We start from the raw sequence: 122,465 nt of genomic DNA, 5'->3' as shown, positions 1-122,465 counted from the left end.
CTAAATTAAAATATACCATTTAAACTATAGGCAAATTTTATGCAGTCACATTCAGGCTTATTATTATGTGCCATCATGTTGGTGTCAACTCTTATTAGCCACATAGATATATCTTCTCCAGGATGATCTGTCCCCAGCCTAGTCCTTCAGGTCCAACAATGCACCCATTGCTGCTGTTATTAAGTCCATCCATCTTGGTTGTTCTCTTTTGCTCTTTTCTTCCACCATTTGCAGTATTAAAGACTTCTCAAGAGAGATGGGTCTTCATATAACATGTCCAGATGATAATTTGAGCCTGATTGTTTGTCCCTTGAGTGAGAACTCTAGATTGATTTGTTCTGTGATTCATTTGTTTGTTTTCTTGGCTATATGTGATATAAGGCTATAAGGGGGAATGGGGTGGGATAACTATTATCATCCACAAGTCATTGAAGGCTCTTAGAGGCTCTGCCCTACAGATAACTGGATGTGAGAGCCTCTGACTTAAGTTAGACCTTCAGGAACAGTTGGGATTATTGCTGGTGTACCACCCTCCCTGCTTCTCAGCATCATCCCAGCTTGAGCTGCTGGATTCTGCTGCCATGTTGATGGTGGAGTCCCCAAGGCTGATGGTCCTTGGGGACTTTAACCTGCTACCTGGTGATGTTAAGTCCAGGACAGTAGAAATAATAGAAGGCACAACACATTCCAGAGGTCACACATTAGATCTGTTTTTTGTCTTGGGGCAGTTGCAGGGTGATCTGGTATTGGAGGATATTAACATCAGTCCATTCCCATGGACAGATCACCACTTTTTGGTTGCCCTCCAACTTGCTGGGACCACACACATCCACAGGGACAGAGGGCCTATTAGGTTGGCTCACCCCAGACAACTAATGGACCCTGCTGGGTTCCAGAGGGAGCTTGGGGTTGTTCCTGAGGACCTGTCAGTCACTTCAGCTGAAGCCTTGGCTGCAGCCTGGAATAGGCATGAGACTGAGGCCCTGGAGTGGATTGGTCCTATGCGGCCTCTCTCTGCACACCAATCCTGGGATGCTTGGTTTTCCAAAGAGCTCTGGGAGATGAAATGCCAGAAGCAATGCCTAGAGGACTGTTGGAGAAAGACAAAGAGCAAACCCTACTGAACACAAGTAAGAGCCAATATTTGTGCCTACATCATGATGTTAAGGGCAGTGAAATGTCATTATATCTCTGCCATTCTTGTGTCTGCTAATAGCTGCCCAGGGGCCCTCTTTAGGGTGACCTTCTCCCTAATGGGGGGGGGGGAGGCTGGGCCACAGGATCATCTTGAGGGCCGTGGTGAGGAATATTCTGCTATCTGGCAGACAAAGTAGTTCAGATTCACTTGGAGTTGGACTCCAACTGGGCAGTCCTAATGAATTGTCCAGGAAACAGTCTTGTGATGTTATCTGGACTGAGTTTGATTCTGTTGCGCCCAAGGAAGTGGACAAGGTCCTTCTGTCTATTAGTCCACTTGTTTCTTAGTTCCTGGCCCCTCCTGGGTTATTAAAGCATCCCAGGACATGATCACAGTGTGGGTTCATGCAGTGGTTTCAGCCTCTCTGAAACAGGGGGTGGTCCCACCAGTCTTGAAGGAGGCAGTGGTATGGCCCCTCCTCAAGTGGTCATTGCTGGACCATCCCTGTTGGAGAATTATTGGCCAATTTCCAATTTTCCCTTTTCAGAGGATCTTGGAGGACATGGATTATCTGGACCCATTTTAGTCTGGCTTCAGTCCAGGGTACAGTACTGAGACAGCATTGGCCACACTTGCTGATTACCTTTGGCAGAGCTGGGATGGGGGTGGTGCATCTATCCTTGTGCTCCTTAGTCTCTCCGAAGCTTTAGATACCATCGATCACAGTATCCTTCTGGACTGGCTGCAGGATTTAGGAGTAGAAGGCAGTGGGCTCCATAGTGTCACAGTGGAAAACCCCTGCCTGCACAATTCTGATCTTTGTAGGCATAGACACGTCATGGCATCTGAATATCTTTTCCAAGGCTTCACTCTACCAAGTGCAGATCTGTGTCCTGTTTCTTGACTGCTGGTTCTTTTACTGTTGATGGTTGATCCTAAAAGGCAGAAGCTATCCACTGCTTCAATATCTTCATTATCTGTATCTGTTGTTGTTAGTTTGGGTCTTTATATTTAATTTTAGTCCCATTTTTCACTGTGTTCCTTGGCCTTTATTACCAGAGTTTGCAGATCTTTTGCATTTTCAGTTACAGAGTAGCATCATCAGGATAGTACAGGTTATTGATGATTCTTCCTCCAGTGTTAAAGCTACACTCATCTTCCTCCAAGCCACTTCTCTCAATATACACACAGGCTGAACAAATAACAAAAACCTTGCCTCACTCTCTTGCTGACTTGGAGCCAGTTAATTTTGCCATATTCCATCTGAACTGTGGCTTCTGACATGTTTATAGGTTTTGCACAAGGACAAGGAGATGTTCTGGGTTTCCTGTTTCCCTAAGCACATACCACAGCTTGAAATGGTTGACACAATTAAAGGCCTGTCTATAACCCAAGAAGCACATACTGACCTTGTTGATATTCTTTGGCTTTCCCAATTATCTAGTATGCATCAGCAATAATGGCTCTTGTTTCTCTCAGCTTGAACATCTGGCATCTCCCATTCCATGAAATATTCTAATCAATGTTAGATGATCCTAAGCATTATTTTGCTAGCATCTGAAATTAAGGATATTGCATGATAGTTTGCACACTCTGTTAAGTCTTCTTTCTTTGTTACTGGAATGCAGATCATCTCTTTCAATCTGTTGGCCACTATGTCACTGTCCAGATTTTCTGACATAGCTTGATTAGAATCTTTTTTTATTCTTCTTCTGTTGCTTGCCATATTTGTGTAGATATTTCATCAAATCCTGTAGCCTTCTAACTTAGTAATGATCAAGTGCTGATCTAACTTCATTTTTTAGTACAAGAGGTTCTTGTAAGTAGGGAATACCCTCTAAGGTGTCTTGAATGTGGCCATTTCTGCAGTACAGAATTTCAGTATAATCTATCCATCTTTATTTGAACTTCTTTAAATCAATTACTGCCTGTTCACTGGCATTCTTTAGCATACCAATTCAAGTTTAGAACTTCCTTCTGAGTTTGGAGATCTTTTGGAAGACTCATTTTTCTGTGTCTGTTTCCATCTTCAATGTCTTTATAGATGTATATTGCTTCTTCTCTCTTTTAATAGCTCTCTGAAATTCTTTGTCAAATTCCTTCCTTTTTCTTTCTTGGCTTTTGTTTCTCTTCTCTCCTTGGCAATTTCCACCATTTGTTCTGACATCCAATTTGTTTTCTTCTATTTCTTGTTGTTGCTGGCTAGTTACAATTACTTACAACTAATTACAATTAAATTACTTAAAATTAAAAATAAAAACCACAATTAATAAAGATTTATTAAAAAGATCTGCATACTTACAGCACTGGAGAACTCTGCCCCATGGAAATGATTCACAAAGGCATTACTTTTGTTGAGCAAGTTTTATAGCCCTTAAATCGTTCTTTTCCCTGCCCCCCCCCCCCGCATTGTTTAGTTAAGGCAAGGAACAGTTACATATTAGTGAGGATTTAAGTGTCTAGCAGGTATTGGGCCCTTAGCTAAGACAAAAGTGGGAAATAATTATCTAAGTGGGGTTAGAGCAGGAAATTTGTTATCTTGCAGCTTGCAAGAGTAAATAGGAAGAGCTAGCTTGTCTAAGCAGTCTTTCTTCCGGGTGTTGATTTAAAAATGTGGGTCAATCACAGGACATTTGATCTTTGGTAGTCTCTTTTCACATTCACGTTTAACAAGTTCTTTGGTTCCATTCCACAGTTTCTCTGGCTTCCTATCAATGAGGTTCAGTACTTCAAAGCAATTCCTGATGTTCTCTTGGTGGATATGTTCTTAATCATACTGTGGAAACTGGTTGGCTTTCTTCTTCCCCTTTCACTTGACTTGGAACTTGTATGTGAGCAGTTCAGGATCTCTTCCATAGTCAGTACTCTTTGCTGTTATAGCTGAGCTCTTCCACCTCCTTGTACCAATAATATGGTTAATTTGAGTTCTGTGTACTCAATCTCATGATGGCAATATACATAGACATTGTTTTGGTTATTGGGAGACTATATTAGCAATGGAATAGTCATTGGATTAGCAGAAATTGATAAATCATTCTGCATAATTTCAGTTCCCTAGGCCATACAGTCTAACTACCTTTTCCTCCTTACTTTTCCCATCTTTTGGCATTCCAGTCTCCAACTACAAGCAGCACATCTTGCTTGCATGTTCTGTTGATTTCAGATTGAACCTGATCATAATACTCATCAGCCTCCTCTTCTGCATCAGTGGTTGGAACTTAAACTTGGATAATTGTCATGTTAAAGCAAACATACAAGTGAGAACATTTCTTAAAATTCCAGTTTTCAAGTCTCATCAACTATCAGCATGTATATCTTAACAAGTTATATGAGCTTAACTTATGTATGTATTTAATATACATACATACATACATACATACAAAAGGAATACTATACATACATACATACATACATACATATATATATAATGTGTGTGTGTATATATATATATATATATATATAGTATTCCTTTTATGCCTCTAAACACTAGAACGATTTCTATCTAGAGGGAAAAAAGGGCATCCCTCCATCAATCAAACTGATAGTTTGTTTTCTGCTGGCTTTTCTTTGGCAAGTAAATTTATGTTCCATCATCTTCAATTCTACTGAGAGTTTTCTTCATTAAATAGAAAGGTTCCACACTGGTTCTCTTTCTTTTTAAAAGTTTTTCCCTAGATTGTGCCTTCAAATGCTTTGTGGACCTTAGACCACTCACAAATTAATGCCTAGGATCACTAGGAAGCCTTTCTTTGAATTTGGCCAATCTTCAACAACTGCTAGAGCTGTTTAAGTCCATGACTGCCATTTTACCTGCCAGTCATCAATTCCATTTCCAAGGTCCTTCTTTTCTGAGCATCTCCTTTCCAGAATCCTCCTAGGTGTTTTTTAACACTGCCTCCTTTGCCATTGTAGCCCCTCCTTTCTCCTATGAGAAACTTCCCTATGAAAAAACGAACACCTACTCTCAGCTCCTTATCAGCAAAGTGATGCCGACTGTTTTATTTGGGTGCCTGCATGGATATGTGAAGAGCCAGCAAGAAGCTGTGCCTGAGAACAAGTGCATCATAGGAGACATCGTATCAAATACTCCTCAGCTGTGAAACCTTCCAAAAGATTCTGTTGTGAAAATTTGATTCTGTTAAAACTAACTGGGGCTACATTGTTTATTTCTACTTGATATGCCAAGAAAATTGAAAGGTCTGCTACTTCGTTTAGCAATATTGCAATGGGACCCATATTGTGCTCCTAATTCTCAATTGTTAGTGGGTGGTAAAGAATAAAGGAGAATTACTTATATTTTCCATGTAATGCATACTGTATATATTTTAGTATATAGTTCACAGCCTAAACAACATTTCCAGAAAGCTTTTTTTTCCGCTGAGAAATTATGGTCCATGACAATGTACCTTAATGGAAATATTAAGCATAGAGATTAATAGTCATTCAAGAATTTAACTCTGGAAATCTTTAGGAAGCTGCTATTCCAAAAAGAGGCATCAATATTGCAGAAGCAGGACTTCATTTGTTTAATATAACTTTCAGTCCCCATCCCAGCCCTTCCTGCATTCTGATACTCTTAAAGCTTGTTTTGGAGGTCCCCAGCCTATGGATCAGATTGAACATTTGCGGAGGAAAAGGAGAATTATGCCATTAATATAGTTCACTGATAGAAGTATACCTCTGAATTCCACCTTAAATAAACTTAAGGTTTTTTCTTGAACTTTGTTTGTACAGGTGCTTTAGGAACAGGACCTTTTATAACATACAAGCTCAGTGGAGTCTTTCAGGAAGAAGGAGAACAACTACAAAGTCCATCTTTTTCTTCCCCAGAAAAATATGGAGCATTCTAATTGAAGTTTATCGCTGTCATTTTTTTTAAATAAAAAAAGGCAGCTGCTTTTAGTTTCCTCAAAATTGTTGAACATCATCCATATCAACATAAATGCTATGCTAAATGCCATTTAATAAATGTACAGTATTTATATGATAAATATTTTTGCTGCTTTTAAGCTTAGCTGTGAAGTCAAAAGTCCATGTATTACTAACACTGATATTCTATCCCAAAATAAAAAAGGCATCAATGTGACATATAGTACTGTGCAAAAGTTTTAGGCAGGTGTGAAAAAATGCTGTAAAGTAAGAATGCTTTCAAAAATATATATTGTAATTGTTTGTTTATCAATTTACAAAATGCAAAGTGAGCAAACAGAAGAAAAACCTAAATCAAATATATTTTTGAAAGCATTCTTACTTTACAGCATTTTTTCACACCTGCCTAAAACTTTTGCACAGTACTCTGTGTGTGTGTGTGTGTGTGTATGTATGTATGTGTATGTATATATGTATATGTGTGTGTATGTATGTGTATACACATACATACACACACACACACACACACATATATAGACAAATGCATCTTTCCTTAAAGTATTTTTTTAAGAATCTGCCTGTAAATATCAAGCTTGCTTTAGGAAGAAATGTGCTTGCTGTTATCTTGAAGTATACAAGTTTCATAGAATAGAGACACTGAAGCACAAATATAATTGTTAGTTCCATGTAAGACCTATCTATTTATCTGTGGGTGTATCTTGGTATAAACTAAATAACTGCACAATCAAAATTAAGCTTCAAAATACTTTATACTACATATATTGATTTGGCAGTAATGTGTGTGTGCAGATTCACAAGACATAACTTGGTTGCAACAGAGAGCCATGTTTCAGATGATCATCAGCTTCACCAGTTTTGAAGAAGCTCAAGTCCAATGAAGCAGCCCCCCTCCCTTCACTACATAATCAATATGTCCAAAGTCACAATTACCTTCAAATAGAGGAGTATAGAATGAGACTTCTTAAGTGGCAGGTTTTTACTATGTTTTACCATTGCCTACTTCCTTATGGTCTGGCAGATGGTCTCCTTTAATGATCAAGTGCATTTCTGCTCTGGGTATAATCCATGTACTCTGAACCATCTTCCTTTCTATGCAGAGTTAGGCATTACAGCTTGTCTAAGCAGTAAAATGGACAATTGCTTTCTAAAGATGTTTACCTCTTGGAGCCTATCCCTCTAAAAGTTAAACTTCATTTGAATATTCTTTAACGTCAAGAAAATTATATTCTTGGATCATTTGTATATGCTGATGCTGCATTTGGGGCTGCATTTTTTTTTTTTTTATCTGCGCTCAGTCGTTACCGACTCTGCAGTGACTGTTTGGACGAGTCCTTGCAGTTTTCAAGGCAAGGTGTTTCGGAAGTGGTTTGCCAGTGCCTCCTTCCTAGAGCAGAACCCAGCTGGCGAGCGCAAGAGGAGGAGTTTCCGTTGCTTTGCGCCCTTTTCGGGCGAGCGCGGTTTCGTGCTTACCGGCAACTGCTCCTGACCCCTTTTGCAAGGCGCCGCCAGCATTTTTCCTCCCACCGGAGTGAGAGTACCCATTTATCTACTCATGTGAGTTTTCGAACTGTTGGGTTGACAGGAACTGGGGAGGAAACAGGAGCTCACCCTGTTAACGCGAAGGCTGGACTTGAACTGCTGAAGCGTCGACCATTTCTGGCTGGCAACTTTCAGCGTCATTAAGCCGCTGTGCCACCACGTCCCCTGCATTAAGGGCTGCATTAAGAAGATACAAATACCTCTTTGCTGTATTTTAGTGGTTGCCCAGATTTTGACAGCCCAGATTTAGTAGCCCTAGTCATCTGCATGAGATAAATTGGGCTTAGGGGGTGCTCCCACTGCAGACATAAGATACAACCAAGAGTTACTATCTTAAGGGATACATTTAGAGATATCCCGTTTCATATATATCAGGCACCCATGGTAGCTATGTATTCATGATCACTCATTACGTTCATTTTTGGTTGGTTGGTTGGTTTCAGAGCTATTTTTTGTATGTGTCTATTCATACCAGTTTCTACTTGTGGCAGAAGTAATGTTTACACATTGAACATGACTTAATTGTTCATGAGCATAATTTATCACTGACCAATATTAATTACAAAATATTTGGAGAAGACTATTTTGTATTTCAATAAAGTCATACAATATTTTTCTGTACCTCTAGTTAAATAATTTTATCTGTATCATATCACAAAGATGTCTGCTATTTTTCCAACTTATATGGTTATTTAGAAAAATGTAAGTTTTTAGATAGAGTAGCAATACGAAAATATTTTTAGCATCTTAAAATTAGAGACTATGATTCTGGCTTTCTTTCTCCACCCCCCCCCCCCCCCAAAATCACAGGCTTTCTCAGTATAGCTCAGCAAGTAACTACTAACTTGGTTCATTTGTTAAATATTGTTTACAGTATAACCAGCTTCAGTGGCATTGTAGGAAAAGTACATTAGAGCTTGAGAAAAAATTCTAGAAGAAAAATGTCAATCCTTCCAAAATTCCACTTTTGACTGTTTTTAATTTAGCCTATTGTTTTAAAGTTCTGAAACAGTGTTTCAAAGCCGTATTCCCTTAATAGCAAATGTTTTCTACTTATTTGCTGTAAATGGTAAACCATTGTGAAAAAAGCAAATCTAAGTGTCAAAATTTCCCAAGCATTCCCATTCTTTTTAAAATAAATAATGTTGCAGAAAGATCGACAGAGTGAATTTATTTTGTTACAATCTGCAGAACACAAAGTTACTTGACAAAGTACTTGGAACAGCTTAGTAGAAAATAAGCCAGAGACAAAAGAGGTACAATTACAAATGATGAGTACATTTCCAAAGTAACATTAAGGATCCTGTGCTGTTCAGGGAAATGTTAGTTATATGCAGATCTACAACTGCATGCAAATATTTAGGTACACCTGGTCAATATATGATTCAATGAATCCCTAAGGGAACAGAAGCTGACACAGCCTCTACATTGTACAAAATTAAGCACAACATATTTCTGCACATCTGTATGCATACCTAAGTATTTTGTACAGTTGTTTACCAATTCAAAATAAGAAAACCATTAACATGGCAGATGCAGAACTTTGGACATTATTCTAAATGATTTGATGCTACTTTTTTTAAACCATAAAGTTGTTAATAAGGCCCCAAAAGGAGGTTAAGCTGTTAGGTTTATTGTACATTTAGCCAAGAGACACCAATTCCACAGGTTAAAAATATTCTGACCTTTCTAATCTGTCAGGTTATAATTGTTCTATTTATTTTTAACAACCTCTAAGCAGCTATTTGAGCATCTGAAAACGAAGATAATACACATTACAAAGAAAAGGAAGACTATAACAAAATCTGTAAATTCCAACCAATGATTTTCAATTTCCAGCTAACACTTTCCAGCTAACAAACACTGTTAAGACATAGAAGTTACATGGAATTGTTGAAGTCAAGGTGAGAACTGGAAAACTAAGAAAAATCTCTGCTAGAGCTGTCTGAAAACTGTTCAGACCTGCACAGAACCCACAATCACAGGAAATGACCTACTTAAAATTGTTTTTTTTCAATTTATTTTATGCATATACAATTATCAAAACAACCTTTAATCTTAAAATTAAAAAAAATAGAAGAGAGACAAATACAACTAAGAAAGAAAGAAGAGAAAAAAATCGACCATATGTTATACTTATCAACAATCACTGGTTTACTAAGACCTCCTGAAAGGTTTAGCTGACTTTGGAACAGCTGCCCACAGAACAGTGTTTGCGTATATGATGGTTATCTGCATGAGAGAATTGTCAGAAGGAAATTTTTTTACTGAAATCATCATAAAAGTCAGCATCTCACATATGCAAAGGAAAACCTTAATAAGCCTGAAATATTTTCAAATAAAATGCTTTGGACTGATGAAGTGAACACTGAACTGGTCAGCCATAACAACACAAGATGCATTTGGACAAAAATGGTGAAGCATTTGAAAAAAAAAATTGAAAAATATATCCATCCCTATTAAACATAGGGATGGATCTATTATACTTTGGGGTTGTGTGGCAGCTGGTAGCACAGGAAATATTGCACAGATGGAGAGAAAGAGGGATTTAAGTAAATATCAATGAATTCTAGAAGCTAATGTCCTACAGTCAGTTATTTCAGCAAGGCAATTACCTGGGACATATCTCCAAATCAAGCATGATGTCTTGAAGGAGAAAAAAGGGGGGTAGTCCCCAGAATTGAATGATATTGACAATCAATCACGTAGCGCATGTGAGATCTAAGAATATTTCTGAGCTCTGCAAGGAAGAGTAGGAAAAACATTCTAAAAGCAAGAATAGACAGCTCTAGCCAGCTACAGAAAACATTTGGAAGCTATTCCGCCAAAGAAGGTGCTATAATTACTGACTGAAAGGATGTCCATGCTTTTCCTTATTTTGAATTGTTAAACATTGGCACATCAATATCTAAGCATGCATTTGAATTTTGCAGAAAGACACTGTGTTTAATTTTGTACCATGTACAAGTTACGTCTTTTTGTAGAAAGACATTGTGTTTAATTTTGTACCATGTTGTACACTGAAGTATTGAAGTTGATTAGCAATACCTAAACTTTTGCATGCTACTTTATGTACTTGGTCATGGAACTAGGATTGCTATATCCTGAGATTTAGAGTAGATCCATATATGTATATTCCTCATTTAGCAAATGCAAGCAAATATGATGGCCTGTGTAGGTGGAATAGCCATCACCAAACACTCACTGTACTTTCAAACCACATATCAGCTGCACAAAGTAAATGCATTTATTATCTGGAGGTGTACCAACTTTGTATCCTTGGGGCTTTCACATGAGAAAGATCAAAAATATGCAGGAAGCAATAAGTCTCTAACTTCTGTTGAGAAACAGGCATTTTCAATAATCTTTATGCTGAAATCTCTGGCCAGATTTATATGTCGGGGGCAAAAAAAGAAATGCTATATTAATCTGCCAAACTTGCTAATGCAGTGCGTATTTGAAGGAACCCCAAGTAGGTCAATAGGAGGTAATGGTAGCAGTTAAATAAAGATTATCTAGAAAACAATGTAATACCTATTTAAATTCACTTCCTCCTTTAACAGGGAATTTGGAAAATCTGCATCAAGTCACCAACTCCTCACCATCTTTTATCCCACTATGCTAACCAAGTGATATAACTGCAGACATAACCAGACATACCTGGATCAAATTAATCCAAAATATTAAAGAAATACCATTTGAAAATATGGTCATCTGTTTTAACGTTAGCTATGATGCAGGCTAAGACATTCTGACAGAGTTGACTGAGCAGTCACTCAACACAGTCTATTGTTTTACAAGGCAGTACAATTGTAGAGGATTTTGTGTTTCTCTACAGCAGCAATACTAAGCAGCTTTTCCTCATTCTTCTCTTTGAAAACTACTTTTCCAATCAATATTTATCCATGTTGCATGGATACTGTCATCCTTAATTAGAAGCAAAACAGCTGGGGACTGTCAATGGAGACATGGTTTGCAAGCAAAAGGTTTAACAATTTTCTCTCTTAATTGCTATTCCAAGAAAATTTGCAGCCTCCCCCTCATATTTCAGCATAAAAACACTGTTGATGTAGTTAACAAATGCCCTGCAATGCCTTTAATATAGCCTCCCACTGAAACCAAAGGAACAAATTAACCAAAGCAACAAGCTGGGCTTGATCAATGATGAACCTATCATGTATAACTCAAGTCCTTCAAGTCAAGCTTAACTCTTGGTGATATCATGTAATTTTTGTGGCAGCAATATGGAAGTGGTTTGCCATCATGGCCCCTTTTTTCCCACCTTCCCAATCTAGGCAATAGTCCTGGTATTCCCTGGCTCCCATCCAATACTGATTAGATCTTATCCTGATTAGATTTTTAAGATCAGCCAAAGTCAACTAGACCTTGCCACCTAGCTGGGCACATATCTGGTATTTGCCTCTGCATTATCTAATAAACCATTTTATTAAATTAAATTTAATGTCAGATATATTGGTAGGTGGAGAAATATTTACAAGTTTAGCATATGCATAAACAATCTAGTTCTTAAAAGAGAGCTTATACTATGGGATTTGTGAGCAATCTACAAATCTACAGCCTTTAGAGGCTTTTCATGAAACCTACCAGAAGTTCTTCTGTACAAGCCTGATGCTTTGAGGAACGGAGAGAGAGTGAGCAGGATTGGGCAGATGATGCATATTCCTTCCCATCACAACTGCCCATCACACAGCTCTTTCACAAACTGGAGAAAACACAACTTAAATGCAGAAAATGGTATGTAGGAAGACTGATGTTGATAAGTTCTAATTTCAAAATGGGGAAGAAAAACCACAGATGCAGTCCGATCTCAGCAAACTGGGACAATTTTGAAAACTATCTGGCCACACACACTTCTTGCCTTCTGCAGCTGATCATAAGTTTTTCATCTAGTGATTATTTAATGGAACACAATCTCATATTCTCCCACCGTGATCAGAGGGCTCTCTGGGCAGAGAACACAGGCTTCTAGGCTGTCTGGGTCAAGTTCTACATATGGAAAAAGCATATGCATGATTTCTGGTTTCTTGAACTCTAGCTTAAGAGTCCTGCCTTAGGCATGGAAGTTGGCTGGGCCAGTCTCTCTCAGCCCAACTCACCTCACAGGGTTGTTGTTGTGGGGAAAATAGGAGGAGGAAGGATGATTAGGAATCTTCACTGCCTTATTTATAAAAATAATAAAGGCAGGATTAAAAACAAATCTAAAGAAAAAAAGGTACAAACATCCACTTGAATTCAAAGGACCTTAAGTGGAGTTACACTCATGACTTGGTTTTACATCCCCTTTTTATTCTTTTCTGCTATCCTTATTGTTTGGAAAAGTTATTACTGACAGTCAGAGTGCCTCCGAAATGGCAAGTGATGTAGAAAGGAGCAGAAATCCCTACTGCAAGTTGAAGAGCTTTCACTGGTGAAATATATTTTTAGTTTCAACAATTCTAATCTTGCTGATCATCTGATGGGGAACAGAGCCGACTGAGTTTAGCCTAAAACTGTCAAAGCTGTCTGCACTGTTCATTTGGACTGGTTCATTTGGATCTGAGAATATTTACACATGTGAATACATAAACTGATTATCATTCTCAAGAATCTTAAGCAGAGTAAGAATATTACTTAAGTTTATGAATATGTTTCCTTTTTTTTACCCCCAACCTGGTCAAAACTTAGTAACCACAATAAACTCAGCTCATTCTTCTTTTTAAATTCATATTTGAAGATTTAAAAATCAGAGCTGAGAAATGCAATTAGTGTTTTACTCTAATAAAGGAAAGAAAGCTTCTCCTAGTGTGGTCAGCATTTTTTTTATTAGATGACATTTCTTAATTTCCCCAAAGCTCCCAAAACTGTGATAACACCAAGATTTGTTATGCTGACATTAGATTATCTTGCAACATCAACTGAAGGCAACTTAAAACTGTCTGAAAGAAATAATTGCTATAAGTATTTTAATCACCATTAAGGAAACCCTGCCAAAAAGAAAGAAAAAGAAAAGCCCACAAAGACTGAACTTGGGAGATTAGCAACAAGAAAAGATCTATTAGATTAGGAGAAAAAAAAAATACTTGAACACTTTGAAGTTAAGCCATTTGAAGCAGCATATTGTAATTAGAAATACCAGGGCTCTGCCATTTCGTCAAAAGCCAGAAAGAATCCACTTAATCCATATTCATTTCAGTGAAGCACAGAAGGACAAGTTCAGCTCCCCTATATTCAAATTCAGCTTTGCTGGCTTAACACATGAAGTTCATTTCTCTGGTGATTCCAGCCTTAAATATCTGCAGAGAGATATATTGAACCACCTCTGTGAATTATATTTAACTTTGACTAAGAAAGGATTCCCAATAGAGTTATGACAGAAAATTAAACATGAATGGTCTGAAGGAACCTGTTTTGTAAAAAATAAAGTACTTTAAAAAAGAAAACACACACACACACATGCACAACTGCTGAAAAGTGCATCAAACCATTTCAGTTCTGAATTGCTAAAGCACTTCAGGCTCAAGTTTTTCTGTTCTCCGTACATGACACCCGGCAATCAATCTTAAGACACATTTTCTCAAAATGCTTGTTTGCAAGCGACATTGAAGGACTGCCTTTCACCTTATAAAAGTCTGCTTTAACTTCTGTACATAAGATGTTAAGAACATTAAGGCCTCACAGTTCTAGTTAGCCTAGTGTGGAGAAAACAGTGCATCTTCTATCTTGTGGAAATTCATCTTCTAGATAGTACCTGGGAGGTGTGCTACAGAAGACGAAATGCCATTTTGGGTAGTTCTGAACTATATTTTGGTAGTGTGTTATGCTACATCAGGGGTGGGGGTCTCTAGTTCTCCAGCTACTGCTGGACTTTCACCCCACAGCATTGGCTATGTTAGTTGGGGTGGACAGAAGTCGGAATCCAGCAACAACAGGAGAGCCATAGATTTTCCACTCCTGCTCTGTATTACAGTATTATTGGTATTACCATATGCTGACCCAAAGCAAACTACACACTTGACGGAAACAAAAGTTTAGATTTTGAGGATGAATGAGCTCACTACACAAATTAAAACATTGAAAGTACAAACTAAAAATCGACACATTAATAAAATCTGTTTATATTAAACATCTCTACATGATTATGGAATGTTAAAAGTTCCTCTGTTACTCAGAAGGTGCAAAATAACTATTTATTTCAACAAGTTCTGCAGCATAGCAGTTGCATAAGTCGGCCGAGCTTGTTTGGTCTCAATTGCACTTTGAAGATACTGGATTCCACCATAGCGTTCCCAAAACTCTTCAAACTGCCGTGGCAAAATTTCAGCGCCCCGCTTACGAGTCAAGCCAGTCTCTTCAAGACTCAGCTCACACATCTCCATATCATCCTTGCCTGAAATGAAGGAAATGCCAGATTTCACAAAAGTTATAATGCACATTGGTTTCCAAGCCTTCCTCTTTTAGTTTTTGACATGTGCAAAATTGAGAATGAAGCTTCAAGAAGAGCTAGCCTCATTCCCATTTCCCAACATATTGCCTTAGATGTAGAAGAGGCGATCTAAAACTATTCAAATTCTTATAACTGCAGCTTATTTAACCATCCAATCCCCTGAGCCTCAAATACTGGGAATCTTTGAGATCCATGATGTGAGAGGAAATACTGGGGCTGCCAAAACAAACTGTAGCCTATAATTACTTTTGGATCACAAGCAGTTTTGATAGCAGAGAATAATAACAACCTAGACAGACACACTTGCATTTTATATCAAGACATTGATTTTATGTTTTTATCATGTTTTATGTTTATACTATGTAAATTTCTGGGAGTAGTTTTGGAGTACCAAAACCCAATAAATAAACAAATAATTTAGCGTACGTTAAGAAAAGCAGTAAGGCTGAAGGCCACAGCTGTCTTTGAAGGGCCTGCCTTGGGCCAGCTACTAGAATAGCTGGTGCTTCAACTAGCTTATTAGGTTGATAGTGGAACAACTTGCTACTTCTCTCAAGGGACAATTCACTTCTTTGATTATCTGATTCTAGATTCTTATAAAAGTGAAGATAATCTTTTTGAATAAAACAATATTTTGCTCTGCACTATAGTTCAGATCTTGATTTATCTTTAGTACATTTTGTACTGAAAACAAAGCCTACTTTTCCATCTTTTTAAAAAAAGAAAATGAAACACATACTAACCAGCCACTAGCAAAATAGGTTGCTTATCAGGATGAAGTTCCATTTGACGAGCAATCCATGGTCCATCGAAGTGCGCATACCACCAGCCTTTTTTCTTATTCTGAGGATCCTTGTATTGATCTGCTGGGCGGATGAAAGGAATTCGGAAATATCGCTGTTGCCGGTTCATTTCAATCTCCTGCTGCTGTCTAACAGACAGTTGCCTTGCTGGGTTCTGCTGAGCTATAAGGAATAACTACAGTTAAAATTTGTCACCAAGATCAAAACCATTCCTCACCACCATCACCTTTAAAAAAATCTGTGCAGAAAAGTAGGACAAGTTCGAACATACGTTCTGTAAAGAGAAAACAGTGAAAGGAGATCTTGCACTGGCCACAACATTTTTTTAAACCAACATGGATTTAATTTTATCAATAGCAACAACTGTTTGCATCATGGATCCTAGCTGATGAGTCTATTCAATGAAATAAATAAGCTGGGCAAAAGAAAAAAGAACATAACAAATTATTAAATGTACACTATAGTCCCAATGGCAATGGTCCAATTAAAAAGTGTCTATGTAAAATAGTGCTGGAATATAATTTTCAAAGTATATTTTGTACAAAGCAAGTCATCTCCCAACCTGGGGTGAAGTAAAAGGATGATAAAAAAGAATAAGACATAGGTATAGATGAAGAGAAAGGCAGCACTTGAGTCACCTGCAGACCCACATTAAAAACAGAAAAAAAGGAATTTTCTGACTTTTTAGATTTCAAATAGGATATTAAAAATGCAATGTTGTTGTGGACAATTGCAGAGAAAGCAGTTCAGTAATACAATATTTGGGAGGGCATGGCATACTTTTCTTTCTATTCCAGTATGTGGAAAGAACTAACAATGAATAACTTCAACTATAAGCCAGATAATCATAGTTAATAAATCTGGTTTTGGATTTTAGTTCAGTAAAGAGGGATGAAGCTATGGTCACATCAGATTTGTTTATTTGCCCTCCTTATTTCTAGATAGGCTGTTGATTGCTGGAACAGAAGAAAAAATATGTTCAAAATATTGTGTTTATATATACAGAAATAGCAGTTTTTTATCCTGCTGTAAAAAGCAACATCTGTGAAAAGATTTCCCATCATTAGTATCAGTAAACAATAACGCAGCTCATCCGTGAAAAGAAAATGGGCAAAAAAGACCGTTTCATATTAACTAGCCTTCAGTCATAATTATGTATCAGTTGACATCACAAATCTAAGTAATGGCCCACGTACTTTTATTTGTAAAAAATCCTGAATCCCCATTGGTTTTCAATTGATTGATTTGCTAGGTAATTTATCAATTTCTATACATCATCTCCCAACACTTTGCAGTTAATGGAGACTTTGGCTACCCGCTGCCTGAATTAACACATAGGACGGTGAACACCGTGAGCCCTTTGCTTGGCACTTAGCGGTCTTTTTCCCCTCATTCTTATGCACAGCTGCCCTCTCCCAAAAGATAATCAACATAGTGAATAAAAGCACTTTCCTTGCAAAGGCAATTATTTTCTCTTCCTAAAACAGGCTCCTAAATGTTAGATTTTGTTCTAAAGGTTAGTTGATTAGTAACAATTCCAGTGTTTTGCTACAATGGAGAAAATACTTTCTCCTGGCAGAAGAAAGGAATTTAAATTAAACCAGTATACAAATTTTTTATTCAAATAAATTATTCCTTTCTGTAAATAATGCCAATATTCTTAAAAGAACCTGAATGTCCCCGCTGGCCAATGTCCTTTCCAACAATTCTTTAATTGTATTTAAACAGCCCTTACGAGTACTTCTAAAGAATCAATTTAATAAAACTGTAGCGAAACACAATTATGTTAGTAAAGTGGTACTACTTTCCCCTTTTCTTTCAAATTAGCTGAAATAATCCCCCCACTTACTTGAGTTGTTCAAAAATGGTGCAAAATCTGAAAACAAAATTTAATACTGAGGATACAAGAGAAAACGATTCCATTCAGCAATAGGGAAAACTCCCTTTTCAGGGGTCCAGTGAGTTGTGGCTTGATGGCCACGCCCAGCCACCCCGGGGATGGCTTCAAAATAAGAGACCAATGGAAGAGAACAGGAGCTCTGTTTTTAGCTGGAAGGGTGCAAGGCACAAAAAAAGCTTTGCAAGCAAGACTTGAACTTTTTATTTTTTATTCTTTTTTAAAAAGGAGGAATTTAGCCAATATCAAATAGGAAAGGACAAAAATAATTCCATCATAAATTGCAAACTAAAACCTGTAATACCATCTGGGAAAAACAACAAAGACAGACAATAAATTAAAAAAACATAGTTCTGGAGGTTTAAAGTGGTCTCTTCTCATTATACTGGTTATTTCAAGGACTATTAGAAATGATGGCTAAACATTACATCCATTATTAGGAGCTATATACGTTGGAATAGCAGATCTTAAGAAACACAAGGGAAAGTGTGCTATTTGCTCCCATCCTGCTTGCAGACTTCCTACAGGCAAGGTAAACATTTGGGAACAGAACGCTGGATCAGATCAGCCTTGGACAGTTCCAACAGGGCTCTTACGGATGGGCAGGAATGGCCCAAATCCATTACTTAGAATTCGTGTTACATCCTGTTTCCCATTCTCCCTACATTCATTCTCAGAAGCTAAGAGATCTGGTCCAGCCACTCCATTAAATTCTCTAGTCCCCAAAATCTCAGTCTATCTCAGCAACATGTACAACAAGGCCAAGCCATTTCTTAGGAAAAGTCCAATTTGCTGCCCTGTGTAGTATCTAATACAAGCCATATGCTTCCTTAATTTGGTGTGCTGGCAGCACAGCTACTTCCCTTATGAAACGGCATGGAATAATCTGAATTAGACATGCCACAACAAACACTCTTCTATTTGAAGATTGTGATCTGTACCACCTGTAGGCAGCGAGGGTGACTATGGATACCACTGTGTCCACAGACCTTTTCCGTGGTTCCTGCCAAGCTCTGTGGCCCACCTGAATTTTATTTAAATTCTTGTAAGAAGAAGAAATTAAGGGTCACCTGGTCTGTAGCAAAACAAAGCCACAAACATCTGGACAGCACTTGGTTAAGCACCAATTACTACTATATGAGTAATATACTGCTATACGTCTTTCTAAACAGCAATACTCTATAACTAGCTTTATTCACTAATCCACCACATTTAACCAGGCCTTTCGTCTTTGTCCTAGAACTGAGACTATCTCAACCTGCCATGTATCCAAAGCTGTTCAGATAGGATGCTGCCTTTGAGACCATTTAGTCAAAGTGGTAAAAACAAGCATCTCAATATTTCCAAGAGACACGTGCTCACAATGCCATTTCCCCTCCGCACACACACCCATTTTTTTGGGGGGGGAGGGGAATTAATATTTTCCCTTACCATAATCAGTCACTGATTTGGGAGCCCGCTGTTCCATTTCGACATTGCGCTTCTTGTTCTTGGCTTTCCAGGCATGATAAACTTTAAGCCGCCTGTGAAACTCTTCTCTGCAAGCTGCCAGCAATTCAATATCTTTTACCCAGCAAAAGCACCAGGGATGGAATAAGTGAGAAATAAGTGAGAAAAACAAATAGGTGAATATGTTTATGAATTTGTTGACATGGAAAAAATTAGTTCAGAGCACCTTATATTCATAATATTACATATATACAGTGTGCATAAACTGATAATTTGTACAAAAAAGGAAGGAGTATTTTCTAAAGCTTGTATTCTTAAAATACCCATTTTGTTATTTCCAAACATATTTAATTATTCTGCTATGGCCAGGCCCTTTCAGAGATCAAGAAAGACCAGGGCCTCTTCCAGCTTTTGAGGACCCAGGTCATAATCAAAATGATGTGTGTGTTTGTATGTTTATATCTGAGACATTAGAAACTTTGCTGCTTTTACTTGGTTGAAGTAAAAAAGCACACACCCTATTGTCTAAATATGGGATCCCCTTTGAGCCTGAGCCCAGCCCAACTGATCCTCCCCCTCCTACTGGATCTAGGCATATATGAGGAAAAAGGGACTTAAAGACCCAGAGCACAATCCTTTGATCCCTGTCCAATGGCACCTGTGCTCAGCTATGTGGTGCAGAGAAGGCTGCAGCCTCAGAAGTTGGAAGAATCAAACAGAAGTGTTTCCTGATTTTGTGCACCCCCTCCCCCCGCCACACACACACCCTGCCAAACTCTGAAATAGCCAAAACAGAGATATCATGATTTGGGGCCTCTCAATTTCAACCTGATTAATGGGGCAATTTGGCAGTGTCTGTATGTGTGTGTGTCTTTGAGTCAGTTTTGATTCCTGATGACTGCATGGGCAAGTCTATGCAGTGATCTTGGCAACATTTTTGGAAGTGGTTTATTATTTATTATTGCCTTTTCCCTAGTAATTGGTCCATAGTCACCCAAGACAGAACTAGAATTCAGTCTCTCAGTTTCCACCCCAGTGCATTTAACTACTACACCAAAATGGCTCTCAGTAAGGCAATATATCTACCTGTCTAATTTCCCCCTATTTATGAGCTCAGTAGCTGAGCACCTGTTTTGTCTGAAAAAGGTCCACTGTGTAATCCCCATCACCTGCAAGTAGGGATGGAAAGCCATGGCCAGACAGCGTGATAATACTGGCTAGACTCACGGATTGATTAGGTATAAGGCCTATCCCTGTATTCCTCTACTTAGAAGGAGACTTAATATCACATCCAATTTAGTATCAGCATGTTTTCCCTTTTTAAAAAAAAAAAAATAGGAAATGAGGGTAGATCTGAACGGGGACCCCATCTTGGAAAAAAAGGAGGCTTCAACACTTTCAGCAGGCTCCTTGCTTAGTCTGGATCTCTCAATCTTGAGCTTGCAAGGACAACCCTGCAAAAGCTAGTAACATCTGATACAAGCCATAGAAGCAGAATATAGCCTTCCAGGTTCCTCTCTCCAACACTCCCAGTGACATCTGGAAGAGTGAAAAGTTTTTAGGCCCACGGACTGCACCCCGGTACTCAACTTTAAATGTAAACGGTTGATATTGACCATAGATCAAACTATTTAAAAGTGATTAGCAATAATACTTAAGTTTAAATGTAATGCCTTTGCACTACATTGAACCCTGCTGGTTCTTATATGCAGCTCAGTTCTGAATGTTTTCCACTTCCTTTTCTTTTGACATATGGAGCTGTTTGAAGCAACTTTGCTCAAGGCATTTTCTCCTTTAGAGCTGAGTAAAGAATTATTTAGTGATCCAAGGCCTTGTTTGTTTTCTTAGAATTGCATCAGGCGCTTCATTCTTCACTCATGCTTTCAGAATTCTGTGAAAGAAAAGAGATCCAAATATTGCTATGTCCTGGGATCCCTCGCGCTCCAAGTGTGACAACGCTCACCACAAGAGGTATTGATTGTGTCTCGCAGCTCTGCGTACTTCCACTTGCTAAGGTCATGCTTTTTAACACCAGCCGCAGCTTTGGTAGCTTGAACTGAAGGTCCCCTAAACACACCCAGAAACAAAAATGCAGAAATATTCAAGAAAAGAACAAGCAAGGTCAAGAATGCAAAGCAGACAGGAGGAGTCCCCAAAAAAGACAGCTGCAAAGGCTGGTAATATCCACAACACGCTTCTTAGGCATACTTATTTAAGAGAAAAGGAAATTTAGTTTGTACTTATTCAAATCTGCTTGGAAAAGTATTCAAATTGTGGTCATTTCTTTGCCTAGCCTTGAATGTATTCGAAGAAGAAATATCCATATTAAAATCATTTTAATATGCTTTTCCTCCCCCTCCTTTTTTTAAAAAAAATGTATTGGGGGGGAAGGTTGTACCCTTTCTCTTTCTGCTTGTTCTTTAAATTAAAAGAAATGAAAATAATTTTTAAAAATCCAAAGAAAAATATGAATAGAAGCTTATTCTCAAAGGACTTAGCAGTGCTCCTTTCCCACCTGGACATAAGTTACTTCACAGCTAATACACATGTCTCCATGCATGATCATGTCAAATTCCAGTTTATTTTTTGTACCAAGACATACAACACTCCACAAACAGCAGTCTCCCACGGTATGTAGAGAACGAGGTGCATGCTTCTTTTAAGAACAACATAGTTACCACCTAATGGTGACTAGCTTGTTTCTGAGTGGAATTCAAGGTGCTGATTATTTCCTATAAAGCCATACGTGGTCTGGGACTTGGGTATCTTCAAGTCCATGTATTTTGGGTAGAATCTGCTCATTCAACCCGTGCAGAGGGTGCCTGGTGAGCGTTCCCACCTCTCAGAATACTAGGCATGAAGGGGCTTAGAAGCAGGTACTTGCAGTGGGGCTCCCCTCCTATGGAAAAGCCTGCTCCGGGAGCTGAGGGGGGGGGCTGTTCTGACACCCCATTAAGACCTGGCTATTTCAGAAGGCTTTCATAGACTAGATGAAGTAATTCCATTGCCCTGAGTGGGATGCAACACTATCAATACTGTATTGTGGGATTATTTACCCATTGTAGAAAGATGCATTTATTGTTCTGCTATTGTGTTATTGTTTCTTTGTTAATTGCTTACAGCTGGCTAAGCTGAAGTGGTACAGAAACATGTGCAATTTATTACTTTTTTAATGCTGATTTCAGAGGTTCACAAGGATACATATTCCTAGTATTTTATGGACAGCCTTTCCAGAGCCTGAGGGATGAGACTGATATCGGGTGATGGCTGGATGAGGAGGCAAGGGGACTGGATACATCATGCAAGCAGGATTTTCTATCCTATCCTGGGTTGGGAGGGAGTTATTTATTTCTCAAACTCCTACCTTGCCACAATAAAATGGCTCTCAGCAGCTTTCGTACTGTATAAAAATGGTCAGTTTAAAACTAATTGCAAAAGCCCTCTGAAATAACTCAGTTTTTTAACAGTTTGCTAAAAACCAGCCAGACACATTATGCAAAGACCGAGCTCTCTGGACAAGGCTCTAGTGCTGGGAAAGGTGGAAGAAAGAGAATGGTGACCAGCAGCAAGATGGATAAACTCAGTTACAGTAGCGATGAGTGGACTGTGAAAGAGCTGGAGGAGCAGGTTAGGGACAGATCTACATGGAGAAAATTTATCTATGTGGTAGCTTAAAAGTCTACAATAACTTGATGGTACTTAATCAAAAACTAGAAGGGAGGGAGCTAACTTGATCTTCATCAGGAGGTCTTCAAGCAGCCCCCCTTCTAGCTTCAGCCCCCCCCCACCCCCCCGGTTCTCAGAAATGGGGACTTTAAGAGGTTTTTCCCTGGATGTTCTAATAGGTTGGGCTGATCCTGGTTGGAGAAGGTAGTCCTGTAGGTATCCTGGTACCAGGGCTTTATAGGTCTTTTCCTGTAGCCTAATAGATCATTAATTTTTAGCATCCCTGGTTGCAGATAGTCCTGGAGCTACAGGATGTCCAGATTTGCCCTGAAGTTTTTTTTTACTCATATCCCAATACAGCACACTGTTTGTTGATATTCATCCTTGCAGCCTGCAACCCCAAACGTTCATCTCCTGCTATTTTGAATAGCCAGCTATGTTTTTAGATGGGAGGAGAAAGGAAGTACACGTTGGAATAATAATACTCTCAGCTTCCTACTCTCCAAATGTGTTGGGCTGCTTTGCCTATCAGCCACAGCCAGTGTGGTCAGAAGTTCACAGCATCACTCAGAGGGCCTGGGATGGAGATATAAAGCTGGGTATCATCAGCATATTGAAGGTATCTCACCCCAAACTGTCAGATTGGATCACCTCACCCAGAGGCCTCTATTTGATAATTCCTGGGATATTTCCTGTCAAATACAATTTGACAGACAAGATGGTCATAGGGGAATATCTGAACACCAGCATGCACTCATCTTGGTCCATGCATAAAAACATGTTTCCTCTTTAACTCCAGGCATCAAACCCTGTATCAATGCACATGTTGAACAAATGAAGCTGCATAACTTTTAATTAGCAACTCAAAGATCCCACAGTTTCTAGTAATGAATATTAAATCCCAACATTATTAAAAACAGGAGTATCAGATGCTTGCCACTTGTCTATTAGTGCTTTATGTCTTGTACTGCTTATAATTTTCCACAGCCTGATGCCCTCAAAATATATTGGACATTAACTTCTATTTTTTTCAGAATAGCTGGTAGCTGCAGTTCAGCACATTCGGAAGGAACTGGTTGAGGAAGGCTAGCCGGGAGAATGCTGAGAACAAGAAAAATTTCAAATTTGTTATTTGTCAGGAATTCAACAGATCATTTATTTTTCATAGCTGCCTACAGAAATCAAGAAGAAAAAAGATTAAGAATTCTAAATTTGGAAATGCTTGATATCACATCCAAATTTTAAAAAAGAAGAGAGAGCAAATTATTGAAATCCATGATCTAGCAGAACTTTATTAAAAACTAATTCCTATTCATGCCATTCATAAATCTAATAGTGAAATTATTAGAAAAGAAATCTAATTTTTCCAAATTGGTACTAAATTGGTGCAGTGAATGAATCTTAATTAGAATGTATTTATTTTGAAGAAATGAATTAAATGGAATTTATCAATTATCTTTTAATTTATCTTATAATTATTACATTTGGTGATGAAACTGATTTATTTCTAGCAATCTGTTTCACCCACCTAGACAAGATTTCTGACATTTCTATGGCCATTTGTTCCCTATAAAAACATGAGAAATGTATGTTAGGGAGTGGGAATGCAGGATTTAATGGATTGTTCTAACAAAATCAACTGATATATAGTATAATAAATACTCTGAATTAACCAGTTCTTTGTATATACAACCATTCAGATATGCAATATTTAAGTTACAAGGATTTGTATCTACATATAATTGATCTGAAAGACTGATACTCAAATAGGGTGCATTGATTGCGTGCTCAAATTATGACTAATTAGGACAAATTAAAGTAAGGAATTATTTTGCAAACTGCTTTTAAAATGAACATTAGAATAATTTTATCCTCCCACCCTCAATTTGTATGGAATGTCCCAAAAGGGAAAAATGTTTTCATACGCAGTCATTTGACACCTTGTTCCATTGGGTCTGCAAACAGAACATATTTAGATTAGTCTGACGTTCTCCGAAATTGTGCACTGATCTACATTGCAAGATCAACCTGGGTACAGAAATGGATGCTCTTACAAGATCAACAGGAATCTGGTTTCAACAAGTGGCATTAAACATTTATTTAAGCTGCTGAGAAATAGATACATTGACTTTTCCTCCCTCTCACCACCATTTCAGGTTCATAATCATCCCATAAGGTACTTCACATTGTGAGAAGGGGATTGGCTTGAAGTCTCACAATGAACCTTGTAGAACAGAGGCATTGGAACCCACCTCATTTCAATCGCAAACTCTAGCTTTAGCGTCAGCAAAACTCAGTGATGGGAAAATTGCACCCAAATTCATACCCAACAGAAAATAAATACACAAACAAATAAAGAAATGTGCTTAAAAAGTTGCTGCTTCCTATGCCAATTGTTTAGGAGAACTTCTAAGAACTAGGCAAGAATGCATGTGCTCAAATGGTTTAATCCAGGCAGGCAAGCAGGCAGGCAGGCAGGAAAAGCAATCTCTGAGCAAAAATGTTGCCATCATCCATAGATCCACTTACATGTCTTTTAGGGATGCAGTCACAATGAGAATAATATGTAAGGCAGCCTAAATCTTGGGTAGGTTTCCACACTGTACTTACAAATAATATGGTCTATTTAGGTTTGATTTGCATGTTTGGTGAATCCAACCAAGTATGGTTTATTCAATAAATGAACCCTTTCTAAGCTTGATGTATGCATCCCATCATTATTTCTTTTAGCAATAGCAATTGCAAATCTAGCAATTTCTGAGGAGCTAAAGTGGAATGTATCCACACTAATGTGGGTCAGGGAAATTCTCAAATGGCAAAGACACAGATGAATCTCCTTTGTGACAGCCTTGATTGCTTATAGCATGGTACAGAAGGGCACTATTTAGCCTGAACAGGGATGGAGAGGCACAGCAAGATTTGTAAAGGAATTTTTATTTTTTCCTCTCTCCATGAAGTTCAGAAACTGCTCTCCATACCATATTCCCAAATCTTTGACAGAGGACAAGTAGTACAGATGTTTAGCCTAGCCAACATCTGTTATAGCAGCTTTCAAGAAACTTTGGAAGTCAAACCACAATATCCAGAATTGCTTACAGCAATGGCTAAAAGCCATCCTTGTTGGGAATTTGGGGAGCTGCAGCCCCAACATATCTGGATGGCAGGAGGTTGGGGAAAGCTGTGGTGCAGAGTAGCCTCTGGATTAAATGTGTTCAAATGCAGGATGACATATGAGCATGTTGGCTTTATTTAATGAAAGTGTTATTTTCATCATCATCATCATTATAGAACCACCTCTTCCAACAGCATCACTGATAACAATACAATACCTGCGCAAACTCGGGTCCAGCTGAGACTCATCATTGATGAGCTCAGATTCACTTTGGGCAATTCGCAGGGCCAGCTCATGATCTCTGCGCTCTTGCTCCAGAAGAGCTTGTTGCTGACTCGCTTCTGCACGCTCTCTGGCCAGCTGAGCCTCAACTTCAGCCTACAGAGGCAGGAAAAAGATAATTTAATTAAAAGAGCTCTTTCCACTGGTAGAATAGGAGGACTGTCTAGGGATGCTAGACTCAATACAGCAACCTTCTAGTAGCCATGCCAACTAGGAATTCTGGAACTTATACTCCAAGAACATCTTAAGAAATATTCTGTGGTTTGCAACTACAACCTAGCCTAATTATATCCAAATGGTTACTGCTATTGATTCATAAAGCATTACAGTCATAGATGAAGGAAAACTAAGGTTCAAACAATCTTCAAGGTAAAGTCTTCTTCAAGTCAAACTTAACTTCTTCATTAAAAAAAAAAAGTTAACTCTTTCATGGAAATAATCTGCCACTGCCGCCTTCTGGGATTTTTTTTTTTTTTAACTTCCCAGTTTAGCCTTGCATTCCCTGGAATTCCTTGGATGTCTCATATATGAATACTAACTACTAAACTTCCCAACCTAAACAAGGTTGGCCAGGTACTGAGACCTGCTTAGATAGGGCTTGCCTAAGCTAATTTGATCTAAAAGATATAAAACTATAAGGAGTCCAGTCTGACTGATAGTTAAAATTGTACTGCAGACTCTTGTCAATTTATAAATTAGACTGTCAGCTATATCAGAAATAGCCTTGATTTTATCTCCTGGAGGACAGAGGGAAGGAGGGAGAAGAGATTATTCTGCATCATTCATAAGACATCAAATGGTCAATATCTCAAAAATATTTTAATTTATCTTAAGCTGTAGACTTTATTAGTACTGTATTTCTGATTATATTTCTTGTTATTTTGATAATTGCTACTATATGTTGCTTACCACATCATGACTGCCTATTTATTCAGGCTGTAAAATAGCATGTATTTAGAGCATGTATTTAGCTAAATAAACAAATATCTTGGCTGATGATTTTTAGTGTTTTCCTGTGTATGGGTCCACCTCTGGAAAACTGCTGAAAAATAACATAGTTGTTAGCTAAAGACTTTTTTGGGGTGGTAAGTGGACTCAGTAACTCAGCTCACTACTTCTGATAATAATTAAAATCTCTAAGTCCAGTGAGGTGGATGAATAATCAGAGCTACTGAAAGATGAGAGAATTAAATCCTTTAATGCTGCAGTTCCTAGAGCCATACTCAGAAAATTGGTTTCAGAGCAGATCAAAGTTTATAACTAGTAAGAAGGAAGGACAGAAGTTCAGAGACTGGAAGTCCTATATATTAGGAAACTAAGGTTTAGTAATAGAAGCAAAATCTTTACACGGGAATGAATCAGAATTGCATACTGAAAACCAAAATAATTTGTTCATTTTTTTTTAAAATTCAAAATGTCTGTGAGTTTAGTTGTTAAGAACATCAGACTGATTTATCATGATACTGACAAAAAAACCATGATACATTCCCAGTATATATGTCTACATAATGAATCGAGTAAGGAGAAGTACTGTGAGATCTGAAGGGAATTTGGCCAACAGAATCTGCTAGGTTAATTTTTCTATGGCCACTTCTCCCACTGATCATCCAGCTGCTTTTAGTGTCAGCAAGGGTGGCCAGAACAGCAACTTTCTCTTTGTTATTGCTGATTGGACTGTAAAAGTGTTGTCCTGGCAGACTAACTGATATTGCCAAAGCCTTAGGGGAAATAAGTTTTCCTAGCAATAGGCAGCTGAACCAATCAGGTACTGCCTTTAGGCAAAGGGAAGATCCAAGCACCACTCTGATAATCTGACCACATATCCATCAATCCTCTACTTTAAAATGAACTTACAATGTCAACACAAGCCTGAGGAGCATGCCTGTGCTGACTGTGGCATAGCCTCAGGGCTGTCTCAGATAACTTGGCCTTAGAAACATGCTCCGTGGTCTGGTTCCAGAATATAAGGGAATTTTTTTTATTGTACTGAAAAACAGATTCATTCTAAGAGAATATATTAGTGGTTCAACTGGTAAAATACACTGAGAATACTGTAGCTTTCTACAGGCTAAATTCTATTTAGATTCCTACATGAGTACCAAATACATGATCTTTGTACATCTGATCTGTCAGCTTAAGACTCAAGTAATCACATTCCAATACATTTATGGTGATACCATCTGAAAATTTTGCTTGAACTTTCTTTTTCCAAGAGCAAATCTATGAAGTTATTCCCCTATTCTAGCAGTTTTCCTAGAATGATGAGCTGGCATCATCATTTATTCTGATCATATTACCACGTCATCTTCCTTTCTGCTATGGACACTTTCTTATGCAGATCTCTGTTTTAGATTACTCAATCTGGCATTAATCAAAAGAAAAGCTCACTAAATAGGGCCTGAGAGAAAACTCTACCGAAAGGAACATCTGCTTTGTTGCTCTCTGAGACTGGAAGGAAGTCTACTAAAATGTTATTGCCCAGGCTTGGCAAGGCATGTTTTACAGATTTCTACACCAAGACATACAGGACTAACATAACCAACAAAACTCCCTGGCAAGAAACAAAAAGAAAATGAGGTGCAGTTGATCGTCTTCTTCAATTGTTGGCACTGTATGTATTAATAATTTAGTATATACCCAAGGCACTTGAGTTCTGCCCATGGCTATTTATATTTTATAATATATAATTGATAACATATAATATAAAGAGGTTGCCACTTTCCTCTCCCTAGTAAATCAGCGGCAGAGAGGATTTCTCTGGAGTAAAGTGGTTGGTGGCAGTATGTCTAGTTGGCTCATCCAAAACATTGTGGGGAGACTGCAACAAGATCATGGTAGCATGGTTGGAGACCCCTGTGGGAATCTGAAGAGGCCCAAGTCACCACACCCCATGCACGTGCACACCCCGTTATATCTGTGGATCAGGTTACAGGAAATGCAGCACAAAAAATTTCTGTTCAACCCCACCTGAATTCTTCTTTCTTCTTCCTCTCTTTTTTTTCTCTCCTCTTCTTCCTGTTTTCTCTTTGCTTCAATCTCATACTTCCTGGGTGGGAAAAATGGAAAGCCCATTAGAAACACGCAGACAAACATTAGGAACTATTAAAACCCTTTCCCTCACTTTCCCACAAATATTTTTATTTGTTCTTTTGTAACAGAACTCTGGTTCTGCTTAGAACCAACAGTTAGTTCCAAAATATGGCATCTGTAGTTGCCTTTGCTTCTACCACTCATTATTTCACACTCACAGTCGCCTTTCTTCCTCTTCCTTCTTCCGACGCTGCTCTTCTTCCTCATGTCTTTTCCTTTCTTTTTCCATTTCTTCCTGGATGTGTCTCAATCTTTCAGCTTCCTCCTCTTGTTGTTTCTTTTTCTGAAGGGCACTCAAAAGTTTCTCAGAGCTTTTAACTAGGGCATCATATTCCTTCTGAATCTGTTGTCTAGGCATTTCAGTGGCCTGTAAAATAAGCCATGAAAACAATCACAATAATTTGCACATATTGTGAAGCTTTAAAAAGCAAGTAAGAGAGAAAGAATACAAACAAAATCAAGAATTCAGGTACTATGTCCATCCATCAAAGCAGCAAAATGGATGTGTTAAACTTTCCTAAGCTTTGTCCACTTTTTTTGATTTGATAACCCTTATATGTCCACCCACAAGCAATCCCATCCAACAGCTTACTGGTATAGTCCATACTGTTACTCATGAATGCTGAATGTGGCACAGGCACAACTAAGGCTGGTAACCTAGTCTACACCTTCTGTCTCTTACTAAAAGGTGTTACGTCTATGCCATCAAACCGTAAAGGGAAAAACAGGACTTGCGCCCAATCCTTGAAAAATGTCAAAAAAAAAGTAATTCAAGTCACTTGCCTTTATGGTAGCAGACGTGTTCGAAAGTATGTGGAACAACATGCCAAAATTTGAGATGCTAGAAAAATTGTTGAATAAGGTTTTAAGTTTTTATATGTGGGAAAATCTCTGCGTCTTTATCCAACCCATGATTAGGAAAAAAAACAAGTTATGGAAAAATGACAACTCCCAGAATCAAACAAACAAGTGGAAATATGCTTTTTTTTTAAAAAAAACATGGATCTCATATTCCAATTCCCTCACTAAAAGTTTTGGATTGTCAAAATAGCAAAATAAAATAAAATAACTAGGATTTGAAATGTTATAGTATGGAACTTGGTCGGGTACCCTACAGATATCAGTCTACAACTGCCAAAGATATTTCCATGGTCATTCTTTTGCTCATGCTCATTGGAATCAAATACCTCTGCTGGGCCCTGATACAAAGTCCTTTTTTCTATAGCATGAAATGGCATCCTACCTTGATCTTGGCCATCAGAGCATCAATAGACTTCTCAAGATCCTGGACCTGCTTGCTCATTTCTGTCTTCCCCTCTTTCAGAGCAGTTACTACTTCATTGAATTTATCAAGTCTCTTTTTCAGTGTGCGAAGCTTTATTAGGCCATCTATGCTGTGAAAGGAATATTGATATTTTATATTTGAGAGGCAGATAGCAAAACACACAGCTATCCTTTGTGCCTTCAAACTACTTCTGAATGACATCATTGGGATCCAATAGAGACAGAAGAGTAGAATTACAATGAACTTCGTATTATCAATTTGGTCTGTGTTGCAATTAAAATTTGGAATAAAAAGTATGGGCAAAAAGCTTTGGAAACTCCTACAAACATAAAAAATAGATACACATAAAATATTCTGTGCACAAACCATTCCATTACATGTCTTCTCCTGGGATAGGTCCATGGTTGCCATGGAGGATCCCAATTTCAGGGCATGGAGATTAAAATCCTCCAGTACTGAAAACCTAGGAGACTCCATCACTGACCCTAAGGTATGAGACAGCACATTTGGACTATCACTAATACTTAGGCTTATTCTTTCAAATTCAGTGAAACTCCAATCTCTGGTCAGTGGATGCTACAGATCTCTTCAGCTGATTCTTTCAGAACAATTAGTCCATGTTGCTTCTCCTCTTCTCCCCTCTTTTTCCAACTCTACTATCTGCATGAGGACAGCATTTTTGATCATCTGCATGAGGACAGGTGCATTTCGAGGCTGCTTTGGTGTATGAGGTTCCTACACTAATTTGGGATATGCCATCCTTGGGTGGATGTGCAAAACTAGCTTGCCATGTAAGCAAGGACAGGAACACTGTGGTTCTCCTCTGTGTGGCCCAGAGGGATTCACCAATGTTTATGTTGTGGATAGGGAAACACTAACAGCAAAAAAGGGAAGATTTGACTGTCTACTTTATTTCTAGGTAGAAGCTTTGAAAGACAGAATATGGCAATATCCTTTCCAAGTAACTTGAGGGCAGCTCCTTTGACCCCCATCTCCACCCCTCTACAAATTGTGATTGCACACTAATCCCATATTATGAGTCCAGATATATGTGTGCTTGTTGGAAAGAACATCCTCTCCCATTAAGCTTTACTATCAAACAGGTCATGAGATTTATTAGCAAGCAGGATGCTGCAAGTATTTATACAGGTCTTCTTCTTACCGTGGTTGATGCTTTCTCTTGCATAGCCACATACGAACTGTCTTTTGTATTTTTATACAGGCACTGGCTCTGTACTTGATTTTGTTTTTCACTGAAAATAAAAAGAGGAAAAAAGTGGGGGAAACCTCATCAACAAATATCTAACTCACACCTAAATACAGAACCCACCTATCTCAGATAGATAGATAGATAGATAGATAGATAGATAGATAGATAGATAGATAGATAGATAGATAGAGAGGGAGGGAGGGAGGGAGGGAGGGAGGGAGGGATAAGATAGATAGATAGATAGATAGATAGATAGATAGATAGATAGATAGATAGATAGATAGGCAGGCAGGCAGGCAGGCAGGCAGGCAGGCAGGCAGGCAGGCAGGCAGGCAGGCAGGCAGGCAGGCAGGCAGGCAGGCAGGCAGGCAGATTTTACACTAGTGGATGCTACTTCCTTCCCTTATATGTGATTAAGATGCATTGGTTGCCAACAATTCTTGGGTGAGTGGGACTTGTGCTTCAATTCACAGGATTTTTTAAAAATTAAATTGTCAAAACCTTACAAGATCACTACATCTTGCAAGACTTTGGTTCTTGCATGAGCTCTTGCAGGATTTCAGAAAAGGACACACATTTCAGCATTATTGTGCAAGTACACACAAAATCAAGAGTCGTATTCCTAAAATGTTGTGATTTTTGACAATTTCAGATTTCAACCATTTCTTAATTAAAAGAAAACATTCTAATGTTTCAAGTAAGATTGCTTAAAAGACAGAGTTATAGGTAGTTTTTTAGTTTTGCTCACATGATCCCATCAGCCCATGCCACGAGATATTCTTGAATACATACATTTGATAACTGATAAACAACACCACTGAATCTTCTTACAACGGCTGCAAATAAGCCAGCGGTTCACACGTTCAATCAGGTCAGCAAGATTATCTGGATCAGACTTCACGATTTGATCAAATTCTGCAAACTGAACATGGGGGCGGGGGTGGGGGGGAATGCCATTTAAGACAACCATCAAGAATGTTGAGAGATGGAGAGTTCTACTGTAAACAGAATGTTGCAGTCATGACAATGTGTAGAGGCCACAGTGGCTGCCCATGAGCTTCTAGACCTAGTCATGCTATCAAAAACTTACCAACATCTGGAATATGCATATTTCTGAATATGTGTCACACAGTACAAGTTGTGACTACCTATTCTGATAGTAATACAGAGGGTGTACACTCAACTTTAAGCCAGGAACAAAGTTAAAGCACAGAACTGAAGCAATAAAACAGTCCTATTTATCTGCCAAAGCTTTTGGAGAATACAGTCATAGTAATAATTATAGGGAGGTTAACCATCACTCTGAGCACAGGTAGAGCTATAATCAAAATATTTTCTATCAGTAGATAAAACATGGAGAAGACCATGTTAATACAGATGCTAGCAGCATTAAAAGTGATCAGATTGCAGTGCATTTTCTTATGAAATTACTTTCAAGAAAGGTAATGCTATCCTTTATGTCAATTATTTTGCAAAAAGGATGAAGAGAAATTAATTTTAAAAAATCAATTTGTGCTCATTTGTACTTCATGGATAAAAATACCATTTACCTTGCCAGGTCTAAAGAACACTTTGGTTAATCCAAATTTATAATCATTTTCATTTAAGCCAAGGGCTTTGAAGAGAGCCTGAAAGAAAAGAAAGACAGTTTTACAGATCCTTTGAAAGAACAAAAGTATCAATGATTATCAATCCACTATGAAAAAAGCACATATAAAGGCATTTGCATTCTGAACATGAATACCTTGCAGAAGAGTCTAGGGTCCAGACGGGTCAGTTTTGCAGGCATATATTTTTTGTACATGTTATAAAGTTCATGAAATGAGGCTCGTGATGGAAAACCACCTTGCATCAAATCCAAAACAGATACCATGCCTAGAGTAACAGAGATGCAAAAAAGAATCACCACTGAATTACGAGGACCTAGTTGTCACTCCTTCTATATTTTGAGATTGGTGTAAAAAATATAACATTAGCTAAAACAAGAAACACAAGCCCTTATAAAGTCATAATGATTGAAGACAGTAAACAAGCTTCAAGTCTGAGTGAAAACCAAGAGTGAGTCTCTGTTGACCTTTCCAAACATTAGCCCTAATCTCCTCCAACTGATTTAGCCAAAAATTGATTGAGTAAAAAAGCAAGCAAGCAAACAAATAAAAATTTCATTTTCACTTCTCAACCAGAAAATAAAAACTAGATGAAGAATAATGTAATTTTTTCTTTTTCTTTTGCAATGTTCTGCCAACCTTTTATGGATTTTTTGTTGACACCGGGACTGAAAAGTTGATGGTTTACGGATTTGCTTATAGAAAAGGGAAGAGATATGGGATGAAGAGATATCTGTTTAATCTTACAGGGGGTGAAGAGTTACTAAATTTGTTTATACTTGTTATGATGAAGGTTGGAAGTCACTTCTTTATATATTTCTTTTCTTTTTCTTTATTATATTCTCTTTTCTTTTTCTTCTTTCTTTTTCTGTTTTCTTATACTTTTTCTTCTTTCTTTCTGTTCTCTTTCTCTAAGTTTAGTTTTAGCTTTTACTATTGTAATTAAAATTCTTAATAAAATTATATTTAAAAAAAGAATAATATAATTCATGATTAAGACAGAAAAAAGGAACTTCATTACTTTCCCTGTCTCCTCTCCCACAATACTGCCAAGAGCATCAGGCCTTCAGATTATTAGCCAAAAATGGAGTCAATAAACACTAATTAAAGTGAAGATGTTAAGCATTTGTGACTGATTTGCTAAATTAAACTTTAAACATAACTCGACATGACAAGCAATAGGAATGTTTGCCAAGTTGAACAGATGCTTAAAGACTAAAGGCCCTCTGGGATGCAAAAATTACAAAGAAATTAAAAGAAATGCCAAGGTAGCAGCTAAGGAAAACAAACAATTTAACTTGAAACAAGGTTTATTTCAGGACAATTAAAATAATCCATTTCAAAATCAGCTCTGTGAAATTGTTACTTTTGTTACTTAATTGGATCTCAACCATCTTTAAGCTATATATTCATGCCACCCAGTCCTGATGAGAACACCTCAACCAGGCTTCCAAATCTGTCAGCTGGAAGGAGGAGGATAGGGTAGATTGGATAGAGGTGCCCCCCTACTAATTGCTTAGGCTGTACTATTACTATAACAGGGGGTGCACTATCTAGGGTCCCAGGGCCCATGGGACCCCAAAAACCTTGACTGCAATCCTGAGTACCTTCCAAGAATTGTCACGAAATTCTTGGAAGGTACTTCAGGAAAAAAGGTACTTCCTTAATGTGACAGTAGGAAAAAAAATTAAATACATGGGAAGTCATTATGTTAACTATATATTATTACTTTTTAATATCAATTACATTTCATTGTAAGGAAAAGTTCACTTTGGGCCAGATACCTTTCTCCTTCCTCTGCCCATCCTTCAGAATCCAGCCTGGATTCTGGACCACTTGGTCCAAATCAACTTGTACAATTCTTCCCTACAAGGTACAATTATTTTATCTTACTTTTTTGGGGGGTAGGGATTAACTGCACATCTGAATTTTACTAAGAACATTCAACCACAATACTTCAGAAATAGCTAATATATTGATACTATTGCATGGCAGATTAATAATATAGTGCCTAGAGTGCAATAATTACAGCTGAATTCAATATTTGCAGTGGTGGAGAAGGCAACATTTCAAAATTGTTCAATGATGATGGAAAGATGTTATCTTTCAAATTGGATGATGTTCTGTTCTTATGTTCAGAAAACCACAGTGTTAAGTTTCCTTTTGGTTGTAGATATTTGGAAGGGTTTTTGTTCTTCAAGGTGGCTTTAGAATATTTTAAATAAATTATATTTTTATGTGCATAGAATACCACATTTTCTTTTTTGCACTGAATGTTTATAAAGAGACTAAGTTTAAATGTTTTTAACATCTTAACACTAAATATTATCTAGAGCTTACTATTTTACGCAGTAATTTCACTATAGCGATAGAGCACTGAAAAAAGCTAAAATACTCATTTTTTTTCTGATTGAAGAACTCTTATCCAAAGCACTGCTATTCAGTTCTGCCACAATCCTTATAATTTGCATATTATTAGTGAGCTAAAGTATCTTCTTAAGATACACTAAATTACCTGAACACTGGAGCTGAGAGAGGATTTGGGCACCTTCAAATTGGTGACTGGTCATCTTTAGATTAGGTTTGATGCAGCGAATAAAGCTAGACCCCTATTGTAAAGGCAGAAGATTAGCATAATCATGATAATATTTGAATAATTAAGAATAATTAAGAAACGGATGTTAGAGCCAAGTCATCCCAAGATACTGCTATCTAATTCCACCACTAGATATTTTTCTTTAAGGCATTTGTATTAAGTCTCCCCACCTCTTCTTTTTTTATAAACCCAGATAAAATAAATATGTTAAAATATTTAACTCTGTCCTAAACACATTGTTTTTAAACCCCTTATAAATATTGTATGTAAGCTTATACACAGAGATTGTCTTTCCATAGGACTGCCAATAGCATCCAATTCATACCAAGCTTAGTATCTAGCAGAAACATGTAACTTCTAGGATGCTTGACATCTATGCAAAGGACTCAAGAGCCTTGGGGAAATCAGGTCTCCTATGGTTCCTGATACTTGATGTGGCAGTGTACAAATGTTGACAAGGAAGGAGGGCAGCTACTTTGCTGGGGTCATCATCCAGTCAGGTTGAGAAAGCAAGGCCACAGGGATATGGAAAAGAAGGCTGGGAGTACTGTTCAGGCCACTATGGTGCCCAGAGTGGGGGATTAAGGTGCTCAGAATATACTGAACTATTTTTTGTCTAAATTTGGAGATATGCATGGAGAATTAATTTCATTTGCAAAGTTAAGAAGAGTTCATTGCAATTATCTATTCAAAGCCATTGAAAAGGGAGAGGAAAGGAGGGGAGGGAGGAAAATCTTTATATTCAGAGTTCTAAAGCATAGGCAGCTCTATAAAACAAGATGTCAAAATAAGATAACTCATGATGAGGCTTCAAAACTTTATGGTGTGGTTTCAAAACTTGTAGCAGACCCCTCTGCCCTCACCCCACCAAAAGAGAGAGAGAGAGAAAGAGAGGGAGAGGGAGGGAGGGGGGGAGAGGGGAGGAGAGGGAGAACATTAATTTATCAAAGTCACATTTCAATAAAAAACATAACTGCAAAATATGGTTAGAAGCTCTTCCTGAAGGATTTATCTCAATTTATTAACCATATGGATAAACAAAACAGTACAATAAATGAACTTCATAGCCAGTACACAGTTCAAAATTCTGGAGAACATTTCGTTCTTCTCTAGAATCTTACTTACCCATTTGCTAGATTTTTATCTGATTTTGAAGTGCATAACTTCTGAACAAAAGACATGAATGTTTGAAGCTAATTTCTATTATTTCACAATCAGGAATATTCATTGTGCGTGCTACTTCAGATACCCTTGAAAGAGCTGCTTAAAATTAGCTACTTTGGAAGCTTACTGAAAAGTCAGGAGGACACCCTGAACTGTCTCAAGCCCTGAACAAATTCAGATGCAATGGCTTACTACTTGTCAGCAGTCACACAAACAAAAAATATATGGCTTGCTTTAATATTTTCTGCTGGCCACTGCTTTTAAGGGACATTTTTTAATGAAACCTTTCAAAGAACATCTGGATATCTTGAACTGACTACCATGAATTCAGAACCATGGCTGATTGAGGTCAAACTTCTGGACCTGGAAGCTAAATGCATTGGATCAACTAGAGTGGTTTTCTGCATCATCCTTTCGCTATACTACACACATCATGGAGGACCACAGACTAGCAGAAGGTTCCTCTAGTTCAGGAGCATGTAAATTTTGTTGGCTTGAGGCCCACACGAGGCTTAGTGTGGCATATTGAGGGCAGCATTCCAAAAATGGCAGTACCACAAAGCTTAACGCACCCATTCTATTTCTTAAATTACCGCAAACATACAAAAAGGGCTGAATTTGTTATTCTGGTCCACTGTGGAGGCTCACGGGATTACAAAAGAGGAGCTGGTGGGTCATATGTGGTCTCCCATCTGCAGGTTTTTAACCCTTGTTCTAACATGTATCTGGATACAATTTGTTTTGAGATGTTTCTGTTAAAGACTACAGGTGAACTACAATGACCTCAAAGGGCTTCAATCTCTTTCTCTCTCTCATTTTTTTTTAATATTGGTCAGTTTCCTGCAAACATGTTTTTCCTTATACTTCGGTGTGATGCAGAATCACTGAATAAACTGACTACATGAACATACCTGTAAAAAAATAAAGGATTCCCACAATAAATGGATTTAGCCAAGATTACTCTTACAAAGCTAAATATGCTGGTTCTGACAATTCCCATCTGCTACATACATTAAAAAAATGTCAAATATGCAAAATGTTCATGTGTAAAATTCCATTCAAATTTAACTGATATCCTGCTTTAACAGATCCCCAGCCCCACATTAGTACAATAAATCTAGGGTTTATTTTATTAACAGATTTAGTGCAAAAATATAAAAATAGATGGGACCTTGTGACAGAAGGCACCGATTGCCCATGACTATTTACTTACAGTGCTACGAAGCTTTTCCAGTAGAAGGTTTAGCTGAGTCTGTAACAGAAAAGCATCTGCGTCAAACTAGAGAAGCACAAATAAAGCACAGAGCAGGATACGTCACTATCAGTATGTATCTCTTAGCACTAGCTCTCTGCATAATATAAACTGTTCCTGAAATGGAGTGCAAAGGCAAACTCACATGTTGGACCTGACCAGCCTCAACTATGCCAATTGCTGCACTTCTAATTCTGGTTGAACACCTCTACCAATAAAGAAGTTTACATCTTTGCACACCAACAGGTAAAGAGAGAGAAAGAAAGGAGGGAAATGTGAATGCCAAAGCCAGGCAGTTCAAAAGATGGCAAAGCCATATGTGAAGAAATGACCTTAGGCAGAAGACAGGTCTGCCCCCAAACAGCAAAACGCCACATGCAACCTTTTCCAATCAGGTGTCTTTCAGATACACTGAATTACAGCTCCTGTTATCTCTAGCCTGCATGACTAATGAAAGCCACACAGCTTAACCCCAGGCTAATCCTTTCCATTGACATCTACCCTACTCACAATAGTTTAGGGACAGCAATTTTTCCAATAATCTCACTCTACTATTATAAAGATCAGATGAAGCTCAGTTGGGTCCTTCCTTCAACAAGGATCATGGAAACACAAAATACATATTTGTAGGCTGGTACCTGACATAACGTGCCTTGCTGGAAAGCCTTCTGCTAAGCATTTGAGGAAAACTGAGATTTGAGAGCCCAGGCTATCAGTTGTTGATTTTTAAAATGACAGTTTTGGTAAACTGGGTTACTTTTAATGTCAGTTTCTTATACTATTTTTTTATATATACACTTGTTTACAGCTTGACAAGTGGTAGAAAACCAGAATGTTAATATAGTAAATACATTTAGTTTTTTATGTGCAGAAAAGACTAGCTGTACCATAAGAGTATATTCATTCAAGCATTCAGTTCCCCACCAACAGGCTAAAGCTGCAGAGTCCAGGAACAGCTCTATAGCAGCAGCCTATTTTTCTAGACTTCAATCAAATCCTACACATAAGAATCTCTCAGTTCCCAGAATAAAATATACTTCCGCTTGCACAGGCCATTACACTTCTTCCCCTCCTCTTTATCATCTATGAAAATATTAGGGGGGTTATTTATTTTTATTGCAGGAGCATTCAGGGCAGAATGGTACCAGATGGAGGATGGGGCTATATATTTATCCTAGAGTTAGCATTAGTTAGTTATGCACCTTTTGTAAGCTGATATTCTACAAAGTGGTAGATCTGAACATTGCAGCAGCTCTTACAATAATCAGCAGTCCCATCATCTTCCAATGTTGCATTACTTAAATTTAACTTCATACTAAGGTGGCTTTAATAATTCTGGGGTTGGGTGAGATTGACAGAAACCCAGGAAAAGAGAATTTTAGAGCGTTTCTTGTTCATGGCTTGTCATAAGCATAAAACATGCTTGAAATGAGAATGAGTAGATCTTGTACTTAACTTACACACTGTGCAATGTCATTGTGCTACAAAAATAATCAACAAAAGTTACAACTGTGTGTATGTAAAGGGTCAAGGAGGGAGTAGACTGCATACAGAAAGAAAGCAGTGATATTATCCTAAGAATGTACCACCTCTCTCATTAAACTTTTAAAGTCAGTACACTTAAAATATTTCTCTCTTGCTTTTGGAAACTAGAGCTCTTGCCCTGGTACTCATTGGCTACAATCTTTGTATGTAATGGAAGAGCATTATGTGTTTGCTTATTGTGAGCTCGCGTTAAAACACCATCCATTCACCTGGGAAACAGATATTCCGTCTCAAGTTAGCAAATGAGCCTTAACTGGCTCCTCTGCCAGGGCTTTTATATTCGATTAATTAATTAATTAATTAATTAGTTTTATTTCACTAGGCTTAAATGCCACTCCAAACACCAAGTCTAGGTGGCTTACAATCCTGCTGCCTCAAAATTGGATTAAAACAACCCAATAAGAATGTCAAACTTTAACAAAAAGTAACAACAGACTGATCAAAACTGAGGAACAATGCCAATAACAAAAATCAGTATCAGTCATACAAAAGAAGGGAACAAACCAATTTATCTCCGTCTCAAAGGCTAGCTGGAATAACCAACAGGAATGCATAATTTTGTACAAGCCAATGGTTTCTGTTTTAATTGTTTTATGTTACATTTCATTGTTTTATATTGCACTGTGCTTGTCTGGTAGCTCCCACTGCCCACCTAGGGCTGGAAGGGCCAGGTATAAATAAGAAAATTAAGGAGATGGGAAGTCAGTGATGAAATTGTTTTGAATTGCTCCCTCCTCCCAAATGCACTGGATTTATGCAGGAAATATATATATATATTAAGAACCACATAGGTTTCAACCCACTTTTATCCATAAGACCCTACTGTGGAAAACTCAGCATACACATTTACCAATGGTTTAGTTTAATTACAACTAGAAATCCATAAATCCAGTTGCCTGCATATCTGCATCTTTGCCTTTAAAGTTCATTGGACAGGGCACAGTACTCCGAAGGGAAGGCAATGCGTGTAGGGGGTATTTTACAACTTATTTGAAAGAGAATATGATGGAAAGACAAACATTATTCATGGTACTAAATACATAATTATTACTTTATCCTTGGAAGAAAATTAGAACCTTGCTCTAGAATAGAAATGTTTTTACACTACTACACGTAGCAGAACTGACCTGCTGGAAATAAAATCTTTATCTGTTACATTATTGATAAATAAGCATTCCACAGAGCGACCTATTTCCCTTCAAACTTTGGTTTGGCTTTTGCCTGCTTTTCCTCTCAACCTCCCTATAGTTCCCTCCAGCCAGCTTGAGCTGCAAAGGCCAACTAACATTAAGAACTGTTGGACAGGAAAAGGAAGAAGGAAAAAAAAATCAGAGAAGGCTTCACATATCAAGAACAGAAAGCACAGTCAGAAGCCAGATTTACAGCTCATAACAAAAGAACAAAAATAGAAGTATTAGACTCTTCCATCAGTTAGGAAAAAAAAGAAAAAGGAATACCTGGTGCCCTGAGATTGTTTTCCTCTTAAAAGCAGAGTGTTCCCCCCCCCCCCGCCCTTCTCATTACATTAAAACAGTTGGTCATGCCTCACTTTCATAGATAGCATTCTATCCACTATTTAAATGGAACATCCTCTGCAAGTTCCTGTTAATCAGGGCTACTTCAAAAGTATACCCTGTAACAGTAATGCAGAGTGAAAAGCTTTTGAACTGAAGACATTCCATTTGGCTTTGGCAAAACAATTGTTCTCCAGCACCTGTCACTTATACAATTCTGCTGCTGAGGTATTTATTAACAGAGTTCTTGAAGATGGCTCATTCTTCCTGCAACATGCTGCATGGTCATGGCAACCTCCCAAGAAGTACAAGGGCATGCACTGTACTAACACCCTGCCATTTGTCTGCTAAGATTCTGCTAGAATTCCTACAACAACACATGGGTTGAAACAATCACTCGGGTTCTAGTACACTATGAATTTTATTCAGATTTATGATGCAAACTAACTTTTCTTTCCTTAGCAGCAACTCCAGACTGGACAGAAGATGTTTATGAAGTTTTTGTTTTAGTTGACAAGAATTATATGTTACATAATAATGTTGCTAAATTTTGCTTTTACAACATGGAGGATGATGATTTCTGTAGCATAAAAATTAAGAGCAGTATTAGGGTTCTTAATTTAATTATTATTTATCTTATTGTTAGGAATACAGATTCATAGATAGGTTGGTGTTTTGCTTGTCTTTTATTGTTTCTAAGTATGCTAGCTTTAGGCCATAGTAAAATTTGATTTGTATTATTTATCTTAATTGTTAGGAATATAGATTTATAGATAGCTTGGTGTTTTGCTTGCCTGTCGTCGTTTCTAAGTGTGCTGGCTTTAGGCCATAGTAAAATTTGATTTGAATTTAATGTTTGATTCCAAGAAGTCCCATGAGGCAACTGCATGAAAAAATAAAGGGACAGTAGAAAAATCCACCAAGAAAGCACACTGAAAAATGAGAGAATATTACAAAAGTTAATGTAGAAACAACTCCCTTTGTTCATAGGTCATAAAAGATGATCAAGGAATAGGGAAGATAGAGGCATCTGTGAAAGAACTTGGGACTTTACAAACTGATATGGCAAAGAAGTCTAAGAACAGCTGGAATGTTCCAGAAGAACAAAGGTCCTCAATATCTGTAGCAGAGAACTTGCTTGAGCATTAACATTTGCTACTACAAAGGACAGGTCTCCATTTGGTACTACAAAGTAAAGAGGAAAGGAGATGCCCTGCCGCAGAGTTCATTATGGCTGCATTTCAAGGGGGCCTACTAAAAAGCAAATCCCACTGAAATCAGCTTGAATAATGATATTTAGGATTGGTCTGGAATGAAACTGAATCCACTATCGTATGTTCCTACCTTTATAGCAAAGTTCCTCAACCTTGGCCACTTGAAGATGTGTGGACTTCAACTCCCAGAATTCCCAGAGTTGAGGTCCACACATCTTCAAGTGGCCAAGGTTGAGGAACACTGCTTTATAGGACTATAAAGGGCAGTCTTGTAAAGCTACTAGATTTTGTGAGACCATACCTTGAATTTGTTGCCCACGCTGATAAAACTTAGTTTTCCTGCTTTTTGCTTAGGGTCCTTATTGTTGTTAGTGTTGGATTCAAAGAGTTGCCGGATAAATTTATCCTTGGATTCACATATGAGGGACTCCAGAGACATATGCAGAGCATCGTTGTTTTTCTCCACAAACTGGATCTGAGGGAAATCAGAAGCATTTCAGTTACTTAGGAGAGCACACAGATCTGAGCTATTTCTAGGTCATATATATGAATTAAGGCAAGCACATGTGAAAAAGATTGGCAAGAACTTACTCTCTAAAAGCAATGCCCTAAAAAACCTGTGATTTATTTTTTTAGCATGGAAGAACAGACAGATTCTATCTAAAATAGCAATTTTGCAACAAATAAACTACAGCAGTACAGTTGGGTGGGAAACTCCTGAGCATCAATAAGTTTCAGGCTGAACAAACACAATGGGTTTTTAATATGTTACAATTGTTTACCAGAATTTAACTTATATTAAAATAAACATTTAGCGAATATGCATAAAATAACAAAAATACGCATTTGTACGTAAGTATAACAAAGCCCATTATTGTTTATTAACACATTTCTTAAAAATCATTAAAGAAAGAACAACACTTTCAGATTCATTTACCGTCTCATAACATACTGCTCCTGCAAAATGTCTGATGATAAATCCCTCATCATCACGAATATTTCGATGAACAGCTAATTTAGACTTCCTGGGTATCTGAAATGCAAAAGAAATATAATTTAAGATATATATATATAGATCTGGAAAAAATGTTGTAAGAGCTCATAACAAATACAAATGAGACACTAAAAAAATTAAAATAAAAATCACTTGTGAAGAAAAGCTAGCAACAGTATCATCCAGGGGCAACATACTAGCTAAAGGGGTCTCAATGGCCTTCCAGTAAATACTGTTAAGTCATACTAGCAGGAATATATAAAACGGCAAAGGAATCCCAACAAGAACTTTTGAAGTACATCTTAACAAACAGATCAGGTCATGTGGAAGAAGACAGATCTTCTATTAACCTGGTCCCTGCCAGTTTTAATGCTTAGAAAAGATCAATAATTGAATTGAATTTAGAATTTTTTTCTTTTTAATCCGCATTCAATCGTGACCGATTCTGCAGCGAGCGCCTTGTCAAGTCCCTGAAGTTTTCATGGCAAGGTGTTTTGGAAGTGGTTTGCCATTGCCTCCTTCCTAGGGCACAGCCCAGCTGGTGGACGCAGGAAGGCGGGATTTCCGTTGCTTCAGGTCTTTTTCCGACGTACGCAACTTCCACATTACCGGCAACTGCTCCCATCTCCCGTACAAGGTGCTGCCAGTGTTTTCCCTCCCACCGGGGTGAGAGTACCCATTTATCTACTTGCAGATGCTTTCAAGCTGCTGGGTTGGCAGAAGCTAGGGATGAGACAGGAGCTCACTCTGCTGCATGGGGCTGGGCTCAAACCGCTGAAGTATCGACCATTTCTGGCCGTCAACTTCAAGCGTCATTAAGCCACTGCCCCACTGCATCCCCCAGTTTAGAAATAAGTCAGTGTAATTATTTCAAAATCAGCTGTACACATTCTGTGATCCACCCAAGTCAGCAGTCTTACAACCACACTTTAGACTACCTATAACTCTATAACTTCTGGTGGGTCTTTTGAAGGCAAGCCTACAGAGCACTGCCTTTTGGATGTGACATAAGGAACAAATAATGATAGCTATATTGTCATCACAATTGCTGTGTACTGCCATTTTCCTTGGAGGCAGGAATACAAGGACCCAAAAGGATCACATCTACCTCACTTTAAAAGTCCTATAGCTTCACCTGATCTACAATGAATTTTGCAGGTAATATTCAGTGATGACATTTTTAGACATATGTGACCCTTCAATGCTTGGTCACAGCCTTTTCAAATAAATATTTATTTGTTACTTATACATTGAATTTCTACCTTGGTTTTTTCTCTATTTGCTCAGGACAGCTTACATGGGAATCTTCATTTAAATTCCACAACAGCCCTATGAGATAGATTGGACTGAGACAGAATGGCTAGTTCAAAGTCATCCAGCAAGGTTCCCATTGATGAGGGTGGACTTGAACCTCAAACTCCCCAGTTCTTAACCACTACATGTTTAAATGTTCAAAGCATTTTTTCCTACAGACATACAGAGTTAAATCTATCCCAAATATTTATCACTAGAAAGAGTGCCATACAGGCTCCATATTATATTTCTTCTTATCCTTTAGACTGATTTCCCATCTCTTCTCCAGGGACTCAAGAGGTTCCCCTTTGTTTTATCCCCACAAAAAAGTGAGGATTGGGCTGAAGGAGCGTTACTGGCCCAAATTTACCTAAGGAGTTTCCATTGCTGAAAGTGGATTCATTTCTGGATACTACCAGTCCTAGTCTAACACCTAAACCAGTATTTTTCAAACTTGGCAATTCCAGCAGTTGAAGTCCACACTTCTTAAAACTGCCAAGTTTGAAAAACACTGACCTAAACTATTGTGTTATTCTGGTTAAAATATGCCAATCTAGAGTTTAATGTAAGGAGATGCGGTGGCACAGCGGCTTAATGATGCTGAAAGTTGCCGGCCAGAAATGGTCGACACTTCAGCGGTTCGAGCCCAGCTCCACGCAGCAGAGTGAGCTTCTGCTTCCTCCCAGGCTCCTGTCAACCCAGCAGCTCAAAAACTTACATGAGTAGATAAATGGGGACTCTCACCCTGGTGGGAGGAAAAATGCTGGCGGCGCCTCCCAAGGAGATGGGAGCAGTTGCCGGTAACGCGGAAGCCACGCATGCCCGAAAAAGGCGCGAAGCAACGGAAACCCCGCCTCCTGCACTTGCCAGCTGGGCTCTACTCTAGGAAGGAGGCAATGGCAAACCACTTCCGAAACACCTTGCCTTGAAAACTGCAGGGACTCGTCCAGGCAGTCGCCGCAGAATCAGTAACAACTGAGTGCAGATTAAAAAACAAAAAGTTTAATGTAACATGATTGGCATCAAATTCTTCTACCACATGGATAGGTAGATAGGTATCTAAATGACTCATCACAGATTTTATTTTAGGAACTGTGGTTTCATAATGAGAGTGGCACAGTAATCAAGAACTTGCAAAGTTCTTTACTTCCGGGACTCAGCCAAACTGAACTCACTTTCCACTTTCACAGTCTCCCTATCACAGTCACTTTCTTCATTAGTGATGGGAAGCTATTTAGTTTCAAAACAAAAATTTGCTTTCGTGGGAATGTGGGCAGCCTTTGCACTTGTCTTTACCTCCTTAAAGAAGGTAAGCCTTTTCTTGGTTCACAGCATAGCCGTGTGGTCCCCAGAAATGTATCCATTTCAGTTAACAGGAAGTTGATAGAATGCAATAAGGAAGCAGGCCAATCTCAGACAAACAATTGCTTATTTAAGCTGATTCCTCATTTGGAGGCCCAACCAATCTAAATTCAAAAAATAAACCTACTGATAGCCTGAAGTGTTCTTTTTGTTTCTGATGCACCACTGAAGTAAAATGTTGATCACTTGGCTGTGGAAGACGATTTTCTTCATCCAAAATATCAAGGATTCCTATCAATTTTCTTTCAATCAAATCTGTTTGAATGATAAAAACAATAGGCTATTTCATAAATAATATTCAATAATAAAAACCTAACCTAACCAAACAAGAAAATATTTGCATGTGTTCTATTAATGTGCTTTCTATGTCCCATAGAAATCTCAGCCTCACAAGACAGTTGCAGTACAACTGTTTTAAATTATTGCAAATTAATTTAAATGAATTTATTTAAAATTATTTAGAATGCAAATTATTGCATTTTAAATAAATATTATTCACTGATACAGCAAGTTATTGGAGTGGCTGTAATTTAAACAAAATTCTCTACTGCACTAAAATACGTTTATGATTTAATATCCATGTTTCTACTGTTATTCAAAGGCACTTACATATATGCATTTTTAAAAAAACATAAAACCTGCAGTAAAATCAAATACAGAAATGCTTTGTAAAATGTAAGCATTTTATGAATATACTAGAATAGTAGCGATCAAGAAATACATCAGTGCTGACAGCAAGAAGGCTCTTGACATATGACTATGTCATACAACTATGACATACAACTAAACTTAACAATTAAAATTAACAAAACTATCATTAAAAAACAAAACACACCATGCCTGGGGCAATACATATATTCACATCCACAATTCCCTGAAAAATGGGCTCACTAAACACCTCGGCCCAGCACCCAAGAAAAAGCCAAGTATTAATTCACTGAGTCCTAGTGTACTTCCAGGAGGAATTTAAGGTACTGGTTGTCACCTATAAAGCCCTTCCTGGCATGGGACTGGGTTATCTGGAAGACTGCTTCTCTTTGATTGTTTATACCTATCCCACCAGGCCCAACAGGAGGGGCATGCTCCAGGTCCCCTCAATTAAAGAATAGGATCTAGGAAGTGGGCTTTTCAGTCACATGCCTGCCCAAGATAATATTAGATTGGCCGACCTTGCCAGCCTTTCACAAAGCACTGAAGACCTGAATGTGCTCCAGGACACGGGGGGTTAGGAGGTTAGATGGCCTATGAAATGTTTTGTTGAAAGTTTCCTGGGTTTATTCTCAGCAAGCTTTTAGGTTTTTTAATGTTTTGTTGACCTTTTTTCTAGGGTTTTTAATGTGTTGTTAGCCGCCCAGGGCCGTATCTTCAAGATGGGGGCCATGTAAATTGATTTAATAATTAATTAAATAAAAAAATAATACATTACAGAAGGTTATCAGGGACAGGGCCATCCAAATGTCAGAGAGATATGCTGTTCTACAAGGCAGGCACAGAAACAGAGAAGGCATGCTTCCCAAGTCCCACTAAATAATCCTGTTTTTGAGGCTGACACCTACTTTGTCACCAAATGTATGTTTTGGAGGGTCTGAAAGAAATAGCATGCGAAATAGACACAGCTGGGGCTGCAGGTGGAAAGACATAAAAAATAACCTTCTTCCTGCCTTCTACCTGGAAGAGTATCAAGTTAACAAAGCAAGAAACTTCACTGCTTCCAGTTCACTTTTCCTCATGTAAACATGACTTCTAAGCCTGTGAAAGCATGACTTGTCCCACTAACTAATGTTCAATATACTCTAAAACCAACTCTCTATTACTGAGGTAAACGGTCCAGGCTAATTTACTAGCTTCAGATTTTGGCCTGGTGGACCCAAGCCACTTTAGTCGGAAGACTCAAGTTCAAACATTAAAATAAGGCACGGTTTCATTCAAGTTAAAAATACTGTTCCACAGTTTGTGTTACCCCAACCATTCCAGCCACAAAATATAGATCTTTTTTCAAATCCAGAAGGTATAAATTACAGTATTTTCTTTCAAAGTAATTTAACTTGTGGGAGGGTAATGCTTCCCCCAGTCATTGTTCCTAACTGCTTTAAAGAATGAGAAAAAACCAAAATATAGTTCTGCATAGTTGTAACAGAAGCCATTAACAATAGAGCTTTTGCATATAAACATTATCCCAGCATTCATCTTACATACCTATACAGTCCTGGTTATCTACATAATGTACTTCATTAACACCTAAACCTTCTTTCTGATAAAGTTCTTGTTCCTGTAAGAGAAATAATGTTATCATATAACAGCCTGTCTGATCATACCACTTACAATGGGGTTAAGCACCCATGCCTGGGATGTCAGATTCCACTAATGACACTGCCACTCTTCTGACTCAGTGTGACTTATTTCCAGTGAAGGTAATCCCACACAAAAAGAACGTGTCATTGCCAAGCTGCAATGAACTATTTCACTGTGGTAAGCAATTTGACGTTGGGAACATAAAATTTCAAAGCTGAAATAGCTGGAACTTGTTTCAAAAACTCAAGCTTCTTAAAAGCCCCATATTTTTCTGAGGCCATGAATATCCCTGTCTCATGTTTATTCTTCTCTGGGACGTTAGGGATCATGAACACTCTGTCTCCATCTGATGCTAGAGATACGAATAAAGTTGATCCATTTCAGATGTCAGTGGTATAATTAATAGCAGCACAGCATCCCCTGTCCTGTGTGCACCAGAAGATGAGATGAACTTAATATTGTCATTTTCAGGTTTTCAAGGACTTGTAAGCATTCCACCTGTGCTCTAAATGCCACTGGATAATAAGGACACTGCTTTGGATATAATTCCTTCCCAAGTGTGCATACAGGAGTTTTCAAGACACCATGTAAGAAGAAAAAGAACATTGAAAGAACTGTGCTGTAAAGATTGAAGCCAAAACCAATGGTTTCCAGGCTGGAGATGGCCATTATATAAACACACAACAGCCGCTTGACTTCAAAGCCATCCAGGATATTATTCTGGGCCAAGTATCCATAAATTAGGGAAGGAAAAAGTCATGAGTTTTAATCCCAAGGCTATAAAAGTCATTTTCATCTTCTCACTGCCAGGGAGCAGTCAACTACTGTGTGTGCCTTCATCTTGGTCCACAATAAAGATCCTACTCTAGCCAAAATGGGCCTGTGAATGTTCTGCCAAGTCTAGCTGAGAAGTCAAGCTAAATTATGATTGTCAAAAGATATGTGACTTAGTGTCAAGTCCTGGATAGAGCAGCCTGTCATGTGTAATTTTTTTTTTTTTTTTGGAGATGACTGAGTTCTGTGAGATTCACTGAAATAGCTCCTAATATTGCTATAGGTAATATTTTCTAACTCACATGAAGCTAACCAAAATTAAGTGAAAAATCAACATATAATAATTAGGGCAGCATATCAGGTTTCTTTCCTGACCACCTGATTGCTTGGCATGTTCTATATTACCTCTTTGAGGATCCTTTCATTAAAGAATTGCTGTAGCTTCTCATTACAGTAATTAATGCAAAACTGTTCAAAGCTGTTATGTTCAAAATATTCTGCAAAACAAAATGGTGAACAGCTTTAGAATGCATACAGTTGGCTTGCAAGATGTCATCTCATGCTCCATTATAGCACAGCATTCCACACACTGAAGTGGGCAGAAGGTAGATCTGGATGCACTGGTAGTTCTCCTGATTTGTTGCAGGTCAAGAAGGATTTCTGACAACCAGTAGTTTAAATAATAGCAACTCCCTATAACATCACACATTATTGTATTGAAATGAAGACAGCTTTGGGTAACCTGGAGTGGATTTTTGTCTGAAAAAATTACTTCCATTTAGCAATCTGGTACATTCCAAGTTTCTATTTTTTAAAAAAGGTAGTTCTTCCAAATCTGAAAATCAGCTGGCATCTGCTTTACATAGCACTAGCTGCTACTACAATAAAGAGTGAATTGTATCCTGTCAGCTGGAAATTCTGGGAGTTGCAGAACCAAGAGATCTGGAGGATATTAGAATGAGGAAAGCTAATCAAGAATGAAATCTCTCTAGCAAATATGAAAACATGTGCAACTAGAATTCATTGAATTAAATGAAAAGAGCACTTTCCTCCATTTTCATATATAGTGGGGCAAAAAAGTATTTAGTCAGCCACCAACTGTGCAAGTTCTCCCACTTAAAAAGATGAGAGAGGCCTGTAATTTTCATCATAGGTATATGATGAAAACTATGAGAGACAAAATGGGGGGGGAAATCCAGAAAATCACAGTCTGATTTTTAAAGAATTTATTTGCAAATCATGGTGGAAAATAATATTTGGTCAATATCAAAAGTTCATCTCAATACTTTGTTATATATCCTTTGTTGGCAATGACAGAGGTCAAATGTTTTCTGTAAGTCTTCACAAGATTTTCACACACTATTGCTGGTATTTTGGCCCATTCCTCCATGCAGATCTCCTCTACAGCAGTGATGTTTTGGGGCTGTCGCTGGGCAACACAGACTTTCAACTCCCTCCAAAGGTTTTCCATGGGGTTGAGATCTGGAGACTGGCTAGGCCACTGCAGGACCTTGAAATGCTTCTTACGAAGCCACTCCTTCGTTGCCCGGGCGGTGTGTTTGGGATCATTGTCATGCTGAAAGACCCAACCACGTTTCATCTTCAATGCCCTTGCTGATGGAAGGAGGTGTTCACTCAAAATCTCACCATACATGGCCCCATTCATTCTTTCCTTTACACGGATCAGTCATCCTGGTCCCTTTGCAGAAAAACAGCCCCAAAGCATGATGTTTCCACCCCCATCCTTCACAGTAGGTATGGTGTTCTTTGGATGCAACTCAGCATTCTCTCTCCTCCAAACACAACGAGTTGAGTTTAGACCAAAACGTTCTACTTTGGTTTCATCTGACCATATGACATTCTCCCAATCCTCTTCTGGATCATCCAAATGCTCTCTAGCAAACTTCAGACGGGCCCGGACATGTACTGGCTTAAGCAGGGGGACACATCTGGCACTGCAGGATTTGAGTCCCTGGCGGCGTAGTGTGTTACTGATGGTAGCCTTTGTTACTTTGGTCCCAGCTCTCTGCAGGTCATTCACTAGGTCCCCCCCTGTGGTTCTGGGACTTTTGCTCACCATTCTTGTGATCATTTTGACCCCACGGGGTGAGATCTTGCATGGAGCCCCAGATCAAGGGAGATTATCAGTGGTCTTGTATGTCTTCCATTTTCTAATTATTGCTCCCACAGTTGATTTCTTCACACCAAGCTGCTTGCCTATTGCAGATTCAGTCTTCCCAGCCTGGTGCAGGTCTACAATTTTGTTTCTGGTGTCCTTCGACAGCTCTTTGGTCTTGGCCATAGTGGAGTTTGGAGTGTGACTGTTTGAGGTTGTGGACAGGTGTCTTTTATACTGATAACAAGGTCAAACAGCTGCCATTACTACAGGTAACGAGTGGAGGACAGAGGAGCCTCTTAAAGAAGTAGTTACAGGTCTGTGAGAGCCAGACATCTTGCTTGTTTGTAGGTGACCAAATACTTATTTTCCACCATGATTTGCAAATAAATTCTTTAAAAATCAGACAATGTGATTTTCTGGATTTTTTTCCCCATTTTGTCTCTCATAGTTGAGGTATACCTATGATGAATATTACAGGCCTCTCTCATCTTTTTAAGTGGGGGAACTTGCACAATTGGTGGCTGACTAAATACGTTTTTCCCCACTGTATTTGCTAAGAAAAAAGCCCCACTGAATTCAATATGACTTACAGCTAAACACAACTAGGACAAAGGCATAAGTATAACGGTGTTCCTTCGTAGTCTTCCTACTGGTTTTTTACTGTCGGTTCTTACATAATTGTAGGACTTAATACAAATTCAACAGTAAGGATATAGATAACTATTAAATCTCAAAAAGTCATCTAAAAGACAATGCTGGGTTTCATAGACTTGATCCTTGAATTCAGAGAATAGATGGAAATAATGAGAAGCATGAATGAATAAATTCTTTATTACAGCTATCGGCCAATAACATGAAATATTCTATAAGGCTTAAAATGCCCAGACAATAAGCAATACATAACAGAACGTAAGCATAAGAACGTAAGCAATGCTCTGCTAGAGTGGACTCCTGGCCCATCTAGCCCAGCAGTCTGTTCTCACAGTGGTCAACCAACTGCACAAGGAAGCCCACTAATCTCTCAGCAACAGGTAACAGCATAAAATCAGTAGGAGGCTGTTGTCTACAGCCATTGAGAGAACTAGACCGCCTATTTTGCTGGCAATCTCATCTCATTTGCCCCACCCTACAGGCAGCTGCACAACATCTTGCCACCTTAAAGGTTGCAGCAGATTGTCTGGGAGCAAGAATCCATCCGGGGGCCAGGAAAGCTTGTCGATAGGAGCATAATACATTTATTATTTAGATCTATATAATATTCAAGGTATAATAGGGCATGCCCCACTGTTTAGACACTGTGAGCCACCAGAGCAAGCACACTCCTTTTAGAACAGATAAAAGAACCTTAAAATGGGCCTAAGAGAAGACCTCTAAAATATCTAGGCGCTTCCAAAGTGGAGAGTTATTTGGTTGGCTATCAACTCCACTTCAGACTCACATTTTAAGGCCAAATCATTTTGGAACTAACTTCAATTCAATATTTTTTATTATTATTAGACTGATATCCCACCTTTATTTGTACAACTCAAGGTGGTGTATATAATGCTCCTCTGTCCTATTGTCTCCACAGCAACAGTCCTATGAGATGGGCTGGGCTGAGAGAGAATGACAGGCCCAAAGTCACCTAGCCTAAGGGAGGGCTAGAACTCATAGTCTTCTGGTTTCCAGTCCAGCACCTTAATCACTACATCAAATTGGGTCTCAAATTTTGCCATTCCAAGTCCAGGATTTCTTGTTGTAAGAAGTGATAAACACGAAAAGCACATAGTCTGAATAGTTAAAATGTAAAACACTTACCAAAACCTGCAATATCCAGAACACCAATGAAAAAAGATGATGTCTCAAATGGGAAACATTGATTTACCCTGTTTACCACATGGTCAAAGAGGTGACTATAGACAGTTTTTGCCAAAGCATCACGTGCATTATTTGCCTGTTCTACTTTTAATGGAACCCTGCGGGAAAAAAGTATTATCATTACAATCAGTTTGCTCCATATTTATGGGAAAGCATTCTCAAGGGAGATTACAATAATATGGTCAAAAATTAAATAAACTAAATATTTAATAGAAACAGCATTAAATATAACCATATGGGATTCCAACAATAAAAGCCTTGGCAGATGAAAAAATCTCTTTGTTATTCAGTCGTTAAGTCGTGTCTGACTCTTTGTGACCCCATGAACCATATCGTGCCAGGCCTTCCTGTCCTTCACTGCCTCAGAAGAAGAAAAAGAGTGAAATTCTAAGAATTCCATAAAGAAACTGATGAAAGAGTCTTGTCTCTGTTAGGCACCAACCTAAGATACCTTAGCAATGTGCCAGAGAGCAGCAGAATCATACTGCTAGTCAACCAAGTTCCTGATGAAGTCATACAATAAGGAAATAGACTTAAGGATACCAAGTTCTTCACCAGTAGTGTAAACATCATCATATAACTGGAAGCATGCTAGATATGCAGAGTAACATATTAAAGGTGTGCAAATCAGATCAATCTGAATGTCCCAGTCAATCTGCAAAATCAGTCTGATTCATTCTGGACATTTCAATCAGTTCAGGCCAAATATCATATGATGCAATTTAATGCATTTGTCAGGTTCAGCCCAAAGAACTCCAAGAGACAATGCAAATACAGTTCTGTTGCGTTTATTAGCTTCTACCTCAAGACAGAATCTCACCAGACTGAACCCAAGTTCCCAAGCCAGACAGCCACAACACTGTGAATTCCTTAGGGAGATGCCAGCCTCATCTTCTTGAACTTCCCACGCTCCTGTTGGGGGCTAAGAACACGCTTATCTCCCTGAACATGGCCTTCATAAGTCCATTCCATCACAGCATTCCCTCAAAACACATGCCAGAGAGCATCACAATTGGCCCAGCTAGATTCAGAGAGCTGAAGACAGACCTCCATACAAGTTAGAGATCTGCTGATTTTATGGCCAGGCTGGTCTTATGCAAAGCAACAGTGCCACACTGGCCATATATATGCAGCAGCTGCAGAAGAACAGTGGAAAAGTGTGACTATCATCATGAGAACTGGGCCACTAGTTTACATAAATGGTGCTTTTTCATATATCCAGCCTCTGGGTATTGTGTATACGTGTGTGTGTATATATAGAGAGAGAGAGGGAGGGAGGGAGAGAAAGGAATATATACAACCTATCAGGGCCACCTCACAGAGGGAAGATTCATTAGAATTTTTTCTTCCAGTCTCTCTTTTTTTAAAGTCACTCATTTTCTTTCTAGTTTCCCTGGAAATGTGGAAAAGCTATATCAAATAATGGCATATTCTTCTTCGTTATGAAAAGCTAGGAATAGCAGGAAGTGATGTGTTAGTCACTTATATATCTCCTAGCATTGTTTTGGGGTAATAGTAATACAGTTTTTCTTCTGCAATGCTGATTTTGCTAATTTTTCTGCAATATTGAAATATTATTTCAGTGCCGATGGCTAAATTGACTTCTTTGATCAGAGAAAAGACAATATCTACATTTATTGCTGACTGGAAACCCCTTATAAACTTTTTGCATGAAACAGAAAAAAATGAACTTATGATTTATGGTTTTGATAATTAAACAGAATAGAGATATGTTGTAACCATAGAGTAAGAGGTAAACTTATAACTGTATTTATAACTGCTGTAAAGAAAATTGGAAGCTACTTCCAATTGATTTCTTTTTCTTACTTTATATTAGTTTGTGTTGGTTTGTATATTTTTTTAAAAAATCTTTAATAAAATTATATTTAAAAATGAAATATTATTTCAGTGCCATTTATTTAAAAGTATCATTTATTTATTTTCAGGATCATTTATTTTTCAGTGCCATTTATTTTTTAAAAATCCTTTCTTGTGAAACAAATAAGATGAAACATGGATTTTTTTTTAAAAAAGTCTTTAAAATAGATCATATGCATGCAAAAGTGTGTGACATTAAGACATCATTGACAAGGCAGAAATTTTGGAATGCATAACCTTAAAAGGATTTCAATCTACATCTGACAAATAAGGGAAAAGTTGTATAGAGAGAAAAAGATGGAATCAGCAGCATTGGGACAATATAAAAAAGAAGTAGAAAAGATTGTGCTGAAACACTGAATCCAGAGGAGCAACTTGAAAGAAGAAGAAGAAGAAGCTAGAAAGATACACTTTCCAAATGTCTTTCATTGAAGACTGAGGTAAATGTTTCCTAGATAATATTTCCAAAAGGACTTTAAAAGGGCTCCAGAATGCTTCCAGGAGACCCATAAAAGGTTACTGCTAGAGATTAGTTCACTTGTAGTTTCAATTCTGACTGGCTACTTAACCACATTCATTGTTTTTACATTTATATTCTTTTTGATGAGCACATTATACAGCAATTCAGGCTTGACTATGCAACAATACCAATGAGGTCAAATTAAGCTAAGTCAGTGCCTATCCAGTTTATACCGCTCTTCTCTGAATTAGCTTCATTGGGCCATACGTTAAAGTTAAAGTCACCTCTACCGTGGGGAGCAGGACTCTCTAAGAGAAAGAATGACACCCAAAGGACAGGGAATCAGGGCTACAAAAGGTTCAGAAAAGGCATTGCTGCTTCCTAAATCCCAGAAACTAGAGAAGCCAGTCAAGTTGCTCCAATCTATGTAATGGAGTTGCTTTCGTTCTCTCTGCAATAGCTGACTCCAACAAAAAATGGGGGGGGGGGAATAAATCTTCAGTGTTGAAGATCTATCCCTTTTTTTGAAAAGTTAATCATAAGGAAAGAATACTTTTTGGTGAGAGTGCATTCAGCTGAGCCTTACTTTTAGCATGTGTATGCCCTAAACCAAAAGTACAACAAAACACAAAGTCCTCTCATACTGAAAAATAACCACAGCTATCAGCTCCAGACACTGATTTTCTCTGCCCTTCCCCCATTTCACGATGAATCAATGAGAAGAATGGAGTTCTGGCCCTGTGAATCTGAACTGTTTCTGTCACCTTAAGCCCTACTTACTGAAAAGCACAATCCTATTTGAACTGACGGAGGAAAGCTGCCATCAACCCCGTGCGTGCTGTTCCCTGGGTCAGCACAGAGAAGAAGTGCAGAGGGCTTGCAGGGCAGCTGCCAGCACGAAGAGCAAAAGGCAGCCTGTCTTCTCTAACTTGATGAATTTATTTAAAAGAAACTTACTGTGAAATAGTAACATGATACACTGAACCAAAATCCCCATCCCCATTACTGAAAATAATATGTCATGGAACTGAGAGCTCTCATTACTAGGAAATGGCTGCAACTACATTTCATTAGAGTACAAACAGCTTTAATGCATAATCTCTTGATTTATCTTACGGTAATAGGCACTGACAGAATCTTATTTTAAAAATAGAGGGAAGGTTCTTTTATATACCCCTTCTGGTGCATTTAAAAGCTCAGCGCTGTAATCCTCAAAGTTCATGTCAATGGCCAGTCTTTTATATAAGGCATTTGACACACCTTAATTTTAGATTAAATAGTAAATAAAATTTAAAACTGAAGAAATATTTAGGTAGTTAAAAAACAGAAGATTTATTGATATCTGCAGTTAAGGAACAACTATAGATATCTGTTCTATAAAAACTACAGTGGAGCTACTTGAAAGTGAGTGCAACCATTCAATTAAATATTTGTATGTTACAGAAAAACACACTCTTCTCGATATGGTATGCTAATCTTACAATGTTCAGCAGTATGGAATGTAAAACTAGGTTCAATTCAATCTAACTCAGGTTTCAATACCATTGCTTCCAACCTACTTGCTGAGTAGGTTTTAAACTGTGGGCTGTTTTGAAAAGAGTGAAATAAGATTTTTAAAAATAAATCTTAGCATGAGGTAAATACAACAGAAATTTCTATTTCGCGTTTATTGGCATGCATAATAAAGTAAAATTTAAGATTTCCAGTTATGGGAAGTGCAATTTAGAGAGAGCATATGACTTAGGGTTGTTTCTTTTAGGCTTTGAAATTCATTTTTACAAGTTTGTTAACTATGACTGGTAGCTAAAGATATACTCAGAACTTATATCAAGAAATATGGACACTTCAAACATGGGTCACTGTTAAAGGAATGCAACATTGTGCAGATACATTCACTCCTGATTCTCAGTCATGTCTAGACATATATTCTGTCAATATTTAGATCTTTCTGCAGAGCCTGTTCCTTCCTCATTACGGGCAGAATTCTGTAAGCAGCTTCTGTGAGTGAAACAGACCCAGGATAATTCTCACTCCTCCTTGCAGCCCCTCTTCCTTCTCAACATTTTCTCACAAAGACAAGTCTGCTTTTGTAAAACTGGATTCCATTTGGTATTCTACAGGAAGAAAAGGCAGCCCGCTGGCCTTGTGTGGCTCCCAACGCCCCAAAGATTTTGCTCTCAAATTTAGCAGCAAACACGTGCTTTTCAGAAGTGCAGTGCTTTGCTTTGCAAGCAGCTAAACTCTAAACAAAACAACAAAAGCTAGAACAAGTTAGTTTTGGAAGACACGGATGCAATTATTTTGTAGCAAGAGGTAACAAAGTAGAACATGAAGGCCATAAAAGAAATTGGGAAGATGCACTGAAACACCACAAACCAAATTGTGTTTGTTTAAAGGGATATAAGATTCTCTCACAAAATTATCACTGATGAGATGAAGTCTTTCCATGTGATCCACGAAGGGCTGACCACCATTCAGGTAGCATGACAACAGCATAGGACTGTTGGTTATTTGCACGCTTACAAGTTATTTGCAAAAACATTCCAAGGAGCCATGCAGACTGTACCTTTAACTTAAACATCACACTTGTTCTTTGCTTTTAAACTATGATTGCAACATAGATATGGACTCAAGCTGTGCTGAGATCCATTGTAAGGCATTTTCACTTCTATTAATACTTGACAGCTTAGTATTAACAGGTAAAAAAGAAATCCTTACTGTTATTATGCAAAATACATTTTTCCCTCATGCACTGGGATGAAAGGAAACATTTGGGATAGTGACAGATATTATGTTACTCTAAGGAAAACACCATTTACCTTACCGTATTACTCTTACTCTTCTTTTACACCCTCCATAATTCCAAAATAGCTCAAAGAAGATATTTTACAGGTACTTACAACCTGAGTTGCAAAAATCATAGCAAACCTGGTGAGGATAGTGAGAAAGAGTTGCTTTCTGTTGTTCTCTTGCTTGCAACTTACTTGATAACTGTCCCTTTGGTGCCCCCTGCTGTTGTCAGCATGACTCTGGTAGTTAAGCTAACACGGAGATCATCCTGGTCCAAGCCAAGTAGCTTAGCACAGTATTCCAGGGACTGGGCAGATTTATTTTTCAGTGTGCATCCGCCTGACCAAAAAAGAAAAAAAAAGTTTACTAATATGCACTTCAAAGTGTTTAATTAGAATGAGCAACCAGAAACAATCAGCTAGTTATATTTTAAAAAAAGGGGGAGGGGTTCTAGCTTTTATCAAGTGGCACAAACTATTTAGAAAAGCACAGATAAACAAGACGAACACCGATTTCTAGACCGATTTTATCACAGATCAACCATCATTTTTAAATTGTCTGAATATTCCAATTGTTAAGAAAATATACAAAGAGAACTGAATTAATGGATACCCTCAACACTGGCATTCAAGCCAGTGAAAAGAAGTACAGCTAGCATTCACTGACTACATTATAGCAGGGAGTTCTGCCACGGGAAACAAAAGGTGGTAGTCACAAAGGAAAAGTTGTTGAGTGTTTTGTGTGGCTGCTAGGTTCAGTTCCTGGACTGTCAGTTAAGAAAGGAGCAGGTAATAAGAAAAACCTCTCCCCAGAATCCACATATAAGCTTTATTATAAACTTCTCAGGAAGAGCAAGGTATAATGTAGAATTCAATTTAAAAGCAATTCTGTCATAACAGCATGAGGCACTATGCACAAGGGGTCATGCAAATTTTACATCACCTCAATATTATTTGAGCCTGTTCCCCTTGAACAGCAGAATACATTTTAAAAAAATCAAGGACGGTTTCAAATAAGTAATTAGTGTACCCTTGATAGATGATATTAATTGATCCTGTTTGGATCCCACTGTGTTTCTTTCAATTTGTTCACTTTGCAAACATACATTCACTTTGGCCTGCCACATTGTCATGATACTTGTCCAATTCAGCATGCTCTCCTTTGTTTCACTTGGCACCTTAAAGTATGAGTTTGGGCTAAAACAATAAGAAGTAAAACAAGCCACAGACATACCATTTACAGGCCATTTTTCCTCAACCAACCCTGTATCCTGCATGTAACAAAATGGGGAATAAACTTAACTCTGGATTCCATATGATGTTGAGGTATTATTTCCTACATTTACTTACTATATTCTTATACCACTACACATGTATGTGCATGTATGCATTACAATTACCTTGTCTGTTGCTTCTTAATTTCTTCTATAGTAATTGCAGTTTAATTTGGCTTTGCTTTGTATATTGCCTTGGTACTTTTAGTACAGGGTGAATGATCAATTGAATGAATGACAATATTCATCCAGGCACCATACTGGACCTTGCTTTTAATCTATTACAGTAGCTGTATTTTACTTGTCTTAATTTTTTCAAGGAATTAAAAATTAGTTTTGGCCCTTCTGCATGCACTTTCTTCCAGCTTAGGAGAAAGAACTGTGCTAAGTTATCTTAGCAAGTATGATAATCAGTATGTGTTATTTAAAAATACTTAAAAAAATTATTTTCAAATTAACTTTTTAAAAATCTTTGCTAGGAAATAAACTCTTAATTTCAAAATTAAGTGGCAACAATTTCTACTTTCAGGATTGCTCTTTCAGTGAAATACAAAGAGTAACATTGATTGATTATGTGCCATCAAGTCAGCAAAACAGTCTAACCAGATGTGCTGCCAGCTTCTTCAAAATCAATATTCCCCAGATGTAAAACACCAGCTACCACTCGGAAGAGATCCAGCTTCTCTTCATCATTAAGCCCAATCTTCTTCATTGCAGTACACATTCTGTTAAAATCTCCATGGTCATCTAGCAGAGGGTCCTTCAGGGAACCTGATTTTAGGTACTGAAAACAAGAACAGTGCTAAGTAATCACAAAGGGACAAGAAATCATATTTCTACTAATTAATACAAAGCCAAGATAAACAGAAGAGGATATGAAGAACAGAATTTTAAATTCTGCTTAAAATCTCAGGATTTTTATTCATGATGGGGAATCTATCAAGAGAGGAGAAACAAGAAAAACAAGGAGATCTAGGATGAATGAAGAAAAGGCATTGTGAGGAATAAAATATGTCCCAAACTCAGGGAGAAGGAATCTTCAAGAAAGAGGGCAAATCTACTGCTAGCATATGTGGAGGTAACATGAGCTAATGCAAAATCAAAATGGGTTGGGTTTTGCAAATTCTTTCACTTTATAATACTACTGAATCTGATTGGATATGTAATATCTTCAGTCCAAGTGCTGTGAGTCACAAATCCAGGGTACAGCTGCTCAAGCCTGCATATAAGGTGCTCCAAACAATTTTTACTTACACAGTAATGAAGGCAGTGCATTTGATTAGAACATAGGAAGCTTTATCTAGCTCAGCTCTTCAACTGGCTGACAGAGACATGTGCTTTTCCTACCAGGAGATGCTGCATATAAATAATGTGCTTTACCATTGAGTGGTGAGTCTTTGATGCTCGGCTCATTAAAGCATCATTTTGGAGAGAAAACACTTTACTTGAGGCCATGGATGGATACCATGAAATGTGAGATCACAACATTTGAAAGACTACAAGTAATGATTCTTGGAAACAGAACCATGCATTCATTTCAGCATGATGGCAATACTTTACCAAGATATATATTTTATAAATATGCAACAGTTTTGATTATTTAGCTATTTAAGTTCAAACATTACATATTACTATCAACTCAAAGTACTAAACATTCTAACTAAAAAATCAAACTAATACATGCACAGAGAGAGCATGCTTCAAATAATTGTTCATCTTAAAGAGAATGCAGATAAACCCAAAAAATCCCAAACAAAACTGTTCTAAGAATCTGAGAAAAAAAGGGCTAACATGCATCTAGAAAACTCACACCACACACTAACTTAATTAATTAAAATCCCAGATTATACAAAGTGATCACCTCATCTTCCTGACAGGAAAGGACAAAAACAATGCAAATATTAATTGACTATTTCCATTTCTATTGCATAATTAAATGTGATACAAAGGGGAAATAAATAGGACAATTCTCTCAGGTTAATAATAAGATAAGGACAGCTGACATTATTGGAAATCAGTTCTAATTATTTTCTTCACCTAGAAAAATATTACCTAGAACTGTTCCCTTCCCCAATCCCATTGCTATCTCAATCTTCTGAGATACAAAGAGGGAGAAGAAGGGAAAGAAGAATAACAGAAAGCTCAAATAACTATGGATACCTATCTACCAAACAGAGGTTGTGTTCAATTGGCACAATAATTTCATCAAATTTATAGCACATGAGGCTCTTTTGCCTCCATGCAGGTGTTCCTTTCACTTAGCGACTGAGTCAAGTATATAAAAGATGTATCTTTTATTCACCAAGCTGAGGCTGGCTTACCAATATCATATATATTCTCCTCTATAGGCAATGGTATGTAAAAATTCAATCTGGATCCTGTTCATTGGTTTCTACCTGCCCTGCTGCACCCATAATTGATGTTAATTTGACCATCATGAGTACAAAATGCTTGCTCAAATAAACTCTTAGTTAAATGGTATAGAGCTATTGCTTCATTATCATTATGACTAAGGTGGGAAGCAGATATTTGCAAAAGGGTCTTTGACTGAAGTGTAATTTGGATGGATGGATAGACAGACAGACAGACAGGCAAGCTTTCTGATAATTTTAAATATATAAGACATACCTGATTTTTCTTTATTTTTCCTCGTTTTACTAAGCATGGCCCAATTCAGATCAAGACCACTATGAATGGGGAGAGTGTGAATTTAATAACAAAAAAAACTGAACCACACACACACCCATAAATTGGAAGACCATGCACAGTGGTCTAGATCCAGAGTGGGCTACTGTGCTTTTATTCTAGATCTAAAAGTAGAACGGTAGATGCACATGATCTTAAATTAGACCCTGAATTCTTTTTTTTTTATTAGTATTCTCTTCCTCCTCCCTTTTTTTTCTTTTTCTACTTTTTGATATTTTAATTTTTGTTAAATTTGCTTTATTTTTTCTTTTCGTGTGTGTGTATGTATGTGTGTGTGTGTGTATCTCAAATAACAATACAGTGGAGATTTAATATTAAGTAATTTAGCTTAAGACCTAAACTTTTATTATATAACAAATACAATGCACAGCATGTTTATTTTATTTTTTCCTTCCAATGTTATACTTAACTTTGCATGAAAGAGCCAAATAATTTTAATGTTCATAACACTGATATCCTAAACTGTAGCTAATATTGATAGAATACCTACTTTCTTTATTTCCATTACTCTAACTTATCTAAATAACAGAATGTCAAGAATTTGTAATCATATCATATAAATATCATTGTACCGAAATAAGATAATGTATCAAGATTTATAACAACACAATTAAAAGGAAAAAAATGTGAACAAATATAACGATCCAATGGGATTTTTAATTACGACCCTGGTTTTGTTTGTTTTGTTTTAAAAAAGAAAAATATGGATGCCAAGCTTTTGGCTACAATTTCAGCACATGGACAAAATCCCACCAATTAATCCAGTTAAATATTCATCAAGTTCAAATTGTTAAGAAAAGGATCTGAAACACTTCTTGACCCTAGCAGTGGATATCTGTACACATCTACCTTATGAACAGACTGCTGGTGTCCATTTTGACAGTGCCAGTCATTTTTTGCAGCGCTGAGCTGTTAGCATTTGAAAAAAGTTGCATAAACCAGATTTAGGTAGATGCATGATACTACCAGCAACTGCCCTTATTAAGTTCCATCTTGTAATATAAGAAAGAAACACATGAAATGGGTGTCTTACCTCAGGACTTTTGCGATTCTGTAAAATCTGCTTATCTGTTTCTTTAGTAGCAAAGTAGCGAGTGCATCCGCGACTTAAATACTGTTTTAACACAAAAGAAGAAATTACTTATAAGGGAAAAAAACCCTAGAAACTGGAATACACATCATGTACAAAGATAATATTACTGGTCAGAAAGTCTAGTTGATCATCTCATTCACATTTTATCCTATATTCAATTTGTGAACACAAATATTCCTATATGATTCAAAGCCCCAAAACTGGGTCCATAAAAAATTGAAGAGCAAAATAAGGTATTTTGTGCACTCAGAAGTTTAATGGGAACAAATATCTGGAAACTGGAAATTGTTTAGCAAGGGCTATTTACAACTAAATTAATAAAACAAATAGCCACAGAAATTGATATTGTATAGCAGAAACAGAGTAAAGCTTATCAATGCATAGTTAAAAAATAATACTTCCATTAAAAGCAATCTTTTCACTGCAAATATACTGAGTGCCAAACTACTTTAAAAAGACTATTTTAAGCATGAAGTAAAACATGAAAAGTTTCAGAAGTCCAGTTCCCTATGATCTAGACACTGAGATTCTGAAGTATTGTCAAAAGTTGTGTTTAATGTCATAATAAGGTATTCTTCAACGTGACAGAAGCAAAACCGTCTTTTTCCAGATTCACTTCTCCATCCTCCTCTGAGCAACCCCAAGGAGACTAGAGAATTTGCTTCAAGTTAACCATAGTTTTACATTATCTCAAAATCCTGAACGCTGATCAATCTTAATCATGATTTGTAAAAACAAGAGAGAAGCATACACTACAGTATAAAGCTAGCATATTGTAACAAAGTATGGTTAAAATAAACCAGGTTGCCAGGCGACACAGCAAAATGTGAGCAAAAGCTGAAGTCTAATATAATTTTTGTGGCAATATCAAAAACAGCAGGAATGTGCAACCAGTGATGAATCAGTTTATTATAATATTCTAACATGTCTAATACTGTTCAAAGCTGCCACCTTACATATCTATTCCAGAATATAAAACTGGAATATATAATATGGTGCCTTTCAGATATTTGGGAACCCAGTTATATATATGCTTGAGTCAGCATGGTCAGTGGTCATAGTTGGGACTACTGAAGTTCAAAAGCTCTGAGGACACCAAGCTTGGCACAGAAGAATACACATATGTGACAAGATCATTTAACCATGCTTGGTCCAAAATCAAGTTTCAGCACAACAGATTCATAGATCCAAACTTAAAATACGTCTTTTCCAATACTTTAATCACATTGATTTCAATGGACCTGCTCTAAATATATCTGAATCCAATCTACTATAAGTAGTTTAAACAAACTTTCAATAGTACATTAGATCAACTCACCCTAAAATTATCTGGTGAACTTAAATACAGTTTCTCTCTTATATTTTCAGGGGCTCCAGCACAGAGCCTATAGAATATGTGGTAATTCCTTTCTTCTTGGCCTTGTACACAGATCCTGGATTTTTCCAGCAGATAATGTGACACAAATCCACCAACGACCGAATTCTACAGTAAAAAAGAACCAAGATTGTGATTTTGAATCACAAAAACTTGATTTTTAATTATATCATGTGTATGTTCTATTCCATATAGTTTCTTGAATACATTTACAAGTAAATGAAATGTTTAAATGGTTCAGTGTTAACTTCATAAGACCAGAACTGCAATTTGGTTAATCTGTTGGCATGATTTTATTGTTATTACCAGACAGTTCCCAAAATTTGCTGCCAGCATGGTCAAAGTCCTATGTTGGCAGAAATATTGGGAGATATGTATAGACCAACATATCTAGAGAACACCAGATTAAGCAAGGTTGTTTTATGCTAACTTATGTTTAACTTATTAAAAAAAATAGACATATGGTATAAGCAAATTGGTATCTTGCATATACAGTAATTCAGATTTTGTGTGTGTGTGTGTCTTATCTCTGTTTTTCCCACTGGTGACCAAATCTGTTTCGTTGTATAATATCTGGCTTTGTCTCAGAGCAAATGTCCATGCTAGCTCAGACTTGTGGTCTAGTTGTAGCTAGAAGATATGAGGTTGGAGATGATGATGATGATGATATGATAGTTCTCATCTTGCAGTTCATATTATAAAAATAATTTTGTGTTTAGATTAGAGACTTCTGAATTTTGAAACTGAATTCTGAAGAATTTTTAAACAATAGTTCTCTACAAACAACGTACTATAATCCAGAATGAACTACAATATGTGAGGTATAAAACTCTTGAACAATACAGTGATCCATACAGAAGGGCAGAAAGAAAATGCCACATAAATAGGTAGTGACTTCCGAGGTCATATCAAAAGAAAAAGAAAGGAAATTCCTCAATAGACAAAGAAGTACAAATACCTTTTCATTGAAATGGATTTCTACAAATTTTCCAAAACGACTACTATTATTGTTACGAACAGTCTTTGCATTTCCAAATGCTTCTAGTAGTGGATTGGCTATTTAAAAAAAAAAAATTGAAATGAGGTTAGCAAAAATTTTAGTAAACAAAGTTGGACAAAAGCATGTTTTAGTATCCAAAGCAGAGAAATAAAGACATAGGGCCAGGTCCTGAATCTGTCTTCCATGGTTAAAAGAGCTCTTTCCATCCCTGGATCAGCATTGGGGGAGGAGAGATGCTATCACTTTCCCTTACACACCTCTCTACCCCTGAAAAACTGGACAAGAGAGTTGGGAGATCTTTCTAAACAGTCTGGAAGAATGGACCTTAATAAAAATGCTTACAGATCAAAAGCTGACTAGCATTATATTTTTCTTAATAAGAGAAAAAAACATCTCATGAGCCAAAGGCTCATACAACTACTTCTGTTACATGTGTGAAGAAACAAAAGCTTCTCTCAACTTTTAAAGGTAAAGCCTCCTTCAGATCAACTCAACCCTGGGTGATTTCATGGACATGTCCATACTGCATAGTTTTTTTTGTTAAAATATGGAAATGGTTTACTACTGCCTTCTCCTGGGTTTTTTGATTTCCCAGTCTAGCCTACAACTCTGTTATTTCCTGCTGTTCTCCCATACAAGGACTAACCAGACTTGGCCCTGCATAGCTTTTGGGGACCAGCTAAGGTCACTTAGCTGTTGCATCAGACAATTAAGGTTTCATATCTTGAGTCTCCATTCCCACTAGGTGGGTGCACCTAATGCAGCAGTTTGAATTCCAACTACTATATAGTCTTCCTAGAAATTCTTCCACTTTAAGATTTCTACTTGCTTTTCCTAATAATCCTAAATCTAAATCAAACTGAATTATTTGTAAATGCATTAAATAGTAAACTGTTCCATGTTAATAAAATAATCCTGAATTATCTCATCATACATATTACATTAACATATTTACATGCATAAACCAGCCCTACTGTATACTTTCAATATACAGCTCAAGCAAAAAACTCAAGAAAAGGTGGTTAAGATTTTGGCTCTAGACCAGAGAAAGCAATCTACATGCAAATTGGGTATGCCCAAAAATGAAATAAACAACAACAACAACAAAAAATAACCCACATATTATAATCTGGTCAATGCCACTGCAGACATATCACAAAGCCCATACATTTCCTCATTCTGGAGAAGAATATACTAAATTAATTTTTGGTCCCGTGACCTCCTAGACCAAGGAAATTGCCAGATGCTGGAGAAGAAGGTAGCTGTGAATCTTTGGTGCTGCAGCCATAAGACACAGATACAGCCACTGGCCTTAGAAAAAGCAAATGCCTGGAGCCTATCCAGGCTACGCAGATTCAGCTCAGTCCCCACATCACTCAGCAGCGGAAGACAATGTTCTTAAGCAAGCGTGCTTGCAAGTGAGCCACTAAAACAAACACTGACAAGCTTAAGCACGTGGCTATTTGTATTTGCTTTAGCTTCCCTGAGGTAGGGAGAATTCTAGAGAGTATATATAGATGAATGCATAAGGGGCATGAATCAACCTTTGTGGCCCTCTCCAGACACGTTGTGGCTATAACTCCCATAATCCTCAGCCAGCACTCCCCACTACAGTACCTGGGAATTCTGGAGCCCCAAGACAATTGGAGATGGCAGATTGGAGAAGGCTGATATGAGTAAGACAAAGAGATATATGATCATACTAACCTACCAAGCCTGTTCATTGCCATTCCACATCTACCATCAGAACCGCCTCCATGAACTACTATTGGGCATTTATCAAGCAGACTGAGGAAGCATTTATAATTTGCCATAGTAGCAGCAAAAATTCTATTTAGCTACACTTCTTGAATAAATAATTCTGCTGTTCTCAGTTTTTTCATTTGGGAACAGGGGATTAATTTATATGTAGCGCTTGATTTTCAACTCAAAACTGATCTAATATTCATTTAGTCCCAACAATGCATTAGGACCTTCAGGGGGAAGACATATTAGAAACTGACATAGCATTAGAAAAGGAATTTGGACCTCAGTCATTAAGGAGGTTTGTCAAAAAAAACTGCTACTGAGTTTGTATATCATATAGATAAATATAGATTCCTGGGGGGGGGGGGAGGTTGTGTGTGTGTGTTGATCGTCTGTAACAGTTAAAGCAATTTGAGTTGGCAAGTGACCTTTCAATCTATCCAATATGTCAAGAAAATGCACAGAACTGCAACAAAGACTCAGTGGTTACAGGTACGAACACATATACACACACTACAAAAAGGCTTTGTGAGTAAGTCCTTCTGTAGTAATAATGCATCCATGCATGTTAAGATGTGCTTAAAACAAAAATGGGAGCAAATGTGTATTAAGAGCAGATGACCTGCATAAGGCATTTATTTCAAGCTTCCCCATCCCCAGAATAAAATACCTACGGGTACCAGTGTTGGGGAATGCAGATTCAGACATTATGTCCAATTGTCAGCCACTTTCATAGGTGCCATGGATAATGGAATACTTATATATTCAGCTGTAATTAAGCAATATCATTCTCAATTATTTCACTGTCTATTAGAGATGGAAGCACTGCTTTGCAGTAAACCTTGGCTATGAAGTTCATCAAACAAAGGTAGGACTGCCCAGGCTATATTATTCCTTGGTAGCCTCAATGCATCTTGCCACTTGGCAAGGGAACATATGGCAGAACTTGCATTTTTAAACAAGCACACCCACCCACCCCACTCATTTATCTGTAGCCTCAGCTACAATTTAATAGCCTAGCTGAATACTTTGGAAAGAGTATATTATTATATGAATCACATTTGTCACAAAGAAGTAAAGAATTATAGAGATCAGTGGTTTCTGAGCTAAGTCCCATTTCAAATACCCTCTTCAGAAAATTGCAACAGCACCATGTTTCTTGGACTTCTATGTACTGGAAACTGTCCACATGTAAGCTCTCCTTATGAAGACATTAAGGACACAGGTAGAGTCAAGACCTTTCATCCGCAAATACATTTGACACACAGAAAAGACTTCTAATAGAATTGGGTACAAAATGTGCCTTTAAGTTCGGAAAAATGCTTCTGTCTCTGTATGCTTGTGCCAATGGCTTGGTACAAAAGCTTCTAGATGCCTCCAGTGATTGCCTCTGATTCACCATGCTTCCCATTCCACAACAAAACTGCAACCACACTGCAAGATGTGCTGGCAAAGGTCTTCCAACAGTGCTTGCATACAGGGTTCATAGAATTGCCCAGAAACACATTCTCCTTATGCTGGCATTATTTCCAAGCCTCTGTGTTTTCTGGTGGAACTAGAGACAAGATTTCAGGGATGGGTAATTTGAGATTCCCAAACTCCTTTGTGGTCCCTGGGGCCCTCTCCAATACAATCATAAAAAAATCAATAGCATGATTTCTTGCCATTTTGAGGCAGGAAGCTCACAAAAACAGTACCATAAACCATAAAAGAAGCTTAATAGTTTTAAAAAGAAAAAGAAAAAAGCACATTAAATCTACTCTCCCACCCCCACCCCCAAAAATTGGGGAGGGGGAGTTCAGAAATTCACAGGCCATAGCAGTCCTCAACTTCCAAAAAAGTTACAGGAGGCCGCCTCTTCTCCAAAAAGTAGCTTCCTTATTTCTACCATTTGAACCCTCTATGTTCAAATAGACCCCACAGGAACAATCCTTCAATGACATTTTATAGGACCAAAATCACACATCCCCATCTTATATCTTGCTATTCTAACTAGACACAACCCAACCCATATGTTTACCACTTTAAAGCCCAATAAGATGAGGGATGCCATGCACTAACACAGCCCTTCATTTACAAAAATGTATTGAACATGATGCTTATTCCTTAACTAGCAACTTTTAATATATAAAAATAAATTTAAAGATAAGTAGAAGTACCTTCTACAATCCTATCATCAATATCTTGTCCACTACCATAGGATTCAGTCAAATACCTATAAAGTAAGAAAATAAAAACATTTAGCAACTTTTGTAAGTGTCTTAACTTAATCATATAGCAGAGATTCCTTATAATTAAATGAGCTATATCCAAACCTTATACAGAAAAAGGCTCAGTCATTAAGGAGGTTTTGTCTGCTATGATGTTGGGGTCAGAGCACTTTCGGTAGGCAGGACAGGACTGGGATGCAATACAGAAGGTGCAGAGGTAGAGGACAACCTGGCAAGCACAGCCAGTGCCTACATCCTAAGCCCTCAAGATTGCATGTGACTCCTGGAAGCCTGAACAGCAGCCCTAAGACTGTAAAAAGTTTGTCTATTCAGAACATTCATATGGTTGTTGATACTAAATAGTCATTTATAATGTGACAAAAGGGGAGAATGATTGAAGATATTACTATATACTACTCATACAAACTGTATTTATTTTAATGAAATCAAATTTAGTTCTGTCCAGCTCCCATCCACTACTTTTTGGAATGTCTTCTGGCCAGGGGAAGATGCACACCTGTGACCTAGGCTTTCCCTGAGGGTTCTCTAAGGGTCCCTTGAGAGTGAAGGAAATGGTAGGCAAGCCCTTTTCTTCAAGCAGCCTTTTATTTGTACATCATTTAGATCTCATCCAAAATAGGTGGGTCAGAAGTTGCATTAGAATCAATCCTTCAGATTTAAAAATGATCCTCTGAAGAGTCTATTCAATACTAGAATCCTGCTCAGACATGTTATTTGGGAAACCAGCATGATAATGCAGTTAAGAAACTTGGGTCTTAAGACTGGAAAGATCCAAGTATTGCTTATCAAGGAAGCTATTTCTTAGCCTTTCCAATTTGACACAGCTCTTATGCTGATGGTACATCCATTTTCTTAGATGGATAGGTAGATCCATTCCAGAAGTGCATATCTCCCTCTCACTCTCTAGAAGCAAGACTTAGACTTCATCTATCTCTACTTCCTATTGGAGGGGAGAGCCCTTTCCCCCAGTTTTGGAATGAGAAGACTGAAAAAGAACTCAGAATGCTTGAGAAAAGTAGGAATAAAGAAGAGATATGTGAGAATTATGGATGCAGTCACTGATAAAACTCCAAGACATTTTATCTGTTTTTTGATACTGCTGCCATTAAGTTGAATGGCATGTCTCCACTGTAAAAAAGAACTTTTCTTGTAAATTCAATGTACCATTTTTCTAGAACAGAGCCAGGGCATCTGACAGTGGAACATATCAGACCTGTCCCCGAGAGCCATTTTTACATCAATCCTTGACAGAATCTATTTTTTGCAGCAACTATTTTTTGCAGCAACTTCTATTGAGGGATGTTCCAGCTGAAGTATAAGAATGAAACTTGTAGTATCTAGTAAAAGAGGATAAAGAGAACTGTAAATCCCCTACTGATGTCTTCCAGGGAGCACCTGTGTTGAAGGCAGCCAAGACAGCTGAACCTCTAGTGGAATGGGCCACAGTGTCCCATGAGAAAGTTTTATTTTGTGTTTCCCAGGCTAGATTGATGTACACAATCATCTGGAAAGCATGAACGGTGAGGTTCTGCAGAACAAGTTAGCTAGTCAGAAAGATACCAGGAGACTGACCAGGGCTCTGAATTCTTTAGTTCTTCTCAGATAAATCTTGATGGCATGTCTGATATCTAATCTCTGCCACTCTTCCTCTAGCTGGGTTTGGAGCATGGTGCAGAAAACAGGTGGTGGTGGTGAAAAACTGAATTTTCCTTGAGTATTAAAGGTAGAATTTGGGGCACAGCATTAGGGTGCCTGTCTGGATGATGCAGAACTCCTTCCTGGAAGAGATTCCATTTATCTGAAACCCACTTGGCTGATACAATGAGTATTAAGAATATCATATTCCCATGTTAGGTACTGAAATTCTTATAAGGATTCAGACAGGACTTGGATTAGGGACTAAAGTGCCAGCTAAAGCTCCCATAATGGATATCAATATATAATGAGTAGTCTTAGGGGTGCCTTCCTAAAGAATGTCTTGATCTGAGGATGAGCCAATAGAAACTTGTTGCTCTCTATTGTTAGAACTGATGAGAGATGTGATCATTGTTTATGAAGTTAATTGTTAGTTGTAGACCACTGGCGAAGCCTGCCTGTCCAAAAGTTGGCTCTTAAGTGGCACTGAAGAATGGGTGCTGATTTGGTGAGCTTCCCTTCCTACAGAGGCTCACTAAATGTATATGCTAACTGGGAAGACAGTGCATGAAGCTAAGATGGTCTAAACAAATCTGTTTTCATATCCTAAACTAACAAGCCAATCTCACTCCACTTTCAGATATAGAGTTCCACTTGGGATCCAGATGCTGAATCCATCTTGATTCAGCTGATGTAGTGAGGCAGGAAGACTTCATGGTTTTAGGATAATAACAGGTTAATTAGGTCCAAATATAGGGCCTCTTGGTCACTTGAGAGGTATCACAGTTGGCTCAGGTCTCCAGTTGCTGAAGCCTGGGAGTTACTGGAAATCCAGAGCAGGCATATAGTGGGTCCTTGACCCAGTCAGCATTGAAGACATTTGTTCCCTCTACTCTTTGGCTTGGAAAATGCAAGATGACACATTCCACTGGCTTCCCAAAGATCAAAGCAATTTGTGATAATTTAGGATTCAGGTTCCATTTGCTTTAGTGTTTGCAATTTAGCCAGACCCCCCTCTGTGTTGTTTGTTCCCTGAACATATTCTGCCATGAGACACAATACATTTTCATCAGAAAAACAAACCTTGGTTGATTCCATCATCTGCCTTGATTTGCTGGTTCTCATTTGTTGTGGGTAGAATTCATATCTCAGAAATGTCCATTGCAGTGAGTTAAATGGGAAGGGGAGGTAGGCCACCTATATGTCTAGCAAGGCCTGGGCATCATCTTTCTAAACACAGTCTATGAAGGATACCAGGGCTTTCATCTGGATCTTGCAATACTTGATGCAGCAATTCACTGGTTTTAAATCCAGAAAGGTGCACACAATTATGAGTTTGAAAACCCCTTGAGTCATGGAACCTGTTCGGTCACCTGTATACTCAAGAGATTATTTAATGGCCTTCTAGACTAGCCAGTGTTTGGTCAACTTGTGTGGAGCTAAGTAATCACAGGAAAGTCTGTTGAGATCTATGATGTAGCCTGGTGAGATATCCCATCTTGGTGTATGGGGTCCTTAGGTGGGCAAATTCCATTAGCCTCCTGCCCACTGGGAAATTGGGGAAGTCATTATTTGTGTCCCTTCTTTTATAAGCAGGAGACAATGTTGCCTCTGGGTTGTGGCTGCTGTGAGTTGTACTGAGGTCCCTACTCCTCCACAGAATATTCTGTGTCCTTGTGTTCCAAAGGTCTGTTTTAAGTGTACTACAAATGAAAGGAATTAATAGGATAGAGTAGCCTTTGTATTTTTTATTGGTTAAGGGTCTGTTGTCATAATTCATCTAATGACTTCATCTAATGATAATGGGCCCAATACAAGAACTATTTGTGACTTCTTTAGCCAAAGTTGCCTCCTAGTAACCATATTAGCCATTATGCCTCTAGCTGAGAAGTGGAAACTATCTAGGTATTACCTGCCATGAAGGCAGCAGCTTTAGGTAGTTTACTCATACTCTAACTGAATTATATATGGGCAAAAATATGTGTAGCGAGAGATGCTCTTATGGCTAGGGCTATAACTTTGTGAGCTTTCCACTAAACTTTCTCCAGTCCTCCGAGTATATTTTCCTAGTCCTTATTCACTACAGCCTCCAAGACCAGGGTGTGATGGAATGTAGACCAGGCCTTGGGAATAGGGAAGAATGAGTAAACTGCTAAAGAGGAACTTAGGTAAGATTGTTCAGTCCTGAGAAGACCTTGATTTTATTTAATGCAAGATGGAGCAGAGAGAAACTGCGACTGGCTTTCAAGATTCTATTATTCTACCCTACAACAATAAAGAGCACCCCAGGAATCCCTGCCGTGCCTGCTTCTTGACCTTGCCTACCTCAAAGGACTGACACAGTGTCACCATGGAAGCGTCCAGTTGGAGATTCCATAATCATTTATCGGGGCCTCTAGAATGGAGTGGGATCTTCAGAGGATGGCAGCTACTACCTGGCAGAACCGTTGGAGTAAGTCTATCATTCTGGTTCCTTTATGGAAAAGCAGTTGGGAGGGCTGGGCATCCAGCACAGCTCCCATCCCCTCTGGTATCCAGGCCATCTGACTACCCAGAGGAGCTGTGATGAGCCTATTAGAGGCAGAGATGGCTCACAACTCATGGCTAGTAGCTCGGCAGCCACGGTATTGATCATATTTTGCTAAGTGAAACATAGCAGCAAGACAAGGGTGCATGTTCCTGTGCCGCTGGAATTTATGTGGCTGTCCAATTCAAGTCCTCTTGTTTGGTCCCAGCTATCAGAAAAATTCTCCAGTGCATCTATGGACAACTACCCATGAACTCGCTGATAAGTGGACTACTAATGTCTGCTAAGAGAAAAAATAAACAAAGGAAAATAAGATAAAGCAATGGAAAAAAGGAAAAGCAAAATATCTAGTTATTTTAATTTGATCTGACCATATGGATGGCTGGTGGAGTTTAGAATCATTGATGGTCTCTGGAGGAAAGCAGGCTGGAATTGAAGAAGGGGCACTCCCTTCTAGTAGGCAGTAGGGTCAGAATTCTAAGCCTTGCCTCCAGGGAGTCTGGAAATGAGATACCCACTACAGGAGGCCTGCTGGTCTTTAAAAAAAAATCGGTCAAGACATGGCTCTTTCCCCAGGCCTTTGGGCCTAGGTGACCTGTGCCCCCTGTTGGTTCATCTATTCCATTCAACTGACCATTTTGCACATCCGAGTTATCTTTTAATGATGGGTGATTGGGTTTTATTCCTTGTTTAATGTTGATTTTTGTTGTACGCTGCTCAGAGTCACATTGGCTGAGTTGGACAGCCACATAAATTCTTGAAATAAATAAACAAACATTTATAAATTCTGTTACAGGACTTCTTTACACATTGAAATTTGCTCACATTTCACTCACAAGCGTTTTCAGTATCTGAAGTACATCTATTATGAGTTCAAAATGTTTGGATTAAAATGGCTACAGTTCAATTATTTACTCAGTGGAAACATTTTCAGCTAAAGATACAAACCTTAAAACAAATTTAGTATTTTCTGTCTTGCCAGCTCCTGATTCACCAGACACAATGATCGACTGACTCATCTTGAGCATTCTCATGTCACGGAAGGCTTTATCAGCTGAAGCGAATATTGAAAAGGGCAACAAAGTGGGTTTCCAAGAGAACAGATATCAGTATTTTCATTAGTTTGGGAAACATTGTAATATTCTATGTAAACATTGTTTGAAATAATAAAATAAATATATTTCTTTTTCAAGTATACAACTACCTGTATTTCCTGAGTGAAAAAAAACAGTGGAACAAAAGATTTGCTTAAAATATTGATACTATATTACCACAGCACTCTCCTAAAAGTAACTAATAAATATATAAATTGAAGTCTTAAAAGCAAACGATACTCCAAGCAACCACTTGTTCATGGTCACATGGATCAACTGCAACAGTTCCAGCATCTTGTCTTGACTATTTTAATCAGCGTAAAAGTAACAGATAAAAGCACCTTACATAAAATAAAAGCTACAGCAATCAAAAATATTGACACATTGGAAGTAGGGGGGAAAAAAAAAAGGAGAGATCTGTTTCTTACCAATTGCATAGACGTGAGGCGGCAGGGTCCCTAGTGACCTGCCCTGGTACTTTTTAATAGCATCTAATGAATAAAGTTTTGGTATATCAAAGTAAGGATTCACTGCTATCAGGATGTTGGCTACGTAAGTCTGGAAAGAAAACCCACAACAAAATGTGTTAAAATCACATGGATTTGGAATTTCTATTTACAAACTTTGGAGGCCTATTACCAGGTTGGGGGGGGGGCATTATTCTGAAGGAGTATTCAACACATCCCTGAGTCAATTGCAGATTTCTTGAAGTCAGAACCAAAGGCACTTGCAGTTTTTATTATTTTAATATTGGTTTAATAATTTTAAATAGCATCATTTCTTGTGCTGTTGAATTACAATGTAAAAAGCCACTAGATAAGATTACGCTTTGTAAATCCTTTACATAAATTATTATCAGTAGTAGTAGCTGTAATTTTTATTTAGTGTGTGCTTATAATTAAGTGCAATAGTTAAATCAATTACAAATTAATTAGGAGCAAAATTATTTTTACCTAAAAATAATTTTAGCATTTCTGTTCATTTCTGAAGGATGAACTGTTATTGCATGTAACTTAAAATTATGATTGATTACAAAATTATGCATATTATACAGTGACTTGTTTTTCTTAAAAAAAAACAGCAACAAAGAACAACCCAAACTAATGGGCCAATGCAAACATAATGGTAAGTCAGAATTTAAGAGCTAGCATTTAGAAAAAACAGATTTTAACATAATTGCATGCCTGCCTCTGGCACTACTTTCAGAAGTTTCATCCTTCTATTTCCCAGCTGGCATTCGCCAAAGCAGATGGCAGGGATCATGTGTAATTCAGTCAGAATTTGATACATACGATCAGGCAATCTAATAGCCACATAAAATATTAAGGTGGTTGTTTGAGCTGGGAAGTGTCAGAGGTGATGTGGGGTTCTTCATTTGACAGAGAAGAAGGGAAGCATGCATCTTTGTTTTTCAATATACTATGCCAGTAAAAGAATTGCATGTAAGGATGAGTTATGTATTACGTGCAATGCACAATTTGAGTAGGTATATTCAACAAAACAGAATGGTGATTGAAGGATCAGTCTACTGGTTATACAGCTTTCCTGCTTCTTAATCGATTCAGCAACGGCATAGTTTTTTTAATGAATTATTTCTATTCACAAAACTGAATGTTCAAAGTAAATTTCTTCCTAAATTGCTTTGTGACAATGAATGGAATGAAATGGCTGGCAGCCCCAGAAACCTTAGAAATTGTGCACACCTGCTAGACAACAATGCTCAAAAACCATACTTAGACTTGTATGATCTCTTAAATCTGCTTTTGTCAAAGAAACAAAGCAACACTGCAGTAACTGGGGTGTAAAACATAAAAAGTGGTTTGATCAGGATTGTTCACAGCTGAAAAGATCATACATAGCATATAGAAAGAGTAAACATTTTCCTTCTGAGGACCAACTGCTTTCCCTATGTGAGATCAACTTGGACCAAGTTCAAAATTGGCCCCCTGTCTCTGTGCAAGAGGTAACCCAATTGATTGAATCCTTTAAGGTGAACAGGACTCCAGGTGTTGATTATGTTTTGCCTAAAATAATTAACAAGAATCCCAGCTCCCAGAATCCCAGAGGTGGGCACCTCTGCTAGCATCCCTGTTTATATTCATAGATCAGACTGATTATGTTTCAAAAGATTGGGGGCTAGCAATAATAGTCCCAATTTATAAAAAGGGCAGTAAGAATGATCCATGCATTTCCAGGCATGTCAGTCTTTTGACTGTTGTTAACAAATTATATGCTAAACATTTAAATCACAAGCTCCAAGACTGGATAGAGACAGAGGGCATAATCCAAGATGAGCAGGCAGGATTCAGAGAAGGGAGGTCAACAACAGACCACATTCTGGTTCTCCACCATCTTGCACAAAAATACACTTCCCCTTTTCATGGCCTTTCTACATTTTAAACATGCCTTTGACTCAATTTCCAGGAATGCCCTTTGGGAAAAATTAAAAGACACAACTATTGACAGATACCTCCTCTTTCTGATACAGAAATTATACTCCAACACCACCTTAAGAGTGAAGTACAATCCTCAAGGGTCCCTCTCTGGCACAGTAAGTGTTCAGAAAGGAGTGCAACAGGGATGTATTCTTGCCCCCTCTTTTTTCAACTTGTACGTCAATTCAATGGTGGACCTTCTTCATAATCTGGATTTCCACACGCCTAAACTAGCAGGGTGCAAAATCCCTATACTACTCTATGCTGATGACACCACCATAATTTCACAAACCCCCATATGGCTGAAAAGAGCAACAGCAGCAATATTTTGGTACTGCAGCCAAAATCACCTGGTTCTTAATTTTGAAAAATCTAAAATTCTGGTCTTTGCTAAGAGAGCCACCCAACGATCCTGGAGAGTAGAAGGGCACAAATTAGAGCAGGTTACCTTGGGGTAGTTTTCTACTCTAAAGGCACCTGGAACGCACACCAGAATCACATCATGCAGCTAGCTCTAAGTGCTCGATAAGTGCTATCAAGCACTTATTTTAAACAAGTGGAGGACAGTTAATCCCTGCAGCATTAAAACTTTTTGAGGCCAAAGCGCTGGCCCAAATCCTTTATGGGGCACAAGTAGGAATTTTTGCAAAGAAGAATACACTGGAAACAGTGCAAACAAATTTTTGAGATCAATCCTTGCTGCACCCAATGGAACAGCAAATCCTCAGTTAAAGCTTGAGACAGGAATGCCTGCAACCCAGGTAAGGGCTTGCAGGATGATGTTAAACTACTGGCTGAAAATCCAATTCTTCCCAGTTGGACTGACCCCTTTAGTTTTAATAGACAATTTTCCTTCTCCCTGGAAACAGGCTGTAGAACAAAAGTTGGCATTATATTTGCTTTCTGCACCCTAATTTCTTTAGGATATGACCAAACCAAACAACTGCTCACCCAAAGAATAAGGGATGTGGAGTTTCAGACTGAAGTCAAGGATGTCCCAACATGGCAGAAACTGGATAAATAAGGGCACTTGGGAACCAGCAAGATATCTACAAACCTAACTTTCCCCAGGTTGACAATAGCATTTTTCAAAGACAGGCATAACATCTTTCCATCTGCACTGCTGCAAGGCAGATACTCCAAAACCCCATTAACAGAACGTAGGTGCCCATGGGGTGACAAGGAGATCAAAGCCATTTTGCATGCATTACTACATTGTAAATTCTATAGGGATATCAGGTCTGCTTATATTCTGCCCCTGATATGTAAATTTCCAAGAAGACCAGGCAATTTCTGTGTGAACCCTCTTCTAGAAGATTTGAAACCCATTATCACTTGTGCAGTAGCCAAATTCTGTAGTGCCACGATGAAAATAAGGCAAAACTGGTTACAGAAATAATAACTTCTGTTTTCTTTATCATTTTAGGTTTAACACATACTAGCTATTTGCTTTTAGATTATATATATTTTACTTAATAGACTGTAATATTTTAGATGTACACTTGCACAGTAATTAATGCACTATTATAGTAGTGTATGTCACATTTTATGTGTTATTTTATCTTTGTTATGCTAGTATTTTATCTCATCTATTTGATTTTACATTGGTGCTTGTTTTTTTTTTTTAATTTTTGCTGGTCATTGATGAAATAAACAGTATTTCGTATTTTGCTTTGTGACAAAAAACCACCCATATTTTTCACAAGCTAAGATGATACTTACATAAATTCTATCCTTGCTATAGCGAACTCTTATATTATGTAAGAGGGTAGCTTCATTTAAATACATTAGCGAACCTGCAGTGAAAGCACAACAATGGTTTCGTTAGCACCATACATTCCTTTTTAATAAATTTACAGACCTTTCTAAAATTCTGTTTTCACTTGGTCATTATGGGGTACTGAGTGTAGATTAATGAGAAAAAAAATGAATTTGAACGATTATAGTATCAGCAACATAACAAAATTGAAAAAAGTGAAGGGGGTCTGAATACTTTCTGAATGCACTGTACATCCATATCCAACCGTTACTCCTTAATTTCCTTTCAGAATAGTCTTTAAAGCCTAGAGTAACATGACGTGAATAACCTGTATTACAGAAAACCTGCTACTTGTCCCTGAAAGAAATTTGTGGCAGACTTAGAAGGGGTGAGAAAAGGGGTCAGGATCTGGTGGCAGACCTAGAGGATTATATAAAGAAATGCAATAGTCATAACTAAGGCTAGTCCGACAATGCTGCTCTTGCCAACCATTTGAGTAACATTCTTCATTCAGATCCAGTATGCTTCCAATGGCATCCTCTAAATATACAGAAGGCCTCTTTAGCAACAAGTCACCTGGGAGTTTCATTCTGAAAGACATCCCCCAGGAACACTCATTCATTTGCGAAGGGTCTCTGGCTCAGGCAAAAGCCATGCAGGAGCAACTGGGATATAGCAGCCTCAATGTTCATGGGGTCCCCACCCCCTCAATTAAAGTTTACATTGCTCACTTACAATTATCTTCCACATCCTTCTTACTGTCCTCCTCCGCAGGAAAGACTTGGTTGATAGCAGCAAGAAAGGTCTGTCAAAGAAAAGGAGATGGAAGTCATTGGCCTCTGTGGGAAACTGAAGAAAAGCACTACAAAGTAATTCATAAGCAAGCACCTTCATTTAAATCTGTGGGAAGGGAAGGTTCATGCACAATAGCTCAGCTTTCCTGAAAGGATATAACGCGTTTGTGCATTTTCAGGAGTTAAACACCAGTGAAATGTAGAAGTAGGAGATGGAAAGTAAGTAGAACACCTTCTTTATGATCAAAAGAAAGCACTTTGCTGCCTGAGGAAGTCTGGCAAATCACCTAAAGTGACAAATTAAAAAAAAAGAAAGTAAGTCTCTGAGCTGCACCTGCTTCCTGGTGATTATCTGAACATCTCCATGTAGAGTTTTGGGTGATGGTATGGAATGATTTGCCAATGTCTTCTTTTACAATGTTTATTTCATTCTCAGTTCAACTCACTGCCCTAGGATTTCCTTGTGGCCTCCCTTCCAAGTACTAGCCAGGCTCAACACTGCTTACCTTCAAGCCCAGAAAAAGTCAGGCAGGTGCTGCCACCTGCTGCCACTATGAATACTGGCACACAATACTAGCCTCTTGCCACAAAAATCACTACTGAATGCTAACTGAATTTTGACTTTATTCCCACTCAGCAACACTGTTCTTAACCAGAAATAAGAGCCTTGGAATAAGGCTTCTGGTCAGCAAGATTCCAAAGTGGTATATTTAGGATTAGCTGATTGGAGACAAATGCTCCAGCCAGAATTTCAGGCTCCTGGCAAGGTAACTGCTGTCTGGCCCAATCATTCCCCTTTAATACTACACCTGATCTTAGCCAAAGGGCTGAGAAGTGATGCCCCTTTAATGTAAGATCCACCCTATCTCACCTTGGCTCATATCCTGACTTTTGTAAGTGTGCCCAGAATGGCACAGTATGTACTATATCTGTATTATATAAGTAAAAATAAAGTAATTATATCAATAATGGCTTAGAATTTAGGTGTGTGTACCTAATGGGGGTACAGGTGCATAGAGATTATCCAAGAGGAGAGTCTCTTCAGACTCTGAAAATCCTTTGCATCCCTCAGTTCTCATCTACCCAGCTAGGAATCTGCAAAGTGCCACATTTCTCTTTTCTCTAGTCCTTATTAAGCTAGGATAACCAAGGAGCCTATTCTTGATTTCCTGGCTACTATAGTCAGGGGCAATGAACCTGCTGTCTCAAGTACCCTTTTTGTGGAACTCAGAGACCTCTCTAACCCCGATGTCTCATGAGAGTTTACCACCACTTGTACGATGAGAACAGATGAAAAGAGCAGCAATAAGCCTGTACAGCTACTTCAGATTAAAAAACAAAACAAAACACTTTTACGTACTTTCTGACATTCGGCCTCCCAGTAGCTGTTCGCCACCCAGTAACAGTGCCTTCTCTTGCCTGAACAACCTAACCCTCATTAGCCTCTCTCTTGTACAATGCAGGAAGCTGCTGCTCCAAGAAAATGCTGTCCCACTCAGTGCACATAGAGGATAATTCATACTCCTTGAACCCAAGCCCAGCGGTCAGTAATCAATGCTCAAATCCAGAATTCAAACAGCTGCCACCAGGTCTCTAGGCCGGGCACAATGGCCTTTTGCAAAAAGTAGTATCACGTTCCACTGGAAGAAATTAGAAGCGGCTTGCGTAGATGAGATTTCAGATCGTGCCCAGAGATCTGACCCAAACAAGTGTGTGCAAAATTCATGAACAAATGAGCCGATAGCAGCCTCACCTGTTATTTTAGGGAAAAAAAGACTTCTATGTTAGACCAGGAGATTGGACAATTACAACCAACATTAAGACACAGGAATTCCTGTACTGGGAATATTTATTAGATTTACAGTATATCTCACATTTCCCTCAGGAGCTCAAGATAGCATAGACAGCACTCCCTTCTCCAACATTTCCCACAGCAACAACCTTGGGTGTAGGTTGGGGTGAGAGGGAGGGCCACCCTAAGAGTTTCTATGGCTATGGGTAGACTTGAACCTGGTCTTAACGCCTGCATCACACTGGCTCTCATATCTCTCTTACATACAGACACCATTTAAACACGATTTCATTAATGAGGGTTAACACCATCAATCAGCAACTGAATCTGCTCCTAACAGAATAACCATTATTTCCAGTGGAATTGCCAGTCCTGTTTTCTTTCATTTTCTATACCTGAACCTTCTGCACTGTATGATGTGTTTCCTTGAAGTCAGTGTAGTGATGGCAGAAGGTTGTCACGGAAGAATTGGATAGAGGTGTCTACCTCTTCCCCTTAGATGCATGGTACCTAGAACTTTAGATTGCTATGTAATGGCTGAGTATATAATACCCAATTAAGAAAGCATTTATTTTACTCACTAAAGAGTTATACTTTGTTTTGTCCTGTCTTGGTATGGGACACCTGTCTATAGTAAGGTGATCTTTCTCATCTTCAGTCTAAAACCTTGTGATGGTCTCATTGCCACCTGGTATAAACAAATACTCCTTAACCTTGGGATGCTCTACCCTTGGCAGGAATAGGCAGAGCGGTCCACAAACAAGATATGATAAACTTGTCATCCTTGTCCTTGGCAAAATCAAATGAAATGAGGCCACTGAAAGCAATTGCAATTAATTATGATGTGGAGCCTATATAAGCTAGTCAGAAGCCCCCATAAGAGACAACTTCTGTGTAGACCCAACCAAGAATGTGTTGTATATTAGCTAGCTTTGGAGTGGGTCCACCCACTATCATCTTTGTGGAGTTCCCTGACTGACAAAAGGGCATAGGTCTTTCTTTTATTCTTCAGTATAGTTAAATACCCTTTGTTGTGTTAGGTTCCTTAGTATTCTTGTATATTCTTTGTTGCCTTATGTTATTGTGATACTTTCTCATAGTGTCTTGGAATAAAGCCTTAAGCATGCGTACTGGTGCTTTATTTTAAAGTACTTTTATAAATATACTAATTTAGAAAATCTCCAGAATCCAAATAATTCTTCCCTAATATCTGCAACACATTGTCAAACAAAGCTTGATGAGAATGTCTTCGAAAAGTATGTATTTATTGAAAAAGTAAACAGAATTATAACACTCTAAGCCCTTCTTGGAATAAGAAAGATTTTGCTTAGCACTGCATTACTTCTAAGTAAAACCCATCACCTTCTTTCTCCATAGATGAGATTACTTCCTTAGAGAGACATTAGGCTTCCCTCAGAGAGGAAGCTGTGGCCTCACCTCTTGACCTACATACTAAAATTCCCTCTACTTCATCAGGTTGAAAAATGTGAGCATTAGTTTAAACATGTATTTATTTTAAGCTCTTTCATACAAATTGAAAATGTATAAAATTAACTGTAAAACACTTTCTTCTTAAAAAGCCTAGATTTGTATACTAAGTCTATGGACTTTTTTTTCCATTTTGTTTTCATCATGGGACACAGCTCTCCTTCACAGAAATATTCATAGAAGAGACCTAAACTAGCCTTCCAAATCACTAACAAGACTCTCTACTCTCACAAAGCATAAAGAAGCAACAGTTTTAGTAGGTTCAGCTAGGTTCAGACCAAGCTATATGTCATTCTAGATGAGCAACTGTAGATGAAAATAGCAGTCCAATTTATAATTCTCTCAGTAACACATATAACAGTCTTCCTCGACTCAGATTCTCCAGAACTTTTAAGAAGTTGCATTCACAACATATCTGAAGTACATCAGGTTAGGAAATAGTGATCTAGAGCTCTTTGGCTTCCAACTTTCCATGACAGTTCTGAGCATTCAACTACTTTCACCCTATCCACAGCATTACTGATGTGGAATGGAAGGCAAAATGTGATGTCACAATATAAAGAGAGGAAAAAACAAATGAACAAAGCATGGGTTCAGTTTTCAGTCACAATCACACATTTATCTCCAGCCTTCCAAAGGAATCTATGCATAAATTAATACAATTACAAAATGTGCTGGTTACAATTGAGGAGCAGTCAATCACAAGAATAACAATAAGTCCTTATAAACTATATATACTGTGACAACTTAAAATCCTGTCTGACAGAGAAATCACCTTCATTTTGAACACTGAGTTTATTTAAAATACCAAAATAAATCACCACCATGATAAATGTATAATCTCTCTGGTTTTCCAAAGTCTGCAACCATATTGCATCTGAAGAGCAAATCACACAAACTTGTGGAAGCCATTATTTAAACAAAAACAAACCAAAAAAAAAAAAATCCTTCATGAGCATATTACACTCAGGGCATACAGTCCAACACAGTTTCAAGCATACTTCTGTCACAATGTTGATGCTTCAGCAGACTGAATTATACCCAGAGTTGATCATTATATTGATTATTTTTCATTTTCTATTAAAAAGGATACTAATGGTTTCATTTTGTCTGCTCATCGATGTTTTAAGTCACTTGAACAAGTTGTTTTCATGTTACTGTTGCACAAATGCTTCAAAACATACAACCCCCCCCAACCATGGAATATTAGCTCTTTGGACAATCATTTAATGGGCAACATCCAGTATTAAGCAGATGCTTTTGTTTGCATAACAAAACTCCCCGTTATCTCTTCCGTACACCTTCATCTCACCCATGAATTCTCCGGAGGATAAGGTGAGGTAGAAATGTTTTCATATTTTTTTAAAGAGAGAGTAATAGCATATGTAAACTCAACATTTTTTAAAACCAATACTTAATTCTGACAGCCACATTAAATACAGGATCAATGGGGAATCCTGTATTCTTCTATTTTTTTAAAAAAAAATGAATGTGCATATCTTTTTCTGTAAAACCTTTATTCTTTTGCTTTTCCTTGGACAGAAAAGACAAGATTGACATTAACATTTAACAGCTATTCTTCCTGGAAGAAAAAAATATTGAGGCATGTAATCCTCTATTGTAGCAAAACCTGAAACATGCCATATTGTGATGACTATTTTGTTCTTTGATCACTCTGAATCTCGAGTGCAGAAGATCTGAATCTACATTTCACATGGTACATTATTTCTATTTATATCTGTTTTGTTAGACATAAGATGTCTAACCACTATTATATTATATTATATTATATTATATTATATTATATTATATTATATTATATTATACATAAGATGCAGCCACATAAATGTTCTTAAAATATACCTTGTTGCAATTTTGACTGTCTCCAAGAAACCATAATTGTATACTTAGGTTCCAACATCATAAATCAAATGATTTTGTAACTGAGCAATCTGCAACATGCCATGATAATCTTCTGATCTAACTCAAAAGTTACATAGAATATACACAACCCCATGCTTCTGCTGAAGCACCTTTCTCAATAATGAACAAAGTTAATACGGCATGATGCATCCATTTCCAAATCAATATAGACTATTTTATAGTTAAAAAGAAGCAAGAATTATGAAAGCTTCATTTAAAAAATCCAATGATTATAAGTAATTAAAATTTCTGAACTTTCAGGAGAGGCATGGCAAACAAGACAGCTCTGTGAAATTGGAGCTGACAACTGCAACAAAGACCAAGGAATCAATGAGTAGGCCACTTCCTTGGAATCCCCCCAGATAAGGAAAGGACAGGAGATTGTCTACATGCACTCCAGACAGCTGATCCTTGCAAGAAGACCACAGGACAATGGTTTTCCACTGGTTTGAGCACCGGGAGACAATGGGATCAGCTACCTTGCCTGCAACTGTGCAGAGACTTTTAAAGGATACTAAGTTCGCAAACTTCACTTTCTAATCACTTTCAGAAATTACCTATTAACTACCTTAAAGCTATTAGAGACCTTTGGAACAACAAGTTTGAAAAGTTTTCATCAGGTGAGTTTATCTTCAACTCTGAACAAAAGAAAAATTAATTATAAGCTTAAGAACTTAAACATTTGAAATAAACAGCAAAAAGCTAAAATAAGATTTTGATCTAAGAAAGTTATAAACAGATGAAGGGTCCAGATAAATATGGAACACTGACTTTTACTAAGATTTTGGAATTAATTATAAAGAATAAACAGCTTCTCATGGGAAATAGATTTGTTTTGTTTATTGTAAGATATAATAAAGACAAATAATTTTATGACTTTAGAAACTGGACACTAGAGGGGACTAAAGCTCTTAAGCAGAGGAAAAAAATACAAGCTCATTTTTATTTACTGGGACTTACAAAATGATGCAAAACACTATAACATGGAAAATATTAAAAGAGACTTTTGAAGAATGGAGCCAGAAATTAGTAGCCACAATATCATCAGGGTCAGTATATGTCTGCTTCTATAGACAGACTACGTCCAACAGATATTATTGAAGAAATGACAGATCTGGACAAGATAGAGATGGTACCAAAAGTGGATTTAAAATGAAAGTCCACAAGAACAACTTGGAAAAGGAGGTTTTATTGGATATACAAAAGAAACTGGCTGATGTTTTAAAAATCAAAAGGGAAATGCAAATGACAAACCAAGAGAGTGACCTGGATTATTTTTTCTTACTGGATTTACAAAAGAGGCATGTTAAAGCCTTGAAGAAATGTGCACGATGGGAAAAAAAGAATTGGAGAAATCAAATCCTACGACAGTATTTGAATGAACTAACGATTAAGACTGTTAGAAGTAAAAGGAAGGAATATAAAGTTGGTTTATTTGATTGAGATTAAAATAAGATATGCTGTTACAAAGCTGGCAACCCCTTTTAGACTTTTTGCTGATGCCTGAACTCAAAAGTTGATGCTTTATGGATTTATCTATAGATAAGGGATGGGATATGGGGTGAAGAAATATTTGTAACTTTATAGGGGGTGGAGAGTCACTAAATTTATTTATACTTGTGATGAAGTTTGGTTATATATTTCTTTTCTCTTTATTACATTCTCACTTTTCTCTTTCTTTTTTTCTTGTACTTTCTATTCTTTCCTCCTATTCTCTTCCCTTTCTTTAAGTTTAGTTTGCATTAATTTTATTATTATAATTAATTTTTTAATAAAATTATATAAAAAAGAAGTAATTAAAAGTTCCAAGTACTCTGAATGCTTTAACAAATAGCCTCACATTCACTGCATACATCTTCCCTTTCAGTAAAACAATTTCTGTAAAGAACTAATTGCCTTTTGAAGAAACTTACCTTGCCTTTTTGATTTACAGGTTCAATAGTTAAACTGTCAGGTCCAATATCCACAATGCTTCCCATCTGAAACCCATCATTTGGGTGTGGAGCCCAAACAGGCTTCCCATCCTCCATTTTGAGGAACTATTTCCTACAAAGAAAAGAAATATTTGTAACTGAAAAGCAATGTGTGAAAACATCTCTACCAAGTTTAGCTTGGTAGACACAATGAAAATATCTCAAGGGGGAAAACTGAAGGCTAAGCATTTTGAGGAGCACCCATTTACTCCACTCCTTTTCCATAGAATTTTCATCCTAATCCCCTCCCCAATAATTGATGAGCAGTTATATTAACAAAGACAATGATTTCTATCTAGAAAGAAATGCAGTGCCCTAAAATGAGAAACAGGATGACACACAATGGAATGAATGGGGGCTATTACAGCAACATACTCAGCAGTGGGCCAATCAATGCCAACACCATACTTGCTAAGAAAGAAGAAAAATATGGAGTCTGTATGGACAAAACTAGGAATACTTGGTCGAGAGAATTCTAAAAAGTATCCACAAGAGTTGAATAAAGTAAAATGAACTCATTTTAAACCCACCCACATCCCCCCACTACACATTTACAAAGCACTAACATGTTATTGAGCTGAAATTCATCAGCAATCTTCCATTAATGGATAATGAATTGCAGATCCAAGGAGCAAGCCAAGATTCCTTTATGCTGAGATAAAACTAATCAATCATTCCAATGAGAAACTTGTGCTAGAAGAAGATTCCCACTCCCACCCCCGAAAAACAGTAATGTTCTACATAATATATATTTTACTACAAATAATAGAGCTATTTATTTATTTATTATACCCCACTGCAATCCCAAAGGGCTCCCAGCAGTTCAGAGATAAAATACTCAATTACAATTAAAATGTCCAGTCAGGTGTGGACTTCAACGGCTGGCTGGGAAATTCTAGGAGTTGAAGTCCATCCATCTTAAAGTTCCCAAGGTTGAGAAACACTGGATTAAAGTAAAAACATAAAATACAGAAATATATAAACACAAACCCCAAGAAGGACCAATCAATAAACTTTAGCCAAACTGGTATCACAACCCAAATGCCCTCCAGAAGAGCTCCATTTTGAGCTGCTTCCAGAAGGAAATTGAAATGGGAGACAACCTTATTTCCACTGGGAGGCCATTCTAATCAGAAGAAGTGCCTCTGAGACTCAGCTCCCCTCACCTCCCTAAAGTAGAGAACCACTACCTTATCTCGGCTAGATTGAATTGGTCCAACTGATTCTAATGGTGAAATGTGTCCTCCAGACAGCCTGGCACCAAGCTATAAAGGGCTTTATAGGCCAGCAACAGCACTTTAATGTGCATCTGGAAACCTAATGGCAATCGATGCAGTGCCTGCAGCACAAGTGACATGTGCTCTCATTGGCAAATATTGGTTCACATGGGCCACTGCACTCTGATCTGCAGCTTCTGGGTGGACTTTAAAGGAAGCTCCACATATGGTGCATTGCAATAATCTAGACCAATAATGAAAAGAGCTGTAGCAAGATCTGCACACTCAAGTTGGGCTACAACAGACCCAACAGCCACTGCCTCTACCTACTATTTCTCCAGGAGGTACGAGGAAGGAGGACCCAAGTCACGGACATGCTCCTTCAGGGGTAATGCTACCCCATCAAGAGACATCACTGGAGCAGACAGAGAACCCTGATGGGCAAACAGGTTGTCTCTGATTTAACAGCAGATTGCTTTCACATCCACTGATTTGGGGGATTCTTATACTTCTAGTTTTGGACAGTCAAAAAAAGAAGACTCCAATATATAAGGCCAAACTAAAACAAGTTTAGAAAATTCAGTTCTAAAAAGTGCTATTCCCAATCACATATATTTCCTTCAGCACAAATACTGAACTCTAAATCTAATGTACTTCTTATATGCAGAACTATTATTTATTTATCATACTTGTAACCCACTCACTTTCGATAAAACCAGCCTGAAGTGATTAACTGCTTAGAATAAAAGATGAAGCAAGGGAATAAACCTAGCATTTTATTTAAACAATATTCTAGAAGTGTTAAATAATGCATTGCATTATATCGTGTCATATATACTATGGGTCAATATTACAGTTCTTAATATTACAGACCTTCTTACTGGGCTAAAGTAGAAGGGGGAATTTGCCAAAATTGGGATTCTGCTCAAGAGTTATTGGATCTCTGTACCTAACTTTAGGCAATTCTTCTTTTTACTGAGCTAAAGTAGAAGAAGGGGAAAGAAACACAATCAGAACTGCTTGGTACCAGCCCAATCTTCAGTCCCTAAGGTTCACCAAAAATCAAATAATTCCACATCTACCTGTCTCAAAGATTTTATTTCAGCAATTTGGCCAGAGCCCCCAAAACAAGTCCAGGTGGACTAAGTTGAACTCAATCTATGGCTGTACAAAGTGAAACTAAGCCCTTCCCAATTAACCAGTGCTAAACCAGGATACTTCATGGGGATTTGGGACATCAGAAAAATACTTTTGCAAAAACTGTTACATTTTTTCATTTCTCAAAAGAAAAAAAATGGTTGGGGGAAAGGGAAGGGAGAGAGATAGAGCCATGTGTACAAGACAATGGCTCCCCATACGTAGCCAATATCAGAATTCATCACAGTCAACTAGGTAACTGTTGCTGTCTTCATTTCACCATTATACGGAGCTTAATGGAGCACTAAGGATGATGGTAGCCCTCCATCATTCTCCCAATAGCACCATTTTTCCCAGTCTAATCCTCTGGTTCAGTGAATTCTCCAACCACAGTATCTAGGGAACCTTTTGCTTTAAAGCTCCCTTCAAGCTATCTAAGCTTTAAGGTTATGATCAGTACAACTGTGGCTGCAAATGACATACAGTGTGTTCGGAAAGTATTCAGACCCCCTTCACTTTTTTCAATTTTGTTATGTTGCAGCCTGATACTACAATCGTTCAAATTCATTTTTTTTCTCATTAATCTACACTCAGTACCCCATAATGACAAAGTGAAAACAGAATTTTAGAAATGTCTGTAAATTTATTAAAAAGGAAAAACTGAAATATCACATTGGCATAAGTATTCAGACTTATTATATTATATTAGTCCTTTGTTGAAGCACCTTCGGCAGCAATTACAGCCTTGAGTCTTTTTCAGTATGATGTGACAAGCTTTGCACACCTGGATTGGGGGATTGTGAACAAAATGCTGACAGCAGATTTTGCTCATTGCACAGCTGAGATAGTCTTGCCAACTTAATAAAAATACAGACAGGGTCTGCCTGAAAGTAACAGGCCAATCACTCTTTTTGCAATACCCACCTGATGCTGTGCGTACCTTCATTCTATTTAATTCATGTTATCTAAACTGAATGAAAAATCTTAGGTCACTCTCCTTACCAAGTGATTTGTTGTAAGGTAAATATGACATGTATCATTGAACAGACATAAAGCTAAAGTAACCTTGGTTTATAACAAAATAATAACCATGTTTATTTATAATGCTATATTTAATGTAGCATTAGCAGAAAGGAGGCCATACACCTCCAATTCCATTACCATCAAACCAGGAGCAAAGAATTCAATCTCACATTGGCCAATTCCTGGCTTTCTCATTACATGCAAACGAGGCACTATGAACTAAAGTGAATGCTAGACAAGAACTGCTATTAGTTTGTTAAACGAATTATTAGAGTTTATTTATTTTTATTACTTATTTATTTATTATTACATTTATATGCCGCCCATCTCCCCCAGAGGATGAATCTGGGCAGCTTACAATTTAAAAAGTTTGTTCTCATATGATCATAAACACAAATCTGCTAAAAGGAAACTTAATTCTGATGTATTCGTCTTCCATGGCCACCATCTCATAGCCAAGACACCCCTCTCAACAAAAACCTCCCAGCTTTTCAGAATATTTCAGTAATCTCACCTCAAGTTTGCATGGAAATGATGAACTTCCACAAGAATTTGCATAAGATTTGGCAATCTTGCAAGATTCCACTCATTTTTGCAATTATTTTAATTTTAGTGTAATTGACGGATGCAGCCACCACCCATAGAAACACTGCATTTTTTTGCAGGCTGAGTCTTACTTTTTTTTGTTCCTTATGTATCTGGCGAAATGTAGAAATATGGTCATTTTTAAATAGCAATTAACATAATAAGTTCCTCCAATGCAGGAAATGACTTTCCTTTCAAAAGACCAAAACAAGCAACTCCTTTCTCCTGTATGTCAGCAGAGACTTGCAGAGCTTAAAGTCAAACTGAGCCCTTTCTTACTGGATGGGAAAAATTAGATGATCCAAGTTGTTCCCACAGACCTGTGCCTATCAGCCTCTGACTCTGAGCAGCAAGGATGGGAAAGGGAATATGATCTCAGTAGCTTCCTGAGGAAAGACTTCCTGTCAACCAGCAAGGGAATTCTCCTAGAAAGCAAAAAATGCCTCCTCGGAAGACAGAGCATCTGCTAAAGTGGAGCAGTCTCATGTTCACTTCCCTGGCAGGCCTGAGAAAGACAATGATCAGAATTTTGGAGAAACGCTGCCAGCCAGAGAACACAATCCTGAGCTAGACAGATCAGTGCTTTCCACTGCTCCTGTTAGGATACAACCCTTTCTTTCATGGGATGCTATTTTCTAGTTTTGACCACAAAGAGTAAGAGTTCTGCTATTTAGACCTTTCGCTTCGGGCATAGTTGACTTAAACCAGCCCTGTTTCTGCACTGACTGCACTACAAAATGCACTTCTGCTCTGCTTGTGGCCCTGAAACTAATTGTGGGGCTTCATCCATAAACATTCATGTACCTAATAGAGAGGGAGAAGAGAGAAAATACTGGTGGCGTAAAATAGCCACCTGAAAGCAATTTCCACAATCACAGGTTTGGTGAGGGAGCACAAAAGAGTGATTTTTCTATACCAGCAGAACATGTTTGATGGGGAGATTTTAAGCAGACGCTTCAGTTTATTTTACCAGGCCTTGGAGTTTTGCTAAGTTTTCTCTTTTGCCTGACGCTACCTGCACGAAAATGTTATTAATTCACTATATATGTTATGCTGATTTTTAAAAACAAATTGTCTTAAAACTACATTGAAGTAAATAATACTCCTCCTGCTCTGCTTGCATTCCTTTCCTGAAAAAGAAGTTTTGACACACAGCCCTTCTCCAGGTCTGCAAGCCTTCAGATGAAGAGATCATAGGGAACCTTTTGACACTTTAGATTATTTTCCTTTATGCATATATTACAGAGAGCTACACAGTTTAACATTCCAGCAGTATCCTTTACTTGACTCCTCTTTCACAAAAGACAGCCAGAGATGGTTTTGTAATAAGGGCAGCCCCTCTCTGCCAAGTTACCAAAACTGGACTCCATTCAGTGTGACAGAAGGTTCTGGCTTCTATTAATCCATTTATGTTTGTGTACATGGCTGCTGAGTGTGCATCTATAAACCATATTTTTGGCACAGGCAAGCAGAAAATGAGATGGAGAATCAGTACAGTAATTTTTTTTTCTCACTCTAGTAAACGTAAGGCAGTAGGTTTTTAGAGTTAATCTGGAAAAGAATCAGGTTTGCATAAAACAAAATGGCTGCCAAAGTACAAACTTACATCCAAGACAACATTTCCACAGCACATGTGGAATGGGAAAGGAAAGGAAAGGAAAGGAAAGGAAAGGAAAGGAAAGGAAAGGAAAGGAAAGGAAAGGAAAGGAAAGGAAAGGAAAGGAAAGGACTCATGTGACAAAATATCGTTTCCCTCAATTCTATTTTCCTGAGATTGTGCATTTTTTTCTCATAAAGTTCCTCGCCTCAGGTTACGTTTCTGTACACAGGGCTTGAAGTGCTAATTAACAATCCAAATGATTGATTTTTAGTATGTGGCACTCACTCCCATGCTCTCTCAAACCCACATGCACACACATACACGCTTTACATTCAGAATCTTACAACTGCTTACATGGTTCAGAGTAAACACGCAGAGGGATGGAATATGCGAGTATTCTTCCTATTTACTAGTGAACTCTGTTCTTTTATAAATGCTTCTTTCTGGCCTTTTATTTCCCTTCCCATATTGCAAAACTTTTAAATAGGCCGTGAACATGACCTTGGATTGTGTTTTATAACCCAGATTTCTTGAACCCACCTTACAATTTTTCTTTCAGATTACATTACTACCATCAGCAGATTTTTATGCTACGATAGCATAAAGTTAATATGAATAAATTGGTTCAAGGATGAATATTTTAGATGTGTTTTGGAGGGACGTGAAGAGGCAGCTGGGTTGCAGTTAAGGCCAAATGTTTTGGATTTTGATTTTAACTGAATTTTCTCAAATTAACAGCTGTTTTAAGTATTAGTAAAGAAAATACTGACTGATCATCATAGCAGATTCTATGATACTGCAGTAGTTACTGTAATGGCATATACTGCTTAAGGATAATTAAGCTACTGACTGCAGTTTCCTTTTAGTTTACCAAGAACAACTTACAGCTTTTGCTACCTTTGAGGGCTTTTGGGGAAGAAGAGGGAAATACATTTTAATATTTAATAGTCTCTGGGATAGAAAACAAAGGTAAAATAAGACATACAATTTGAAATTGATTTTTAACATTTGGCTCAATTTTGTATTATCAAGACATCAGAGATAAGGAAAATAATAGATGAATATACTTGATAAAATGAGAACTGACAAACTCATCTGATATTACATGTTCCTTTTCAAACAATTATAAACAGAGTCATTCAATTGGAAGACAACTGAAATCATCTATTCTGACTCACTGAAGTAAAACAAGGTAGGAATCTGATCTTCTATACATAAGTATGATTCTGAGTCTTGGAGATCCAATGTATGCAGTTAATATTAAAAATAAAGTTAACATAGGAGGGGCCAGGAATTCCTAGACTAGTGAGAATAATTATATCAACAAGTTCCAGTTGCCTTCTATGATCCTGAAGAACACATCCAAATATACATTAATTCAGAAAGGCAGGGGAGGGATGGAAGCCTAGAATCCAATCCTTGAAGCACTGACATTTATATAGGCTCCGATTGCTGTATACTCCAATAGGCAGATCTTGTGTTGAAATTGGCTTTCTTTTGTCTGCAAAGTATTTATACCACCAAGTCATCTCTGAGAGTATACAACCAATTCCAGAAAAAGGGGTTAAGCATCTGGAGAGCCTAGACTTACAAACACACCCAGACTGAAGCATGACATTTAGTCCTACACACGCTGGCTCAACATGGACATCAGGAAGAAGCCTATGCCCAGAACCAAGACAGAACAGATGCTGAAACATGATCATGGTTTACACTTGTTCACTGGATCGGATAGGCTTGCTACATTGACTTACTAGAGAAAACAGCTTTTGAAGCATATCCTCTGTCAGCCTACTCTGTTATCATGGAAAACAAGGCATAGGCTGCAGAAAATCTATTTATTTATTTAATAGATGGCCATAGACCAATAGAGTTAAAAAAAAATCTGTGAAATTATGTAGTAATTAGAGAAAAGTTTAAAAAATAAACCGTATAAACAGCAGAGTGTAGTACATAGCAAAAGCCACTAAGATGTGGGTAAATCAAACTCAACAGAGAATAAAGAGTGTTGGGGAGAGTATCCAGATTCTGTACATATATTGATGGGAGAGCCTGGCATATGGCAGTCAACAAATGTGAAAGAGAGGAGATGGAAAAGCAAAACCCTGGATTTAGCTGGCTATAGAGCAAACCCACTGGTTTCTAAGGGCCATAGCTATGTTTAAGAATCTTACAACCTTCTTGGATATACAGTGGAACCTTGGGTTACGAACACTTCTGTTAACGAACTTTTCGGGTTACGACCAGCTCCGGCCACAACATTTTGCTTCGGTTTGCGAACTCCGCCTCGGGGTATGAACAGGATACGCGGCCATTTTCCCTCCCGTGACATGGTCCGCGGCCATTTTCCGCCCCTGACACGTGGTCCGCGGCCATTTTTCCGCCCCTGACACGTGGTCCGCAGCCATTTTTCCGCCCCTGACACGTGGTACGCGGCCATTTTCCGCCCGACACGTGGTCCGCGGCCATTTTTACGCCCCTGACACGTGGTCCGCGGCCATTTTTACGCCCCTGACACGTGGTCCGCGGCCATTTTCTGCCCGACACGTGGTCGTAGGGAGGGGGACTCTCCCTCCAAGCAATAGCTGCCTCCCTGTCCTCCACGCCAGAATGGATTAACGGTAATTACATTGAACCTTATGGGGAAATTTCCTTCGGGTTGCGACCAATTCGTGGTGCGACCAGAGTCACGGAACGAATTAAGTTCGTAAACCGAGGTTCCACTGTATAAGTATGATGATCTTGCAGCAGCTGATATATCATTGCTAACTGTGATAAGTGGGAAAGCTTACTACTAAGTGACTCAATGAGATCAAGGCTCTAGGCGTGATATGGGGCAGTCTAGTAACACAAGTGCCTCTTCTTGAATACTCCTGTAGCATTCCTACAGCAAGTCCTTTTTGTCAGCTGTTGAATTGTGACATGCAAAAAGAATCCATTCAGGAATCCAAAATGCATTCTATGCACTCCACGGGTCTATTTCAAAATCAGAAGAATCAGCATTTTTATTCAACTTTGATTAATCCAGAATGTCTTGTGACGTATTTGTTCATGTCCTTTATGTTTTTTTCTAAAACTTTGCTTGTAATAAGCTATCAGGAGAAAGGTTTGCACACTCTTTCCATGCCACTTTATAAAGTTCATGGGACTTTTTTTTAAAAAAAGAACATTTAATAATTAACTTCTACATGCAGGATGACCTGGCCCAGTCCAGAAGTCATTATGCATAGAACAATGAAAAGTTTTAACTAGGATAAATTGCACTTAGCTATTTACTAGCATTCCTTGTTCACATCAAATAAAAAAGAATATGTTATTTATTTATTTATTTATTTATTTATTTATTTATCCATTCATTCAATTTGTACAGCTGCCCATCTCATCTACATGATTCTGGGCAGCTCACAACAATTAAAACACCAAAAACAATGGGAAAACTACAAAGAAAAACAAAAATATTACAATGATTATGTGCCATCAAGTAATTAACTCTTACCAGATTAAAAACCATTAAAACCGCTACAATCAGCAGCCGAGATCAACTTTTTATTCCAAAATTATTAAATAAAAAAATGTCTACATAGAAACAACAGCCTGATATTATCTATTACCAAGACATAAAGAGATTTAATTCTTTCTTCTTAAAACTGAAGTTTGCATAAACTGATGTATTAAAACAGAGGTGCTTCCTTTACTATAAAAAAAAAAGATTATATGTCTACACCAGCCTCCTCTAATTTGGGTATCTCAGAAAAGAAGTGAGACTATCAATCCAGTTCCCTGCCAGCATGGCCACTGAAATTCTGGGAGCTGGACTCCCATCACATTTGGAAGGATTTGGGTTGGAAAATGTGGGACTGCACAATATGAATTTAAGTTTGGTTTATGCTAACGTGGAAGCCTTTACTACATTCCAGAAAGTTCATAACACCCTATTATCCTGGTCATGTGCATAAAACAAATCCTTTCAAACAACATCTGCATTCAGTCAGACTTGGCGGCTGGCCACATCTCCTTTTTTTTATGTCAAAGTCTACATATCTGATATTAGCTGCATTTTCTTATAAATATTTTTGAAAACCCATCTTTATTCTGGGTTCCAGGCGTTGTGAGCCACAGCAGCTGCAAGGCTCCTATGAAGTCAGAAAGTCTTCTATTATTCAAAACACTAATGAGTTTCTTTATTTTGCAAAACAAAGAGAGAGAGATTATTCTTTATTTTGCAAAACAAAGAGATATATATTGTTCACAGCCTTGTGAATAATCATAGTTTATTAAAATACTGAAAAGTATACTGGCCCTTGGGAAAAAAAATAACTTTCACCAGTCTCTTGCTTATTTTGGACATTCTTGGAGGACAATATTCATCTGAGTCAACCACTAAAACCAAAGGAACATTGTACTAAAGTATGCACTGTCAGATGTTTAAGTAGGTTGCACTAAACAACACCCTGAAATTAAAATGCATAATCTCTTAACCAGGCCTACAGTAAAAAAGGTCAACTGCCTGAAAAAATAGGATTCATTTATTTACTCAAGAGGCTTCCTTGTCCCATGAGCAAGGCAGATTGTTTATTTCCAGATCAACACATTTAAGTTGGTGAGTCAACCAGTACTGAAATTATACCATGATTTCCTTAGAGCCACTTCAACCTGATCTAACAACATTTAACATTTGTATAAATGTCCTCTGATAAGGACAGTCTAACCCACTGACCACATTTGCCAGTAGTGAAGAGCTGATGCAACAAATTAAGCTACAGTGGAATCATTTACTACTTCTCATTTTTGGCAAGCAATGTTATGTTAGACTTAATAAGCCTGACTAAATCTAGATGTGTAGAGACTACAAAGTCCCAGTGGCTGGGGATTCTGGGATTTGCAGCCCCAACAAGTTGGAGCATACCAAGTTAGGAAGGCTGCTATAGAATACAAGATGCCATTTTAAGCATGCATTGTGATTAGCTGTAATTTCTATCTTGTTTTTCAGTGTAAGCTTCTGAATCAATCATTCAGAGTGTTTGTGTCCCCTGGGATCATCTACTTAGAACTAAACAACCAATAAGATTCAAAGAACTACTTGTACTATCACATAAAACCTGAATAAGTCTGTGAAGTTCCTTTGACCTTGTTCATTAAGAATGCTGTATCATTATCCTTTAGCAATTAATTCCATGTATAATTGCATATTATATAAAAAGGATGCCTTACAATTGGCAAAACAGGAAAGGAAGTCCAAGCAAAAATTTCTCTCCTCTTGTTGTTCTGCTAGATATTCAACCTGCATTAACTAAAAGCATTAACTTTCTTACATCCAGAGCATAACAATACAGGCAGTTCTACTTCTGAACTGGTGAACTGTCGAGGGAAGGGAAAATGCACAAAAATTATTATTTCCAAAAGTACCCACTCTGGCAATCTTGTTTGTTAACACAGCATCGTATGCAGTTGCCTTGCTCATCTAGCAGCTCGGCATTGTGATATTGTTGTTTTTATGAACTTGTCCAGCTGTAAGCGTCAAAAGGCCTCTCTTCCCTTTTTCCTGCTTTGGACCCAGGCTACGGAACACACTCCCTGAGGAACTGCACTTCACCCCCTCTCATTGTTCAGCAAAGCTGTAAGGATGAAACCTTTCAACTGTTCAGTGATTTCAGCACTTATTTTATTGTTAATTTTAATATTGTTTTATATGCGGTTTTTAAAGTTTGTCAGCTGCCTTGAGCATGCACCAGTGTAGAAATATGGGGTATAAGTTAAACAAATAAATACTACAGACATGAAAGATTTTACATTTTAATTCACTTCTAAACTAGGCAGTTAATGATCTTTCATATTCAGCATGCATTGTTATATGAGGTACTTGAATGTATTATTTATTTTTCACTGAATATCATGACTGAATGATACTGTGCAAATGACAAGCAATATTCTGTTAACCTGAGATTTGCAGTTCTAATAGCAAGCATTTTTAAAATATCATAATTATTTTTCATGGCACTGACATGTCTTTCTAAATGCTTTAAGGAAAGAAAGTGAGGATATACAAGTTATATACACCGTCTCTTATATGTTGCCTTCACTGACTTAAAACTGATTTTCCATTCTATTCCACAGAACAGACTCTGGTGGAAATTGCCCCTCACATCCACAGACTGACAGTCACTCTTCCTAATTAGGATGCTGTATGAAAATACAGCCATCCAAGTACTTCTTTAGGCTAAATATACTCAGTTCTTTTATCTGTTCTTCATAGGATTTAGCCTCCAAGCCCCTTAACATCTTTGTTGCTCTTCTCTGCACTCTTTCTAGTTCCTCAGCTCCTTCTTCTAGCAGAAGATTGCACTGGTTCTTTTAGCAGCTGCAACATACTGCTGGTCCATGCTTAATCTGTGATTTACCCAGAGCCTTCTTACAAGTGCTACTGCTAAACCAGGTACCACCTGTCTTTTACTTGTATATTTGATTTTTCCTAAGGTGCAAAACTCTACTTTTCCTCACCACTGAAGTGCAATTTGTTGGAAAGGACCCAGTATTCAAGTCTATAAAATTTGAGGCAATTTACACCCCCCACAATTTGTACTCAGTTAAATGCAGTTAAAAATATTTTAAGCAATGAAAACTCCAAAACTATTCATTTCCCTAAACATGGCTTTGTTTGCATATTTTGGGGGGTAATGTACAAACAGTATTTTTGTAACACCAAGAAGATCCATTCCCACCCAAAGTTTGGCACATATAATTCCTCAAATTGCTACCTTTGGCATTTTAACATCTGTAACATAGCTTTAAAAACATTGTATTACATTCAACAAGTTGCATTTGACTTTTTTGTCATCACAGTACATTAGGCTGGCAGGCATCTTTGGACTCGGCATATTTCTCAGCTTCTCAAGAGAAAAATTACTTACGAAACAGGAAGCCTTAAAAATTCTGCTTAAACAATTCTGCCATTATTCCAATTTAATGTGCATAAATTTTCCAATTTTGTCCCATCTATGCCCTCAGATAATATCTTATAACCTCTTGCCAGAATTCATTATGCAAATATTATGTAAATAAAATAGATAGCTCATGCTAAACAAGCACACCAATTACTTTTAATTTTTATATTCTTAAGTGAACCTTACTTGCTTCACATACTGAAACCAGTGAAATAAGCATTAATGTAGAAAAAACCTGCCAAGTCATGAAACCCATTTAAAGTAAAATCATTTTAATCAAAGTCAAAATAACATTCTAAAAAAGGTAGATAGGCCTAGACAAGTTGATGTTAAAAAGTCAGTGTTTTTGGTTTTGAGTTAACTGAAAATATGAGTACTCTCTTTTTCTGTTTCATACACACCCAACTGTAGCCATCCTAACTATGCAGATTCAAATCCATGGTTACAAATGACTGGTCAGCCAAAAGAAATTTAAAGCTTTTCAAAAAAGTTCCCAATTAAAAACTTTATCCCTTTCAGCAGCCTCCGACTAACTGAAATGTTTCTTTCATCATGTACCCAAGAAACTACTCTCATCAAATTCTGAATGTGCTTATCCTCAACATGTCAAAAGTTGAGCTGAGCAAGACATTTGCCCCCAAAATGCTGATTCCCCACTGCACAGTAGGGAGGCAGAAAGGACTGGGTTAGATGAATTAGTGTCTTTGAGAGGTGTAGGACAAGGAATATAAACTGGAAAAAGGTAAAACACTAAAATAAAAGTATACAGAAACAAACGCCTCTATCCTTCAGCAGTTTTTTATCAAGACATGATTAAGAATCTAATGTAGTTCCACATAAGAAGTCCAGCTGCTGAGTTTGCCTAAAAGCAGTTGAGAGCACATATGTAAGCTTACTGATGAAAAGTAATCTCAGGATTCACCACTGATAGTTGAGAGGAGATTGTAGAATTAGAGATAAATGCAAGTGTTCTATGGGTGCAGGATTTATTAACTGCTCTGTTAATTTTCTGACCCTCGCCCAAATCTAGAGCGGTTGGCTAATGTGTAACCGCCACGATTGACACTGACTTTTTCCTTTAACCAACACACTAAGGAAAATGTCACTAAGCACTACACATCTCATAAAGAGCTACATCAATATATGATCATGAACCAAACCAGCATTAGCAATCTAACAACAGTAGTAGTACAGCATGAGGTAGATTACAATTCTGAACAGCCTGGTAGATGTTTCCTCCCAGGTGTGTCACCGGCCTTTAGAGAATAACTTACAGGAATAAAATTGCCTCATTTTGCAACCATGCAATTAAGATCCATGTTTGTTAGATGACTACATTTTTTCATCTGTTTTCATTTAGGAACAGTAAACTAGGATTTGCACATACCACAACTAGCTTCCCTGCCTTTTCAGTTAACAAAACAGGCACATATTGCGAATCTGTATGGAAGAACTATCCTTAGAACTTGATGCCTACTCCAATCTCTGATATGTTGGAGATTTGCCATAATTACTTGCTTAAGGGATGACTGCAGTCACTAAATAAAATAAACCTTACACCTATAGACAGCTCTTGGAAAACATATATAGTTAGACACTACAAAGGAGTGTGGTCTTGACAAACTAAAAAAGGGAGATATTAGAATGTAAATGTTTCTTTTAGGTAATATGAAGATGATCATTTTTTTACTGGCAGAGTTTAGGATGGGAAAGTGTATCATATATACAACCTCAAGAATATTGAAAGGAACAACGGTTCAGAGCAAACTGAATCTACTGCAGCAGCAATTATATGACCAAAGCCATTTCAGCTACCCCTTAAGTTTATTCCATGTCATACAAGTATTCCTCACAAAGCATATGAAAACAATTACAAGATGAATGTCAAAAAGCTCCCATTAATACCTAACTGAACAAAGCTTAGTTGGGCTGGTTAGCTAGCCATTACTAAGATCGCCATGGACTAATTCTCCCAAATGCCCTTGTACACATTCATACACACTGGATTTGTGATTCATTCTGAAGCAATGAAAATCTGTTTCTAAATTTCAGCACCTTCCTAATTCAGTTTTAAATGGGAAACTGAATCCAGGTATTATGGCATGAGCAGAGAACAAGGGATAAAAACAGGAACCATCTCTCTTACACAACAGTAAGTGAGACCTAAAGTTCTCTGTGATCTTTTTCACTTCAGGTGGGCAATCGGGAGCAGATAACTGATGGCAATATACTTTAAAAATAAGCAAGATGTGCAGTTGTTTATAATTCTATTGTCTTTCCTATCTGAACATCTTAATTTTTATGCTCTGCCCAGGAGAAAAGTAATAATTCTAAAGTCTTTCTTCAAAACAGTTAGATCAAGTGCTGTCAGTCACTGAAGCATCTCTGTGTTTTACATCTAAACCACCTTAAAAGAGTTACACTTGTTTTAAACTGGCCTTTTCTGTGGTCACAATTCCCTGACCTCATCTACCAAATTTTATCTTTAAAACATCTGAAAACATTTTGTTTTATTTCAGGTATATAGTCAAGAGATTCTCAGCCGCTTCATCTTCTGAAAACTATTTATGGAATTGATTGAGGTGGCAAATGAAGTCACAATGAAGGCATAGTTACAAATTATGCACCATGATAAACAGAATTGACCTATTTTGATCAATTTGGACAGTACAGCCTACTTGGAGAATAAAAGATCAAAACAAGTCTCTTAACACGAAGTAGGTATTCTTAGGTAATGTTGTTTACACCACAGAAGTAATCCTGGAGCTTCCACCCACACTTCACTGTGATTCACAGCATAACATCTAAATGGCCACACCCTCTCTTGGAATAAACATAGGTAAAATTATAACAAGATAATTATTTTAAACTCACGAATTTATCAGAGCAATAATTTGCAGTTAGTATTCATCTGAAACTTTCCAACAGCAGACAGTTTTTCCTGGCATACAGTTTATTAACCACTATCCTCTGCTATATATAGCCATCAAGCAATATTCCAAGATATATGAGGCTACTAATTCTAAAACTGGCCAGTTCTTCACGGGCTGATGCTGTTACTTCATGTGCCAAGAGGACAAGATTATATATCAGAAAACTGTTATGAAAAAGTCTTCCTCAAGGTAGAATGTTAAAAAGTAATTGCATTGCATTCACCTTGGCTCTCAAATTTTGAGGTTCAGTCTGGAAAGAGGAAAGCCTATAGGATATTTTTAATCATCTCTTTCTTAAATGAGTATATATTATTCTAGATTATTCTAGTATCATGCCATTAACAGATGTTGCAAAACTATCCTTATAATTGACATATCCAGGCAGTGTCCTACTTACTTGTAAATAACCTGGTTAGACATTGTTAAATTAATCAGTAAATTAACCACACTATATATTTTGCTTGGAATTAACAGGTAGATTTTAACATGTTACTTCTTCCTCTACCATAGGAATTAGGAATGAAAAGGCTATAGTACAAATTTGAGGATCACAAAATATGTTCTTCTCCATTTCTTTTGACATTGCTTGTACCCCTTTCTTAGTAGAATAGTTTTATATACAAAACCAATTTGCTTCCTTTTAAGTGCAGCAGGACAGACAAGCAAAGAGAAAATCAAATGTTATATATAATGAAATAAGATCATATAATACAGCCATCCATATCTTGATATTCTCCAAATGCTACCATTTCTAACACATCATTCACTTCATTCTGGTTGGAAATGATGAGGTTATAAACCAATATATATGGAAGACAGCTACTTGAGAGAAGACCAAGTAATGGTTTATATCAAACTTCTCCAACCTGGATGTCCTCCAGATGTTGGACTTCAATGTCCAGAACTCTGCAGCTAAGAAGTTGTTGCTAAGAATTCTGGGAGCTGGAGTTCTTCCATAATCTGGGCCCCATCCAGATGCAAGACTTACTTAAATCTTCCTCCTGATGTACAGTAACAAAACTATAGTGACTATTATGTTAAGTAAATAGCCAATTTAAAAAATATATTTAAAATGTAATCACCTGGCTCTCTACTAAATGTAAGTTTGAGTCACATGCAACATCAAGACACAGTTTAGCAACGCAGTGAACAACTGGAGGTACCAAATGCTTTTTTGCAACATCTGAAGCTCCCTTGACCATGCTGCTGAGTTTTGCTGGCACAATTGCCAAACATTAATGTAAAACCCTTGAGCAGATTTAACAAAATATATATTTTTAAAAAGGACAACCCCCTCCCTCCCGCAGATACAAGATCTCAGCCCTAGCTACGCAAACAATGCTGTTCTGCCTACTTTACTTGACTTCTACCACTTCTGCTTATCATTCTTCCCATCCTGTTAAACATTTTCCCCAAAATATTAAATCTGTCCCCACCCATTGGTTCAACATTATGTAAATGAGTTGTGTGCTTACAACACTTCTTCTTCCATTATACATACCACACTTAATCAAGTACCCCCCTGCCAAAACAAATACAGTCTGTTGTATGTAAACTGGCACACTAGTATCCCAGTTATGTAAACATGTGGCATTGTACATGGATAATTTACTAAGCAGCTTTTCCCAATCTGGAAATGTAAGGAAAAACACGTATCTACACAGCAACACCAGCCTTTGCCAAAATGGTCACTTTTGTGACATCACTCATGTTCCTTATATATACAAGGAAATCTATTAATTTCACAATTCCAGCCTTCCTCTGTCTCACAAAGGAAGATTCTATAAAAAGAACATGATTACATGAGCACAAGATTTGGATTATCCTACAGAATAATATATGTCAGGATTTTCTTTCTCATGGGAAAGGATTCATCCCGTTATCTTTACAACAATAACAAATAATATTTTGGCTACAGAGATCATGTGAAAAACACCTGTTATTGTGTGTTGTGTATTGTGCTATTTACTGCCACCTATTGGCGTGTGTATGCTAAGTACCCAGTGGGGGTGGCATAGAGTTATAATATAAGGAGAGGAAAATATTCAACCTCTCAGAGTAGTTGTTAGTTGTTTTAGTGTTAGCCACTATGTAGGTTTTATGGGCTACATAGTTGTAACAAATTACCAAGTAGTGTACCTCTTCTCTAAGAGTTTGTAGCTAGAGATTTTGTTAAGCTTGTGTTGCTAATAAGTCTTGGATGCTACAATATAATGAGAAGATGTGTTTTTCTTTATATTTTGTATGATATTTGCATTTTATGGAATCTTGCATTTTTGTCAATAAACACCACTTAGTATACATTTTTTGACTGGATTTCTTTGGGAAACAAGAAATGGACATTGCATTCATTGTGTTTGTTTTCATGGCTAATATTTTCCTGGAGTTTTTGCTGCGCTCTGCACAAACAGGAGTGTTTGTGATTATCACTCTGCACGACAGGTTATGGGCCCAGGTTATGGCCAGTGGTGCTGTGCCGGCTCAGGTGTGGAGTATTGTCCCAGCATTATGGTTCCAGGAATGCTAGTCCCAGGACTGTAGTCCCAGGCGTGTGCTGTTTCCTTTAAAGCCTGTTTTCTTTAAAATTGACATAATTTCATTGTTATAGTAATCAAATCTTTTTCTTCATGAGACACAGGAAATATAAGATGTCTTTAAACTATACTTACTCAGAGATGGAGTTTTGTCTTTATGATTTACCTGAGTCCATCTCTATTGGACATAAATGAGTGTGGAGTAAATGTAAATAAATTAAAGTGTAAAGTGTAAATAAATTAGTGTTAAGTTACACTTAAAACACCTTTCGTTAAAAGAAATACCAAAGTGGGCTACAATAAAACAAACTAGCAAAACCTTCAAAAGTTAACATCTTAAAATAGGACCACCACAATACACAATATAACAGGAAAAGTTCAACCAAACCTTGCCTAAATAGCAGGCTGTTGATTCATCTTAAAAACTAACTACATTCAGCACCAACCACAACTAGATAGGGAAGAAATTCTATATTCAGTATAAATGATAAGAACTGAGGCATTATGTGGCTATTTTGCATAGAAATTACATTTTAGAATATCTATATTCCCAGATTTATTTGACAAAGAGAAGCCTTATTATACCCTTACTTCAACAGTCCAGAGCCCAATGTAACTTATATCTGCTTCCAAATGAAACAAAATCCAAATTAATGAAGTTTGTCATTAAAAAGATCATTTTAAACAAAAACTACACCAGTTTCTTTTCAGTGTTGGTATTTACAAAAGGAGTAAGCAGCTTTTTCACAAGCAGCACCCAAATAAAGCTATATATGTATCAACATGTATTAGAATATTATGCAAAAACTCTATTTTAGGTAAGCCCAAGTTCTTGAGCACCTCTAGGTAACTTTCCCACCACCATCACCATCAAGACACAAAAACATACAAGATACCTTTTCTTTTACTGGGCAGCCTGCTGCTGTTGTATTATAAACCTCTTTTGAAAACCTCCTCAAGGAGTTTGCCAGGGAATGTGCAAAAGCTATTAGAAAAGCAAAGTCCAAAATCCACTGCCCCCTGCTTTTGTTTAGAATTTTTTATAAAAACATAAGATTTTAAAAATTGAACACTAGAGAGAACTAGAGGGAATTAAAGATTACAATTAAAAGAGAAGAATGCATAAACTCAACTTACAATTACAGAATGAAACAAAATATTCTAACATTGGACATACTGAAGTTCTACCTGACAAGATCGAGACTGAGTTGAAAGTGGATTTACAAATAACAGGGTACAAGAATGACATGGAAAAAGGTGTTATGCTGTATTTACAAAAGAAATCGACTGATGTCTTAATAATTAAAAGGGATATAAAAACAATAAATCAAGAGAGTGACCTGGATAATTATCCTATACTGGATTTGCAAAAGAGGCTTGTTAAAATTTTGAAGAATCTCATGAGAAGGGACAAAGAAAAAATGAAAAGAAATCAAGTTCTAGGACACTATTCGAATGGATTAAAGTTTAAGATTGTTAGAAGTAAAAGGAAGAAAGAAAGAAAAAAGTAAAAGTAAAAGTAAAAGTAAAAGGAAGAAGTTGGTTTATTTGATCAAGGTTAAAATAGATATCTTGTTATCTCTGGTAACCCTTAATGGACTTTTGCTGACACCAGGACTGAAATACAATGCTTTATGGATTGTTTATAGATAAGAGATGGGATATGGAAAGAAGAGATCATTTGTATTTTAAGAAGAGTTGATACGTTACTAAAATTGTTTATACTTGCTGTGATGAAGGTAGGAAGTCACTTCTTTATATATTTCTTTTCTTTTTCTTTACTATAGTCTTTTCTTTCTTTTCTATTTCTCTTTTTTCTTTTCTGTACCTTCTACCCTTTCTTTTTCTTCTTTTTTTAGTTTGTATTAGTTTTACTGTTGTAATTATAATCTTTAATAAAATTACTATATATAAAAAAAAATCCACTGCCCCCTGCATAGATGTTCAGGAGCTGAAGAACCGTACAGTATTTTATTTATCACTTATGAGACAAAATTTATGGGTCATCCAGCTCTAACTTCCTAGGATAGTCTCCTGGAAGGGCTGACTTTACTTTTATACAATCCAATGCATATCAGTAAACCCTTTTTGGTATAAATTATATTAACTATTACTAACTGGTCATACTCTAGATCTGTTAGATTTTAGCTCCTATCATTTTTAGTCACCTTGGGCAAGAGCTATGCTGGCTAAGGATTTAAAGCAGATTTTAACTAATTATACCCTTGAATCCATTCTCTATACATTCTTCTTGCAACAACTGCAGAAAGCCACCAAATTATTGATCATTTGTCTGTGTACAAAATTGCATGAGTGAAGACATCTGAGATAGTTTATGTAGAAAGAATTAAACATCAGTGTTGGCATTATATGCATTTTGGGGGAGTGGGAGGGGCAGTAACTAACATAGCAAATCATCGTTTCATTTTTTTTTTTTTTATCACTCATTCCCATAGAAACATACACACAATGTATATGCCCCACTCAGGTGCCTGGTTGATAGAAAGGAATCAAAACCTTGAAAGTTCAACCCTGTGGCTGAAATGAAGACAAAGAATTGAGTTGTTACTAAAGGGCCAAAACAGCTCAGTGTTGGAGCAACTGGGGGAACAGTTGCTCCACAATGCTGAAGTCACCCTAGGGAGCCATTCCAGATCAGTTGGTTGGCTGCTGCCAGCAGCAAGCAGAGTGGCCAGGGAGCACAGAGTAGGGGAGGACACAGCAGTGCAGGAATCACCTGGAGAGCACACATCAACTGAGGCCATCCCCACCTCCATGAACATTGAGTTGCACTGTGTTGCCCTTATAGCATTTCATGACCTGGCATAAGGGAGAGAAAACACTTCCAGGGCAGAGCAGCAGAAGCTGTTCTTGGGCTTAACCAGCCACAGCCTAACCCTGGGACTCAAGCAGACCTATGATGACAAATGTGATGCAAATGGTGAGCGGGCTGCATTCATGAACGGGCAAAGGGACCATATGGACCTGGCCTCCCTAACTCTGTGAAAATGCATTATGTTATTTTTGGGCTTGGTCTCTTCATTAAAGCACATGTGTACAAAATAACACAAAAATATTACTGCATGCTATCAAAGTAGAAGCAGGGCAATTTCTGTGTACCTATTTTCCTTCATAATCCATTACCCTATCCTAAATAGTATGTAAAAATTGAGCTATTTTTGCCAACTTTATTACTGAAATTTTATTCTAGTTAAAGCCCACTTACATACCTGGTGGCATCTCATATTGACCATGCAATAAATAAGCACATGTCCAATTCAACACACCAGGTGAACTAAAAGTGTACCATTTTTATTTGTCCATTAGTTTCCTCTCTAGTCCTATTAGTCAGCTTTCATTAAAAATGTCTACCTTTGAGGCCCTGAAGGAACCAGCACTAGTGTGTGCTAGCACGGGTGTTGCAGTTAAGGAACTGGATTAGGACTGGGAGACATTCCCTGGGTACCTTTGGGCCAGTCACTCTCTCTCAGCCCATCCTACCTCACAGGAGGAAACTGGACAAGGGATGTTCTGCATCATCTGCTTTGAGCTCCTGATGAAAAAGGCAGAATATAAACCTAAAAACAAATAAAACTGAGGAGAGAAAATGCTGAGCCAGGTAAGCTAAAAAACAGCTATTAGCCGAAACTTTTATGTGTCAGGAACATTAGAAGAAAGGGGCAGTAGTAGTCTGTCAACTGCTGAAATAATTGGTATTAAACTTTTATCATAAGCACTATCAGACCATATTAACTGATCCATATAACCTGACTTATTACACTTGGCAGACTGAGCCAAAGACCTGCTAAAGCAGCAAGTAAGAAATGGCAGTACAATGTCACACACACCGGGGGGGGGGGGGGGGAAGAGGCTGTAAACTGCAGGATATTCAGCAGCACAGATCACCGGGCCATTTTCCGTGTCAAATGTTTTGAAAACATTTCTTCCAGATGCGTTGGGATTACAGTTCCCAGAATTCCCAGTCAACACAGCTCCACAGTGGTCACTAGGCAGGAAAAGCCTGGTTTACATTCAGGCCACACTGTTTTGCTATGAAGAAATCAGGAGAAATTCTTTTGTTCCTAAATTTGTTACTGAACATATTCAACAGATCCTCGTCTGTTGAATATGAAACTTTACACCAAAATAAGAGCATTTCATAGATCAAACCAACTGCCCAAAAGAAGAGGGAAGAACAGTCTTTAGCAATGGTTTCAAGAGAAAAGTGCAACAGTCCAACTTCCAAATATTCAAACCTAAATCAAATGCATATTTACCAGTTTTAAGTCCCATTATTCATGGTTTCTAAAAAGAATTCATATTAAGAGCTGGGAGATGATAAATTGGGATTTGGCTATTGGAGGAACTGACACACAATCAAAGCTGGCACCGGAAAGGAATCTAGGGCCTAATTTTGCACAGCACACTAAGCCACCAGCAATATTTACATACCAGAATGGTTCGAGACATATAACTGTCAGAATTAAAGAAACCTTATTACAGCAAATGAATGAATGTTACAATGAATGAGCTCTATCACACATCACTTTCAGTTTTACTGCCCTAACTCTGAAGTGGAAAAATTCCTGTCCCCCTCAGAGCAGGCTAAAGAATTTTAAGAACAGAGAAGAACAATTGTGATTTATGTTGATACTACCTAACAAACAGATATAGGTAGTCCTCAACTTACAACCAAAATTGGGACCAGCATTTCCATTGCTAAGCAATGTGGTCATAAAGTGAGATATCACATGACTACATCACTTAGCAACCGCAATCCTGGCAAGTCCCCTTGCCATCGTTAAGCAAATTTCACCGATCATTAGCAAGTGGCTCCCTGAGCCTTCATATAGCTGTGCTGACTTTCGGAAGGCTCTCTGAAGTCAGCACAGCTTTCCGAAGGCTCAGGGAGCCAAATGTAGGAAAAGTTCACCAGAGAAGCTGGATACGAAAAGGACACAGTAAAGGCAGCAGCGCACTTCTGCTTTGCCTGCGGGGCCTGGGTGCAAAAGGTGAAAGGTCAGTGTGGGAACTGGGAAAGAAGGCAGCTGGGCAAACAAATGCTTCCTGGGGCGGCTTCATATTACTGGGCTTGAGCGGCCACAGCTTCCTGGGGCGGCTTTGTGCAGCTGGGCTGGGACGGCTGCAGCTTCCTGGGATGGCTTGGGGTGGTTTTGTGTGGCTGGGTGGGATGGCTGCAGCTTCATACTGTGCTGCGGCTCAGGGGCTTCTTGCAGCTCCAGAGCCACACAGTTCTGGGGCTGCTTGCCACCCCCCAAGGCAGGGTGCAGGGCAGCCAAAAGGGAATAGATGGTGGGGAAACAGATGGGTGGGGGGAGTTGAAGCATCCCTATGGTCATAAGTGTGGGCGTGCTGCTGAGCACCCAAATTCTGATCATGTGACCATGGAGGTACTGCAATGGCTATAACCTCAGGCATGGGTCATAATGCTTGACCCATACAGCATTCAGCGCTGCTGTAACTTCAAACAGTTGCTGAATGAATGGTCGTAAGTCAAGGACTACCTGTATCCATTTACTACTAATTCCTTTCCACTTAAACCATACAGGAAGCATACTGCAAACAACGCGCAAAAATGGTGATCAAATCTCAGGTTATGATGTCCATGCAAAACACCCAAATAAACAAAATCCTTCCAAGCTGCTCAAATGAATACACATTTTGCAGCTACACCTGTTTCATTACAGCTCCTGTCAAGTCCAAGCTCTCTTGAAAAGAGAACTATGTAAACCCTTCTTAAATGAGGCAAGTCAAATTTTTTAACAAAGCTTTCCTCCTCTCCTCCACACTTGGGAAGTTTGCCTTAAAAGCAGCCTAGAACTATTTAAAATATATAAATATACGCATAAATGAGTAAGGAAATGCTTTAGGATCCATTCTTCAATATGTTTATTAGAGGTTTCTTCCCTCCCCCCCCCGCCACCTTTCCATATTTTTGGTGTCACATTCCTCTGGTTTTTGAAGAGGACCACAAGTCTGAATCATCTTTTTCTAACAAAGATAGAGAAAGTAGTCAAGATCAACAAGAAAACTTTTCTAAGTCTGTTTCTGCTTCTACAGAGACAATGTCTTTGTGTATTCCTATATACTATTTATCCTATATTTATTAAATGTCTATTCTACCCTTCAGTTTAATGTAACTCCCAGGCTGCTTCTAACTCTTAAAGTTACAGAAAAACAAGCTTGAAATACACAAGTAAAGTTGAGCAAAAAGTCAGTATAAAGTCTATCTTGTTACCCTTTTCTCCCATGTCTACAAAACTTAAAATAAGTCATGCAAAGTAAGGTCATGCAAACTGCTGGGCCTACAGAAATTATATAAACTTCAGACACAGTCTGGTATCTCTTATTGTAGAATTTGGGCTTATTCTAAGACAGAGAGAACTTAGCCAAGAACTACAAGAAACACGAGATCACAGTGAGCATTTCCATCTACCAGCAGAATAAAATATCCATCTACTGTTTTAACATGTATACAAACTATTCTTTGAAAACCTAATTCTTAGTCCTCATCTTTTTCCAGTACAATCCCAATTTGAAGCAACATCACATTCTACTTTCTTCAAGCTTTCCTTTTTGTATGGATCTTTTTGACTACAGCATCCAATCCAATGAATTTTTCAGGGTGTTTAATAATGAAATGAGCATGATTATTGTGCTGCAAAGTGGATTTGTTTTTGATGATCTCTAAGCAGCCCAGGTTAGTTTCTATGCAGGCAAACCTGAAAGAAGGCTCCAATGAAAATAAAATAGAACCCCTTTAAAATGAGCTCTGTACTCTTTATAGAAAAAGTGAGCAAAGTCTTAGCTACGTTAGGCCTGGCATGACTTTGGGCCATCTAAAAATGTTTAGAGGCTATTTTGTTCAAGAATCTATACACTACTGAGGAAAATACAAACTTGCCTGACTTAAAAAACTAAGCATTCCAAGGTTGAACAGAACTGCCTCCTCTTTATACATACATCAGCACATTTATATTAGTCCTTTCATTCAATAGAAACAGAACATATCCCTGTCCCTGTGCCCACAACATTATTTCCAGCTTGCAAAGATACCCTTGTCAGCCACATTACCTTGTCTGAAAGATATCAGCCAAATACATACTATCTTTAAAAACAAACAAATAAAAACAAAGGTAAAGGTTGGGACAAGTCAGTGTGGCTCTTAATTAAACTATTTCCCTTTCTAAAGAAGCTGTTCTTTACATTCCGGTTCTCAAATAATGCCTAAGGTAAAAACCAAGCTGAGTTTTCCATTAATAGCACAGCATCGGACAATAGGAAAGGGAGGAGTTATCGCAAACAACAGAATAGCTTCCATCAGCAAAAAAAAAAGGGGGGGGATGGATGGCAGTGATCCAACAGAGACAAAAAGGTAGGGTTAAATCATCTGCTCTAGGTTCACCATTTCAATCAGTTCTGTAGAGAAAAAACAATACTACAGAGTGACCTGAATTACGCATTAAGCCATGATCTGGCAACCATGGCTGTTAGCCAAAGGAAATGCCTTTACGCCTAACCAGAAACCTTTTAAGTAAAGGAAGAGGGGAGCAGGAGGGTTCCAAGTAGACCTCACCCTGCCAACATCTGATGAAGAATGGAAACATCTATAGCCAACATTGTAACAACACAGAATCAGTGAGCAGAACAGGCACTTCTGTGCCATCACCTTTTAAGGAGCATCCACTATTAGGTACTGCTCTGATCATTTTGCAGCCAGTGCCTCCTCATACACATCGCTCAAAACCAACTGCCAAGGAGGGAAACTAGTACAGGTAGTCCTCACTTAACAACTGTCCTATTCAGCGATCAAAGTTACCACGGCACTGAAGAAGTAACTTTACAGCCAGTCCTTGCACTTATGACTATTGTAGCATCTCTACAGTCATGCGATCAGGATTTGGGCACTTCACAACCAGCGGGCATTTATGACTGTCACAGCATTCCACATTCACGTGATTGCCATATGTACACTTCACAGCCAGTTTCTGACAAGCAGAGTCAATGGAGAAGCCAGCAGTAAAATCACAAATCGCAATCACATGATGTCTCACTTAACGACTGCAGAAGTGAGGTTGTAAATCCATCACGGTCATGTGATGTCTCACTTAACAACCACATCACTTAGCAATAGAGTTGCTGATCCTAACTGTGGTTGTTAAGCAAGGACTACCTGTACTCTGCTCTGTTCCCAGCTTTCAGAAAAGGGTTATTTATATATGTACAAGCAACAGATACTTGTATCTGTCCTTCGGTTTTTGCTGAATGGGATGGTGTCTGCTTACATCCTGTCCAAGTTTTTGCTGCTTTTTTCTCCATCTTATTAGTCAATAGCAAGACTCTCCAATGAGTGTCCTTCTGTGTTAAGCAGAATTTTACATGGTGATACTTCTGCTAAGCCAGTTTATTTAACCATAAATTGCTAAATAAGCCACATTTGAAAAAGTCATAAACCATTGTTAACAAGCCATCATGACTGGGATTGCTCAATCCTATAAACCAAAACTAAACCAACCATGTTATGGCTTAGCACATATAAAATCAATCTTTATATTTCTTGTTGCATGCATCCTATATTAAGTACAAGTAAGGATGGATCCAAATTACTGTCTTCCTGAAATTCAGTGAAACTTTACAGCCAATATATACAGAACAAAGTTTCCTCCAAGGAGTAGGCAAAATGAGAAACTTAAATAACTTTCCTGAGAAAGTTTCTTAACAGTTCAGCTTTAAGCAAAACATGTTTCAGAATCATATCTTCCCTGTGGAAATCAAACAAGGTCACTAAGGCTTTTCAGCTTTTTTGTTTTTGAACTTTTACACTGTTACTGTTTTGGCCTCCTGGATATTCAAGCAACTTAAAAGAGTTCTGTGGTTTTCCAAATAACCTCATGTAATAAACTAAAATATAGAATACAATAAGCTGTTCAGCAACCAGGCCACTTCACAGGTTCTGTTGTGAAAGTAATCACACATTCAGAATATCAAATCAGCAACTCTTTGTCTTAAAACACCAAATACTTGTCTTAAAAAAGGTTTACAATATCATTCCCTAATCTCAACCTAGAGAGAAAGTAGCAACTGAAACAGTTCCTTCCATTGTTTCCACTGTTTTACTTCCCAATAAAGACACCACTATTTTTTAAAATCCATTTTAGTAACTGTGATCAAAATAATGGACTAATCCTGTAAAAGAGAGAGAGAGAGCTCCACCAGATGTTAAAATAGCCATCAAGAATTTATAAGAGTATTCTGGGTTGGCAGACCTTTTGTTACTGAAACTAGATTGGAGAGCAAAGTATCACTTTTCAACTGCCTGTTAATGTGTTATACTTGCAGCACAAGAAGACTTCATTCAGTTGTCAACCTTTGTACTCTCCTGAATTGCAGATCAGGTTTGCATATCATTTTACAACTTAATGATTTCATGAGCTTTGTGAGAAATTATCTCACTTTTCTGAAATGGTCTTGTTTTTCCCTGTGCATGAGTTATAAATTTAGAGATCAGATTCTGAAGCTGTGGTTAAAAATTCAACAATATTTCATCTTCTAAATCAATTAATGCAACATTTTGGTGGCAGTTGTTTATTTTCTTCAATCCAAAAGAGAAAAGCAATTCCCAGCCATTCTACCGCTGGGACCAGCTTGCTGAGACCTGTATCTCTAGGGAGAATCCTGCATGCAAGTTTTTTATGGCAACAGGTGTGCTTCTTTCGTACACCTCCCCACCCACCCCATTTAGAGCCTTTTGGGATCCCTGTGTATACAGAATACAAAACTTCTACTCTAAACACCTAAAAAACCAAGGGAGGATTATCTGCAATTTCTATAAATATATAAAGCAGCCTTTTCCAATCAGGTGCCTTCCAGTTATGTTGAAGAGCATGTGCAAGTTCCAGAATTTCCAAATTGCACATGCAAAGTCAAGTGGCATATAAATTTAATATCTCATCATCATCACTGCCACCATCATCCCACACAGTTGGAAAATACCACACCGGGGAAAGCTAACTCAGGGTTACCACATGGAATATGGGGAAAAGGTGGACGACAGATGTTCAAGGAAAGCTATCCTGTTATTTTTGAGAGATTCAGAACTGGTTTCATACTTCTTTGGCTCCAACACAACATTTCACATTCACAATTTACTTACTGGTATAAATAAGGTAATTTTTGAATTACCTAATTCAAAACTAAATATAAGAAATCTGTTTAAGGTGGTCATGGAATTTAAGGACATCAACAGACCATCTGTCCACAGAGAAGACATGAACTTTACTGATTATGTTAAGAAGCCCCAACAGCCAGTTTCCATATACAAATTAAAACTACACACAAAAGTCCTATCGATTTTGGAAATCAGAATAGTAAACTGGACTTTACTTTTAGTATCAACAACTGCAAATAATTCTATGGTTAATTTTCTTGTAAATATTACAGATATAAATTTAAGATAATTATCACTTATTTTTCTTCATTAAATTATATTTGCATTTTAAAGTAGTTTCAGGATTTCCTGCTGTAATTAGCTCTTGCCTTGTCAATTGTGTGCTATACTACAAATTACAGTTGTCCTGTAATGACCTCATATTTTAGCCTTCCCCAAACTGGTACCCTCAAAATACACTGGCTTATAGATCAATAGCTATGCTGGCAGGGCATGATAAGGGTGTGGATAACACATGACATTAAATTTTAATCACTGCATTGTTTCTTCAACAATAAACGACTGAGTGGATTCACATACCATGTTATGCCAAAGCCAAGCTAATGGCTTAATATGATATGTCAACACCAATTTGGAGCTAGGCTAGCCCATTACATTTTGAAGCACTCTCCCATGCTTCAAATATTCACCCCACTCATGAGGACCTTCAAAGGGGAAGGTTCTTGATGTTGATATTCAGTATATTATAGATGATTCCTTTGATATGGAGTTTTTAGTTAAATTGCTGAGGTCATCAAAATGTGTGGGTCAGGCTCAGTATTTTACCTCCTGTACCCCGAAGAGAGCAGACACATATGTATGCAAATATATATAAGACCTTTTTATCTTAACAGGTCAAATTTCCAAATGAACATGCTTAAGTGAGGCTAGCATTCAGATGAACAACAATCTTTCCCCAATAGCAATGTACTGTACACCCATTCCACTCACACTCGGATTCCACCCTCCTTCCTGTGACGGGGCTATCAAAGCCTTATCTTCCGATGTTCACAAGACCGTGCGCAAGCTTCCACTCCCCACCCCAAGCTGCTCTCTGTGGAGCCCTGCCCTCCCCAAACTGGCAAGCTCATTCTGTCAATCACACCTTAGAACATAGTCTTCAAAGGCCCACGGCACTTTACCTTTTAATTCCAGCAGATTAACTATATTAAGCAGGTGCAGTGAGAAAAGGGGGGAAAACAACAACAACTTTTGTCCAGTGCAGCACATCTGTTTCTAAATGTCTTGAGAAAGTCTGTACTCTACTGGCACAAAGGTAAGAAAGCCTACCTTTTCCCTGGCTGCAACAAAGCATTTCCTCTTTCCTTTTTCTTTCTCTGTTCTGCCTCTGCTCAAGGCTCAGGATTTTTCTGCCAACACCAGCAACCCAAGTTTCACACTAATAATCACATTCTGAATTTGCTCCCAAGTGGCACGTTGGTTTAAGGAATAAATAGGTGAGACACTATCCCCAGGTATAAAGAAATTCAGCAGTTTCATCTTGAATAACTTTGGCTCCTCATGCTGAAACTGTTTTTAATCTTTTGCAAGGGTTTAAACTTCAGAAGCACCTAATCTTGGACACAGTGATATGACAAAGCATTATAAAACAAATTCCTCCTCCCCACCCTCCGAAGGGAAATACCAATTAACTGGTAAGGTTAGGTTCTCTTTCCCTTCCATCTTAAATGCCTCACTTACCTGATTACTTCAATTAAGCAACTGAAACTGAGGGAAGGATTGAAAATTATTTTTCAGAACTGAAAAAACTTCAACTTTCTCCTTGAGTAAAAAAAAGTTTTGCAGCCTCTCCCAGCCCCAATCACTTCCCTACCGAGAACAAATACTGCATTTAAATACTTCTTCTAAAGGTGAGTCATTATTTTTCAATAATTGACACCTTTGATTTCTACAATCACACAAACAGAGCATTCATATACCCATATGCATTGAGTCAGTCTCCTTGAACCTGGTGTTCTCCATATACGTTGAACTGCAACTTCCATCATCCCCACCCAGCACGTTTAATAGAAAGGGGAACTATACACCACGTATCTGAAGGGCACCACGTTGGGGAAGACTGAAGGCAGAAGACCAAAAGCCATTATTTTACAGTATTTAACCGACACTCCAGAGGTGGCTAAAGGGCCAACAAATTAAACACGTTCACACCTTTGTGTATACAAAAAATCGCGGGGGCTACAACTGCCTTTGCCCCTTTCTAGTGGATCCCGAAGAGCACTGCGACTAAAACCAAGCAGAAACTTACACAGTGCTTTTTAGAAGACCTCTTTAAACTCTTGGGCGGATCTCCACGTCCACCTGTCAAAAACCAAACCAGCACTCCCGAGGAGATACCGACGGGCGCTTCCAGGAAAAGATCCGAAGAAGCCCAAGAAAGAACGAAGCAGCAAAGGGAGCGGGTGAAACGCGGCGGCCGGGAAAGAGGCGGGCAGGAAAGTCGGGATGCAAAACAGGGAAGCGGGAGACGAGGAAAGGCGCGCCCGGACGGGGCACGGGAGAGGCGGAGCCAGCACTCCGCTGCGGCTCCAGCCCGGGCTCGCCGGCTGCCCCCAAAGTTTACCTGCTCCTACCGCCGCTCCTACCGCCGCTCCGTCCTCAGCTGATGCCGCCTCAACACGGGCACTGCGCGACTCCGGTGTTCCTCCAAGCTCCGCCCTCCCGGTCTCCGGAGCAGAGGCCGGCTTGGATTGGGCGGAGTCTCCGCTGACGTCACGGAACGGCGAGCGAGAGAGGGAAGCACCAAGCGGGCCGCGGCTGGTTTTGGTCCAGCTCAAGTTTTTAAACCGAGGATTGCTGGGCATGTTTTGCGCTCCCGACCGCTTTTTTTTTTTTTTTTTCTTTTTCCTCCTTTTTCCCTTAAACCCCGACAGCTGATGGAAACTGCGCAGTGAAGAAGTCTGGATAATGCAAAGGCTATAAGAAGGAAAAAACGTGCTATGGTTCCTGGGCAGAGCATGCGCAGTCGCTTGGCTACCGTCGGCCTTGCTCCGAGGATGGGAAAATGCGAGCGCTGGTAGAGCCTAGTTGAGTCCCCCTCCTGCCCTAAAATACGGGCGACTGGAGCGAAGTGCAAAACTTTCCGCTCCATTTCCCTCTCTGCAGGAAGTCTACAGGCATCGAGTTCAGAACTGACCGCGTTTCAGATAGCTTAATCACTGAGAAGAAAAGGATGCAAGTCGGCTGAGCTGCGCGGGCATTCCCCGACCGCTCCAGTCTCTCTTGTCTCCAAGGGCGTGCAATGCGGAGTTGCATCGTAATGGGGGGGGGGATTTGCCGAAAAATGTTTTAAACAAGTCAGTCAGTCACCACGTGGCTTGCTTTGGCTTCCTTCGGTTTGGAGAAGTCTACGAAGGCAGCTTGTTGAATGGGGAAGAGTCCTCTTAACGCCGGGATTTCTGTGCATAGTACTGTAGTTCCCTTTAAATTGTCCCTGCAACAGGTAGGAATCGGAGATTACGGGGAGGCGAGGCACGACTCCTAGTGTGAGAACGGCTGTACTCCAACAGGGCGCCAGACTAAAAGTCGATGGGCTACATCGGGGCCTCAGAGGGATGTGCAAACTTAGACTGGTCAGTTTATATTGAGCAGGATGCCCGCTCCTAACTGGTTTAATACAATTAACCAGTTAAACGGTAGGTAAATAAACAATGGGGTATTGGATCATGAGAAAACAGTATTAAGTTGAATATTAATCCCAACTGATTTGAAGACATAAACGTGAGCAGGCAAAGCTTTCCTAAAATTAACATGTTATTTCATAGTCTTTTATTCCAGAGGTAGCCAAGGTATGGGACACAGTGCCCCATCCTTTTTCCCAGTCTGCAGCCCCGAAATAAATGACAGCCACTCTTAATAGCTGTCTTGTTGGGATAGCTACTCACTTGTTCTGTTTAGCCTAAAGTGAAGATCCCTTAGATCCTAGTTTGTGGGGAGCAGGGCCATGATATATGCTGCAGTACTTTTTTTTTTAATTTCTGAGTGTCATTGTTTTATTCCGAGGGCAATTAATACTCTAGATACACACATTGAGGAAATGCAGTCCATTATTTAGTAACATGCTGTAGTGCAGCCTTTCTCAGCCTTTTGACCCTGGAGGAACCCTTGAAGTATTTTTCAGGCCTCAGAATCCCTGCACATGCAGGCTCAAATAAGGCCAGAAGTTACAAAATTGTTATATTTGTTTCATGTGTAGGCCTGTATATAAGCATTAACTGTTATTAAACTAAAACACCACTTTAATGTGAAACCCGTGCTTGTTTTTTGCTGCCCAAATATTCAATTCTGGGCCGAACTTGAGTTTTGGAGATCACTTGTGGGAAATTTTTGGCCTTTGCAGGTTGTGTTTTTTTGGGCTATTTTGGGCTACTTTTAAGGGCATGTAGTTTTTGAGCAATATATCAAACTGCATGATATGAATGATAACTGCAAAATGCATCACAGGGATGCAGATGATGCTGGCACACTGAGTTGCGTCGGCCAACCTCCTCCCCTCTCCCTGCATCACCAGCACCTTGTTCCTAAGTCCATCTTCTCCTCCTCCCCCCCCCCCCCACTTTCCACTTCCTCTCCCAAGGACCCCTTTGCAAAACTAGAGGGGGCTGATGCCTTGCAACCTCCAACACCTCTCCTCTTAATATTTGAACTCCTCAACCTCTCCTGAAATCTTGGCACCCTGATGCCAAAGCTTTCACCACCACCACCACCACCATTTTTTTCCTTTTCCCCGCCTCCTTCCCCCGCCCTGCCTTTGTGGGTGGGTCCTGCTGCCACTGGTGCCTGGCCAGCCCAGCCCTGGATCTCATGCACTCGCCCTGAGACAGAGCCCCCTGGGTGGCTGTGCCTGCAGAAAGGCAGGCACTTGCCAGCAAGGAGAGCCCCAGCACAGAGGCCCTGGCAGTGTCTCTCTCGTACACGTGCTGTCTCACCACTGCTGGTCCTCCCTCCTCTCCTCCAATCCTTGCCCCCGTCTGGGGTCCATGCGCGCTTCAGCGGGCCAATCCAATGTTGGAGGTTGGAGGGTTTTTGTTCATTTTTTGTCTCCGCTTTTTTTTTTAAATAAATCATGATTTCCCGGGGAACCCCTAGTGACCTCTTGCAGAACCCTAGAGTTCCATGGAACCCCGGCTGAGAAAGCCTGCTCTAGTGCAACACATAAATTTATATATTCTAACTTATGTTTATATACATTGCATAAACATATATCTGTAACACTACAGTTGCGAGAGAAGCAGAAAGTCACGGCACCATGACTAGCTGGTTCAAAAAGCATTCCTTCCTGCTGCGCAAGACTGCAGGTGGCTTTGTGTGAAAAATAACACCACCAAAAACTTAATCCTTTCTCAACTGAAAAGTCCTTCCCTGGTAGAAATCAAAGCAGAAGGGTTGGTGGTGGTTGTAACACCATTTCTACTTATGCTATCTCTAAGGCCCAAGCAATTTGGTACATATAGAAACCACATGCATGGGGGGGGGATTGTAAGGTTATATTGGGGAGAGAGAAGGCTGAAATATAGGAGAAACAACAATAAATGTTGAAGCATATTCCAGATTTAGAACCTGTGGCTTTTCAAAAATTCAAACGTGTGCCTTTAAGTCAGTTTTGACACCTGATGGCTACCTCCTGCAATTTTCTTGGCAAGATTTTCAGAAGTGACTTGCCCTTGCCTCTTTCCTAAGTCTGAGAGAAATGACTAGCCCAAGGTCACCCAGCTAGCTTCATGCCTAAGGCAGAACTAGAACTCACAGTCTCCTAGGTTTTTAGTTTGACACCTTAACCACTACACCAAACTGGCTCTCATGGCTCCTTTTACATCCTAAAGTGCCAGTTTAATCAGGTTATTTGAAAAGATCTGGCCTTTAATATAGCCTATATGGACATAAAGTTTGGCCAGGCCTTATTTCTTCATCACTTTTGAAATTAATTTTTTATTGCTTTTCAAATATTAAGAACCTTTGGAACTGCAAGTTTCATGGCATTCACTGGGTGAGTTTCCTTCAATCGTTAGTAAAAGAAATTTTAAGTACAGTATGAGTTTAAAAACTTAGAACAATTCTTTTTGGGGGAATAAACAGCAAAAGAATCATTAGAGTGTTGTTTCTGGAAAGGTATAAACCGACTAAGGGTCCAGATGGATTTGAAATTAGATTTTGAAATTAATTATAAGAATCCTTCCCATGGGAAATGGCTGTTCTGAAATCGGGGGGGGGGGGGGAACATGATAGGATGGGACTTTGAAGTTTGGACACTAGAGGGAACCAGAAGGAACTGAAGATTACATTTGACTTGTTAACACAATAAAGCAAAATACATTAACATTGGATGTATTGAAGGATGTTTGTGAACAATGGACTTAGAAATTAATTTTAAGAATGTCTGCCATTATAGATATGTGGGTAAATGATGTTATGGAAGAGGAACAAGTTCTACCTGATAAGATCAAAGTTGATTTGAACGTGAATTTAAAAATTTCAGGATACAAGAATGATATAGAAAAGATCTGGCCTTTGGACAGTGCAGTCAATATGGGCTATATTATCTAAATCTGACACTATACAGGGTCTTCCAAAAGTCTTAACTTTTAGTACACCCATATAGCTTTATGGCCTCTTGGGGATTGTCAGTCTCCAATTTCTTGTTCCCAAATATGTTGGACTACCATTCCCCAAATTCCCAGCTATTGGGTATACCATCTGGACATTCTGAGAATTGCGCCAGTATTTTTGGAAGACATTAGGTTGGGAAAAGCTATACTAAAAGGATTAGGCAGTAGCTATTGGAATAAATGCTTCCTTTTGAATGACTACAAAAATGTAAAGAAAGCTGCTGGGAAAAGTTGAAAATGCTGATCTGTTACGTGCACCGTGATATCATGAAAAGTTTTAG

At 38.2% G+C, this 122,465-nt stretch overlaps 1 protein-coding gene across 9 annotated transcripts; it reads right to left on the bottom strand.

Annotated features, from left to right (window-relative positions):
- Positions 1–8,721: 8,721 nt before the first annotated feature.
- On the bottom strand, positions 8,722–118,265 carry MYO6 (myosin VI). Of its 9 annotated transcripts, none has more exons than XM_088137851.1 (35): positions 118,143–118,265; positions 87,301–87,433; positions 80,126–80,195; positions 79,354–79,427; positions 75,625–75,754; positions 75,051–75,156; positions 69,869–69,924; positions 65,922–66,019; positions 64,907–65,071; positions 63,529–63,609; positions 60,393–60,573; positions 58,711–58,855; positions 53,329–53,486; positions 49,818–49,909; positions 48,543–48,615; positions 46,474–46,601; positions 43,635–43,730; positions 42,999–43,172; positions 38,386–38,424; positions 35,928–36,021; positions 33,550–33,680; positions 33,356–33,433; positions 32,598–32,727; positions 31,758–31,848; positions 30,554–30,704; positions 29,469–29,677; positions 29,188–29,266; positions 26,156–26,316; positions 24,752–24,781; positions 24,355–24,393; positions 21,124–21,227; positions 19,143–19,274; positions 17,664–17,690; positions 15,755–15,976; positions 8,722–14,954 (listed from the first exon to the last, which is right to left on the bottom strand). In XM_088137851.1, exons 2-35 carry the CDS (start codon positions 87,415–87,417, stop codon positions 14,755–14,757), a joined length of 3,861 nt encoding a protein of 1,286 aa, XP_087993977.1. In that variant the 5' UTR covers positions 87,418–87,433; positions 118,143–118,265; the 3' UTR covers positions 8,722–14,754. The 9 variants fall into 9 exon arrangements, with proteins under 9 accessions (XP_087993977.1, XP_087993973.1, XP_087993980.1 ...); XM_088137847.1 differs by having other exon boundaries at positions 87,301–87,435; positions 118,157–118,265; XM_088137854.1 differs by lacking the exon at positions 118,143–118,265 and adding an exon at positions 117,828–118,051.
- Between the last annotated feature and the right edge of the window lie 4,200 nt (positions 118,266–122,465).

Source organism: Python bivittatus, unplaced genomic scaffold, assembly GCF_059951505.1.
Source record: "Python bivittatus isolate LINGU-HERP-01145 unplaced genomic scaffold, Pbiv_v1 ctg000020_np1212, whole genome shotgun sequence".
Taxonomy (NCBI): Eukaryota; Metazoa; Chordata; class Lepidosauria; order Squamata; family Pythonidae; genus Python; species Python bivittatus.
The sequence above is the reverse complement of the archived record's forward strand: the minus strand, read 5'-3'. Positions and strand labels throughout refer to the sequence as shown.

Bases quoted from the DNA above. Each gene is read 5' to 3' on its own strand.
- MYO6 (XM_088137851.1), bottom strand. From the start codon at position 87,417: ATGGAGGATGGGAAGCCTGTTTGGGCTCCACACCCAAATGATGGGTTT. The intron at 79,428-80,125 runs GTAAGTGAGCAA...CTTTCACTGCAG, and splicing joins GAAGGATGTGGAAGATAATT to GTTCGCTAATGTATTTAAAT. The intron at 24,394-24,751 runs GTATGAAAACAT...ATGTTTTTATAG, and splicing joins ACAAGGTGTCAAATGACTGC to GGAACAAATGGCCATAGAAA.